At 45.7% G+C, this 140,994-nt stretch overlaps 5 protein-coding genes across 17 annotated transcripts in view; 3 read left to right on the forward strand and 2 right to left on the reverse strand.

Moving 5' to 3' along the window:
* The first annotated feature begins 268 nt into the window (after window positions 1–268).
* On the forward strand, window positions 269–3,013 carry ADRB1 (adrenoceptor beta 1). Its single transcript, XM_068688628.1, has one exon. The coding sequence runs from the start codon at window positions 284–286 to the stop codon at window positions 1,595–1,597; it is 1,314 nt and encodes a 437-aa protein (XP_068544729.1). The 5' UTR covers window positions 269–283; the 3' UTR covers window positions 1,598–3,013.
* Window positions 3,014–24,702: 21,689 nt separating this feature from the next.
* On the reverse strand, window positions 24,703–56,903 carry CCDC186 (coiled-coil domain containing 186). 7 transcript variants are annotated; one of them, XM_068688632.1, is made up of 19 exons: window positions 56,761–56,903; window positions 49,672–49,825; window positions 48,859–48,960; window positions 47,968–48,018; window positions 45,182–45,871; window positions 42,716–42,842; window positions 40,696–40,824; window positions 39,745–39,957; window positions 38,371–38,490; window positions 37,745–37,849; window positions 37,291–37,389; window positions 36,410–36,496; window positions 35,510–35,652; window positions 33,265–33,520; window positions 32,605–32,794; window positions 31,429–31,509; window positions 30,178–30,388; window positions 29,143–29,362; window positions 24,703–28,413 (listed from the first exon to the last, which is right to left on the reverse strand). In XM_068688632.1, the coding sequence occupies exons 5-19, from the start codon at window positions 45,865–45,867 to the stop codon at window positions 28,330–28,332; spliced, it is 2,751 nt and encodes a 916-aa protein (XP_068544733.1). In that variant the 5' UTR covers window positions 45,868–45,871; window positions 47,968–48,018; window positions 48,859–48,960; window positions 49,672–49,825; window positions 56,761–56,903; the 3' UTR covers window positions 24,703–28,329. The 7 variants fall into 7 exon arrangements, with proteins under 7 accessions (XP_068544733.1, XP_068544731.1, XP_068544730.1 ...); XM_068688630.1 differs by lacking the exon at window positions 48,859–48,960 and adding an exon at window positions 55,167–55,254 and having other exon boundaries at window positions 56,761–56,830; XM_068688629.1 differs by lacking the exon at window positions 48,859–48,960.
* Window positions 56,904–60,154: 3,251 nt separating this feature from the next.
* On the forward strand, window positions 60,155–82,305 carry TDRD1 (tudor domain containing 1). 4 transcript variants are annotated; one of them, XM_068688661.1, is made up of 26 exons: window positions 60,155–60,289; window positions 60,961–61,058; window positions 62,208–62,278; window positions 62,461–62,605; window positions 63,012–63,117; window positions 64,228–64,288; window positions 65,175–65,279; window positions 65,611–65,793; window positions 66,479–66,622; window positions 67,563–67,734; window positions 68,902–68,973; window positions 69,398–69,574; window positions 70,755–70,862; window positions 72,323–72,493; window positions 73,864–74,112; window positions 74,841–74,963; window positions 75,655–75,765; window positions 75,981–76,151; window positions 76,690–76,932; window positions 77,458–77,574; window positions 77,797–77,907; window positions 78,811–78,978; window positions 79,255–79,470; window positions 79,679–79,725; window positions 81,238–81,351; window positions 81,996–82,305. In XM_068688661.1, the coding sequence occupies exons 2-25, from the start codon at window positions 61,013–61,015 to the stop codon at window positions 81,328–81,330; spliced, it is 3,210 nt and encodes a 1,069-aa protein (XP_068544762.1). In that variant the 5' UTR covers window positions 60,155–60,289; window positions 60,961–61,012; the 3' UTR covers window positions 81,331–81,351; window positions 81,996–82,305. The 4 variants fall into 4 exon arrangements, with proteins under 4 accessions (XP_068544762.1, XP_068544760.1, XP_068544764.1 ...); XM_068688659.1 differs by having other exon boundaries at window positions 81,238–82,305; XM_068688663.1 differs by having other exon boundaries at window positions 67,686–67,734; window positions 81,238–82,305.
* A 4,009-nt stretch (window positions 82,306–86,314) lies between these two features.
* Window positions 86,315–96,489, forward strand: VWA2 (von Willebrand factor A domain containing 2). Of its 2 annotated transcripts, XM_068688687.1 has the most exons (8): window positions 86,320–86,556; window positions 87,124–87,201; window positions 87,844–87,962; window positions 89,332–89,441; window positions 91,523–91,717; window positions 91,856–91,986; window positions 92,499–92,606; window positions 95,535–96,489. In XM_068688687.1, the coding sequence occupies exons 1-8, from the start codon at window positions 86,508–86,510 to the stop codon at window positions 95,582–95,584; spliced, it is 840 nt and encodes a 279-aa protein (XP_068544788.1). In that variant the 5' UTR covers window positions 86,320–86,507; the 3' UTR covers window positions 95,585–96,489. The 2 variants fall into 2 exon arrangements, with proteins under 2 accessions (XP_068544789.1, XP_068544788.1); XM_068688688.1 differs by lacking the exon at window positions 92,499–92,606 and having other exon boundaries at window positions 86,315–86,556.
* Window positions 96,490–99,308: 2,819 nt separating this feature from the next.
* Window positions 99,309–140,994, reverse strand: part of AFAP1L2 (actin filament associated protein 1 like 2) — a 64,037-nt gene continuing 22,351 nt past the window's right edge. Inside the window, exons 2-19 of one of the 3 annotated variants that reach the window (XM_068688664.1) lie at window positions 125,253–125,381; window positions 124,644–124,721; window positions 119,977–120,068; window positions 116,298–116,388; window positions 111,179–111,384; window positions 110,741–110,920; window positions 109,792–109,881; window positions 109,400–109,487; window positions 108,951–109,055; window positions 108,141–108,352; window positions 106,370–106,515; window positions 105,966–106,077; window positions 104,998–105,240; window positions 104,730–104,910; window positions 104,383–104,550; window positions 103,670–103,851; window positions 102,197–102,325; window positions 99,309–101,554 (exon numbers count right to left, since the gene is read on the reverse strand). In XM_068688664.1, coding sequence (XP_068544765.1) covers window positions 101,528–101,554; window positions 102,197–102,325; window positions 103,670–103,851; window positions 104,383–104,550; window positions 104,730–104,910; window positions 104,998–105,240; window positions 105,966–106,077; window positions 106,370–106,515; window positions 108,141–108,352; window positions 108,951–109,055; window positions 109,400–109,487; window positions 109,792–109,881; window positions 110,741–110,920; window positions 111,179–111,384; window positions 116,298–116,388; window positions 119,977–120,068; window positions 124,644–124,721; window positions 125,253–125,381 — 2,459 coding nt within the window. In that variant the 3' untranslated portion in view covers window positions 99,309–101,527. Of the gene's footprint in view, window positions 101,555–102,196; window positions 102,326–103,669; window positions 103,852–104,382; window positions 104,551–104,729; window positions 104,911–104,997; window positions 105,241–105,965; window positions 106,078–106,369; window positions 106,516–108,140; window positions 108,353–108,950; window positions 109,056–109,399; window positions 109,488–109,791; window positions 109,882–110,740; window positions 110,921–111,178; window positions 111,385–114,590; window positions 114,894–116,297; window positions 116,389–119,976; window positions 120,069–124,643; window positions 124,722–125,252; window positions 125,382–140,994 lie in introns of those variants that run through there. The other 2 variants (XM_068688665.1, XM_068688666.1) reach the window with 2 other exon arrangements.

Raw genomic sequence — 140,994 nt, forward strand, 5'->3', positions numbered from 1 at the left:
GCACGGAACTCCATTTGGGCGGAACTAACCTGTACACGGGGCATTAAACAATAAATTTATTTATAATTAATTAATTAATTAAACAAGCCGCTGCAGCCCCCCCGTGCCGAGCACAACGCTCCCAGCCCCGCGCCCCGGGGCAGCGCCCGCAGCTCGGCGCTCAAGCCCCGCCCCTCCCCGCTCCTATTGGCTGCCTTCCCCCGGGGGGGCGTGTCCCTCCCTCCCCCTTCCCTCCGCCATTGGCGGCGGCGCGGCGAGGGGCGGGTCTCGGCGGCGCGGGGCCATGCGGTGGCCGGGGCGGCGGCGGCGGCAGCGGGGGCGCGTTCCTGCGGGGCGCGCGGCCATGGGCGAGGGGTGGCTGGCGGCGGAGTGCGGCCCGCAGGGGAACCGCTCGGCGGGGCGGCAGGAGGCCGGCGGCGGGGCCGTGTCGCAGCAGTGGGCGGTGGGGATGAGCCTGCTGATGGCGCTGCTGGTGCTGCTGACGGTGGCGGGCAACGTGCTGGTGATGGCGGCCATCGGGCGCACGCAGCGGCTGCAGACGCTGACCAACCTGTTCGTCACCTCGCTGGCCTGCGCCGACCTGGTGATGGGGCTGCTGGTGGTGCCCTTCGGGGCCACGCTGGTGGTGCGGGGCTCGTGGCTCTGGGGCTCGTTCCTCTGCGAGTGCTGGACCTCGCTGGACGTGCTGTGCGTGACGGCCAGCATCGAGACGCTGTGCGTCATCGCCATCGACCGCTACCTGGCCGTCACCTCGCCCTTCCGCTACCAGAGCCTGATGACCAGGGCCAGGGCCAAGGGCATCATCTGCACCGTCTGGGCCATCTCCGCCTTGGTGTCCTTCCTGCCCATCATGATGCACTGGTGGCGGGACGAGGACCCGCGGGCGCTGGAGTGCTACCAGGACCCCGGCTGCTGCGACTTCGTCACCAACAGGGCGTACGCCATCGCCTCGTCCGTCGTCTCCTTCTACATCCCCCTCCTCGTCATGATCTTCGTCTACCTGCGGGTCTACAGGGAGGCCAAGGAGCAGATCCGCAAGATCGACCGCTGCGAGGGGCGCTTCTACGGCGGCCAGGAGCAGCCGCCGGCCACCCCGCTCGCCCACCACCAGCCCGGCCTGGGCAACGGGCGGGCCAGCAAGCGGAAGACCTCCCGCATCATGGCCATGAAGGAGCAGAAAGCCCTGAAGACGCTGGGCATCATCATGGGAGTGTTCACCCTCTGCTGGCTCCCCTTCTTCCTGGTGAACATCGTCAACGCCTTCGACAGGGACCTGGTGCCGGACTGGCTCTTCGTCTTCTTCAACTGGCTGGGCTACGCCAACTCCGCGTTCAACCCCATCATCTACTGCCGCAGCCCGGACTTTCGCAAGGCCTTCAAGAGGCTGCTCTGCTGCCCCCGCAAAGCCGACCGGCGGCTGCACGCCAGCGGCGGCCAGCTGGCCCCGCTCCCCGGGGGCTTCATCAGCACCCTCGGGTCCCCCGAGCACAGCCAGGGGGGCACCTGGACCGACTGCAACGGGGGCACGCGGGGCGGCAGCGAGTCCAGCCTGGAGGAGAGAAATAACAAAACGTCCCGCTCGGAGTCCAAGGTATAGGGAGGGGGAGGCGGGCAGGGGGCGCGGGGCTCGCCGGGGCCAGGGGAAGAGCGGGGCAGGAGCCCGGTGGGGACGCTGACGGTGGGGACGCTGATGGGGACGCTGACGCCAGCCCAAGCTGCGCTCTGCCTTGGCGGGGAGAGAGAGCCCGTGTTTACTTACGACTAAAAAGCAGGTGAATTGCGTACGACATACCTCATCTGGAGCTAAAAGCAAGCGGGAAGCTCGCTGGCCGGAGGACAGAAAATAAAAACAGCCAGTCCCAAAGATAACCAGATTATATTTAGTGCTGAAAGAGACTTAGATGCAGCCGGGCTGGAGAAACGCTCTCCCGAGCCCGTCCCGTGGGCGAGCCTCCCCGCACGGCGCCGGCAGCCGGAGCCCGGGCAGGAGCAGCGGGAGCTTGGCGATGCAGCCAGGCAGGAGCAGGTCCCCGCTGTGCCAGGGGCCAGCAGGTGCCCCCCGTTTGATTTCCGAGCCCTTCGGGACCGGTCCCACGCAGAAGTGGCCGAGGTCTGCCCGTGGGGCCACACCGACCTGCCGGCCAGCCCCACTCGCCACGGGGAGGCTGCGCTCCCCTCCTCTGCTAGCTGGGATGGTGACAGAGTTAACAACGGGGAGCACAGGTCTCTTTCTTTGGAAAGGGAAAAAAAATATTAAAATAACCCCAAACTCTTCTGCTTTTTTTATTTCCACCCCCCCCCACACACACACCTTCTGCATCAGCAACCAGTGAGTTGTTGTGCTTATCTCTGTGGCCAGACAATAGCAGTCAGGCTGGGAAACTTCTACCTCAAACTGTGCATATTGTACAGGGGAATACACGGGCTGTGTTTATATTAAACAGCGTATTTATCTACCACTAGTAGTATTTTATGGAAAAGGGGGCGGGGGGGGGGGAGGTTAATGAGCCTTCTGCAGCTTGTTCGTTGTAATTACAGATGGACAGGGGGAAAAAAACAAATCGTGGCAGCAACAAAAAATTACTGCACAATTTTGGAAAATGGCAACAAAGCTGTTTTTTGCACAGTATTAAGAATTGTAAAGTTTTTTGAAGGTGTTCCTTGCACACACATACACACATGCAAATTGAAAATGAAACGGAGGTTTAAATAACACCAAACCTGAAACTGATTTCTGTTTTGGTCTGATCTGTTATAGTTTTATCGAGAGAGTGACTTTTTATATTATTTTATGAAGGTACTGTACATAGATCCGTATTATAAATTAAGATATCTTAAGGGACTTTTATTATTTTTATTTCCAAGTGCCCACGTGAACCTGCTGTTATTTTAGCACTTGTGTGACATTTCCATTTTCCTCTGTGTGTGTGTTTTATAACCTATTTATACTCTGGTGCAATTTACTACTGTGTAAGTAATTGGTGTATGTGCAATAAATACCATTGCAGCACAAGCAAGCGTGTCTGTATAGGTTTTGAAACAATACCTGCCTATAATGGGAAGACCAGCATTTGTTTTTCTTCAAAGATGGCTCGGGTTACCAATACAACTCTATCTAATGGCTTTTCCTGACACAGGATTGTAAAAAAGCGTGTTTGAAACCCAATAAGGTTGCATTCCTGTTGCGCCGAGGTCTGCCCACTTCCCTTAAAATTAATGGCTAAGTGACAAGGTGTTTCCAGGCTGATAATGCACGCGCTCCTTCTCCCCAGCCGCGCCGTTCGGGGTCGTGCTCACCTTTTTGTTGGGGTACGAGCTGGGATTTGGGGGACCAGAATAGTTAAGAATTCTTGCTTTGAAAGTTACATGGGGCCTTGAGTGGGAAGGGGTCTCGTGGTGCTCGCGCTGTGACCGCTGGTGTAGGGCTGAGCTTTGGGGTCCCTGGTGCAGAAGGTTGCCTTCCCCTCCTGCTTTGTGCAGGCACGCCGTGCCCTCGTGGGTCTGTAGCGTTTTCATTACTGCAATGAATACTCGGCAGCTAGAGCAATCAAAAGGCAGTGTAAAACACCTCCCGATGTCAGCACAGAATGAAAGTGAGCCATTTTTAGCTTTATTAGACTCAGAAGCACAGTTAAATCACAAGTCAGCTCCCAGGAAGAGTGCTTCCCAAGGTGAGATCTGTAGGGCAGAGAGAGAGGTTGATTTGGTAACTGTGCGTTTTGTTTTTTTTTTTAAATAAAGTAATTTGTCTTTAGCAATTTCTAATAATGTATTTTAAGGAAAAAAAAAAAAAGATGATAAGTTGTGCTCTTTATGCAAGGAAAAAATAAAGGAACTGAGGAGGTGAATAATCCTTTCGAGTTGAATTAGCAGGGCTTTGGCTGTGAGCTGCAGGCAGGCAGGAGTTTCTCCCGTGTCAGGTGGGCTCCTCAAAATGCCACTGTGATGGCAGGTCGGGTGCCCGGTCTGCTCTGTCACCGCAGGGTTTGTTGGTTTTGGACCCCACGGACCTGCTTTTTGTCTGTGATTCCAGCAAAGTCACCGGGACTCCACGTGCAGGGACGGTGGCACCTGATGCTGGTGACAGCGGGGAGGCGGCGGCTGCCTGCATCGGGGACAGGACGGGACGGGACACGACGGCAGCGTGCCCAGCACCAGCAGCAGCCCCGGCCCTTCCTCCCCGTGCACATTGCTGGGTAGGGCAGGGCAGAATCTGGCCCCAGCAGGCAGCCCTCCTGTCCTTAGGTTTTAGCAGGTGATGAGTGTTTTGGCTCAACTGGGACTTCAGGTGGGAAATTTAGGGCCGGATTTGCTCTGCTCATCCTGCCGAAGAGCTGCATGGGGTCACGTTTCCCCTGGCTGAGCACCATGGATTTACAGGTGTTGAAGGCAGGATGAGTGCTGCCCGTTGACCCCAGAAGGGCCCACTCGGTGACCTGGGAGCGCCTGGAGCCCACACATTGAAGCCACAGCAGGCAGTGAAGCATGGGCAGCTGCTGGAAAGCCAGCGGTGTGGATCCCCCTTGGGACAGGCTGTCCTCCGCTGCCGGGCAAGAAGCAAACCTGCAGAGTGCTACGGGGCAGCCGACATGCTCTGGAGGCTTGCAGTGAACGTACATGCATCTGAGGAAACAGCCAGAGCCTGTCGGGACCAAAATCATTCGAGCAGGGTGCCTGAGACGTGCGTGTGTCAGCGGCCGGATCCTCAAAGGCGCCGGTCGCTCTCTTGGCAGTGTTTGCGCAGCACGGCTGAGAAGCAGGCTGCAGCCCTCCGGGTGCCTAAATGGAAATAGCAGGTGGGACGCCCGCCTTCCTTTCGTGGTGTGTTCAGGGGAGCCAAGGAAGAGAATAGATGGATGTTTCCAAGGTCTGGATGCACCGACAGGTGCCCGGCACAACAGCGCTGGGGCTGCAGGAGCGCCTCTCGAAAATTCACTGCTCTTAAAGCCTGGGACCCTGGCTGGTAGCTGCCTGCAGGCTCACACCGAGCTGTAACTGATGAACCAATGAAACTAAGCGTGAAAAATGCAGCTTAAAATTAGGATCTTAGCCGTGCCCACAGCTCACACAGGATTTGACAGCATCAGCCATCGGTTGGTGATACAGCACGCTCTGCTGCTTCTGCAGGCAGCTGCTCTCCCTTCGGGGCACCCCTCTGTTTCCAAGTATCGGGACTACTTCTTCATCAGCTTTCTTTTCTTTCTTTTTATTTTTTTTTTTGCTAAACCCTGTCTGAAGTTCACGTTTTATTAATAACTCTTAAGTGGCTATTTATTTTGCAAACCTTCCCCGTGCTGCACGCTTTCCTCATTTATTGTAATTTCCTGCCCAGCGGAGTGCACTCACTTCCTTTATGTAACGTATCAATTGCAGGGCTGGAAATCGCGCAGCTAGGAACTAAAGGAGCGCTTTCTTGAGGCCAAATGCGGTCAGGCATCATTGCCACTGGCAGCAGAACTTGACCTGATAATCTAATCTTTTCTGAGAGAGTATTTCCAGCAAAGTATTGTTACCAGCAGCAAATGACCTCTGTTAATGAAGCCGGAGCAATTAGTCCTACCCGAGGATGTCAAGAAAATGTGAACTGCTGAACAACAGTTACCACTGGATAGCTGGAATAATAAGTGTTTTGTTTGCTGGTGTGCGTTAGGTGATGTGTTGGGAAATAATTATCCTTTGACTAGCAGCCAGCTTTGTGCTAATCAGAACGAAGCCGTGTTCTGTTTGAAGGATTATGCCTAAAAATAGTTCTGCTACAGCCACATCAATGGGTGAAATGAAGCAAATGCGCAGAGACATACACACCTTCTGCATATTTCACTCGGAGTCCTCAAAACTCTTTGTTCAGCGGGAACTTTCTGTTTGATCGTGGCAGAGGCACTAATGCGACCTCCCGGGATCGCGCTCAGCGTGCGCTCCCCGAGGAGCATTACCCCATGCACCACTGACTCGCTTTCAGGGCCTGCCAAATTCCGAAACGCCCAAGGAGGAAGCGAGGAGTCCTCCTCTGCGTGTAAACAATCGGGCAGAGTGTAAGATCAACACCGTTCGCAATAACGGCCTCGCCGAAGAAATCGATCTGCTTTTTGTTTGCGGGGCTGCTGTGCCCGTTTATTTGCCTGCCTGCCTGAGAGGAGCCGCCGTGGTTCGCCCTCCGGCTGGGGGCTGTCAGACAGGGCTGGAAAAAGTGACTGGGATGAAGAAATGGTGGGAAAGGCGATGCTGGCATCAGACCTGGAGCTGTCATTTGCAAACAGTAAAAACGGAGACAGCAACATTGTGATATAGTTTTGTGGGAAAGGCTGGCCGCTCTGGGTAGGGTGCACCAGGTGGGCGCACCGCAGAAATGCAGGGTAAGGAGTGGAGGAGCAAAGACTCTTTCCCTACAGGCCTGTGCCACCGAGGGACTGGCAGCTGAAACATGCCCCAGACATTCCTGAAAGTTTTTGACTCTTTTTGGGCAGCAGCAGGAAACCAGACCGAACCTGAGCAGCGTCTCGGCAGCCGTGCAGCTCCCTGGCATCCTGTGGCACTGGGGGGACCTGCTCCTGGGGACCACGTCTCCTCCCCAAGAGGCTCCAGCTTTGCCTCCAGCTTTACAGGACCTGGAGACCTCCCGCAGCCTGGGCTGGCATCTGGAGCCACAACCTTGGTCCCACAGAGGGACAGCCCCATGGCACCGTGGTGGTGGCACCTCGGCGGCTTGGGCTTGCCGAAAAGCAGAGCATTGGTGCTCATTACATAAAGCACCCACGGCTCTGCCGGCACTCTGAGGCACTCTCCCTGCCATCTCCTCATCCCAGCAGCTCGCTGCAGGCCCCTTCACGTTGCCGTGTGTCTGCCCTGCCCCAGCACCCCGCAGCAGCCGCCCGGAGCCCTGCCCAGGCAGGAGCCCAGGGCCCAGCCCCGGTGTGGCCGTGCCTGGCCCTGGCCGCGGGATGCTCGGCGCTCTGGGGCCCGTCTGCACCACGGGAAATGTCCTGGCCTCGAGGTTCAACCCGAGGGAGAATCCCTACAGGCTTCTGCAATTGCCGCGGGGAGCGATGTGTTGCAGGCGTAGTGGTGTGCCTCTCCTCCCCGAGCCCGTGTAAGCTCCAAATCCCGTCACCCTTAATGAGATTAAATTGGGATTTCCTCCCGGCTCGGTGCTCCTGCCGTCAGCCGCTCTTCTGCGCCTCCAGGCAGCGATGTACCTCTGCGTGCCCAGCCCTGTGTCTCTCTCAGAGCCCTGCTGTTTAGTCTCCTTACCAAAATTAGTCTGATGATTGGTCCTAAGCTCGTCGGCACGATGCTTCGAGAGGTAGATGTATGTGAATACAGCAGGGAGGCGGGCAGAGCCACTAAGGGGCTCAAAAATCTCAGCAGCTGCTGGGTGAATAAATCCTACAGCTAGAAACAAGCCAAATGTTGAGGGCAGGGAGAGTGCTGGAGACCCCTCGGGGCTGTCAGCCGTGCTTCCTCCAGCTGGGACCAGAGAAAACAAACAATTTGCAATGTGGTCAGATTTCTTTAAAGCGCTTTGTGGCCAAAACTTCTCGAGTGCTTCTCAAGCAGAAGGGATTCCCGCTCCTTCCCAGCTCTCCTCGCCGCTGCGGCCGGTGGGGAGGCGAAGCCGTGGTGGGAGGTGGGACCTTGGAGGTGTTCCTGCTGGGGTGGGAGGGCAAGCACGGTGACACGAAGGTGTGTGCCAGCCTACGTCCCCGCGCGGCGTTACCGAACCAGGCATTGTGCTTGCGAGGGAGGGGCGCTTCCTCTTGGACGGCAGCAGGTAAATTGGGAGACGTCCCACAAAGCTCCCATTGTTTAGCCGCCCGGCCGCTGTCCGAGCCCGGCTTTCAAGGAGGGATGTGTTGTTTGTCTGCTCTTCCCCTAACGACTCGCTTGGGAGCCTTCAAATGAGGTCTCCGTCAGCTCGCTTACGCCACTGAGGGCAGTGCCCTCACCGAGCAGAGCGATGAGGAGCCCTCATCACAGCCCGGACCGAGCTCCACGGGCCCCACTGCAGGCTCCTGTCCCCAGTCTGGGGCAGCCAAAAACCCCGTTGATCCCATCTGCTTGCAAATCAGTCCCACCTGGCTTTGGGAAGGTGGCTGCCGAAGTGGAGCTCAGGTGGCCCCCCTGAGGGTCCCTCCACGGCAGGGCCGGCAGCACCTCGCTCTTGTCCATGGCCACCCCAGCCAGGGTGACAGCAGCACTGCCTAGCTCACAGGAGGTAGGATAAAAAAGTGCATCAAAGCGCTCCCAGCACTGGCAGGAATCAATAGGATTGCGCAAAATATTCAGGTTTTCGGAGCTTTGATGTAATAACATTGGGCGCAAGGCAGCTGCGGTAACTGCTGGCCACACCAGGTACTGTGACAGTGCTTCAAAACCCCTCCAGAGCATCCAGGGAGAGTTTTTGTTCCTCTTTTGCTGCCTGCTGGTTGCCAGTGAGCTGGGAGCAGGGTGAACACATGTCTGCGGTTTTCGGCACCAGCCCGTCAAGGGGAGCTGGTGCCCGGCCCCCGTGGCAAGTCCCTGCCTGGCCGGGCCCCGCTGCCTCTGCAGCAGCCGGGACAACGGGCTCGTCTGGGGGCGAAGCAGCCTTTCCGGGAAAGATTTATTTCAGCTGGGCCACGTGGGTTGCATGAGCACGGGCGATGGCACGAAGGAAATGGGAAGGTGCGGAGTGACGGGGCTGAGATCATCTGTTTTGGTGGCGGCCCAGATTTCCATCTGCTGGGTGGGATCACAGCCCGTGTCTCTGGTGCTGCTGCAGGAGCTGGGATGCAGAGCAGCACCCACAGCCTCTTCTTCTGCCTGCCCGGGGTGCAGCTGCAGTTACACGGCACAGAAGAGCTCATCAGGTGCTGGCAGAGCCCTGGAGCAGGGGCGTTGGAGGAGAACCTGGTGGCAGCACCACACCGTCCCCAGCTGCAAGGGGGTGGCACGGCACCAAGCCATGGGCAGTGGGTTTGTAACTCCCCGTTATCCTGTGCATGCTGCTCATACAGGAGCAAGGAACGCAACGATAAAAAGGCCGGGGTAACTTCAGCGCTGGATGATTTCCATTAATACATCTCATGTTATATAACGCTGCCATCATGCCCCAACATCTCAGGTGCCTTTCAGGAACACTCGTACATCACCGTAATTGAGCAAGGAGCACGGCGGAGCAGGCTGGGCGTCGGTCAGATACTTTCTCGCTGCACCAAATGTGCTCATGCTCCTGCACGGCCTGGATCTCTTTGACTTTGCGTGATGAGGCACCCCGTAAATGCACCGGTTGGTGTTGTTAAATGCATGCCATTAACACGGGGAGCAGATAAGGCGCTCGGTGGCCCCCGCGGGGTCTGTCCCAGCGCCTGTCTCCAGATAAAGCCCCTGGAAGGAGAACAATGGCGCTCCGAATTCCCTGTGACCTCCACTCTTTGGTGCTGTGCCTCCAAAGAGAAAAATTATCATTGTCGGCATGGCTCAACCTCCCTTTGAAACGCGGTTATTTTTTACTCAGACGTTCCAAGTATTTTGTGTGTGATATCAGTGAGAAACTTGAAACCCCCTTTGAGGAGCAAAAGATTTCCTGCAGCCCTGCTATTAAAGAAAATGGATAGATCAAGTAGGAAAGTTCAATGACTTACTTAGCATTAAATAAGAAAGAGAATAATGAATGGGATTTGGCGTGCCTGTTTTCCCTCTGCAGGGAGCAGCCAGGGTGATGGATTTGCATTGCCTTCTGCCGCTGTTCATCCGTTTAGGTGAGTCCAAAACACTGCTGCAGGTTTGGGTTTTTGTTTTTTGCTCTCGTTTCTCTGCTCGCTTGGTGCAACTTCCAGTGTACGGAGCCTCACAGCAGATGGGTTTGCCACCATCAGCAGCATCCTGACCGGTGAGGAAGACACCCCTGCCTCCACTGACAACTCGTGGCCTGCTGCATGGCCATGGCCATCTGTATTTGACACTCAGGGGCTGCAAGTGGGCAATTCCTCGCTTAGGGTGGACACTAGTTTCCTTGTATTATGAGCTCAGCCTTTGACGTCCTTCAGGAGAGACATGATTTCCCTGCCGGGTTCACCAAAAAGCAGTTGGGTGTCCAGCCCACCCCGCTTTGTTTCTGGGCCTTGCCGAGCGCGCCGTAGTGATTTTATTGGGGAAGGAAGGGAGGTGGTGGAGGAGGAAACTATCACAAAGCCATAGAACATAAACAGCTTTCTCCTGTGAGCCCCAAACACTGCTCGGCAAGGCAGAGGTTAACGCCGGGGGAGGATGGGGGACTCATTAGGGCACAGACATAAATAGCAGCCCGGGAAGGGATGCAGGGCTGAACCCAGACGGGGCAGGCGCCCTGAGCTTGATGAAAGCCCTCTGCTCTGCTGCCCTCTGGGTCCAGACCTGGGTCCTCCCTGCAGCATCCCAAAGCAGGGGGTACCCCACAGGAACCCCACATAACCAGCCAGCTGTTCAAAGGCAAGCCCAAAACGTGCTCAGGTCACCCAAAGGCTTTCTAGGGGGCCACGAACCTCTGCAGCTCCCACCTGCCCCTTCCTGCCCCAAACCTTCCCCAGGTCCAGCACTGCCTGCCCGAGCCGGGAGCTGCTCCCTGCCCGCTCGGATGGTCAGAGCAGGATTTCCTTTTTCCTACCAGCCTCGGTGCCGCGGGCTTTCAGGTTTGTTTTTTGTCCGAATGGGAAATGCATAATGAGAAACTGTTTAAACAACTCGTGGTACAAGGAAACCCGCTGGGGTAGAGCACAGCGTTAGAGCTCGTTCCCAAGGAAATGATGCACTTTCCAAAGGCATCTCGAGCCCTGCAGTTCAAGTTGCAGGATACCCACAGGTCCCCTCCGGTGCCGCCTGCAGCCCTCATCCAGGTCTGGGCATGGCACACGAAGGGGGCAGGACTGTGCCAGCACCACCAGCAGGTGACAAAGCCTCGTGCTGGACCCATCCGGAGTCAGGGCAGATCTCTGCACGCAGCGGGATGCTCGGCAAGGTGTAGCTGGGCTGGTGATCAGGCGCCGGGCAGTGTTACACAAGCCCCCTGCCAACGGATACGTTAAGATACACAAAAATGTTAGCAAGGGCGTTTCCTCTGCTGTATTTTAAACCACCCACGTCCGCTGTGGGGACCACGCCGATGCCACGTGCCCGCCTGCCCCTGCCCCAGGCTGCGAGCAGGGCACGGCCGAGTGCCCGAGCCCCGGGGGGGTCTGGCTGTCAGCGCTGCCCCAGCTCCCGGGTCCTCGGGTCAGTGGGTCTGGACATCCCGGTGCTGCTGAAGGAAAAGCCCAGGAAGCACTAAAGCCCTGGAGGAATTATCTCATGCTATTTCCAGCCCAGCTTTTTAGATACAAAGGGTTTCAGATCAGATGTGTTGTTTTGTTTCTGAAGCTTATCTGCGCGAATAGCTGACTGCTTATCCAAACAGAACAAAAACCTTCAAACCTTCCGAGGTCCATCCATCACCAACCTTATCTCCCTGTGTCACTGCATGGCTCCCAGCTGCTGAGAGCCTCCCGCTCCCCAAAACTCCCCTCTCCCCACCATCTCTCCTCTCTGGGGGGCTTCACAGCATTACCCACAGTCTCCTTAGCTCCTGCTACTCCAGCAACAGCCTCTGCAGCATCCCAGCCAGCCTCATCTGTGGTGCTCTACTGCTGCCCGTCACCTCTGTCCCCCATGCACGTCCCCTTGCAGCCTCACCACTGCTGGCATAAAGTCTCGAATCACACCCCGAAATGTCTTGGGACCGCTCGGTAGCTGAGCTCAGTGCCTGAGCCCCTGTGAGTGCTTAGGGGCAGATGCCAGCGTGAGCAGTCCCGTGGGTTCCCAGCCATGTGAAACAGCTGCACAGACGGTGTCGGGCTGAATTTATACACTGCTTTGCTCCCCTGCTCAGGGGAGCCTTCAGGGTGCGTTGTACTGGGGTCACGGAGCATTTCTTGCTTTCAAGTTGAGCTGGCACAAGAAACGCTCTGCAGTCCCACAGCCCTGGCAAAGCCCTGGCCAAGAACAACAGGGCGAAGATGTCGGGAAGGGCTGCCCACCCGCAGCACCGGGAGCTAAACAGGGCTGGCTCAGGGTGGAGAGCAGCTTTAAGCAGGCTGCAGCCTCAAAGCCTGCGCACAAGGACAGGGGGCAGAAGCCTCTGCTGCTTGGTGTCATTTGGGCTTGGTTCTGCAGGAGCTTTGGCATCAAGGTGAGGTGCCCTTTCCTGACAGACACCGGTTTCTGTGCCCCTTTTCACGGGATAATCTGTCCCAGTGGATTCTGCTCTCCTCTGTGTGGTTTTATTTTGCTTCTGTTTTGATGGCAAGGAGGGTAAAAGTAATGCCCACCTTGTATATAACAATAGCCAGACTATTGTTGACTCGATATTGACTGAATAGTAAGAGGATAAATGCATTTTTATACTGTGGTGTATGATAAGCTATTTATAAATATTATATCACTTCTGGGTCATTTTCAGGGTCTAAAATAAAGTCTTAATTTAAACTTAATTTTTCAGTGTTGACAGATATGATAAATACATTTTTGTTCCAATAAAGCCTAATTTCAACAATGTTCTGCAAAATTCATTGTGAGCTAAGGATTATTCCTGTTTTGTTTTGTTTTTTTATACTTTTTTTGTTTTGCTTGTCTCCATCCCCCAGTGATTAGTTTAATGCTACATTCCAGTATAGAAAAAACCATCTGTGACTGCAGTGATCTGTTGGCCAAAGGCTGCTTAGGCAATGGGAGGATGCTCTTGAGAAGAGCTACAGAGAGGATCCCAAAAGAAAGCCAAAGGAGTGGGAACAGTGGGACAGATTCCATGTCTCGAAGGTGAGGTCAAACAGAAGACCTCCATGTACAGGAGCGTTGCATTTCTGTTGCCTGAGCTCCCCACCCAAGTTTTGAGTCTCTCCAAAATGTCTCTGGACCTTCTCTGGTTTCCCTGCTTTCCCACGTAAACAGCTATGAGGAAGATCTCTTTTTTTTTGGAGTCAAACATATTCATTTCCAGTAAAATGTCATCTTTTTACATCAGCTTCTATTGGTTGCAGGTGTAATTGCAGCAAAACAGTTACCATGGAGGGTGCTCAGGCTGCTTTCATGGGGACACCTAGAGGACGGCATCCAGTGCGGCCAGCTACCATCAGCCTGTCAGTGGGAAGAGGTGCTGGAGGGCAACCTTCTGTTTTTTCTTGGTTATGGTTGGCTTCTGCCATCAAGACTGAGCAAACAGGATTATTACAACAGCGAGTGGGGAGGTGAGGTTACTGGAACCGCGTGTCCATGGCCCTGTGGGCGCCGCTCCAAAGGCTTGGCCAAGCTGTCTGCACCAAAAGGTTTCTCCAGCCGGCTCCTGCCCGGCACCCCGGTGCTGGACCCCAGCTGCAAAGCCCTGTCCTTGTGGAAACAGGCCTCTCACGGCCTCTGTGAGGCATTAGGGTGGGACAGGGGCTGCTGGTATATGGTGACCCCGAGTAGACCTCAATGCACTGCCAGGCTTGGCTGTGAAACCCCAGGGTGCTGCACTCAGCCACTCCCCCCCCTCCTCCTCCACCTCTCCCAGCAACCAGCCTGTGCCCTGGTGACACTCCTCGCTATTCAAAGCCAAGACCCCTCAGTTCCTGTTTTGCCCTCTTGCGTCTACTGATAACCCCTGGCTCCCCTGCCATTCCCTTCTCCACCGGCGAAAGGGGAAGCACGAGACTTGCAGCATCAGCCTTTCTGCGCTTCCCGTGTGCTCCCCTCACTGCTGTGCTTCAGGACTCAGTTGACACCTCACTTCAGAAATAGCAAAGCGATTGAGCCTGGCTTCGTGGCTTTGAGGCAAGCTTGGCCTGAAGCTGTCTGAAATAACATCTTGCAAAATAAGCAAATGTGTCCAGAGCTGTAGGAATAGGAACAAGCCACACGTAGACCAGCCAGGCTGTTAAAGCCCCAGCTTGTAGCCATGCTGATAAGGCAGTTTCCGAGAAACTGCCCAGCCCTTCTCTTCTAGAAACTCTCTCTTCCCAGGTCAATAACCTTGTATGGGCCGAGTCCTGCTGTCATCCTACGAGCAAACACGGTCAAGGCAGGGCTTTCTGTCAGAGATACCAGAGGAAAGGGAACCCGTGTTGCTACAAAAGGGTCCAGAAACTTGCTGGTCTAGAAACTGGGAATTCTGGTAGGTTAAGAAGTGCAAGATAAGGCGTGGTGTGGCTCCACTCCTCTTCATCCAGGTGCCTGCTCTGCCAGGGGTTGGAGGAAGGTACTGAGCTCCTCCCTGCCCACATTTGGCTGCCACGCAGCCAGGCCTGGAGCCCTTTGCAAGGTCCTGCCAGGAGCCCTCGGTCATCCCTGAAGGAGGGGCTTGGCACTTCGACCCGCCCCGTTCTTTGGCTCCCTGGTTTTGTGGGGATTTTTAAAAATACCTCGTGCAGGTGTGTGAGTTGACACAACAAAGCATGCAGCGCTTTATTAGAGTCCATCCAGCTTGTATGTAAACACTCCTGGTCCCTTTTTAAAACTCTTAGCGGTTGTTTTATAAACACCAAATCCTTGCCTAATTTCCAAGCCACACACCATCGGCTTGGTGGCTCCATGCTGCGTCCCAAGGGACAATCCTGGGTGTCTTCAGAGCCTTGCTGTGCAGGATGGCACCAGAGCCAGGCTGAGGCTACCACCTGCTGGAGCTTTCTGATGGACTCGCTGCCCTGAGGACTTCCACCTCCATGTGCTGACCACACCAGAGGCTGTCCGGGGAGCCACAGAGCAGGGCTGCCCTTCTGAGCTGAGCTAAATTGCCAAGGTTTAGCTGAACCAGGGCCCCTTACATTTCCCTGCTGGATCTTGCTTCTACCAAAAAAAGAAATGACTCCTCCAAGCGTCCTTAAGAAGTGGGGATAAAATTTGTTCATGGGTGGGCACCTGAGTTGGCATGGATCCCCCCTGGCATCCTGGACACCCCCACGGCCTGCTGCAGGCAGTGCTCCCAACAGGCCGGGCAGCCCCGTGGGGCCGCTGCTCGTGTGAGAGTGCAGAACATGGCCCATGCACTTCAGACAACCCAGGGTCATATTTGTCCCACTCAAGGAGCTCCTGCAGCCCACCCTGCCTCCTGCAGCCTCGAGATTAAGGGATTTGGCATCTGCTTCCAACGGGCAAACGCAGGGATCCTGCAGGGCTGAACCCAGCTGCTGCCGGCTTGCCCAGTGGAGGCTCACGGTGCTGTAGGCGTAATTTCCTGATTGTAATTTCCATTTTTTGATGGACCTGCTCTTCTGAGGTGCCCTGAGCCTCGGCAGGTCACACTAGCTCGCACCTGCGGCACATCAGCCCTGGCTGCCCCATGAGCCAGGTCCCAGGAAGGTCACTGGAAGGACTCCAGTGGCCTCAAATAGGAGTTGACTCACGCCCCAAGAGCTCAAAACAAAATGCCTCTGCATATTAAAAAAATATTATGGAAACTGTATCGTTCATGCACAAAAGCCACGCTTCAAACTTTATCGTATAAAATACATAATGTTATAAATGGAAAGGAAAATTGCATAAGGCCTGGCGTGTGTTAAAATTGTTGGCCTGTGAGAACGTCCCTTCCCATAAACACAGCTGTGTCCTGGGGTCTGGCGCACATGCAGGCGCCTGAAGCTGGAAAACTTGGGGCCTGCCTGCACTCCTTCAAGGCAGTCATTTCCCCGTAGCAATAGCTCATCCCTGGGCTCATCCCTTGTCTTGTCGAGCATGACACAGAACAAGGGCTGAGGCTGGAGCTGCAGCGATGTGCGGGTACGCTGGCGGGACCTCTCCAGGGCTGTGGCAGTGCCAAGGCGCTGCAGAGATGGGACCTCGGAGCACCCAACCCATGGGCTCTTGGCTGGTTCTGCATGCACAGCAAATGTAATTCTTAGGGATAAAAATAAAAAATTAATTCAGGCATTAACCAGCAATTTGTCATACAGCTTCTAAAGCCAGCTTGTGATGCTGTCAAGCGTGCAGTGAAAAGTGATGGATAGCTTTTCCCTTTGGCTTTTCTGAGGTTCTTCAGCACTGGAAGCAGGTGAACACCACCGAGGCTGTTTGCTGCTCAGCATACAGGATAAACCATGATGAATGCTTCAGCTTCTCACTGCAGGTAGCTCTCTGCCCAGTGCTTCCTTCCCCAGCCAGGAGCCCTCACAGACTGGGGTGTAAGGAGCTGGCTGGGGGCTCTGCAGAAGCATGGTCTGTCCCCTCACAGCCACCCCTCGGTGGGCTGGGCCTGAAGCACTCTCCATTTCTCTCTCCTCTGTGCCTCTCACCACCACTCCCACTGTGGCAGAGTGGTCCCACCACACTCCCCAGAAGCTGGGCCTGAACACAAGCACATTTGAGGCCCAAGTGTCAGAACCTTCCTGCACCACCTTCCTTCTACTGCAATCAAATTACCCCATTTTCCCTCACGCCACGTTCACCTCACTGACACAAACGAGGCTTGGGTGAGCCGATGGCACTGTGCAGGCTCCACACACCCATGGAGCATGGCAGCAGTGAGGACTGGCAGCCCTCAGGCTCTGCTGCCCCACTATTATGGGTTGGCAGTGGAATGTGGCTCACCAAACTGGGCTATACTGGTTTCCTGCTGGAGCGTGTTCTCCTAGATGACATCAGGAGACATCCAGCTGCAATGACTAAGCTCTTCTTATATTTCGAAAATGCAGCTAACAAATACTTCTTGAACATAAACAAGTGTTTTGTCTTCAGAAACAAGCAAACCATCAGCCTGGGAGTTTTTGTGTACGGGACACTGCTCCCTGAGGACCAGGCATCAGGCAGCAACTCAAGCATCTTGCCCACCGCCCAGCTGGCCTCTCCTCCTTTCATGGGTTTGGAGCGAGCTCTGGAGGTCTGACTGCAGAGTAATGGTGTGTGAGCGCTCCCTTTCATTTTTCACTCTACTTTTTTGGAAGGTGGAACATTTTACAGTTGACAGCACCATGCTAAACCCATATGAGGCAAGCAACTATTTTTAACCAGACAGAGACTATCTGAGAGTCTACTGCTGAATCATTTTAAACAAGGAAGAAATCAGAGGATCCAAAAGTGGTGCTGGTAGGAGGGGGTGGGAATGCTTCTATCATATTCTTCTTCCAGCAACAGTTGAGCTACTTTGGTTACACGATGACGACTATCTCAAAGACACGGCACCTAGGGGGTCACCTCCAGTTGTGGCTGCCTTTTACAAAATGCTTGTGCTTTGTGAGAGAGGTGGGTGATCAAGTTAGAGCAGCGTGAGGGGCTGCCTGAGCTCACTAACCCCCCTTCACACCCTGTTATGAGCCTAAAACACGAAGTGCAGCTATTCAGATCATAAGAGGTTTGTTCACAGCAACAGGTGGGGAACTGCTCTGCAACTAGACCACGCTTTTCTAAGAAAAATTAATAGAATAAAGAGAACAAATGATTTCTACAGAGCGTGTGCTGCCCAGCTCACTGCTGGGGTCTGTTGGGCCCTTGGAAAGAGGCCTGCAGCTCCATGGGGCTCAGGGAGGTGCTGTGGTGTGCCTCTGCCTTGGGGACAGCACAGCTTGCTGTCATGGCATGAGCACATTCCCTGCAGGCTCCTCCAGACAAAACCACACTCTGCCTTGACTGAAACCGATCCACCCAACGACAAGGGACAGCGTTATCAGTCCTCTGATTCTGATTTCTGTGCTTTCCCAGGGGACGTTCCTGCTGCCGTTCACCTTCCTTGAAGGACAGAAGACAGGCGAGCTCCCATGGGGTTTGCTCTGTCAGTTCTCCCCAGAACTGCCCCCGTCCCTTTGCTGGAGGAAAGGCACAATGCAGCAGTGCTGCCGAGTGGCACCCAGCCTGCTCCCACCTGCAGGACACATGTGGCTTGTCCTGTCCCCAGGTCTGTAGCCTTGAGTAATGGGGCCTGACACGTGTGTTTTTCCAGAGCACAATCTCTTCAGATCAAATTAATTCTGCGATTTCCATCTGCTTCCTCCTTGACACAAATGATGAAGACTTCCTGAAGCTAACGGCCAAACTTGCTCAAAGCTGGGCCATTAAAATCAATCTTTTGTTCTTGGGCACTTTCTGTGGCCTGATTACTCTAGGTGTCAGCTCTCCCTTTTTACCCACAGACCTGTAGGTCCTGAAGCAGTGGGCAAAGGGGATGGGATGAGCAGGGCAGGCAGGGAGTGAAGAGGTTCATCTGTGGGGCTGAGCCTGCCTGGAGGCTCATGTGGAGATCTCCTTGCCAGGCTCCGTTGAGATGCCACCTGGGCCTCCCCCTGCACATGGGGTGAGGACACTTTTGTGGCTCCAGACCATGGCCCTGGGCCTGGGGCCACCAGAAAGTGACCTCAGATGAGGCCATCTCCATGCTCTGCTGTCCCAGTGGGTACCTCCCAGGCATCTCTGAGGAAGTGGCCACTGAGGGCTGTGGTTAAGCCACCAGACGAGCTGCCCTTCCCCATCTGAGGGGTGCTCTATAAAGAGGTTTGCATTCAAGCCCTAGTCACGCTGCGTCCTGTAGGACTTCTTTGCATTAAGAGGAACTGAGATTTTGATGGGAACGTCTTGTATTGTGCATGCTTTTCCCCTCTCCCACTTATCAGGGGTTGCATCAGGCTGCTTGTATTGAAGTCCAGGGTACAGATAAAGCTGTGAAGCATGAGTAATAAAGGCTGCTCATCAATAGACACCCCAAAACCACATCCTACTAATAAAAGGAGTTGGGTGAATAAAATGCCTTTTATTCTCTGAATAAGAAATTTTCATTCCTCGCTTTTTAGCAAAATATAAGGTTGGGTCTAAGCCAGGATGTTCATATCTTGGTATGGATCTACATTTGCATTTTCTCATGTCTAGTTCTATTACCTGACTGCATTGCAAGTGTAAGTAGAGCTGGCACCACTAAATTATCACAGCCTTTAGAAGGCATGGAGCAGATGTCTGGAGAACATAAACCGCATCTGTCTCCCAAATGCACTGCAGCCACCAGCACTTACCTTACAGGCAGGACCTCCCCTTTTGGAGATCTCAAAGCTCTTGCAAGTGTTTCAAAAGGGAAGGATGCTATCAGCCCTTATGCAGCTTTTTGTCCAAGCAAGACGCCGCATCCTGGTGCTGAACTGCAGCTTTTTTGGCTTCCCTTGCTCACCAGATGGGTCTGCTCTGGTGGGAGTTTCAGGTGCGGTGGACTTTAAACAATGAGTTAAAAATTCACAAACGTGAGCACGCAGCCCTCATGCTTACTTCAGTATCGCCCCTTGGAGAAAGGCTGGCTGGTGCTTTTGGTAAGGTCGAGGTCCGTCGGGGTGCATTGCCATGACTTGTGTCTGCTCCTGTGTTGGCAGGGCCACAGACTCACCCCTTTTGCTTGCAAGTTGCAGGTATCCCTGTTACACTAACTAATGCTGCCGGTGTTTTCCTTCTTGATTGTTCAGCATGCCATTGCCACTATTAGCAGCATTTGGGTTATGACATCGCATCATTTTAACCATGTTTTTCTTGGCTGCAGTTCTGATTTTCTTGGCACTGCAATCAGGGAATCTTTGCAGCCATGCACACTTGCTAGCTGCACACTCCGTTTCCCCTTTCGTGCACCTTGCGCTTGCCTCTGCAAATCCAAGCTTTGCAAAGCAGTTATTTTGCAATTCTTTCCTTGCTTGTTCATAAAGGCTAATGCAATTTTCTCTTCCCCTTTAATTTTCGCACGTCACTACTTATCTTGGATTAAAGTTGTCCTCATACTCTGTACAAGAAATCTTTAAACTTTCCTTTTTGATAGCGGTGCCTCGCAGATCCAGGCGGGGATCAGGAACAATTTATGCTGGTTCTGCACAGGCAATACCCATCCTTCCCAGCCCCCAAGTGCTTGTGATCTAACCTTCACACAGGACAACAGATGGATACAGACAGGCAAACAGGAGCACCAGGAAATGATGATGCAGCATTACCCAGCATGATAGATGTACGTGCCTGGCATATGAACTGCTTTCAGACCTTTGTCAGCAGCAGTGCAACGGGATTTCAGAAGAACTGTAACTAGATAATTTTGAGGCTTTATTTCTCTTGTGTTTTTCTTCACTGCATCCGCCAATTTAGTGTGCCGTTTTGCTTGTCCTGCTCTAGATATACACCTTTCTAACAGAGGAATTTGGGATTGCATTTTTCCCTCAGCAATTCAGAAAAGCCCATTCCTTGTCCCTGGCAGTTCTGCCTCCGCCTTCCTACAGCATTACTACGGGCTCTTGCTGGGTCCTCCCATTTTTCATCCTCAATATTAGAACACTACTTGCCTTTTCTTGTAAGCGCCGACAGTCAAATCATCAGTACAGAGTTGTCTATTTTCTTATATTACAAATTATATTTCTTACCATCGCTTTTGGTAAAACAAAACCAAAACATTCCCCCCATCCCCTCCCTCCTCACCCCCAGCAACAATCTTTTTCTCCTTTAAACCCATCAGAAATCCTATAAAGACCTTGATCGTGATATCTGTATCCTTTTCTCCTTCCCTACCCACATATTTCCATTTGCATGTCCCAGCCCTGCAGGGGCTGCATGTGTCCCTGTCCCCTCTTTCCCCTGCTGGGGGCCTTGTCCTTGTCCCGGCACCACGGGGATGGAGCTGGGCTGTGGGCAGCACCCTGCTGACGGTGCCAGCCTCGCCTCTGCTTTTGAGGGACAGACAGTGAATGATGCCTTTGGGACCAGAAGGACACGGGGCAGGAGGATGGCTGGAGGCGGTGTCATAGGATCTAGGACGAAACAGGAAAAAATCAGCCCGGCCATTTCTCTGAGAGAAAGCGCTGCTGGAAGCACTTCTCCACAAAAGTGATTGCTGAGCTGCATTGCCAAAAACAGTCAGTCCCTTCTGTTTCTTTTTCACATATCTCCACTTCGAAGTGGATGTTTGGGATGCCCAGGGTTCAGCAAGGAGAAGCTCACTCCGATGGTGCTGCCGGCTGCACGCCAGGCCCGGGCAGGCGAGGCTCCCGGCTGCTGCTCTGGGCCTGCCTTCCTTATAACACAGCTCCTTTTCCCCTATCTCTTAGCTTTTCACCAGCTAGCCTCATCCCAGCCCCTTTTTCTCTCCCCGTGCTTCACTGCTAAGCCTTCCCTGCTTATCTGCAGCAGTTCCCCTCGCCCAGAGCCGGGCAGGAAGCCGGGCCTGGCCCTGCCCGCACCACTTCTGCTCAGTCTCTGCCCTGCTGCTTTTCCAGAAACCAGAAGCAACGGGGCCTAATCCGAGCTCGCCGCCTGCCTTCTGAAACCTTTTAAGGGCACAAAACCAAACTGGACTCGGGAATTGCTATTTGGAAGTAGGATGGTTTCAGAGATGAAGGCTCTGTGAGGGCCTAGCCTCCCCGTGCCGTGCCCGGGTCCTGCATTCACAAGCAGGAAGGCCCCACAGACAGAAGCCTCCGTCCCTGCTCCATCCTGGCACCACAACATGGGGTTTTGCACTTCCCAAGGAGCAGATCTTCACAGCCTGGGCACGCAAAGCCAGTCTCCCCCCAGAGAAACCATCACCAAAGCCATGTAAGCTGGAAGACCGGGGTTTTTCCAGCCTGTGGGGCTGGTGACTCAGAGCCGGTGGAAGTGCCTCGCTTCCTCGCTCGCCCGTCCAAGCCTGCCTTCCCTGCCAGAAACCTCCCTCGGCACTTGGTGCTGAACTCCCCGATTGGGGTGGGAGGGTTGTTTTGTGTTTTGCTTCCAGTGTTTGCTCCAGTACACAATTAAACACGAGTCCCTCCATTTACTGCTCTCTGGAGGAACGGCGCTGGCTCACGTGCCCCAGTCTTTGGGGACAATTCTATTGTTTCAGCTACTGCCAAAGCCAAGGAAAAATAAATCACGCTCTCCTTCAGTGTGATGGGAGGGAGCTCGCCTGCCAATGTGCCTCAGCAGGGCTTGCAGTTGCCCAAACTTTGGATTTAGTGAGGGACACATCACAGCCGGTTTGGCATTACAAGGTGACCACTGCCAGCCAGGTACTGGCTCTGTCGCTAACCCAAGCAAGGTCAAATCCGTTTGAAACAGTTGAATGGTCTTTCATTGTCAACAAGCAGCCTTGGAAGACTGCAAGGAAAGTCTAAGAGAGGGAAGTTGTTTGACGTAATTCAAGTAACAACAACAAAAAGTAATCTAGGAGCCTCGTGCTACGGGCTTACTGCCAAATCCATCACATCCCTATTCCAAGGGCTTCACCTACCTTAGGAGCAAAAGCAACTTGATGCAAGTGGTGGTTTGCCAGGTCCTGGTTCAGAGATGCACCTATGCTTCTGAAGTGCCAGTGCAGAAGTTATTCACTGCCAGTATCCACCCGTCTTGATGCATTTGTTATTGGGATTGTGCAGCCCAAGCTACACGACTTCAGACCAACGTAGTACAAGCCACTTACACCTTTAATGGGTTACAGCTCTAAGGTCAAACTCAAATGTTTTTGTCTCTGGCTTGCCAAAGTTTCCAGGGGGCCATTTGCAGAGCCACAAAACAGGTTTAGGCTGACCAGTACTAAGCTTGTTCTTCTCAGCCTGTGACCTTACCATAACCACAAGCTGTAACCATACACTGCTTTTACCTGCAGCACCAATGTAAGGGATTCTCACCTCCTTCCTCCCCCCTTTGCCATGCATTGACTGGAGTTCAATTCAAATTCAAATTCAAATCTGAAATTCAAATTTCAGATTTAGTAAAAAAAATGCTTCTTTCAAGGCATTTTTAACTGGCTGCTTCTATAGTGCAGCCTCACAAACACTGCTGTCAGATTGCGTGGGCCGCTCCTTCCAGCAGTGAGGCAAGAACAGTCGGCAGCAAGGCACAAAGCCGCTCTGAAACCACAGGCACATTTACCTCTGACTGACCAGAGCTTGAAAAACAGTGCCCTAAATTCACACCTTGCTTCAAGACATCTGTCTTCAAAGGCAGCACCTGTTCCTGAATGCCTGCAGGTTGGACACCCCAGGACAGCATTTAAGGACATGCCAGTGAGCCCAAAAGGGAAGGCCATGCCTGCAAGGCTGTGCTCACCTACCTAATGTCACAAACACCAGCATCTTGTTAGAGAGCACAGACTTCTCAGGGATTTCGTGTGCTGCTTTCCTACACTGTGGATTATTTTCTAAATAGAAACTCCATAAGTAGCCCATCGGTGTTCAAGACCAGAATTAATTCAGCCTGTTAGCCAGTGAGGTGCTTCACTTGGGGCATTACAGCAGCCCTGAGACCAGCTGCACGCAGTGAAGAGCCCTGCAACACCTGAAGGCTGGAGATTTCCTGCATATAGGGCATCCACCAGAGCAGAACAGCCATAAACATATCTAACAGCGTATTTGTACAGGGTACGAGAACAACTTGTTCATCAACACTCACTCTTCTACAAGAAGTTACTGTATGCACGCAAAACTCTTGCAAAATCTGGCACAGACCCACTGTGGTTTAATGTAAAATAGCCTAAAAACAACCGCAACAACAAACCCCAACCCTGTCTCTCTATTAAAAACCCTTAAAATAGGGCAGGGAGAGAAAAATAGCAGCGCGGATTTCCTCTTTCACAGTCAGCTAGAGCAGCAGACTGCTAGCTCTGGGGTGTGTATTTATTGCCCAATGGCTCCGGTACCAGACTGGCTTGCTGCAGGGCTGAGTGCTTAACAGTGCTGCGGGAACCTTTCCTCTGCAAGTGTAGTCGTGCCTGTCCAAAATACAGATCTGCAAAATGGGGGTGAGAAGTTTGCCAAGTGGCTACTTGCAACTACCACCCAAGCTACGATTTCTATTTGAGGAAGTTTTGCTTCAAGCTGATGTTTCCAAGTAGTGCCGCTAAGTATTTGGGAGCACAAATAAATCCTGGCTTTTCGCTTCATCTGTCAGCAAAAGCTGCATCTGCTCCCAGTGGAAAAGGCTGGAAGAAAGACAGTGGACTGCAAACAACTCCAGCAAAGGGCGATGCAGATAACAGCAACCAGAAACCACACTGGGAACCCTCACCCTACTCCCAGAAAGCCAGGGCTAGTTTGCCATTAAAATTCCAACAGAAAATAGCACCCTCCCTTCTTTCACTTAGCATTCCCTGAGAGATACTAGAATAAATTCCTTAAGTTATCCTATTCTTGTCTTCCTTCTTCCCCTTTCTCAGTCTCCGTGCAACCAGTTTGAAAAGGCAGCACAGCCTCTGCAGACCTGATTCCTGGACTTTTATTAAAAAAGAGTAGCCACAATGCTCAGTGGTCAGCTTGCAATCTGACAGCATCACTTAAAAACCAACCAAACAAAACAAAAACAAAACACCACAGCTTGTATGTCAGTCATACTGCTGTTATGCACCTGTATAGCTGAATAAATAAACCAGAGCAGCAAACAGATGCACAGTGTGAGCAAGGGAATGGGGCCTTTGGTACTGGGATTGTCAAATTCACATTACACAAGGAAAAAGAGGACTCAAGCATTTGGGACACTTACTGGAACTGCTAAGAGCTCACAGCAGCATTTAATTGCAGCACACCTATTGCCTGTCTTCAGGATGGAGCAGTCTCAGCCCAGTCTCCCAGAGATGAAGTACAGACATGCCCAGCTCTGCTTTTCCCTGGCTTTGCTGTTAGTCTGGCTGCCAGCACCTGTGGTACACAGCAAGGACACCACTGCCACCTACCTCGTGCTCGGATGGTGCAGCAGAAAAACACAGCCACGCAGGTACCTGTGAGACCTGGCATCAGGCAGCAGTATGTAGGCACAAAGCACAGACCCGCAGCAGACTTTCACTCATTTGTGGGTTTATTATTTCAAAGTACAATATATACATAATGTATAGTGATATCTTCAAAAACTTTATACAGAAACAAGTATCTACAAAATTAAATCAATAGACACTCTGTATATTCGGACACCATACATACATATATTGGAAGATTTAACATAGCTTCAGTTTGAACATGGAAACAGGAAGGAAATGCCATCCGTCTTGGAAAAGCTGTAAATGCCACCCAACTCCCTCTGCAGCTCAGCTGTCTGCCTTCTGAAGGGTTTCAGGTGGCTGGGGAGACGCGATCAGTCTGATTTCTAGTGCCACCTACTGTTGGTATTTCCCATCACATCGGCAGCTGGAAGGGGCAAAGCCCATTCCTAGAGGGCTGTCAGGCCCTGAGCTCTGAACCACCTCCTAGGTTCCTGCAGGGTCCCTGCAGCACGCAGGCAAACAGCTTTACACTCAGTTCAGTGGAAGCCAGAGATCTGATCTGTTATTGTCTTGTTTAGTTATGAACTAAACTATTGTAATGAAAGCTATTTCAAAAGACTAACTTCAGTTTTAGCAGCTGGAGAGACTGTAGGTGTTGCCAGCAACAAGTTAAGAAGATGAGAGAATATCTGAGAACAAACTGACCTCCACTGCATTCTGGAGACTGAAATTAAAAATATTGCACAAGCCTATGAAGCAGAAAGCCAGTGATTTCTACAGAAAAAAATATATATATATTTGAGAGGATCTAGCTTTAGACAACGACAGCACAGGATTTTACAGAAGGTAGAAAAGCACCGGCAGCCTTCCTGTAGGGTCTCTGAGAACATCTGGATGTGAGATGTTTGGATTAAAAGAGCACCCTGAGTGTTCAGGAATCAGATGTTTTAGCCTGTGGGATACAACTAGCTACCAGCTAGGAACTTGCGGAAGAGCCTGTGGCAATCACACATCTAATGGACACTGAGATTCAGGTACAGGTATGTGTGCTCACTGCTCCAGGCTGTCTTCAAAATTAGTCTGTCAGTTCATCAGCAAAATTTATTTTATCTGGGGACAGTTTTCAATCTCTTGCTGATAACATAAAAAGTCTTCAGAACAAGGGTAAGTGAAATGTAATAAACCAAGCCTTGCACCCACTGGTGTTCAATGGTGGGAACCATCCCACAGGAGCACCTTTCCACAGGAGTTCTTGTTAATGTGCCCACTACAGCAGAGCTTCTATCTCTAACAGGTATGTTTAAAATAAAGCCTCCCAATGACTTTAGTCTACGTAAATACCATGCACAATAAGCAAAGTGAAATTTCAACAGCTTTGTGTGTCTCCATAACCAGGGGGGGGAAAGTCTGGGAAGTTTTTAGTGCTACAGAGAGGAAAGCAGCATTTCCAGCAGGGCAGGAGGGCAACTAACTAGGTTTCTCAAATAACTTAAATGGAGAAACAACCATGCCAAAAAGAAATAAGAATTTCCACAATGTCATTGCACTTATTCCATCTGCACCACGCCTCTCCTTCATTCACATTGTACACCTGAAGAACATATATTAAATGATTACAATATTAACATCGTATCTAAAATACTGGAGTCATTCAGCTGAACACCTGAAAATATCCAGAGATCTGGTACGTTAAAGCATGAAAACGCCAACATACAAAAGCTAAGCTATGTCTCGACATGCAAATTGGTCTTTCTCAATACTTTCCTTCAGCAGAAGGTCTAGCTCAGTCATGACCAACTGCCTGTTTGCTTGGGGTTAAATCTCAGCTTCCCAGAAGTTGGGGACAATCTGTTTCAGCAGAGGCAGGAATTTCCCTCTCCACATCACTTAAGCAACAACAAAGCAGAGGTAGTCCCACGACTGCGCTGGTCAAAATACCCTAACGTTTTGAATAAACATTGTTCTCAGGAGTTTAAAAAAAATATACATATATGTATAAAACCCACCCAGATTAAAGGCTCACAGCTTCTACGACGCTCATCAGGGTTTTCATCACTCGTTTTCACCCTCCTTTTCCAAACACTTCACTGACACTGAAGGGCCCAGCTATCCAAAGACCCCCTGCAGCTCTCTGGACCACAAACCAGGTCTTGATCCTGTAAAGTCCTTTTAGAAGTGCCTATCCCACTGTCTTGCACCCAACTATTCAAACAAACTAGATCGGGCCCTTCTGCTCAGTTTGGTTCATCACAATGCCCGAGTGACTCAGTGGCACATGAAAATGGAGTACACGCCCCTAAGTCACCTAGATGCTTTCATAAACTCTCCTCCTTGTACGCTCCAGCATACAGATGTACACTGAATCTTTTTTTCATGATGATAGGAAGTTCAAGTATTTAAGAAAAACCCAACGTATGTATTTACAGTCTGAACTGGTAAATACATTTTGGTCAGAAGGCAATAAACACACTGATAATGCATTTACTGCTGGAATACACATTTCAGATCCTGGGAATTACTTATCTTGGAATTAAAATGTGAACGTGATGTGAGACTAAGAACTTGTCACCTTGATCCTCTTCTGCTGTCACCCTCTCAGACACTGAGGGATTAAACAACAATTCTCAGTTCATGCCATTTTAACCATCTTAATTCTTCACAACAGTAAATTTAAGGAGTCACACACATTTCTATGCCACTTTTACAGTCCAACCGACAGAATGAAATCCCATTTAAATATATTTTCCATTTCTTACCACCACTTTCATGGGCTGGTCTATTCAAAGCTAACGAGAGAATTTAGTAAGCTTCTATTTGTCTCTGAAAATTTTTCATTCATCTGAAAACAGATGCAAGCACAACGTATACCTGTACATATGTAACAGTGGGCAGTTTAACTCTTTTTTTTTTTTTTAAATGTTGTTAGTTATAAAAAAAGACAAAGTTTTATTAACCAATTTTCAAAGATCAGACTTCTTTAGACCATACACCTAAAGATCAGGGGTTTACAAGATTTGCTGAATTGATGTTTGTTTCTGTTGCACATACTCAATAATTGATTCAGAAAGTTCCTTAATCCCTTAGTTTTACTGTTGTTTCATTTCTTTTGAATAAATTGACCCAATAAATGCTAATCCAAAGCAGAAAATAAGCAATGTCAGTCATCACTTAAAAATTTTTTGACAAAGCATTTTTCCATGCATTTGTCAAAAACGCTCAATCAACCTAATCATTAGAAGTAATATGCAAGAAAGGAAATAATATCTGAAAGCCCTTAAAGCTCAGTAGCACTGGATATGTTCAACAGCAATTAAAACATAATTGATTTATTTTTTCAAGCTCCATCATTAAAAGACTGATTAATTATACAGTGTAGAAATGAAAATCTCACTGCAACTCACTGAAAACATAGTATGCACTGCAAAGCATCTCTATGTCATTTCAAATAAAAGTTTTAGATCAATGTAGTGTGTAGGAAAGTTCAGCAACACCTCAGGCTGGTATTGGGTAGACAGAACCACACTGATGCCAAACCCTGTATCTCTCTCACGAGTAAGAGCAGCCTGTATGACTACAGGTCGTGTATACAAAATACTGGATGCTTGTGCTGGCAGGCAATCAAATTTCTGGAAAAATGTAGAAAAACAGTGGTCTGTAGCACCTGCCTTTTCTGCATCTTCGTATCAGTTATTCCACAGAAGCTTTAGTTATGTCTGCTTTATTCTCTGTTCCAGTTCATGCTTGTGTTTAATAAGTCGTTCTATTTCTGTTCCTAGAGTTTGAAGGTTTTCCTTTGGGAGAAAGAAAGGATGGGTTAAGTTAGAGAGAGAAAACAAACCAAATCAGCACAAAATGCACTAATAAGTCAAAATTAGTGTTTATGTCAGCAGATTGATACTTTCAAGTATCCCAAACAAATGCAAATGATTAGACAGAGGTAGAGAAAACCAAGCTCATTTCAGTAAAGGATGAAAACCTTTGAGCAAGTCTTTTTTGCAGTTACTAAGATGGTTACTTCTCAAGTTACTTCTACAGGCTGTCTCTACAAAGCGCAGTGTTTAAGGGGAATGATAATCCCAGGAAGAGATATCCAACTCCTGCATAACGTAGCAGTTCAGGTGGCAGGCTGCACAACTCTTCCCAGCCGGCTGTCGTTTCCTCACAGCAGACACACTGCCCCAGTGGCTCAATTTGGTACCCAGCAACTGCCACAGGACCAGGCACGCAGAGCCCAAGCAGCCCCCACATGACAGAGGGAAGGTGCAAAGGCTTTTTCTCTGCCGAACAGGCGGCCCTACATTTACTGCTGAGAACCAGCCCTCTACTTCAGCACATCACACGGTCCCGAAAGAGATTCAGAATGGATCACATTACAGCACTCTTTGATTAACCAATGCTATCAGTATCACCAATTCACAGGGAGCTGACTTCCAAAAAGCCTCCTCCCTTTAACAGCACACATCTCTTTGAAGAGAGTATCTCAGAACTAGGAGAGCATGCAGAACAAAAGGCATACTCACTTTCAGTGTAATATTTTTCAGTAATGTATCTTCTAACACAGCCTGCAGCTTTCTGTTTATCTCTAAGGAGAGTTCTAACGTGAGACCGCTGTCTGCGGGATGAGATGTATACAGAGATGCCATGATCCCACCTCGTCTACTCAAGTGTACTTTGTTGAAGTCAGAGGCCTCTGAGGACAGCGTGCCAGCTTCTTCCCGCAAAATGTAACTCTGAATAATTCTGGGCAAAAATTAAAAAGACATCACAGCGTTACAAGGTAGTTAAGAATGCAGACACTGACATAACTTCACATTCCTGATATACAATAATTTTAATTCCAAGCAGTACTGTATTAGGCAGTAATGGCAGTAAAGTAAATGCCTGCAAAGCCTATGATGGCAGAAAACCTAAGGTACCACAGATGCTATAGTAGGTGATGGAAAGCTGGGACACTAAAATGCACAAGTTTTACATACTTTAAAGTACTTTGAGAAAGTAAGATTGCTACGGGAGCAAAAAAGGTCTCAGCACACTGGACAGACCTGTTACAGAAGTGTGGTAGCATATGCTCAAACTGGAAGACAGTAGGACCATGACCTGTACACGTAGGTACTACACTCAAACTTGCTCAGAGATCTCACGCATGCAAGAAGTGTTGTTTAAACCAGCTTTTCTAGGAGCAACTCTCATTGCATGCTTTATTTATTATCTGTCTGACTCAAGACCCTGGGGTTCGATTTGCAGCACTGCTGACAGTTCTCAGTAGCAATGAGGATCAAGTGATATCAACCCATGAAAACACCAAGTGTGAGACAATTGGGGAGCAATATCCTGCCTTTTTTAAACCAGCACCCACAGTTGAATTCATCTGTTTTTGAATGGTCATTGAAGCAACGCTGTTCATTCAAGTCATAACTTCAACAAATCATTTCAACATTAAGTTGAGAATAGCAGTAGAACTACACTAAGCATTTATAAAGAAATAGAGCCTCGTGCATACTTCAGTATGTGTATACCCAACATCAAAAACTGTACGAACCAAACTCAGAACATACTTAGTTTTTTTCCTGATTTCCTCCACAAGGTGTTTAATGTGATCCTCCATAAACTCCATCTTTTCATTTTTTCGAGCATGTGCTTTCTGTAGCCTCAGGATTCTCTCAACCAGGATAGACTTGTCCACCTCTGGGAAGCTGTCCACAGCCACTGACGATCCAGTGTTCTCAGGTGACCGATCCTCATTGCTGCTGCGCGCATTCAGGGACCCTGCCAACACATTCAGATTTTAAAGCTCTTTTTACTTTTGCCACAAACAAAACGTCTCCACCAGTGCAGTGTGTTCATTACATTTTAGTAGCTTAGGGTATTTTCTTCAGAATGTCAGTTTCCCTTACACGTGAGTGGGTTTCTACAATAAGTAGTTTTTACACCATTTAAATGCGTGCTGAAACAGCGCGTAGTCCCCTAGTTATGGGCATAATTCCATTAGCATCACTGTATGTACTTCAGTAACACTTAGCCCTGCAGAAGTACCGTCATAATATTAATGATAATATTACTTTGTACAAGACTGAGCTGATTTTCAAACAAATCTATTCTACAGTCTGCTAAAATCACAACTATGAGAACTGTATACGGACTGACAGGAACCCTATATTGTAAACCACCTACGGCGCTGTTCACTTAGAGCTTGAAGTATTTTTTTCTTTCTGTTCACCTCTTACTTATACAGAAAGACTGCAAAATACTTCAGCATACCTAATCCAATTTAAAACCCAACGATACTGAGGAAGAAAACAGCTGTTGTTTTCAGCATTAAAGATAACTGTTCTACTTCTAACTGGATAGAAAGTAATGAATTCTACACAAACACACTGATGCCTCTAAACATGCTAATTGATTTTTATCAGTTAAACAGTTGCAACTGTCAATAAGGCAATTAAACAATCTTGGAAGCTGCTGCTAATTTTTGTTTTGCCACAGCTGCATTTAAGAGGGTTCCCTGGAAACTGCAGTCCTCTGAGCTTCCTCCAACATAAAGCAACAACAACAACAGTCTTGCATTTAAGAAGACCCAAAACACGTAAACATCAAGCTTTAATCTTGTAATAAGGATAAGCACCTTTAACTGCATTCAGCCAAGTGCATTTTGGTGTTTAAAGGCTATTTTGTCAGGCTGAATGGGAGACTGCCCACACACTGCATACGCACAAACCACAGAAAGAGCAAGACTGAGAGCAGCACACCATGGCAACCTTATTAAGATCGAAGGATTGTTTTGGCAGCCCTGCTATTAGCTATATTACCTGATGAACTGGAACGACTCCCCATGCTGCTGACTTCTTTGTCATAATTACCGTTTTCCATCTGATCCAATTTCCTGCGTGCTAAAAGTATAATAAAGTGATTGTTACCAACAGGAGATTAAAAACCAAGACCCAGTGTGATACAACAAACACTCTAATCCTCTGACCTCCGATAATTTAACGTGGCTTGACTACTTAAAGACAATGGAAGCAACTAAAATCTGATGGGGAAAAGACAAAACAAGAACCAAAATAGCTCCCTTCTCTCCCTGCACTCAGCCATGAAGTACCTGGCTGCAACATCTGCTAAGACCCTGCAACAATTTCCAGCTGAAGTAATGTCATACACAGGATTATCTGGGAACAACAAGACTTGAATTTGATTTTGCCTTTGATTGGGACTGCTGTGGATATAACCACTGAATGACAGAACAGCAGCTCCGTTCTCGGATCTCATGACTATCACTAGTGGGAGCTGAGAGCAGTACTTGTGCCAGAAGCACCACTCATTCAGTAGGGATGAAAAGGGAAAATGCACAGCTGTTCATGTATGTACAAAGAGACAAATAACTTCTCTTGCACAATGTCAGTAAGAGTTCTTCAAATACATTTCAAAGAAGCCTGAATACATTCAAATCTATCTGCATTCAGAACATATGTGCTATCGAGTATTTAACGATTTCTATCTGTTGAAAAAATTAATCATCAGTCTCTCAACATCCATCCATCCTTCCTTAATGACTAAACTGCTCTGTTTAACATACTAAGCAGTAGCTCTCACCAATAATTCCTGATACAGTCAGGAGTTAGGAAACTTCTGGCAGCTTTTGCCTATACTCATACTCAGACCAGGATCTGTACCTACCCACAGTAACACTTAGGTAGTCCCCTACAGGATAACAAAGACAAAGCTCTCAAAATAAAACTTTCAGTTTATAACTAAGCCCATTTCAAGAGTTTTATTTAAGGCTGACAATTGAGACTGGGCCCTGTTTGCTATCACTGCAGTTTTCTCAAGTCTTAACTTGCTCGCTCACTCTTTAGGGACAGTGAGAGTGAGAAGGGCTAAGCTCAAACAGCATGCACACACAGACGAAAGCCTTCGTCTCTACCAGACTCTGTGAAGAGGCTTACAGACTGGGCTGACTTATTATTATATCTGAAATGAATTTCAACCTAGCTGAAGCTGTTTCGTGAGATCTTTCAGGTTTGCTGCATGCTTGCGCTTCTGGGTAGTCAGTTCATCTTTCAGTTCATCCACGTGGGTCTTCAGCGCTGTTAGTTCTTTCTGCTCTGAAGCCAGCTGAGCCTGCAGCGTCTCAACCTCTAGCTTTCGCTGATCCTCCTCCTTCTGCAACTTGGTGGCCTGAAATTATAGTTTGGTTTTAAGTCATGTACCACAAGAATTCCTGCCTAACCACACTGTACACTCAACAATTCCATCTCTGTACTTTGCTTTCTACATGAGAAAGCAAAGGTACATTAATTTTTCATTTTACAGCAATCACTGAAAATGAAGTTATGTTTATCTTACATTTATAAAAACTACCTAAGAAACAGTAATACAATGCACAAATTACAATCTTTAGGTTGTTTCAGTGTCAGTTGCATGGAGAGTAACTCTGTCCTGCAACACAGAAAGAACAACGCAGGGACACCCATATCCGATTGCAGTGCCGTGTGCCTTAGGATTTCTGTCTTCTTAAGAGAGGTGTTCATTCTACCAGACTAGCAAACTCAACAACAAGTTGCAGGTAGGTGAGGAAAAACACGTGGTGGAATTCACGTTCCCCAAACATCTTAGTAACGCATGAACAAGCTGCATGCTGTACTCACCAGGTCATCTTTAGCCTGTCGAACACATTCCACCTGATTCTGCAGCTCTCTTTCGCTGTAAGAAAGCTTATCCACCTGGCTCTGTAAGGAATTGTTTTCAGACTGAAGCTGCGCATTCTTGCTGGTTAATTTTTCAGTGAATATCAATAGCTCAGATTCTCTTTTCCGACTACCTTCAATGTCCTTCTGGAGATCAGCAATAAGAGAATTGAGACCATCTACTTCTTCCTTTAAAGCATTGATATCTTGTTCATCTCTGCCAAAAGAATTGCGTAGTATTAGGAATAACCTGAGCTTGAAGACATCAGATATGAAACCTTACTGAAATAAAAGTTTGGGTCCAGACCAGGCAGTGCCCAGGAACACTTAGTGACCCTCGTGCGACACTGGATTGTTTTAAAAATGAAGGGAGCTTGCAGATTCCATTTCATGACAAGCTGCAATGCTGACATGACACAGAAATGAAGTGACCAGCTGTCTGTACTCAACTTCACGTGCTTCAGTACAGGGTGTCAGAAACAAGACTGTAGATTAAGAGGACAGCCTGCAAACGCAATATTCTCGTATTTCCCTTTTCCAAATACGTTGTTTCGTTATGAGAGAAGCAATTTCTACTTAACAGTCAAGGTCAAACCAAACAAAGTTAAATGTTTAATATAGACCATCCTGAAAAGAGATCTCCAACCAATCCTTACAATTCTCCAAAAAGCAAATCCTGCAACACTGGAGGTAATCAGTATCCAACTCAGTGTTATCCAGCATCCAACCTAAAATAATCTTTCCTGCAAAATCCCATTTATTTTTGTCCTTGCTCCAGCACACAAAGACTAGCTGAACATTCCCTTTATAATACCTTTTTACATATTTAAAGATATTTCACCTCAATCTTTTAGGTTCCTTCTAGAAGGAAGAAACCTGTTTCCTCAACCCTTTTCTCATAAAGAAAATAGATGAGATTTTGCATGAATTAAGAAAAAATTCTTATTTTCTTGGAAGTAAGTGAAAAAAGGCAGCAAATTTATTTACTCTAAACAACAGTAAGAAAAACAGATCAAGTTTCCAGAATTTCTGTTTCAGAGAGAACAGGAATTTACTGATCCAAGTTTTCAATCTCTTGCTGAGATTCCACAACTCTGTCAAACATCCTAGGGAGTACTGAAAACACGTCAGTCATTTTAAGAGAGAAATAAAAGACTACACAAAAATTGATGCAGTGGTAGTGAGCACTGTGCAGAGAAGATGTTAAAAAAAAAAAAACACACCTCAATCCAAGTTTAACAGGAAAAATAGTGACATGTTTAAGGACATCTCAACTATTGAGAAGAAAAGATAACTGGAAAAACACATTTGTAGTTTTCACACTGTGATCACAGAGTTCGTTTTAATTCATTTAACAAGATCCCAAGAGAAAAAAAAAAAAAAAGCTGTTGCTGACTGAAGTCTATGCTTCAGTTGTCTCTAGCAGATCACAGTTTCCCTAGGAAAGCTAATGAGACAGTGCCAATGCAGCTGACCAGCATACAGCAAGTGGAAAACGCTTCATTATCTAAACACCGAGCATGTAATCACAGCAATATTTTTCAATGAGATATAAGAATTCTTTAGAAGCACAGTAGGGACATGTGAGTGGCTCTTTGTATCCAAAAGTTGTCTAACTCCATTGTCTTTGCTTAGAATCAGTGAAGTGGATGGCATTTCTGTATTCTACTTCATATGTACCATACAAAAACAGAAATATGCTTGGCAACTCCTGAACGGTCCATGAACCCAACTCCTTTCCAAGATTTTATATCCCTCACGTTCTTAAATGAGGAAACTTTGAACAGCAGAATGAGTAATCCATCAGAAATACAAGTGCTCCCAACTATCTGCATATTGCACCTATCAAAGATATAAAACCTTTTCTGTTAAATACTTTAATCCATCCATCACAATTTTGAAGTGATGGATCTTTCAATAAAGCAAACACTGGGCAGGCTTCTACAAGACATAACTTCTTACAGGGTACACTTAAAAGTGAACACTTCGGTTAGATTTATGAGACTAAATCCATTAGTTTTATTAAAAGCTATTAAGGTCATCTCTATTACTAGTGAGATTGATTCACCATAGAAATAAACACTTAAATTAGGACAAGGATTCTGCATGTTATTGATGTTTTAAAGCATTTTGTAATTTCAATAAAGAAAAACTTTCCAAATGCCAGAATATCTGTCACATCATTCCTCAAAGAGCATAGCTGTACCTCTGATGTTGATCCTGCAGACGATCGACAGTTTTGACTCTGTCCAGCAAACTCTGAATTTCAGTCTTCTGTCTATTAATGATTTCTTTATACTTGGATAACTCATCTTCTGTTCTTAAGCGCTCATCCTCTAGACACTTCACCTAAATGGGAAAAATCAGAAACTATTTATTCTCCCAAGCTTCAGAGATGAATTATTCCGATCAAATGTCTAACGTTTTGTACAAAATATTTTTATTCCTTTTTGATGATTTTAGCTCAGAACGGTAATATCCTGTTTTTCATACAAAACACAGTCAGAAAAAATAGATAAAATAATACATGCAAAAAATATCAAATTATGCAAGTGTGATTAACATTAGCCTTGTCCAAAGACTCAAACTAATGCACCAGGATTCAACAACTTCAAAGACATCTTTTTTCCAGTTACAAAACCAAATCCAGTCATGTCTTCATCCATTTTTCTAAGGCTCTATTGAGATCTGGGTTGAAGGAACAGGCTAATTTACAGACAGTTCATTAGTTACAGATAGCATAACCTCCTCAACAGACATCAAATGTGTGATGTCTACAAACCTAGCTTCACAAATAGGAAAAGTTTACAGATATTTTTCATTTTCCAAAGTTACTAAACTCAGGAGATCTTTACTAAATGTGTTTCTCCTAACTTCTCAGTCAAATGAGTTGCATACCATAAAACAAAACATTGTACTATGGACCAACTGATTCACTAAGAAAGGTTACCCAGAGTCAGTTACGTGCTCCTTCTGATCTCATGCAAGCCAGTCTCTAATCACAGTATTTATTCAAAGAACTAAAATTACAAACAAAAAATTTAATATAGTCTTATTCCAAAAGCCAATACTACACACTGTGCTCTCCTGCAATCCAACACGCTACCTTTGTCCTCAGTGTTCGAAGTTCATCCATGCCTTCTTTAAATGTTCTCTTCAAGTCTTCCACTTCTTTTATTTTTGCATGATGCACCTTTTTAAAGAGTGAGAAGTTCATTAAGAAATCTACATTGACACTGGCATTTCCTAGGATATCAAAAAAAATCTAGGCGAATGCAGGCCAACACAACAGCTGAGAGGGCTGGGCTTAAAATAAAACCAGTACTTTAAAGGTTTGTTTCACTTATATAGAGATTGGTAAACAGCCACCACAAACAAAAGCAAAAGCAAAAGCCTAGGGGGAAAAAAGCTGGATTTTTTTTTTTTTTTTTTAAAGAAGCAAGGACAGAAATAGGATTGCACATTTCAGTTTTAGTTGTAAAAATTGACATCACAACAGCCCCTGGGGAAAGTTCTATGTTCTGACACTTGCTTAACTGAAGATGATACATGCACGCGTGAGCAGGTACTCACCAGAGAATCTAGTTTTTGGGATAGCAAATTTCTACAGAGAATGGAAGCTATCCCCTGACTCATAGTTTAGCAAAATACTGGTCAAAGAAAGACAGCCTTGCCTTAGAATTTGCGCTCTAAATTATGAAAACATTCACACTGATAAATGAAAGAGCAATTATGGGAAAAGCATGATACAATGAGAACAATTCTGTTTTTAAGAAATGAGTCCAGGGTAGTATCTGAAAACATCCTCCCATAATCAGAGTTGGAGGCAGACACCTGGAATGGAGTATTAGGCCAAGAAGAAAAATGTTTGGCAAGAACTGTAAGCAGCTTAAAAAAAAATCTCAAGTTAGAAACTCGTAGCATTCATAACTACCAGGTTAACTGGTAGCCAGGCAACTGTGCTGCCTCCATACAGCAAATACTTACCTCCAGATGATCAGACTTCTCCTGCATTTGTTTTTCTAGTTCTCCTTTAGTTACTCTTAGCTTTGCATCCAATTCATTTGATTTAATTTCTTCCGACTCCTAAAAGGATAGAAGATACAAGGAGAGTTTTAGTTTTAGATCCCTCTTTCCTATTTTATGAGCACCGATACAGCTTTTCACATCACTGAACAACTTTCCCATAGGCATGTATCCAATAATTCTGAAAAGGCAAAGATAGACTTGCACCCCAGATACCAATCAAGACAAACTTTTTCCTTTCTGATTATCAACTTTCCAAGCAAAGCAATCAGTGATTGGTCATCTCAACACGTTAGCTAACACAGGATAATTCTTCCCTGCTACAGCTTAAGATAGAAATGGGTGTCTGTCTGCCTGCCTCTGTGTTCAGGATCTGATTTTACACTAATTCCACCTCCTGAGAAAAAGTGTTTACCTGATAGGTTTTTATCATTTCTTGACAGTTTTTCCTTATCTGATCTGTTTCTTCTTTTGCTTGAGTTAATTTTGTTGTTGCATCTTTGAGGCGCTCTTTTGATTCCTACGGGAACAGGAATGAATAATGGTTAAACCTACTTACATAACATCATTTAGAAAAAAACATTTTTCAGAACAGAAGTTTCCTACTTCAGTTTGAAAAGAATCAACAACAAAAATGTCCAGCATTTTTTCCCTTCTTACTTCCATTCAGCTATTACTTTATGCAATTTTGTTTGTTCCAAAACCACAAAAAAGGACTCCTTGGTTATGTGCTGTAGATGATAGATAACATTAAATCTATCACAGAAGAACTGAATTAAAAAGACAGTTAAATCTATCATACAAAATCCAAATTAAAAGTTGATGATCAGATTCAACAGAACCCCTCTGCATTTCCCTCCTCGCATCCTTCCACCATTACCACTTCAGTAACAGTATCTAAAAGCACTATTCCAACTTCTGCTGCAGGTGTTCAAATTCAGAACACTTTAAAAATAGATTTTAGTACTATTTAAAGAGAGAACAGTATCGCAACTACGTTCCTCTGACTGTAGTCTCATGTCATGGTAGCATTTTACTAACCCTGTGCGAATCCATTTCAGTTTTCAATTTGTTCTGAGCCCATTTCACTTTGATAACATGAGAATTGATTTCTTCTTTCAGTTTTTCTATTTCTTTGTTGAGTCGAGTGGCTTCAGCATCCTAAAAAAAAAAACATAAATTTTATTTTATGGATATAAATCATCCAGTGCTTCTTGCAACACACAAACTAGAGCTCTGGTCTACAATAAAAATCTCCTGAGTAAGCTGCATAGGCCCCTTTTTTTCCTTTTTTTTTTTTTTTTTTTTTGGCAACAGGATGAGGAAATGCAGGCGCAAAGCAGTAGTTATGTATTACACAAGGCTACAGAGAGAAGTCCTGACACTGACAGAACAGTAATACCAGCTATAAACGTGCAGGGTGAGCACTGGCAGCAACAACATACGTAGGTCAAACCACCAGCCTGTAAGTCAGCATCAAGTCAGGACGTTAAGAAAAGGACACTGCTGGCCCAAACTTCTGTACCAGCATCCACAGATAGGGCATCAACCCACACCTCCAAACTGCTTCTGAAACGATAGGTTCAACTGCTAAATATAGGTTTACTGAAGCACTGTGTGAGGGCAGTATGGATCCTGCAAGGCTCTAGTGTAATCATGAGGTGTTGTGAGGTTTTTTAGTAGGTTAACTTTTAGCAAACCTGAAGCCACACTCCCACTTCCTGCTCATGTGAGGAACACTGAAGTGATTTTTTGCTTCAGCAGCGTTATTTTTCTGACTTTAAATTGTATTTTTCTGCTTCTTTTGTCAACTGTGCACAGTAAAATTCATCAGAAGAGACCCAAATCAGCAAGAACCCTAACTACTTCATCAATTTTCAGGTCTTCCACATGAAATAGTTGCAAAACAGTACAGAAAGACCTGGGTAATTTAGGAGCCTGATGGGAATCTTACTGGCTTCTAAAACTGAAAGGCAATTTACTTATTTATTTGAATCAGGCCTGAAGAATCCTATTGCCATACCACCAATTTTCAGAAGTACAAAAGAGAACAGAGTGAATACAGAAAAACTGCAATAAAGACTGCAGTAATTTAATGCCATTACAGGCTTTTAAAATTTCAAAAAAAAAAGTTAGAAATTCCCTCAAAAAAACATGGACCTGCAATAAGCGCTCTTTTATTTCTATTACATAAAATAAATTAGGGAAATATTAAACGGAACTTGAAAAAGATAACGAGAACTCAGTTAATTCTTCCCCTTCCCTCAGAGGAAAGGGTTTTTTCCACAGATATACATCAAAACAAAACGAAAACATGCTTCTTTCCCCAAGTACATTAGCAAACAAGTGTCGATAAGTTTGTACTGACAGTGCTTTTCATCATTCACTCAAGTCACACAGCAATACTCAGAGCACCTTAGTTTCATAGAGCTGGTGTAATCTTCCTTTTTCCTGAGAAAGCTGTTTGATTTTATTAGTATGCTTTTCAATTTCTTTGTTTGCATCTCGCACTCTTCTCTCAAGTATCTCCTTTTCCTTTCGGAGGTCAAGTGACTCTTTCTCCCCTCGGACATATTTCATCACCATTGTTTCCTTTTCATGGCGTGCTTCTTCACATTTCTTATTTGCCTTGAAAAATATTTAAATATGAAATACAAGGTTGATTCATTCTGGTTTGCTTTTGTAAGACACTACTCCAAAGACATCCAATATAGAAGCATATCAAAGCAGGGCTCAATAGCACCAGTTCTGCAAACCCTAGCATTAGATCCCCACATAAGTGTCACCAGAACCCAACTGATTCAACTGGAATTACTTGTAACAGTAAATACATCTATGCAGCTGCAGCTTCCCAGCTAAACCTCTCACATGAATTACCACCCCACAAGTAATTCTGAATACAGATTATTTCAGAAGGAAAGAGTTGTATTTGATAAGGTTTAGTCACAAAATACTTTTGCAAAAACCCAGTACCAATCCTCTGCCTTCCCTTGTCCACATGCCAACCTCAGCATCATTCGGTGGCTTATTTTTCAGATGGACTTCCCCCCAACCCCAGCATTAATGCATTTTGTTTCATCTAAGAAAATCAAAAGAATCAGAAACAGAGCTTTAGAGTTTACATAGAGAAAATACTTGGCATAATGTATTAGGAAGGAAAAAAAAAAATCTCAGCTCTCAGTAATACGAGAGAAAAATAAAAGCTTTGTGCAGTATTTGAGAAAAATATTTCATCTGATAAATTAGGGTACGTAATAGCCACTGCTAGCTTTTACCCTGCTTCTGAGCCAAGACCAGGCTGCATGATTCCTACAGGGATCAAGTTAATTCATGAAATGTTCTGTAATTAAAGGTTTTCTGTCTTACCTGTTCCATTCGATAGGCCATCTCTTTATGCAACTGTTGAATAGCATTTTTGGCTGCTGCATCTTGGGTTAAAAGTTTGTCTTTACCAGCTTTCACTTCTTTAATAAGCTCTTCTATTCTTGCTTCTAGCTAGAAGACAACATTATGATATAATTATAGGAAAATAAGACTTTGATCATGTTTTGTACAGGCAGGAACATTTCACACAAATTATATGCTTCAACAGATCTTTACCTGTACTTTACACTTGTCAAGCTGCAACTATCCATATCAACATCTAGCTTTGTACTCGAGTACGAGCATGAAAGATGTCAATTTTCATCTTCAGTGAGACAACTGCATCAAACGGAGTAGAACAGGAGGCACAGTAGTTTATTACACAAAAAAATTGACAGCAAATGCTGAGATGTCAGAGCAGAGCTGGCTGTTGGCTGAAGTTGCTTCTTTTACCCTTTTCTTTGCTGCTACCCCTGTGCCACCACCTCCAGCCTGCACTGCACTGGCAAAGTCATCACGCGTCTGTGCTGAACTGGACTGGGAATTAACGCACTGAAAAACAACTCAGCAAATACAAAGGTGGCGCTTAGTCACCGTGCTGGCACGTTTCCTTAGGCACCCAGTGAACTAGGTGAGACCTGATCTGAAGAATAACCACCAGCTGGAACACCTCCCCAGGCAGGCTCACTGCGCAGCCACACAGGTGCAGTCCAAGAGGAAGCAGCACTCGCACAAAGACAACAAGCTGTGATGCTGCCCAGCTGCTCTTCAAACTGTGCCTTAAGGACAACTCGTTACAGGGGAGAGCCATTTCACTGATGCCAGCCTTTCTTTGTGGGGAAGAAGGGTGTAAAAGTGTAAAGATGCTGGTGTCAGTACCTCACTTCTGTGCAATCCAAGCCACAACACAAAGCAAGAACAAGCTAAAACACTTGTTGCCACACTGAATTTGATCACACCCTCTTTGGTTTTGCAAGCTGAGTCATTGCCTAGCATGCAAAACATTTGTTTTTATTTATTTTTAAACGTGCAAGCATGCATATAAACATTTTACTTGCAGCTGTGAGTGCTGCCAAGCTTTCATTTCCTTGAAAGCTACCAGGACACATTAATTCAGAAATCATCATGTTAAAAACACTCACTTCAAAAATGAGAAAACAAAACCCAACAACTCAGGTGTTTCACACTTCATTGTATCCCACAAGTCCAGCTGCTACCAAACTGCAAGTATTACACCACAGCAGTATTTCTGAAATCACCTCCAAACATCCTTATCTGCAATCTTACTCATGGGACTAGAAACCAACATGTGCCTCCCTCACAAAATGTTGTAACAGAGCACCAGTGACACCCAAAGCGATACCTTTCCCTCCCACACTACAGCCAGCCTGCACAACTGCAAACTCTATGCTCCTCTTTGGCCTGTCATGGTCCTGAACCATTCACTGGCCAAATGCCTGCATATAGGAACTGCTAATACCAAAATAGCGTGTAAGGCCACAGTTAACATGCTCTAACCTTTATATGTGTTCCACATAACCATTAGCACTTACAAGTCCAATTACAGCCATTCACTGCCAGATGCAGTAGTTAACAGAAGATAAATATTACTTTTAAAAAATGAGTCATGATAAAACACTTTCCTAATAAATCATCCTAAGAGACTGAACTTGCCATTTTGCAAAAAGGCCTACAAGGCCTTTAACATACGCAGCCTCCGGCAGGAAGACAACCTTATCACACACAACCAACCCACCTATCAAGGCAACTCAAACTGGAACTCCTTGAACACCTAAAATGAATTTCTGAATTCAGATCACTTAACCATAGACATTAAGCACTTCCAGCCAGTTAATATTTCTTGTCATGGAAGAATGGATTTATCCTCACAAAATACTCAGCATACACAAGCATGGGCGCTCCTTCCTTCTCCCCTATGCTACCACACACTCTATTAAACAGGGGCATCATGTACAGGTGAGATACTAGCTGCCACTTTCTGCCACTGTTTCGTTGTCTGTACCTGTTTGATGATGTTGAGGTGCTGTTTTTCTGTTTCTGTTCGCTTTTTCAGTTCATCTTTTAAGCTGTCCTTTTCTGAGCAGATGTCCAAAATCAGTTCTTGATGTTTTTTATTTTCTTTAATCAATCTGTAAAGAAAAAGAAACAAGCTATAAGGTACTTCAGTACTGTATTTTTCATTTATTTATTTTGAGATACATGTTTCTTCCTTCTTGACTGCAAATCCTATTGCAATTAGAGCCAGGCACACTAATGAACTCCACCAAAGCCTTACAAAAAAAAAAAGTATGTTGTGCCTGTGAAGCTTAACTCTAAACCAGCCAGCAGCATCTTTCTGATGAGAAAACTGCTTGCTTCCAGTGTTTTGGGGTTTCTACTGTTCCTGATAATGTGAGATATTTCATGCCTCTAAGCCACTCCAGAACTAGCAGCAGGCTCTGTAAAGGTTAACAATTTTAAGGTACTTTTGTACACAGAAACTTCCAGTGACAGAGCTCCCCAGTCAAAGCTCTGAAAGCACAGACAGTGTGTTCATTTCCTGGATTGGCACAAACTCTCACAGCAGCCTTTGAAGTCCACAACCTGCTAAGAAATAGGACTTAGAAAATCTGGGTTCCATGTAACTACAGCAGCATCCATGCTCGTAGCCCTTGTAAGTTAAAATGTTTAGCTACGGTCTGTTCCTTTGCAGCTGTTTGAAGCCTGAGTTGAAGCTGACACCTTGACAATACTAGATTTAGCTTGACCTTCTAGCAGTGCAATATGTGAAACTCAGAAGACATATTGTCAGAGTTGCTGAGTCTCACATGTACTTAAATGGTTAAAAACACAGTTAGGTAGCGGGTATTTCCAAAAGCACCTCGGCAAGTTAGGCCACCAACCACACGAATTTGCGTGCAGTATGTATTTACCCGAACAAGATATTTAAATAACCTTTTAGATACGTACTTTCATCTTTAGCTTCCCTCCTTCAAAAAGTATTTCCTAAATAAACAAGGCTTCCAAATTACAAAAACTTCAATACCACCAGTGAAAGCAAGCTTAGGTTAAAGAACAGTTCTGAAGCAAGGAATATTCCAAGATTACAAATGCTCAAAGGGAGTTGAGATTCACACAATCGCTGCTCACTTACCTATCACAGATCTGCTCATAAAAGACAGCTGGATTACTTCCAGAGCAACGTTACAGGAAATTCTTTTGATCATAAACAAAGGGACAAAAATCAGCCCAACCCAGAATGCCCTTTGGACTAAAGAAAGTATTCCACAGCAGCTTTGCACTCTTGAGGTGAGCACCCAAAATTCAAAGGGGTGCAGCTGGCAAAGAAAGAGACTGAAGGTATGTTTATATAAAAACAAATCTGTGTGCATATGTAATAAATACATATATCTACACGCACATTTGTATCTAAGTAATTGGTCCACTGCTGAAAATGCTGATCTGCCTTTGAATTTACTGTAAACAAACATGTAAAACCCAACTGACTTGTTCACTTACCACTTTCTGGAGTTAGAACCATCTACACACCTCTCCCTTCAGATTCTCATTCCTCCTCCACAATTACTAAATGCCTAATCACACATACCCAAGCCTTCCTGTCATCAGCTCACTTTCCTCACGTTTATATTTTGTCAGAGGTTACCTACTGAGGTGCAAGAGAATGCTTTCCCTACTCTACTTTTTGGGAGTTTCTCCCTCCCTGCAATGTCCTAAAGAACAGGGCACTCATTTCCAGCTCTGCAAGCAGGAATAAAATTAAAGTTACAAACCACGTTTAGTTAATAAAAAACCTTTTTTGAAGAGGTAACAGAACACTAAAAGCCAAGTGGAGAATCAAAAAAAAATAAAAATCAATCAATGAACTGGCTTTTGACAAGCATGCTTCATGTAGCAGATGGTAGAACTACTAAGCCCAGCTGAATACAGCAAAGTTTAAGCATTTCAAAAGCCCTCCTGTACCATTTCAAACACAAAGAACAGCTCTCAACCAACTAGAACTTTCTGGATTATGAGAGAAGACTGAATTCTGATATTGCATGAAAAAGAAGCAACTTCAAACTCAAATCAAACACAAATAGTGAGTGTTCGTAATTACAATGTTTTGTTTCTTCAAGGACATACAGGGACAGATCGAATCTTGGACTATTTTTAAATACTGTAAAAGTGATGGTGATACAAGTAATTCTAGGCACTGGCAAGCTATTTGACTGAACAGTTGGCCATTCAGTTCCTGCCAAATCCCACAAGAATTCAGAGATCTAAGCATGCATTTTTATTTAAAAGTGCATTCCACACGTAATAATAATCCCTCGTTTACTGACCTTTTTTTAAGGAAGTTCTTCATCTGTCCTTAAAACAACTCAAGACGTTATTTGTTTCATACCACAACATTGTGTGCACGTAATACACATCTGAAACTTTTCAGTACGCACCTCCATAGCCATAATGAGTATACTAAAATACTCACTTTTTTATAGTTTGCTCCTGCTCCAGGTATTTATCTTGCACACATTTTTCAAACACAACCAAGGCATGTTCACCTTTCCTCACACCGTTTGGACATTTGTGTTCTTTGGAAAAATCTGTAGACAGGAGTTCAGACTCTATTTCCTTCAACAAATCGTCCTGTGAGGAAGTCTGATGCATCGTGGAAATAAGCTTCTTTGTGCAGTCTGTGTCATAAGGGCTTTCTGAGTAGATTTTATCGCTGGATTTTTTCACAAAGTCAGATTCCTCCCTTAGCTCCTTCAGTATTTCCATTAATGATTGTTCGGCCTGATTCGTTTTTGGATCTTGTTCAAATTCTTCGCTAGATAAACACCCTGGCTTCGTGGAGCCCTCAACCTTACTTTCAGAGCAGGTACTGGCAGCGCAGTCTGCCCCTCCGCTGTCATCAAGCGCTGGCTGCTGCTCCCGTCTTTCTGCCAGGCCCCCGCCGCTGCTCAGGTCAGTGGCTGATGGATCCTGGGCTGAGGGCAACAACCTCGATTCCATGTCCAGGACACCAGCTCCAGCACAAGCGACACTTGAGCAGTCCTTTGCTCCAGGTGTTTCATCCGTCCTCCTATTTTCTGAGCACGTGGAAGAGGCATTGCCCGACAGATTGACTGGCTCCGGAGTGCCTTGCGTTTCTGGGACATATTCCTCCATCATCTTCCTTCAGAAAGGTAAAAGAATTCATATTAGACAACGTATTATATTCAAAATCAAAATTAAAGATTAAGAAAGAGGAAAGAAAGTCCACTGGAAAGTAAAATTCAAAGGACAAAAATATTTAGATACAGAAGCTATGCAGAGTTTGTTGTTTTTTCAGCCTTTTACGTCAATTCTCCAAGCTTTTCTGAAGGAGGGTGATAAATCAAGGAAAGCAAACTCAAAGGAGTGGGACAGTAAATGCCAATGCAATAAAGAAAAAAAAGAACTTTCTCAGAATTAATAATTCTATGATTTAAAACCCGAAAAAGTTGAAGTAATCACCTCTGAAAAACATTTCAGATGTAACAAAAATAAGAATCGTGTGCTTTTTAGCTTTAATTGTCCTACACACGATTTGAAAGTAACAATATGCCTTCACTCACTCCTTTTTATAACACAGGGCAACTCCCTCACCCAGCCAGGGAGAAAATACTTCCTTACTGTCACATCCTCACCCATTACCCATTCAACAAAACGTATCCGTACCCAGCAACCCAAAAGAAAAAAGGGGCTGGGGGTGAGATTCTCTTCTCCCATCTGCTAGCAAGCAGCAGAAATCTCTTGCTGGATGAGCACAGATGGTCTGAGGCAGATTTGCTCTCCCAAAGTAGCTTGCAGAGCAAACATTTGAGGAGTTGAAAAGCTATGCAGAAAGTGTTCTTCTAGAAGGACACCGTACTGTGATCCAAATAGCTAGAACATTTATGGAACAGCCTGGGTATGAAGTTGGATCTTCTTTTTCAGGACTCCCAGATGGTCAGGTGTCTGCAAAGCCTGCTGGCATTTTTATCAAGCACAAGAAGCTCTTATCATACCGTGTCCATTAGGGGAAATTCATTACAGCAGTCATAACTTTTAGATGTAACCCTGCCGCCCATACTGGATAAATTACGCTATTTATAAACAGAAGTCAATTTTTTCGTTTAGGAATTCAGCTTTGCTTTTCCAACAATTATCTCGAACAAAGCAGTAACTCTGCCACCTTGCAATATCAGGCATGTTTTCATACTTGCCTTCTCATTTGTTTAGCTTTTTCTCACCCATTTCACACAATTGGAGTTGTTCAGCTACACGCTCCAGACTCTGCACTTGAACTCAGACCAAGAGGAAGCCCTCTGTGCCACTTGGCTCAATCCCTCCAAAGTCCCTGCCTTATTAACCAACACTTAGTCCCATGGCTTACCCTGTTAAAACAGAGGGATACACGAATCTCATCGTGTCTGTGACTAATTGCTACCACTATGCACCAACAGATATTTAAAAAAAAAAAAAAAGTCGCCTCAGCTCAGCTGTTTCTATCAGAAAATACTACCAAAAAAAGACCCACCTGAAAACACTGCCAGGTAATCTCTGGGAGGAAAATAGAAAGGGAAACTAAACCTAAGGCTGAGTATGAAAGAGAACATGCTATGGCAACAGTAACAAATCAGCCAATGACAATTCTATCTCTTTCAGTAACAAACAGACCTCTTTTCCTTTTTGGTTTCAAAACAAAAAAACAAACACTACAGTCTCTAAGACAGTACAAGTCAATAGGAACCAGAAGACAAACTGTAACTAAAGCTACAAATGAGAAAGAGGTGGTGAATGGCAGACTTCTTACACAACACACAATGTGAAACTTTTACAAGGATTCCCAGTTTACAAGCAAATCTTCTCTGACATCAGTAAAATTCCTGATCCCTCTTGGCTTCAAATATTTATGTTTAGGTCAATACCAGAGCCAATGAATCCATCCGCTTAGTTTGTCCAGCCAAAACAACTGCTCTTCTGGTAGCTATCTACATTTTGATAACTGCTAGTAATCAAAGTTCAAGATGTTCTTATGTTAGTCTAAAAAAATAAATGGAACAACCCCTACTTAAGATCTAAATTGGCAAGCAAAGAAAATGAATACAGCTGCAAGAAAAAGCATTGAACTCGACAGTAGCAGAACGCCAGCTTCTACTTAATTAAAAAGCTGTTAAAAATAATGATTGAGACTGGTGCATTTAACACGGTCAATAACCGTCAGATCTGCAAACAATGCCGCTGTTCAGAGGGAAGGCAGGAATTCACCTCCTAGTATCTTGTCACGGGCAGCTTACAATCCACACGCTCAGCAGACGCCTGTTAAAGAAAAAAAAAAAGAAAAAAAAGGCTGTTAGGATAAAGCTGAGGTGCAACTTTTCCCATAGCAGTTCCTGCAGTTTAAGTCCTTGCTGAGACTTTCTCTGGAATGATCAGGGGGAAATTTTGGCTCAATTTAAGCCTTTTCTAAAGTACTTTAGAAAGTGTTATAACCCCCCCCAAGATGTGAAGCTGTTTGACGTATTGCTGCCTCAGAGCTGCCCATCGCTGCCCAGAGGCTGCAGTTAACTCCCACGAGAGAAGAAGTGGTAAAAGCATATCTGGGAGCTTCCACATCGGTTACCACACCTAAACCTCAAGGCCAGTCAGCAAAGTGGATGGTATTTTTCCTCACACAAGAGCAACAAGTGAAAAATAAAGGTCTGTTAGGCTGTACTTTGGGAAGAACACTGATTTTTCACGTTGCTGCGTTACTTCCTTCTGTAAATAAGACTGAATTAATATTGGAGACACATGGGGAGTTTGAAGTGACTGTACAAATTTGTTAAAGCTTGAAGAGTAAATTCTGAGGATTCAGTGTTCCCTGCAGACTTGCTCTACATCTCAGTGGTGCCCAGAATGTAATTTCCTACATTAAGAATGTTCCCAGCCCGATTCCAATATCCTGGATTCTACATCTATCTGCCCAAATCGATCCCAACCTGTTCCTGCCCTGAACAGATGTTTTCCTTCCTCCTGCTGCCACTGCACCATACTAGTTTTCACATTCCAAATACTATTTTTAAAATAGAAATAAAATCTTATCCTAGGATCAGAATTCTATCTTCAGAAATATCCAGCCACAGAAATCAGGTGGAGTAGCTGTCAATGCAAATTCACCTTAATATTCAAACGTGTCTCTTGCATATCCAAAGTTTGTCACGTCCACCCCAGGCAACTAAATAGAGCGGATACCTCGTTTGTAAGGCCAGAGACAGAAAACTGCAGTAACAACAGCAAAGAAAAGGCTCCTGCTTGGTAAGCAGAACTGTGTGTGTGAAAGTAGCTTAAAGAGATTGACACTGCCAGCCTGGCCCCAGCCAGCTGAAACAAAATATGATAATATTCCCTTGTTTCACATCAAGCATACAAATACAGCAGGTCCCAAATACACCTGACACATATTTGACAGCAGCTCGATCGTTTTCCAGGTTCCATCTACACTTTCTATCACCCTACCTACCCTAAACGACTCTTCCAAAGGTCAGGGAAATAATTAATTTGTGGTACCACTTCCTTATGTCCCAGCCCAACCACCAGGGCAGGCCTGCACCTTCCCGGGTTGGAACTGTCAGGTGAGCACAGGGAGGGGAGCTCGGCCCCAGTGTGCCTGCCTCGCACCCCCAGCACCCCCAGGTACCTCGGGAGCCTGCTGGGCATTGGCACAGTGCGGGGAAGGCTTCCTACAGCTGGGCCATAAGGCTTCTGCTGCTGTGGCAGGGCCAGTTTGCAGACTTTTCTCCTACTGCTGTAACTTAAACGTGCTTTTCTGCCAAATTGCTGCAGCAAAACTGATGGGAATCAAACTCCAGAAGATTTTGGGGGCCTGCAGGTACAGCAAATGGCCAGCGCAACTTTTTATGGAAGTGTCTCTCAGACACATATATAAAAGAAAGCAAAGACTCAGGAAACCAGCAGTGTTTCTTCACTCACTGTGTTTGGACCAGAACAGAAGCATCCTCTCTAAACTGCAAATCAAACGGCAGAAACACGAACAGAGGTGACAGTCACTCGAGCTCTTCGGCTAAGCACTGATACAAGACAGGTATTGATCCAGGAGGAACATCAAAAGCCTTGCTACACGATCCTGTAAAATACCAAAAAAAAAAAAAAAAAAAAAAAAGAAAAAATATTCCTTGTAGCTACCTTCAGCAGCAGGCACTCTAACACGTTGTTAAGCCCTGGCCTAGGTGGCTATCTGTAGATAAGAGGTGAGAGCACAAGGAAACGCTTGCAGAATTAAGGCTTGTAATGGTAAAACTTACAAAGGAAAAAACATACAGGTTGCTGGAATTTATTTGGATTACATCCGTTTATGTTCTACTGTCTGCAAGTAGCCTATCTCAAGGTTTAAAGTGACTTAAAAATTAAGTCAAATAATGTTTAATATTTAGCTACCGTAACAGTACAGACCTGATCTGTATAGTACCAGCCAGTAAGATCAAGGTCTTAACTCGTCCTATGAAATCCAGCTGCTAAGTGGACAAGTCGAGCAACTCTTTCTCACGCAAGATTTGCTCTCATTCTCGCAAGACAAGTAAACACCACGCTGCAGCATGTTAGCTGGATTTCTAGAATAAAAAAATCTAATTATGGTACTATACCCTTGCTGTGGTAATGTATTAGGGTAGCACAGTACCTGTTTATTATGTTATTTTTACCGGGAACTGAAAATGGAATTCCCAGAAAAGCCTGCGGTATCATCTCTGAACAGTAATTTGACTGTTTATTAATCCAAGATTTACTAGTCCACATTAAATAACTATTTAAGGAAGTAGGTGATCAGCCATTAATATTTAGTTCCTGATCTACAACCATAGCAATCACCTGCAGCAATAAGAAGCCAATGAGCAGTTAGAAGATGTCACCTCTTTTAACACATCTTCCAACTCAAATTCTGATTTTCATACTGATATACGTTCCAAAATATTAGGTTGAGAATTAATTTTCATATGCAGTAACAAAAATAAATGTAATTACTGTTGGTTAAGGATCACGCTTCCAAATATACTACGAGATGATGATGAATGCACAGGTGCCAGAACACAAGCCAGCAAGGGACAGCTTCTATAAGCAGAGATTGAGAAACCAGAGTACAAATAAAAGTATTTCAAACAATAGCTACACTGAACCACCAGACTAACTCCTCTGTTCACCTTCACTAGAAGAACACTGAAGATTTAGGAATTTTTCTGTATGAGCAGAGAGCTAAGACCTATCACATTCATCTCAAACTTGCAGCTTTTCTCCCTCCTGCTCTCTGCTTTTCTTTTGCCTTTTTGCCTATCGCCAATTCAAAAGCGCAAGAAGATGCAGCAATACAGGTGGGAAGGCAGAGGGAGGAAAACCAGTAGCAGTCCTTCATTCCCATACATGCTGTAACAATAAATTCTCACTTCAGAGGCCAGTCACCGAGCACAAAAAAAGCAGGTTCTCCAACACTTGATCCTCCCTTTTCAAAAAAACTCTGCTGAAAAGACCGTACACCCTACTTTTTAAGATGCTCTTGACACATTTAGCTGTCCATCCGGTTACCCACTCAGAAATCTTCAGCCCTGTTCCAACACCGCTACTTTCCAGCCACCAGAAGTTAATTCATGATGAAAGCAATTCCCTGTGTGCTTCCCAATGCCTGCACTGCTCTCAGCAGGACCACAACCCTCCCCTACTCTGTTATTACAGGCATGCCTTCAGAATCTGGTGCATTTTAATTCAATATCATGCCATTTCAAACTGCCTGCCTTTTCAATCTTACGGAACACAAACACGATCCTTTTAGATCCTGGACTACAAAGACTTCCTAAGCAGATGCACTGTTAATGCCAGCATTCAATTTCACGAAGCAGGGAGTTTGAACCATGCCTCACGTACGCTGTAAACAGCAGAGAAGAACAAAGAGGCTTCAGGCAATTTCAAAACACATCTGACGACTCATTAAATGACAGAGAAGTACAGGAAGCATTTCCTGAAGCTGGACTGTTGAGAAAAATTCACTGGCAATATGGGAAAAAAAGAAAATGTGCATCTTGTCACCGAGTAACTATCACATTTGGGCTTTTACCAGACACAGAGTGAAGTGACAGAAGCGTGGCACTGCCAGGACATGGGCTGGCTGTTCAGGGCAGTCTCAGGAGACAAAAATTGCTGCTGTAATAGAAAAAGAATGTATTTAAGCTGCTGAGCTTAGCTATACAGTACAGAAGCAGGACAAGGAAGGGAAGAAAGGAAGTAACGCTTCAGGAGTGTGTGCATAATAACAAAGACTTGCTCAAACCAGAGTGGATTTAGAGAAGCAGTGAAGAGCATTGAGATACAAACCACAGCTCTCACATCAGCAGCTAACACCACACCTGCTCTTCACCTCTGGAAATGTGAAAAATATCCAGATGGGCTTTATAGTATCCCAGACAAGCTTGTTTTTAAAGTACAATGTAACTTACAAAGCCATCCTCTTTCCTCTTATCTGTCACAGCAGAGCACTCAAATTTCCTGCAAGCAGTGGACTGAAGTCCAATGACTAAAGCTGCAGTAGCGGCACGATGCGTTTCGGAGTAGGCGTGGGACAAGGAAAGAAAAGCTGAAGCACTCCGTGGCTCATCAGCAGATGACACCCCCAGGCAGCGGGGTTCTCAGCACCATGACCAGGCAAAGAGAGAGCAGAAACATCTGGTGACACCGCAACAAGCAGCCCACATTCCAGAGGGATTCATACAGTCACGCTGAAACTGCAGTCTGCGCTGTATCTAGCTATGGAAACACTGCTCACCTCCACACAGGATGTGGAGAGAAAACCCCTACCTGCAGGACAGGCCCCTTTGAACTGCTCCAGAGCAGCTCTCTGCCCTGGGATTAGAGATCCTTGCCTCATGATCTGTCTGCACTGGACCAAGAGCTTACAAAATAGCTGCTGTTATTTATTTTGTTTTTCAAGATGGCACCATCCCAAAGTAAGACCCACTGGAGACTCACCAGAAAATCTTTTGTCATGGGCAGGGACACCTCCCTATTACTGTATCCCAACAGAATAATAAGCGCTACTTTCTTTAACCAGATAACCCTAAAACAAAGACATTAAAGTCACCATTAGCAACCAGACAACTCTCAGAATCCCAGAAATTGCTATTTCTTTTTAGTTTGGGTTTAATTTCCAATCTATTACACTTGGGTAAGAAACAAAGCCGTAGGACAGCTCGTGTGCTCTCATACACAGAATGAACCTCCAAGCAGACTGCTAAGGAAATAACTGATGCTGGGGCAGGACAATTTTTTCCCTTCATATAGTAGCGCTGCTCATTTTAAAACCTACGATGCAGCTCTTCAAGAACTTTTCACATCTTCACTAGACAACAATCATTTAATTTGGATAATTAGTCAGCACTAATTGAGTGCCAACCTGTCATCACAAGAACTCTTGTTAAAAGTTTTATGTGACAGTACAACTAAAAATAAAACGGAAGAAAAATTTTACAGCTTGTGTTAGCAGACAGCTGCAGCATAATCCTAGTAATACTTTCACCTAGACTAATCTGAACAGACCAAACCTATCTTTGTCCAAGTCACGTATGAGGTTTTTTTGTTTGTTTTAATTATTCTCCTAAAGCAAATATCTTCAGCTATTGTCTACTGCTCATCACACTGACTAGCAAAGCCAACTTCCCTGTTGTTTCCAGTTAGCAGCCAGCGTACCTGTACTGGGCACAGCATCTTTCACAAGAACTCCATCTACAATCATTTTCCCAGTCTAAACAGTGCGTCTCCAGGTAACACTGCAAAAGAGGGAAATTCAACTCCAAGAGATAATTATGTTTTCAATTGGAAATTCTAAGGAAAAGATGATTCACTGAAATAAATCCTGGTTTACAAAAACAGATATGAGAAGTATCTCTACCGTATCGCTGTTATGTAGAGGGGCAGATCAAAGATTTCAGCCAAGAACAGCTTCAGAAGAGGTTCCGTTCCTAACTACTGCCTGCATGATACAGAACGGAGAGGAAGGCCAAGAGGCCTCGTACAATGATGGCCATGTATTTAGATGGCACACGTAGGAAGCAGAAGAAAACCACCCGAGTGCCACCTACACCAGCTCTCCCAACACTAATTCATTTTCACCCTAGACCAAGAACTGGATATAGCTCTATGCTAGCCGAAACAAAGGGCTTACAGGGGTACCAGCGCAGACAGGACACGCACAAGAGGTAAAGCTGGCTGCGTGCTGGGACACCGAGCTCTCCAGCCCAGCCATAACTCGACACAGCTCCCGATTCAGCTCACACAAAGACCTGCATTGATGCAAGTGCTGGGAGAGCAGGGCGTGGAAGCGTGCACATACACAGATCCTCTCTGGATTTCCTTGCTTGTCTCGGTTTAATACTTCAGCATGCTTTTCTCTTTTTTTTTAATCTTACTTTATACACATGCACTGATTGCATAGCCCCACGGCAGTCCTAAGGTGCAAAGCTCATCATCGCTATCAATTTTTTTCAACGTGAGTCAAGTGCTGTAGAAGGCAAGGCTTACTCATACTTTAACGTTGCTTTTTCTTTGCTTATGTCACAAGTCAAACAGTTGAGCAACACTGTATGAATTCCTTCACGGCATCACCAGGTTTCCCACCGGTGTCTTGCAAGCAGTTAATATCACGATCACATTAACTCCGCACACAGAGCCAAGTAACAGCACAACTCCAAAATAAAGTTTATCAGTTAAGGTTTAACAAGTGGGACTGGACTTGTTCCCCGTAACACGAGGCATCAGGTACTCAGAGTATTGCTTTTTTGTCATTCTAGCCCCAAGGTCAGAAGCCTGTGTCTCAGGTAAAACCACATAGGAGCAAAGCGTCCCTTTTACCTTGAGCTTCAAGTGAGACATACGGGATTATGCACAGACCCACAATCATCTGTGGGCAAGCTTCTTCAGCACACAACTCCTACTCTTCTAAGTAAGGAAAGCTGGTCTCACCTACACTGCTCAGCGACTGCTGCAATACCACCAACAGCACCAGCACAGCCGTTCAGGATTTTAGCATCGTGTGTTCAATTCTGCTCAAAAAGGCTAATACCAGACAGTTTAGTCACCACTACTGCCTCGTTTGCATTCACTTTCTCACCTGTGCAGAGCAGAATGCTTTAAGGGAGGAGAAGAAATCCCACTGATGACTGAGATCACAGCCTGGACAAAGCGTATATTCTATGACAGGTCTCCATCGCTAACCAGTTAGAAGTTTCATCCATACGATAAAAATTAGAGCACGGGCAGCCCTTCTTACAAAGCTGTAGTGTCATGCTATCAAATTAGTAAGCTATTGGTCTTGGCTTATTTGGCATCGAAGATACCAGCATATTGGCAATCAAAGGCTGCTTTCAAATGTTCTTTCCAGAACATACACCAGGGTTGTGAAACTCCAACCAAGGCGTTTCTGTCTCTCTGACCTCTGTATACTGAAGAACACCATTCACGAGGACAGTGAGGCACTGCTGTTCTCTAACCCGATCCTCTTACAGAGCTTCTCCAGAACCCCTGAGGGGAAAAAAACAAACAGGGAAAAAAAGTTGATCTTTTGCAGACCTGGATGAGTCAACTGAGAGCTCTAAAGAAGATGGACTTCTGTTAATTAATAAGAGGTATTATGTAACATTTGCACATTAAAAACATCAGTGTTCCGTGTGCTTCTTGAAGACAGGATCATTTTCTTCTACATCTCTACTCTTCTGAGACTGTTTTGTTTCTGATGAGATTTTTGTTTCAGCTGGAGGCAGCAGAGTCTCAGCCTATAGTCTGAAGGTAAGCTATCCATAAGGACTACTGATTTAACACACTGCCTTTTACCAAATAACAACAGAGCCTATCCAGAAAAGAACTTGCTTTTTTCCATACCTCTTTAAAAAGCCAGCTTCAGGAAATTCAATATTAGCCTAGGGAAACGATAAGCAGCATACCTGTTAATTAGGACCAAAGAAACCACTCTCTCTGCCTGGTTCCTCAGTCCTCTTCTCAACACTTTGAAATACTGAACTTTGCAAACCTAATAGACATCTGTCAACCATACCAAATCAAGTAAGTCTTTTAAAACAACAGAGAATATTGTTTTAAAGCCAAGGCAAGAAAGGACGATTGAAGAATTCCAGAAAAAGACGAGAAGGGCTCAGAGGCAATAAGGATCAAGTTTACGTTTCACCCCCCTCTAAACTGGATGACGTTTCAAGGGGACTGCCTTCTCTCCTGATGCCTCTTCAGAATTTCAATTTCTCCTGCTTTTAGAGCTCAGCCACCCCCTCCTGAAGCCAATGGCACCACAAGCATTCATTGCAGTCGCTGATTGCATTTCCTTCTCAATATGAAAGAGCAGCTGTTTTCCATGCTGTTTCGACAATTTCCTTGTACAGCAAAACACAGCAGGACGCCGGTCACATGTGGCTTTTTTAGCACGTTCTGCCTGTCACATTTTAACTTCTGGAAAGTTTACACCATAAACCAAGCCAACAACAAAGCCGGAGGACCCTACCCCTAACCCTACACGCAGCTTTCAGCCCCACAAGAGACCCTCCCGCGGCGTGCACGGTCTGGCTGGAAGCACCCTAACACCAGACCCACCTGGGCAGCCGATTTTGCAGGCCAGGAGCCCCAAACCCGCACCCACACCCCACAACCCAACCCTGCTCACCCACCCAGCAGGGGCTTCAACCACCCCCCCGCAGGAACGAGGACACCCTAATGCTAGAAAACAACCTTCGCACTGATCCACCACAGCGCTATTTTTTTGTCAGGGGATTATTTAGGGGTGTAGCGAGCTCCCCAGCACCCCCAGACACGGGAACGAGCCGCCTCACGGCATGGAGACCTCAACGGGGCGCTCCCACACCCCGCTTTAGGGTCGCCCCGCACCGAGCCCTACCACCACAGGGACACCCCCCCGAGCCCAGCCCCGGCCCCCTCAGGTTCCCCTAGAGCTGAAGGGGCCGACAGCGAGCCGACACCCACCCGCCCCTTGCCCCTTTCCCCCTTCCCCGCTCCCGGCCGCCTCACCGTGAGGGGCCGGCGGGCAGGGCGGCAGCTTCCCCATGGCCGCGGCCTGACACATCAGCCAAGATGGCGGCGCGGGCGGAGCCATGGCGGAGCCGGCCCGCAGTGGGCGGGAGACGCGCAGGGGGGACGCGGGGACGGCCCCTGAGGGGCCGAGCCTGAGGTGTTGAGGCATTCCCACAGCAATGGGGAATGCCTCTCCCGTCTACCAAGATGGGTGTGTGGCACGAAGTAATCCTCACCCCTTCGTCATGAAGAGAATGGTGCCTCGCTTTTCTGTCGCGGTGCAATAGGACGGGTTAGGGTGTTCCGGGGTCTGGCCCCGGCGAGCGTCTGCCAGAACTTCACCGCTTCTTTGCTGAGGGGGTTAAAAAAAATAAATAAATGAAATTTGCCCGGCAGCAAAAGCCTTGATTGCATCTAGTGGTGAGAGAAGCAAGTGCTTCGCGGAACACGGTTTGGAATCCAGATGACAATATAAATGCCTTTTTTTATCTAATAAAAAATAAATTGATAGAAGTACATTAGCAGACACTGTAAGTGATACCAGCTGCATTTACTGTAGCAGCTTGGCTGCCCCAAGCAATGGCATCTGTCCCCTAGGAACTTAAACATAACGAGACACTTGGAGCAACTGGGTCAGGAGGGACCTCAGGAGCGTGTGGTCCAACACCCACCCCTCGGCAGGGCTGACTTTGCCACCTTACACATACTTTTTTTACACATACTTTTTTTTTTTTTTTCCAGCAGTGATGAAATCAGGTTAAGAAAATTGAGGCTCTGCTCTCCCAGGGAGGCAGGCAAAAAGGACTTTTGTAGGCAGCTGGACTCTCCACAGCACATAGGCTCAGGTACTTCTGACTCTCTTTTAATACCGATGCTGAACCCAAATTTTCACCTAAACACCATCTTCTCCCCAGCAGGCAGCTACGGATACTTTGTGAATGATAATGTCAAGACCACAGGTCAAGCCCCTTCCCCAAACTGTCTGCACACAAATTAAATAAGAACAACCAAATGACTGCAGCTCTTAGGTAGCCAGCAACAGCTCTCATTCGGCACCACAAATGGTGTGGATGACAATTTCTAAGTGAGAGAACTTACCTTCTAAAAGACAGTCATATGCACAGACTCCCCTTCTGCTGCAGACATAAGCTCTGCATTGCAGAGGCAGAAGCAGAATTTGGCCTGTTTTTTCAGAAAGTCACAGTTGGAGCTTTTGCCTCTTGTTTTGTTGTCTTCTAAGAAAACAGAAGAATATATTCATGTATCTGCTCAATTTCTAGCTCATGTTTTTTAATTATATAGCTTTTTATAGCTCTGCCTACTGCAGGGGCTTATGATCCTCCATTCTTCCCTTCAGCTGTAGAAGTGTCAGCATCCCCACTGTAGGGGTAAATAAACAAGGAGGTGGCTGAAGCAGCAGAAGTGCTTAACACCCTGTACTCCTCCTCACTCCTCCAGACCACTGGCACTGGAGAGCTGTGGCTGGCAACACTGAGGAGGAGTCGGGAGGAGGGCCCCATCCTCTGCAGTCATTAGCAGGCTGCTCTGTTGTAATGTAATTACTGCAAGCTGATTTAATTTCACATCATGCCTTTCATATAATGGCAAGATGACCTAAAGAGTTATTATTTTCTTCATTAAGAATTGCTTTCATTAACTACCTATTTTACTCTAAGTAAGCATGGCTTGCCATGGGTCTTTGGGAGCACCACCCATGAAGCCCCAGGAAGCCTGCCTTCTCTCCCTGCGTCAGGTAAGTACAGCATTGCAGCCTAAGCTGCAGTCCTGGTGCCAAGGCCTGCCCACCATTGTCGTGTCTAATTTATGCACAGAATCGTTCAGTCCTAAGCATGACTATAATTACACAAGCGCTCTGAGTAAGTCATACCTGGAAAAGACTATTTTCATTGTATGCTTCTCAGACTGCCCTTTGTTGAGCATGTAGCACAGTGGTGTCCCAGCTATTTCCTAGGCACTTGGATCCTACAAATTAGAGCTAATGACACACTGGTACAGTATTACAAAACCTACATGCAGGCAAGCCTAAAGCTCTGACTAGTATTTGCAGGCAAAGCACATCGACCTCCAGCAGCTATTGCGATGTTGCTCCTGTTCAGTCTCTGTGCTAACAGCACTCCCCCCAGCTACCTCTAGCACTCCTTTGCATTTATCTTTTTCCATTGTTGAAGCCAGACCTGTTCTTTTTCTTTTCAGAATTAGTTTTCACTGCTGTCATTTTGTGCCCTTTCTGGTTGCGGTATCCTAAGGCATGGAACGTCCCAAATGACCGAGTAACATTTAAGAAACAAAAACAATGAAATGAACACGAAATGAACATTCGTTGTGGCTCAGTCGTTCTTTGACACTTTTAACTGCAAGAAAACTTCATGCCAGTTCACGTGCTGATAAAGTTCTGTCCCCAGTGGGATACTTGATTCTCCTTTTCATTTCACCCTCTCAGTATTCTTCCAGCTCAGTCTATAATGTTAATTAGCGTCAATCCAAAAGACTGTTCAGACTAGCAGCGTTGCTTTGATTCATCCTTGGGGGTGGAAATGGTAAGCCTGCTAAAGGTACTAAAAATATCTGGATATGTTAAATTACAAAGATAGTATAAACTTTTTTTGAGAGAGAGATTTGAATGCCAGGGAAGCATTTCTTAATGCCTCAGTTATTAGTGTTTCATAGGCACTAATTTCTGGGCTAACCTTAGGGACAGAGGAACATGGTGTGGGGAGGTAATGGAGGCTGCATTGTGATTGCCCCAACTCTCTGCAACCCTGCTGTGCATGCTCTGCTGTAAAATGGTGGCCAATTTGGCCATTTTCCTGAAATGCCACATTCTCCTGTCAAATTTATCAGCAGCCACTCCACTGTAGCCAGCTTCTGCTGCTTGCCACAGTGGGCTGAAGTTCACAGGAGCCAGGAGAGTTGTTTCTCTGACTTGGGTAGGTCGCATCCCACACAACTTGTAAGAATAAACTCTGTACCTGATCTTACACATCTTAGCAGAGGGCACAGCAGCCTAAGCACCAGAAGAGCCACGGTTCACTTATTTTCGGTGAATATTTAACTGTACGGCACTGGGACCACTGGCGTGCTCTGTGGGGTCAGGACATCAGGGTGCACCTCGTCTGAGACACGAGGAAAGGGGAGATGGATGAAGCACCACATCTTGTAGGCCACAGGGGAAAATCCCAACACTTTAAAACAGAAGTTTATTGATTATTGAGCTTCACAGCTCTCAGAGGGAGGGCGCCCACCCCCACAGGGCTTCCCCAGGCATCACCGGCTTCAGCCCCCCCTGCAGCCATGTGTCCCGCAGGGCCGGGCCGGACCCTTCCGGGGGAGGAGCGCCGGATCTGAGGAGGAGGAGAAGGAAGAGGAGGAGAAAGAGGAAGAGGAGGGAGAAGCAGACGGGGCGCTCTTGTTTGCCTGTGGCCGTCGAGCGAGGCCCAGCAGCTGCGTGGCGCAGCCCGGGGGGCGCAGGGCGGCCCCGGCCCCTCGCAGCGCTCCGGGAGTCGGGGTGAGAGCCGGTGTCCTCGCCCGGCCCCAGACGGGTGTCCTGGGGCTAAAAAGGCTAAATTCTGTCCCCAGTTAGTTAAAGTAGCGCCTGCTAGTTCCATTTGGTTTCAGTTATTAGAGTTAGTGGTTTGCTTGATTGCCATGTAAATGGGTATGCACAAAGGCAGCTCTGCTTTATTTGCAAGTACATTGTAACTTAATTTCCTCAGTATAATGTAGTAGGAGGATCTCTTTATAGCTAAAATAGGCGTATGGTGTGTTAATGTTTGGAAAACAGACGTTAGAAATTCCTTTAGGCAACGTCCTGTAGCCTGACGGTGCTGGTCCAGAAGCTGGCACTCCTCAGGGCTCTGCCCCCATTATGGGGGGGTTTCAGCTGGTGCTACAAGTAGACATCGCATACTGAAGCGAGTGGTTTGGTTAGCTCATCACCTTGTTTCTGCTTCTCAGCAAATGCCACTCGTAAAGGACTGCTTCTTACTTACCTTTGGTCAGAAGTGTTTGTTGTTAATGCCTTTGGCACAAGCTATTACTTCTTAGTGTGCAAACTGGTGGTGAATTATCCTTCCAAAAGTGATCTTTAAGCATAACTTCAGATTATGGCTTTAAAATATTAAACTTTTCAATTTGTGTCCTTGCCTGAATTGATTTCTTAAATCTATGCTTCTTCAGTCACCTGGCATGCAGTCGCCTTTTGTCATACTGGGACCTGAACTCTGACACGATGGCCGAGCCCCTTCACGCGAAGTACAGCGGTAATAAAGTTGCAGGTAATGGTTAAAGCAGAGAAGAGCCACTTTTCTGTTGCAAAGTCTTCAGTTTGGAGGCTGAACCTGTGAAATACATAACAAAAATGAGTATTTTGTGAAGCAGTTACATACTTTTTTTGGTCAAATGTGTGTGTGTGTGTGTTTTGTTTTGTTTTTGTTTTTGTAAAAAAAAAAAAAAAAAAGGTACAGAAAGCGTTATTTTAAGCTGCAGCACAAGAGTGGATGACTGCAATAAAAAGAGATTTTGTCCAAAGCTTGACAAAGGTATTTTAACTTTCTCTGTATATGCATAATCATTATAAGGATCCTCAGTAAAAGTTTGGCTTATAAATGCAAATAATTCCTAATTATTCAGACTTGGATGGCTAGGAAGGCCTTAGATACTAGGGAATTTGATGCAATTGTGTGGTGGGAATTGGAGGCTTCAGTTATTGTTCTCAATTATTCCAAAATGGGGGGGAGAGGGAAAGGATTGCTACTGGGAGATCTGAGGTAACTCAGTATGCATCCATCTGGAGGGTTCATTAAGTGTGATTAATTTGTTTCCAGGTAGAAAAAGGGCCACACAAGCTTTATATTGGCTTGGTGGAGAATTGGGGCTAAAAAGCCTGTTGGACTGGAACAAGTTCAAAAAGGCATGTGTGGTCTACAACTGAAACCACAGCTTTTTTTTATAGATGAATGAGTTACCCAGTACTAAAAAAAAATACAGTTCTGAATATGTTGGTACGCAGATTTATCAGACAGCTTTTACAAGACAAGCGTTCAGATACAGAATAAACTTGGGAAATCACAAGGCTTATAAGGAACTCAATTGAAAATAAAATCTGTTTAAGTTGTTTCAGAGTATTTTTGGTTTTGAGTACTTGATTTATGGATGGTGGTCATTAAGGCATCTATTGAGTGATAGGACCAGAGCAGTGAAACTCTTGCTCAAGTAGTACTGATGGTAGGGTTTCAATGAATATGGCATCAGAATGATAAGAAGTGACTAGCAGAATATGTAATGTTCCTATAGCATCTCCGTTTGCTCACGTGTGCTAGCAGAACAGTAGAAACAGAAGGCTTTTGTGTTTTCCTGTAAATACTCCATAACACAGGCACACATTAGTATTGTTAAGACCACTTTGCAAATATTTCTTCTCTTAGGAAGTTCCATGGAAGGCACAACCAGTAGAAGAAAGTTGCCACAGGCAGCTGGAACTGATAAAGGAAATACTGTGAGTTACTGCACTTTATAATTGCCTCACATACTCTGGGTGTTTCTAGATAGCAGAGTGATCAGCATAAATTGATCATCTCTTTCAAGAACTTTGGAACTTCTGTCACGTTTCGATGCATTAGAATATTTCTATCCAACTGGGTTGCTTTTTCTGGTAAGAATCACCTTAGATTTTTACAGGTGTCGCATTCTGATCTGATTGAGGAGCCAAAGAAGTTGCAATATTCCTATGAGAACGCTTTCTCTATTGGCTATGATAGGAGTCTCTTTAATTCGCTAGCATCACCTCCTCAAACGAAAACTTGCCATCGTTGTGGTCTGTTTGGTAAGTTGCTGTTATTCTGTAGTTTGTGATGCATGATGTATTTGCCAGTGAAGCAGGATCATAAGAATTACTCAAAAATGCCTTAACATAGAAATGTATTTTATTTGTCATATGCAAATGTAGTGACTATTCATAATGTAATTGGATTTACAGAACTGATAAAATGAAGAGAGCGTCTCTTTCTTAATCAAATTGTTTTGTTTTTTTTTACTTAAGTATAGAAGGAATTTTGGGCAACTGGAGCAGTAATAGGTATTTACAGATGAATAAAAACACTTATTTGTATCTGCTTAGAACTGTAGTAAGACCCGCTACTAAGCAGTTATTTAATAATACATGGAGTTAGTATCTTAACAGCTGTTGTCTTTTCCCATAAAGATATTTCTTTGACTTTTTTTTTTTTTAGGATCCCTCAGATGTTCGCGATGTAGGCAAATAAACTATTGCTCTGTAGATTGTCAGAAGGAAGATTGGCCATCCCATAGAGTTGTGTGTGAGCCAGTTAAACAGAAGTAAGTTTGTTAAAAGCTCTGTTAAATAATATTTACAGAAATATGATAATATCCCTCTTAATACAACTTAAATTACCATGCCAGGGCACTATTACAGTAAAATAATTTGCTTATTCTTAGGCTAATATTATGTCAGGATGACTTGGTAGTGTTTAGTGTTCTTACGCGTGAATTAAGTCAACAGAAATTAGTTCGTATTGGGATGATGTGAGCATGCAGTAAGAATACCAGTTCATCATCTGTGTTACTGCTGTTGGTGACATAGGGAATGGAGGACAAATAAGCCTGTACTTTTAAGCAGTGGCACAATTAATGGAGTGTTTTAACAGACTCTAAAGAGGCAAACTGTAAATGTAACTGTAGCATCGTTGAGTTTTATGGATATTTTATCTTTCATCAGCACAGTTGCGATTAGAAGATGTTGTTTCAGCCAGTTCAATTCTCTAGCTGCTCTTTGTCATTTTTTGACATGCCAGTAGAGATGGTCAAGAGATCACTGTCTAGTCTCATTCAGCGAAATGAAGCTCCATTTGGTTATGGTACTGTACAAATTGCCTGGCTTTGGAGAAGTTTTGGAAATCTGAGCATTTAGACTGACTCTAGTAAAGGGTGATGATAGCAATTGTTCAGTGAGCCTGCAACCAGGTGTCCATAATTAGTTCACAAGAGACATGTCTTTTCCCAAGTTTTGCTACAGTCTCTGAATCATGGGTGTGGGAGAAGGGGATTCAGTCTGGTATGTTATCTGGTTTTTACTTGTGTGTTCAACTGAAACAAAGATTTATCTTTTTTTTCCTGGTTTTGCAGTTTTTAAGGCTTATTTGGGATTGCAATGTTAGCAGAATGCCACAACAGTGTAAGGTTTCTTCTCCAGTTTAACCAAAATTAAATAGTTTTTGTTGATGGAATCAAGAAAAGCATACCAGATGTTATGTGACACAGAACTAACAAATTTCTTCTGTGTTTTCTTGGAAGAGGCATAAGGGTTGAGACAAACCTCATATTGTTAACACAACTTTTCTGTTTTATTTGCAAGTAGGTGTTATGAAATGAATGTTCCTTGTCTGGTCTTTGGTTCTCCGAAGTTGACACGTTTTTCTTTGATTACAGTTCAAGTAATAACAATGGAGGCAAGATACCTGCTAAAACAGAGACAGGACTTTACCTTAAGGTATAGAATATGATTTTTGCTATGTATTGAATGAAGTTACTGTAAGCTAGTTGCAGGATATGATTTAACCTGTACAGGGAAGGAGCAAATTCCAGAGATAATCATCTGCTCATTTTAGAAAGATCAGTGCTTCTAAGCAAAAGTAACTATGAGAAACATTCAAAAGTATGTTACTTCTAGAGCTATAAGCAAGACTGTCAATAAACTTGATTTCTGTTTGAAATAAAAACATTTGTGATTTGTGTTGCGAGAGAAATATCTTAGGAAGGATACAGATGTAGCTTGTACAGTTCTGAAAAATTCTGGTGTGTTCTTGTTTTCTACCTATATGCATGAGCTAAAGCTGGGAGTCTTGCAAATATTGGAGAAATACATGTCACGTGGTCCTGTACATTAACAGATGCAGATGAACTCCTGCTTCTTTGCTGTAACAGGATTTAAACATGATGCAGCTCTCCTTCATAGCATTTTGATCTTATTTTCAGTCAAACATTTATTTCTGTGCACTTCCTAAGAACAGTTTTGCAGGAGATCATTTTGCTATCATTTTGTTCAGTCATCTGTTTAACTTCTTGAAGCAATTTAGAAAGTACTTCAGCACTTGTTTTTCATCCTCAGTGTCTCTCTTGATAATGTTATTTAGTTGTATAATAATTATTTATTGTATGAACTAAATATAACTATTATAAATATAAATATAACTATTTATATTATGGTTATTTCCAAGACTAATACAAAGTCTTTGAATTCCAATGAGGAGGTCTTAACAAAAGCACATTTGTAGGTACTGGCTGAGATGATAAAATGTTGTTTTTGCATTTGTCATTACACAAAGATGCAGCTGAACAACTCCAGTCTAAACATAACTTGTAGCTCTTTTAAATAGGGTAATTCAACCTCTGTGGATTCCCTCAAGACAGAAGAGCAGTGCAAGAAAATAATGTTGTCAGATCTCCAGAGTCTAGGTCTCAAAAAAGCTATGGAAGTACAGGTACTTCAATTTTGGAAGAATACAAGAGGTGTTTGAAGCATTGTTAAGTGCGTATAGCTGTATGTTACCTCAGCAATTTGTATCATTTTTGTTTGCCTGTAAAATGCCTTTGTTTTTATGAAGATAAATAAATGCAAAGGGAGGGAATAATGGGGAGAGATTTATTTCTGTGATGGTGAACATCACTGTCTTCTTGTTCTGAGCAGATACTACTGCTAGATTCAAAACAACAGCAGCGGGTGTAGGGTGAAATGCATTTACTGAAATGCATGCTGGTGCTGATTAATGGTCTATGGGGTGTTCTTACATCGTTGTTATGTTCTCTCTTCAGGGTATAGTAACAGAATTCAGGAGTCCAAGTGAATTTTATATGCAGATGAGCTCTCCGGAAGTTTTAGACCAGATCAGTAAACTTTCTGTGAAACTGCAAGACTGTTATGCTAACACAGTTATTCAGGAGCATTATGTTGCTATCAAAGGAGAAGTCTGTGTTGCAAGGAATTCTTTGGATCAGGTAAGATTTGATTGTCCATAAAACAACACTTTTATGTTGAGCTTATCATGTCTTTGCAGGTTTTGCTTTTATGTCTCTGCCGGTGAAAGCTGCTAATTAGAGATCTGTTTATTGTATTGAAATTGTGATAGTTAGCAACTTTATAATGCCTGGAACTCAAATTTAAGGCACTCTATTATTTTTCCATCTAAAAGGCTTGTTTTCATATATTTTTACGAACTTAAACCATGTAGGAGTGGTTTGTCCTAGTGTTTCTTGAAGGCTGTGGGAGTTTGTTACAAATCTAAATTACTTTAGTTAGTTTGGAGTATACCTCTGCTTATTTAAGTTATTTAATTTCTTACCTGGTTTCTAATCACTTTTTTGTAGTCACCTCTAGTTCTCATTTCCCTTCCCATCCCCTTATTTGTATTTCTTCCTCTTTTTTCCTCCTCCGTTGTTAGCAGATTTGTGATTCCTCTGTAGGAGAGCCCAGATCCATAGGAGAATAACTATCTTCACAGCAGTCAACGTTGAGGTGTTATGTTCATCTCATTTGCTTTAACATTGCTTGGTTGCCTTTGTTTAAAAACAAACCTGGTGAAATAAAGTAAGTTTTGAAGTGTGTGTTTTAGCGAGGAGTGCAGTAATTGTGGTGGTTTGTTATGCTGTGTTCTTACTAAGAGTATTATTTATTCCTATGCAGATGTGGAATAGAGCACTGGTTAAAGATGTGGATATGTCACAAAAGAAAGCACAAGTATTGTATATAGATTATGGAAAGGAAGAAAATATTCCACTTTCCTGGATTAAAGCTCTACACAAAGACATTAAACTGCTTCCTCCATGTGTGAGTTCTATTTTCCTAACAGTAGTTAAGATTTAAAATGAGTAACTCTGAAATAAGTATAGCTCTTGTCTCAGTATAACTGCCATTATCTCGGTATTTTGTGTTCAGAGAAAGTGATGCATAAAAACTGCTGTATTACACAGGGTTTCATGTACTGAAATGTTCTATAGGACTGAGGAAGGCCACTTTTTTTCATTATTTTCCTTAGTCATGGAATTCTTGCTTTCTGAGCTGGTAAAATAACTGTGGGATGGTTGGGTTCACATTTCCCTTTGTGCTGGAAGGGGTAAGGGGGTGCAGTCTGCTTGAGTAATTTAATCAGGTTTTATGCAGTGGTGAAAATGAATTTGGGCAAACCTTGTTTGCAGTATTGACAGCTCTTGGTCTGAGCTGCAAGATTGTAATGGTAGCTGTTCATCATCCAACTGATTTCATTGCATGCTGAGTGAATATCTCCTGTTACAAAATAAATGGTCTAGCTTTAATCCACAGGTCAAAATAGTATGTTTGACTTGATACAAAGAAGAATAAAGAAGCACTCTTTCAACCAGTGGGTGCCCTGAGTACCAGCTGTTGGAACAGTCTTTCATAGTATGTTCACACGACTCTACTGGGTTTGTAGTAGAACTTGACAGCCTTCTGAACCTTGTCTTAAAACCCTCAGTGTCTACTGCAGGCAAGTTACAACATACACCTGTGGTCAGACATAATGTGACCTTGTAGTCCTGAGGAAACGCAGTGTACGGTTTGAACGTAACTTCCTATTTTTTTTTTAACTGTTTTGCAAAGAAGTTAGTTGAATTGAGAGCGGTTCAGATTTTAGCAGCAGCTTTTACTCTTCCAAACCAGATGATATTTTGGAGGGCCTTAATTATTTATTCATATTTTTAAAGGGCAAATAATCCCCGACCTTCCTTGTTTTAATGGTAATTCTTTCCAGGCAATTAAGTGTTCCTTTGCTAATTATGAACCAAAACAAAGAGGATGGAATGAAGGCGACGACATCTTTTCTTCCCAGCTCGTGGGAAAGACCTGTTCAGTAATTGTTGTTGACATATTACAGGAGGAAATGATGTCAAGATTTGCTGTAGATGTTGTTCTTCCAAATTTTTGTAAGTGTTTGTTGTGGGGGTGGAAATGGGCTAGGGGGGAGGTGGGGAACACAACTGTTCAGTCTTTCATACTCACTTCCCCTCTCCACAACACTCCCCAAGACCCTTGGAAGAGGATTTTTTCTTTTTTTGGTTCCCTCCCTCCCCACGCCCCTTGATTTTATTTTTTTATATATTTTTAATTATAGAAGCTATTTTAAAGTGTCTGTACCTGAAATATTTAAATGTTTAATGACCTTAAAATTGAGACTGAGTTGATATTTTCAGTTGAGCTTTAAGGGTTTGATTGTAGAACCAGATCAATACAGAAAAAGTGTACCTGTTGTCGTTAAGAGGGCTATTTTTAATCTGGCCACAGAGCAAGAACAGTATAGTGATGAGATAATATTCTTTTCGTTAATTTGCAGCCCCAGAAACTTTGAAGAAAGTGATTGTTCATTTTCTTAACTTAACAACTGATAAAATTCCTCACATGCAGGAAGCTTATCTTCATGCCATAGTCTATGGAGTCTATGCAGTCTATGGAGTGATGGCTCACCTTATTCCTGTGTAAATGCCACTGCTTGTGGACCGTGCTGGGCATATTTCACATCCAGTTGCTTTTTGCTACGTTGACAAACTAATATAACTTATCAGCCTCTTGCAGAGAATATCACAGTGATCTCTTGGTCATGGAATAGACACATGCAGTATTTCTTGACCTTACAAGCAATTTAAATATCTGTACTCAGGTTTTCATTTTAAAAGAATTATATTGAAAACTTGAAATACTGATTTCAGTGCTTCTGAAATGGAATAGTAATTACTGAGAAACTCAGGATTTCTTTGTAAATCCTGTGTACTTGGTGTTGCAAGTTCAGACACAGGCTGTGAAGAATTGAAAAGTTCCAATCACTTTTCAGCCAAGTATTCACTAGTAGTGTCTACAAGAAAATGGTGACTGTGAGTGTTTCATTGAGTCAAACATTCTTGGAGCTATGCATGTTGTCAGGAAGCTTAAACACTTGAGTTACTCTGAAGCCACTTGGGTCTCCCATTCTAAGTGTATTAGTTGCATGATAAATAACATGATAGTAACATAGGACAGATTCAGAAGATGGTTCTTAAATTAATCTGAACTATGACTACCTTGTATGCTAAACTGCTTTGCTTCTTGCATCTGTTTAGATAAACTGCCTTTAGAAATGGGGTCTGATTTAACTCCAGGAAGTAGTACCGAAGGAACAGACTCTCCAAAAGGTGAGTGAGCAAACCATACTTTCTAAGTAGGAGACTGAAAAAGGTCGTGGAGTCTTAGATTCTCATATATGAGGTGATGCTTTATGTGTAGTTCACATATTCTACCTGTTCATTAACTTTACCTCCTACTCAAGCATTGGCCAGTGAAGCTTCCTTCAGTGACGCTGGCACCTGTGCTTTTTAATAATATAAAATGCTTGTTGAGTGAGGATGTGTCTATTAATTTCATGGATAAAATGGAAGGAGCCTTCAAAGTCCAAAGAGTATAGCAAAACAAATAAACTGCTTCAGCATGTTTTAATTCTGTAGTTTAATTTAGCATAATTTTTATAAATATCTCTGAATCCTGTCTGGGGAGGTCGCACATTGCAAAGTCATCCAGCTTTTGTTCAGTGACATCTTTTTCCTTTTCTTTATTGTACAGTGTCGGAAAACCATTCTCTAGAATGTAAAGAAAAATCACCTGAAGATAAAGATCCGCTTTGCTACGGAAAATCAGTAGCAGAGTATGTCTCTGTGTGTATTGGAGACACGTTCTCTGGTGTGGTTTCCCATATTCAAAATCCAGACGACTTCTTCTGTCAGCAGATGCGCAATGGCTGTAAGTGCCTTGTTGAACCTAGGCTGTGAGGTATTTAGCATGACTTTTGGTCTTCAGTAGAGAGCCTCTAGAGGGAGGCATTGCTGGTCTGGTAGTTTGACCTTGTAACAGAGATTTCCTGTGGCTTTAGGCTCTGCCTCAGTTAAGAGCCATGGTGCTGTAAAGCATGTTTTTGGCAGCATTAGCTGTTCACCTCCAAATTAACAGATGATGCTATCATTTGTTGCCAGTCTGAGTAGTCTAAACTAGAAAGATGGTGTTTGTATGGATTATAGCAATCTTGTTGAGTGAATCTGTATATTTAAACAATAAATGTGTTCTCTTAAGCGTTAAACATGTTATCACAAGTATTCAGAAGTGTGTGTCAGGTTCTAATTATTCCTTTTTGTTCCTATAATGCCTGTAATGCTGTGCCACTGGGGAGAAGTTGCCTTTTAGGCTGGGTGTGTGGACTGAGCTGCTTTGTTATGTAGCGTGGGGAGAATATTTGCACTTCAGAAAGGAGAGAAGGCTGGATTGCAATTCCCAACCCCTGCTTTGTTGTCTTCTGATACAGTAGAGTAACAAGTAACAGTTACAGTGGATCAGGATGCTAGGCTAGAAGGAGCTGTGGTGCATCTCACAATGCCCTTAAACAGATGCTTGGGGGAGAGAGAGCAGAGTAAGTTTGTGGGATGTGTCTTCCTAGCACTCTTGAGTGTACAGTTATTTTCAGCTAAAGTGGCTTTTACAGCTGGATGGGATTTGGCATGCTTACCTTCCTAATCCTTAGTGGTTTTCTCTTTTATACTTACCCAGTCTTTCTCTGAATTCTGGGTAGACCCATAGCTTACGCTTCCTTTGGCAAAAAGTTACTCTAGACATCTACCTGTTGTTTGAAGAGCCATCTTCCTTTTGCTTCTTTGCAGTGTGATTCCACTATCAGTGTTCCAGTTCCTACTGGCTTCAGTTATGTTACTGTACTGAAAGAGTCTGACTAGCTTTCCCTGTCTGTTCTCTTTACCATAGTGATTTCTCAGTTGTGCAAGTCTTAGTTTGATCACTTTTTTTATTATTACATTTAACATTACATGAAATAACCTCTGTTATGTTACAGTCTGTTCTTTCTGGCTCTGAACTTAAGATTTATGTACTTAATTATCAAGCAGTGTATTTTCCACAACATGTATTTTAATACCAGGTCATCTTGCTGAGCTTCAGTTGTGTCTTGAAGAACACTGTAACAAACTTCCGAGCAATCCAGATTTCCGTCCTGCTTTAGGAGATTTGTGCTGTGCCCAGTTCACAGGTAAAAGTGAAAGTACGGCTCTGAATCTGTCAGTTTAACTTACTGCCAAATTTAAACGAGTTTTACAATTATGTTTAGAAATGTCTTATACAGGCTATTTCATTTGTCTAGTTTTAGCTATGCATAGCACTTGGTAGTGATTTTTTCATTTAAATTGAAGAGTATTTGATAGATGTCATCGTCATTTACTGATATTTTAAAAAGAATCATCAAATGGCCCCATCATTAAACAAACAACACTGCATTAGTTTGCTGGGTAAAGGACCTTTTAAGGAGACCATGAAGAAATGGATTTAATGCTGCTAAGTGCTATTTCCTGTGGCTGGAAATGAGCATAGTCTTGAAATTTCACACTCCAAAAAGGTGTTTAAAAAAAAACAAAACAAAAACAAACAAACAAAAAAACAGGTTATATATAACATTGTTGCCCTGATAGTGTTCTTCACAACACTTTATGTAGCAAAGTGCTGGTAATTATGCACAGTATGTTCATAACTTAGTTTCTGTGTGACAGGCATCACTGTCAAGTTTCTACAAGTCCTATTACAATGTGACATCTTGTTTAAACCTAAACTAGTATTCTGCATAAAGCTGTGTTATGTGCCTGGAGCTGTCAGGTCTATATGAAACATACCTTTTATTTGTAAGAATATGAGGTCCTGTTTGCCTGAGAGCAGGAGGGTAAAGATGAATCTCCTCCTTACGGATATTTCTTCTTTTCATTCACCTTTTCAAAATAGACAAAAAAAATAAATGCTGCTCTTGTACCTTTTTTCTCACCAGAAATGTTGCTGTTATAACCTCTTTACGTAATCTATGAGCATTCCTGGTCATCTCATTTCCTGTATGTTTTTGCTACTTTTAATAAATTAGCTGTTAAACTGAACAGATAAACTGAAATAAACTTAAAAAAAAAAAAAAAAAAAAGTTGGTGCTGCCAATAAGCTGTCTTTTTGAGTGGGCATTGGTCTCAGGTGCCTAACTGGGGAAAACCATCAGTTCAGTACTTTAGCTGTCTTGATAAATTTGAGAGAGAGCTTTTATTTCTGCTTCTGAAATCTTTGAGTAGAATTAAAATATATAAATTATATTAGATCATGTTATGTGGCCTTTGAACTGCATGCCATTTCTGTCTGACGAGGTCCTGTTGTGTTTCTTGTTTTTAAATACTGAACTTAACTATATTATGTGGGGTTAGTACTTATTTTTTTCCCTTGCACAATGCCTTTGTGTGTTGGGGCTTCTTAATGGAAAGAATGTTTGTAACATTTAACTACCACGAGGAATGATGGTGGTAGGTGTCTTCTACAGGATTTTGTCAAGGTTAGCATGAACTGTAATGCTGTTGTTTCAAGTCATGTTGAGGTTGCCAAAGTGTGTAAAGTTTTTCTGTCTAAAAAAACACTATGTTCTTGGAAGCAAGTATCTAGTATAAAGAATGCCTGCATGTTCATTTCTAGAAGACAATATTTGGTATCGTGCTGCTGTTATAACGTATACTTCTGAAGATACTGTTCTGGTGGGATACATAGATTATGGGAATTCTGAAGTTCTTCAGCCAACCAGACTTCGTCCTATGACTCCAAAATTAATGAACTTCCCAGCTCAAGCCATAAGATGTACCTTGGCAGGTAGGAAATAAACTATGAGCTGTTTTTCTCTGGATAGAGGTAAAATAAGTGGGTTTGTCCAGTTACCGTATGTGCAGTTCTTGGATTGAAGGGTGGCAATACCAGTAGTGAATTCTTAATTAACAGTTTTCTAAGCATCTGAATAGATTAGGAAATAATTCTTCATGTTTTGTAAATATGCTACAACAGTTATGTTAGCATACCTATGCTTAGGTTTGCGTGTGCTTTTTTTCCTAAGCAAAATTCAGTTACCTGCTGGATTTGTGGAGCTCTTAAATCTATTGTGGCTTTAACACTGCAGGAGAAGGTAAAACTTCATGTTGTATTTTGAAATGCTGAGCTATATCTGTTCCCCTCCCCGGGACTAATCTGATGGAATCAGTCATAGGCTCAGTTGGCAGTCTGCAAAGTTGAAGAGGTCTCTGACGCTTACTAGTTTATCCTCCTGTCTCAAGCCAGGATCATGATCTTTTGTTTTTGATGCATTTATTTAACTTGCTGCTGGAAATTGTTTGTTCCCAATTTGTTCCCATCACTGTGCAAGACAGTCTATCCCTGTGCTTCAGTATTCTTGCCTTAGAATATTTGATTTCTATCCTTTCTTTACAATACTTGATGTTTAACCTCTTATTTCAGGCTTTTTTTTTTTATTATTTGGTAAAGGTCAGAGCAGTGTTCTGGATTCTTGTTTTGTAGGAAAATGTAAGACAGAGGCAGAGATGGAACCAGTACATATAGAATGTGACCTAAAGAAATCACCTCTCTGGGATAATGGGACAAGTTGTGATATCTGTAACTGTTAACAACTACTCTAGGACTGAGAGACAGAACATGGGGGTACAAAAAAAAACAAGAAAACATAACAATCACATGAGTCGTTTGCTGATTTGGTCAGGCTTCTGCTGTCCTGTCACTCTAAAGTTCTGGTTATAATTTACATTTTTGGAAATAAATTTAGTAGTGTAAAGAGTAACCATTTCAGGAAGGAAAGAGCTTATAGTAGCAGATCCATCTTTCACACAGTGTTAATATTGTTCCAAACACACTCAAAACTATAGCTGTATTCATGAGACCCACAGTGTGACACATCTTAGATGTTCAGACTAAGGAAGCATTAAATCCGAATTCACACTTCTTGTGTAATAGACTACTAGCTAATTGCATAATAAAACTCTGACAAGAGAGAGCCCATAACAATGTCCTACAGAAACAGTATCTGAATAATTTGTTTTGGAATATTGTTGCAAGCCTGAGGAGTGAGGGAAGTTTACTGGTATATCTGTTGTTTCAAACAGTGTTGTTTTACCCTTCCACGTATTGTTCAGATATGGACTGCCCTCTGAATCTTTCCATACTATTTGACTTTTTAGGTGTAAAGCCACTAACGGGAGCCTGGTCCTCAGAAGCTATTTCTCTTATGAAGCAATTAGTGAAAGACAAAGTGCTGACAGTGAAAGTCGTGGATAAAGAGAGTTACAGGGCTGTGGTGGAGCTTGTGGATGCGTCCGTTATTCCGGAAATCAATATATCGAGCTATCTCCTACAGAAAAACTGTGCAGCAAAGAAATCAAGGGTGGCCTTGCCAGCAACTGAAATAAGCAATGTTAAGCAAGCAAATGGTGAGTACAAGCACATCCTGCTCAAGTGGTAGTATTTAACCTTCTCCCAGTCTGGATCATGAAGTCTAGCTTCTACAGCTCTGAAGCCTAGCCATCGTGACTTTGACGTGAAGAAATCATGCGTTTGTGTATGTGTGTGCACGTACATAGAAAAGTTGCAATTGTTTACTTGTAGAAGATCATACAAGAATTTCATTTTCTTTGGTCAGCAGTCTTAACATTTCTAGCTGAAGTAAGATATAGCTGATACCTGCCTGTATCTGTGCCCTTGCCCTTTAGCTCATCTTTGTCTATGGTTTACATCTGAAGCCATATGTTCAGTCTTCCAAAAGCTGTTTGACTGCAGTAGCCTGTGTAACTTCAACACTAAAGGGATTAGTGGACTAAACTGCCTTTCGTGCATTTAGTGACCAAAGCTTTCACATGAGAGATAGGTAGGGGACTAAGGAACCAACTTAGAACCAACTACAATTCCACAGAGTCCCTCATGCTCAAGTTGCTGCTGTCTAGTCTGAAACTTTCGTGATCGCTGCTCCCCAAATACCTATGGCTTGCTCTTCTCTGTAGTGAAGAAACTGGCACATTTCTCTTTTATTACAAAAAGGTTCTCACCAGTAATTAGTCTGGATTACTTATTATGAGAAACTATAGTACACAAAGCATGAACATACAGGATGTGATTTTTTTCTCTATAAAAATTAATTTCTCTACTTCTCTTTCCTCTCTAGAGGACACAGCAAACAAAAAAAAGTGGAGATGGAATAAATTAACTCTTCAACAAACAGTAGATGTGATAGTGTGTACACTGTACAACCCTGGAGAATTCTACTGTCAGATTTCAAATAACAGTGGTAAGTTTCTTCAGCTTTTGTCTTCCTGCATAGTTTCTTTGCTTCCTGATCTGTTGGTTGTTATAGTTCAAATGCGTTGCTGTTTCAAGTGAGTTTATAGCATGGAGTCTTACCTCTGAATTTTTGTATGTAAGAGCAAAGAGTACGAGTAAAATGATGAAATTGAATCAGGGCATGTAGTGGCTCTGAGAATGAAATGTGAAAATGTTGAAGTTAAGCAATTGAATAGTATTGAAGGGTGCTCAGTGGTAGATAAATCTCTTACCTCATGTGAACTGATGCATGCAACTAAAAAATCTGGCAGTACAGTTATTGGAGGTTCTGTTAATCAGAATGGATCACTGCTAATTTTGGCAACCCATGTCAGAGCTGATACACCTCTTTCATAGGTGGTTAGACTTGTGGAAGAGGCCCTGTCCTCAAAGGCTCCTATACAGGAATTTGCAGACAAACTTTGTGGTTACTTCTTTATTTGTCAGTAAAGATCAGCTTTCTCACTTCTTGATAAATTAGTCTGCCTGGTAAGTTAACTAGTTAATTCGGTGTCAACAGTTCTTTCAGATAAAATACTAAATTTCACTGAAATCTTCCATTAACTCTTCTTTAAATGTAAACTATACCATAGAAGTATTGATAATGTTCAATCCAACTTACTCTATTGATCTTGTCTTTAATTCTTCTTATTCTTCAGAGTTACGTGCTCTAAACTTACTTAATAAATCATTGTCTGAATACTGCTGGAAAACTCCTCCAAATGTTTTTAAGCCGGAGAGTGGAGAACCTTGCTGTGCTTTTTTCTCTGGTAAGTGGCAGACTTAAAATATTTCAGTTTTACAGGGTGAAATAAGGCACAAAAAAACTCCACCCTAACTGATAGTTTATATTGGTAGAAGATAGCAAAGAATTGGTTATATGTATTTTTTTTTTTTTGCTAGTAGATTAATGTGTGTGTGTGTGTATATCTGCTGGTAAATGCACTAGATGTGTGAAATCATTTTTTCTTTTTTTTTAAATCAGGTGATGGTAACTGGTATCGTGCTTTAGTGCAAAATGTTACTTCAGATGGAATTGTTAAAGTATGCTTTATGGACTACGGCAATGTTGAGGAAGTACCATTGGATAAAATACGGCAGATTCCACCCTCGTTCCTACAGCTGCCATTTCAAGGAATTAAATGCTGGCTTTCAGGTGGATCTTCTTAGGAGTTCTCTCCTTATAAGTGTTACTGCGTGTAGAAACTTGTTGCTTGTAGGGAAGGAGGCGATGGCACGGTATACTTCACAGAACTGTTTTATTATAAATGTCTGTCTTGTTTCCAGACTCTGGAAATAATATGCCTCATTTCATCAAGGCGTACTCTGCCTTTTTGTCTCTTAAAACACTATAGTTTTCTGCTCCCTCTATAAAGCAGTCTTATACGGTGTTTTCATAAACAGTCCTCAGTGTAATTTGTGCTAAGGGTTAGGGATTTACTTGGTAGAGTATTGTAAGATGTAGAAAATAAAACTTGGGAGTCCTGAGGAAATGTTTCCTTTCTGAGGAAAGGAGAAAGACCAGCTAACAAGTATAAAGTACATTGTGTATTCCCAAGGTAGCAAAAGTAGCCTTGGTATTTTAAGTTGTGTTTTAAAAAATAAATAGAAATTAGATCTTTAAAGGAAAATACAATGTAGGAGAAAGTCAGTCAGTTAATGGAGTAATCTTGAACAGATCTCTTCCTCCATAGGTATAAAGCCTGCTAATGGCAAATGGATTCCAGAAGCAACAGAAAGATTTCATGCATTCTCTGCAGGGATGAAGCTTCAAGCCAAAGTAACTTCCCTTTCCAGAGACGGGGCAGGTGTAGAGCTTATTAATAATTCCACAGGTTATCCAAAAGTGATCAATGAGATACTAACTTCTGAAAAATTGGCTGTAAGGGAAGATCTACAAGACAAAAGTAATCTTCCAAATAAGTCTGACAATAAAGGTAACTAAATGAATATTAACTTTTGGGTTGAACAGGAATTTTCAACTTTCCAACCTTTAACCATAGATAATATCAAACTCAAAACTTAGTATGTTTACTATTATTGTGAGGTTTTTATAGTTGAACACAAGTGCCCTGCAGGTGGCAAAAAAAAAAAGTATAAGTCTGTGTTTGTTTTGAATGTTATTTGAATGTTTGACAGTGGACATTTGTAAGCTTGCTGCATGATGAAAACTTTTTCTATGTTTACTTTCCAATATCTTATTTCTCCAAAGTGTTTTTTAATTAACAGCTTTCATATCTATTAGATAATGAACACCAAATTAAGCAAGAATTATAGAATATCCTGAGTTGGAAGGGACCCTTAAGGATCATCAAGTCCAATTATCTTGGGTTATAGTTCTCTTCTTGAAATAAAGACATGCGGTTGTCACTAAAATTCAAAAGTGTGTTCTGTAACATACTTAAAACATGTACATGCTTGGAAAAAAGCAGCATGAAGCACTTTCTTGCTCTTTCTCTTAGAAACCTCAGTTGGGCGCTGGAAGCCAATAGAATTGGCTATGGATGAAACCATACCTGTCTGTGTAACAGAAGTTGTAAGCCCAGATTTGTTCTATGCTATTCCAGTTCAAAGTAAAGGTAAGAAACAGTGTTCTCTGCTCCTAATACAAGTAAGAAGTTATTGCTGCAAGCTGGTTAATAAAATGATTGCCAGTAGTAAACTGAACTACATAGAAACATAGTTTGGATTGGACAAAAGTACAAACATATATTTAAAAAAAAAAAAAAAAAGCTAAGAGGGGGGGCAGGGGAGCTGAAGAATAAGCTTGCTCTTCATTACATTCATTCTTTTCCCTGTAGATCACGACAAACTACTTAAGCAGATGATTGAACTAGATGACTACTGCAAATCTTGTAAGATGCAGTCATTCACACCAAAACTGGGTGAAGCCTGTTGTGCCAGGTTTTCGGGTGAGGGAATCTATCTATCTTATATTTCCTTAACCAGTAGATTGTGGAATATGTTGTGCACTGCAAAACGTATGGAACCTGAACAGCAAAGAATAGCTAGTTACTGCTTAAACTGAAATTTACTTGTACTGCCCTGCATCTTGGGGACACTAAATTTATAGCAGAGCAATAGTGCCATTGCATCTATACAGACCCACTTCTGTTTGGTAGGTGGCTTGATGTTTTCTGTTTTGTTGCTTTCTGTGTGCGTGGGTAGGTGCCACTGGCTATAACAACTAATAATTCAGCCTTGTTAGGTTAACAAGTGGTTAGTGAACTGTAATTCAAGTCAAAGGTATTTTTAACTGTTAGGAACCTTCATTTATTGCCTTAATCTCTTAGAAGAGGGCATTCTCTGTTGATGCATTAGCTCACATTTAAAAAATATGCGTTGAGTAATATTAAATGTTGACTGTGTGAATTGCTACAGGAAATCTAGCTAAGCACTGAACAGCCTTAACTTGGAAAATACTATTAAAATAAACACAATGCTAGATCAGATAACAGCTCATGGAAAACAGCATAGATGAATTAAAAAATACTAGATGGAGAACACCAAGCATATGCTAAATGAATGCATTGGAAAACAGATAAAGGAGCTAGCAATGTGGTGTGTAGATGTCCCAAAAGAGTAGCGTAGTAAAAATCTTATCTGTGTGATTTGGGCAAAATTCTGAAAGAAACACTTAAGTCAGTATAAATACTGCAATCAGAAACTTTTCTCTTGTTCTTCTGTGGGTTTTTATCTTGTCAAGTGGCCTTTGCTATATACCAGAGTACTTAAAAAGTCCTGGGAAACTATAAAGCTGAACATCTTTGTTCTCATTATAATCCATCTGATTCTGCTTGTTTTGATCTTTTCAGGTAATGGGCGTTGGTACAGAGCTCTTGTTCTAAAAGTTTCTCAGTCCACAGTGAAAGTACTGTATGCAGACTGTGGGAACACAGAGACTTTACCAGTTTCACATGTCCTGCCAATCACTGATTCCTACTTAAAGTTTCCTTTTCAAACAATTACATGTTCACTTGCAGGTAACAAAAAAACAAAACAAAAGTTCAATATAAATCTGCATCTATCCTGATGATAGTTTTCATTCCTTAATAAAGACAAACATAATCTGTTTAAATAGTATACTGGTTAATACCGTGAAGGCTTTTTCAGAAAACATTCTAAACTAGCTGTAAAATCTTAACTATTAACTATGAAAATTTAGTGTTATAGTTTCAGAAGTTGTGATGACATTATATGTAAGATGAAGTGATATACTCTTCATAGAACAAATTTGATTGTACTTCTCTTTCTTCCAGGCATAAAGAAAGCTGAGTGCTCTCCATTGTTACTTGACAAGTTGAAAGAAATGTTGTTGAATAAATATGTCACAATTACAGTGAAGGGAATTAATGAAAATGTGAACTTGGTAAAAGTGGAGAAACAGTGTGAAAATGGTAGTCTGAATATAGTTGACAAACTAGTAGCAGAAGGTTTAATCTGCAAAGCTGAGAACTCAGATATTGTGCATCAAGGTACTTATTTTTACAGACTTCGTAATTTAAATTTAATTTGAAGAATTAATTAGGAATTAAGAATTCATTTGACACGTGGGGTGCCTGAGTGACTTGTTCTTCTGAAAATTTTAGGGAATTCCATGTACCAACTTTCACACATAAGCACCGCTTTCCTAGTTTATCTAGATCATTCATTTACTTTGTGGTTTGTTTTTCTTTTTTGTAGGCAATGGAAGTGAGACCAGATGTTGCTGCACAGAATTAAAAATGCAAGTAAGATTCAGTCCAAACAATACTTTATTTTTTTTCCAGAATTTAAAAGAAACCCTATGTGGGCAGCAATTGGGAGCAGGGAGATAACAGTTAACTGAAACACTGAAGATACGCGAAGTAAATATCCCGGTACTTTACTCAGTTTTTGTACATGGTAATAATCAAAACATCCCAAAACTGAGGAGATATTGCGGATATATTACTCTGTGTGTTCTGCCACATATCCAGCTCTTTCCCCCCTCCCTCCCATAGAGTTCAAGGGCTCAGGGATACTACTTTTGTCTACTATGTAAAGAAGGTTGCAGTGTTTTGCATAGACTGTATCATTTTATCCAAGGGCAACAGGGATTGTTTTCAATAACAAAGCTGTGTTTTGCTGTGGATGCAACTTGGCAGACAGCTGTGCATATTGTAAGTCCTATGCTACCTGAAATACATGTAGGAGATGAGTCACATAGGGATGAGAATCTGAGTTCACTAGAATGTTGGAACATGTAACTGTTTGCTAGTTTCAAAATCTTTTCCTCTTTATTTTCAGGGAAAAAAAGTCTTTTATAGAAATAGTGTTTGTGTAATTTTTGAAAGCTTTCTGGTTTTGGCAATGCTAATCTTTAACTTAGGCCACTCATGAAATACTAGAAACAACTCTAGATTACTCAAAGTGATGTAAAGTGCATCTTTTCTGGTATATCAGCCTTTTCTGAAGTGAGAGTCTTTGTCAAAGGAATAAACAAAACTTGGAATTCTAAAGGCAAACACCTTTGCAAAGGTAGTTGTTTTTTTTGTTTTTTTTTTTTTTCAGCCAGAGGCATCTAGGCCAAAAGAAAAACATGCACTACAATATTTTGGAGGGAAGAAGAGAGCACTTCTGGTGGTTCAGGGTCTTGCTGTTTCAAAGGCAGCTTAGTTACCAGCAGTTTAGTAGCAGAAAGATAAAATAACTACGCTCTGGAAGAGCATAGTAAATTTCCCTGTCCCAGTGTAGGCTCTTGAAGCTTCCTTTCCCTTCCTCTGTGTTGTATCTCTTTTGATCTTTCAGTTCTTCAGGATGTGTTTTCTCTCTAATCTCACGTGACTTCACTTTGGTTACCTTTTTGTCATCCTTCTTCATTCCAAAAAGTTTGGCTCAAAGACTCATGACATGAAGAGAAAACAGACAATTTCCTGATCTTTTAAGTTATACTGAGATAGTTGTGTGTAAATAACAAAAATTTAACAACCTGACCTATGCCTTAATTTGAGTATTCCGTCGATTTTGGTCTTGAAATTTTCTTTTTAAAAAACAAAACAAAACATCTAGTTGGCTAGAATTCTATTGGCTTCCCCCCTAAAGATTTTAAAGAATATACTGTTCCTTTCTGTAGTGACTTAGTATGGGACTTGGCTGAGTTTGTAGTTTTAGGATATACAAATTAAATTACAACAATTGCAAGTTACAATTGTAATGTAAATTACAAATCTACGCTTCAAGTTATACAAGTGTGTTTCTAATATTTCCTGCTTATTCCACAGCTTAAAAAACATGAACAGATTCTTCTCTTCCTTCTAAACAAATATGGGAATCCAGATGGGTTCAGTGAAATGAAAAAACTGTTGGACTGCTAAGTCCAACACGCTGTTTCATTTGTATGTATACAAGGTTCCTGCAATTCGTTTTTTTGGAAGAGCAATTGTATTCATCGTACTAAAAATGAGAGTCACTTAGAATAAATTCTGCTGCCTAAATAACTGTATCAATTTGTATGCTTGGACTGTTATTAGGAAATAAGTATGTAACTTGAATGTTTTCAAATCTGCAAGCTAAATTTTTCTGTTCTTTTTTTTTGGTACCAGTGTTGGTAAGCTTTTTTTTTTTTTTTTTTTTACTTGGCTATTGAACGCGCATAACTTTATGGAGTGGTCATTGCACTTTGAATATATTATGAAAAATTAGATTTGGATTTAATGTAATCTAAAGCTTGCGTCAACTTTGGTACTGTTAATTTTACTTTCTTTTACCTCCCTTACTTTAATTTGCTGCCTTATGTTGATTACAGTCTTCTATCAACGTAATTTCCTGTCTGTGAAGTTAGACTGAAAATTTTCTCATAAATTCGTTTTCAGTATTGTTAAAGGATGAATCTTGTGAATCCTGCCTTAGGCTGCATGTAGGTAGTTCTCTAATCAGTAAACGCTTAAGTGTGCACAAGTCTTTGTTTACACTTATGCTGTGTAATTTGCACTTGTGAATATTTTGGAGTTGTACGAGATCTTTATTCTGTCTCTTACAGGTAGCTGCATTGTCAAGATTTCAACCCTGTCATTTTTTTTCCACACTAATAGAGAAGTCCTTGTCTGAGATGTGATAGTCCACTTGTAATTTGATTCAGGAATTCTTAAATGTAGTATTGTCATTGCTGACTGATCTTGCGGCATGTTACTAAGGTTGCGAAATCATTTTAAAGCACATTTATAAAGCACAGTAGATACTTGCTTATTAAAACTGCAGGGATACATTTTTTTCTCTTGATGTAAATGTGTTAAACTCTGCCTCTGTTCAAAGTAGAAGGATGTTGATATTAAATTTCTTTGTGAAAGTAATGTGTTTGTTTGTGTCCTGGTTTCGGTTAGAAAAGAGTTAATTTTCTTCCTAGTAGCTGGTAGAATGCTATGTTTTGGCTTAGGATGAGAAGAGTGCTGGTAACACCCCGATGCTTTAATTGTTGCAGAGCAGCGCTTATACTAAGCCAAGGACATCTCAGCCTTTTGCTCTGTCCTGCCAACGGGCAGGCTGGGGGTGCAGTAAGAGCTGGGAGGGGACAGACCCAGGACAGGTGACCCAAACTGGCCAAAGGGGTATTCCATACCATCTGACGTCATGCTAAACAATATATAGGGGTGGCTAGCCCGGGGGAGGGGGCCGGACTGCTCGGGGTTAGGCTGGGCATCGGTCAGCGGGTGGTGAGCGATTGCATTGTGCATCACTTGTTTGTACACATTATTACTAGTAGTACTATTATCATCATTGTATTATTATTATTGTTGTTATTATTTTCCTGTCTTATTAAACTGTCTTTATCTCAGCTCACGGGCTACACTTTCCCGTTTCTCTCCCCCGTCCCAGAGAGGGAGGGGGGAGGGTGAGCGAACGGCTGCGTGGTGTTTAGCTGCCGGCCGGGTTAAACCACGGCAGTTTGGCCTAGTGTTCTATTACATTCACGTTGCCTCAGATACTTTTCCTGCCTCTTTAGGAAATCTTTCCCTTGTAGTTTAATTGCAGACAGTGCAGAACCAAGCTCACTCTTCCATCTGGCTCTTAGCTCTAGGATGAGTAGCTGCAACAGCGCGACTCTGAAATTAAACCTAGTGCACTGTGTCCTCTGCCTCACGGAGCTCGCTGGAAGCTGGGTGCGGGGCAGGGAGGGAGAAGCCCCCGGAGGTGCAGCCCCAGCCCGGGGTGGAATCGGGGTGGGGAGGCCGAGGGGCTGCCATGACCCCAAAGCCTTGCCTTGCTCCCGGAGAGCCCGGCCCTGAGGGGAGGCCGCGAGCGGAGCCATGTGGCTGCCTGGGCCAGGCTCTATTTCTCTGTTTCTCTCTACTCCTTTAATCTGTAATTTGCGGTTGTGGTATTGCGGTTGTGGTATTGCGGTTGTAGCCACCTAGCACGGTAAAGCCTCCGCTCAGACATTAAAGTGTGCAAAATTAGATCTGGATTTACTGTAATCTAAAGCTTGCTTCAAGTTTGATACTGTTAATTTTACTTTTTTACCTCCCTTACTTTAATTTGCTGCCTTATGTTGATTACAGTTTGTGGAAAGCAGAGAGTAATTTTTTTCCTCTGCGGTTCCACATAGCCTTTATTTTTTTTCCCTTTTCCCCTTTTCCATTTTTCCCCCTTCAAATTGTTTAGTTAATAATAAATAAAGATTATTATTAATAATAATATTAATAGTTAATTTATCCTGATCTCAACTCATGAGTTGTTATTTACTTCTTCCCCTCCTCATCTAAGGAGGGGGAGTGAGATAGTGGTTGTGGTGTTTAGCCACCCATCACGGTAAAAACATCATACAGACATTAAAGTGTGGCTTGGAAATCGTGGATTTCCCCCCCCCCTTCTATCACTGGAGTGATCTCAGTGCTGTTCCAGCTAGGAGCGCAGAGCACAGCACTGTATGGGCTGTGCGGAGGTTTTACCGTTTTTTAAACCCCACAACCGCTCTCTCACTCCCCCTCTTTTAGATGAGGAGGGGGAGAAGTAAAGCAAAGAACAACTCACGGGTTGAGATAAGGATAATTTAATTAAAGGGAAATAATAATAATTAAATAAAGATTTTTATGAACTAAACAATTTAACTAAAGGGAAATAAAAAGGGGAAGGGGAAAAAAGGAGAGGGAAAGGGAAAAATAAAAAGAAGGGAGGAAAACAAACAAAATAAATGAAGGCTATATGGAAGTGCAGAGGAAAGAAATTACTCTCTACTTCCCACAAATGAGCGATGATTGACCACGTCCTTGAAGCAAGGCCTCAACGCACGCAGCTGGTGTTCAAGAGGACCGCCATTTTCCCAACCAGAGCCCACCCCTCCCCCCTTCTTCCTGTCTCTGCCTCCATTGCTGAGTGTGACAGCCCATGGTATGGAATATCCCTTTGGTTGGTTTAGGCCAGCTGCCCTAGTGACATTTCTCTCCTCACTTTTTTGCCCACCCCCTTGGAGGGTTAGAGAAAGGCCCGATGCTGTGTCACTGCTGCTCAGCATTAGACACAGCACTGGTGTGATAACACTGCTGTTCCAGCTACAAGTACAGAGTACGGCACTGTATGGGCTGCTGCCGGGAAAGTTAACATTCCAGCCAGACCCAGTACAGGCTGCTGCAAGGAAAAGGTGACTCCAGTTCAGACAGACCCAACACAACCCCAAATAGGCACCAGCTGTGGCCTTCCCAGACCTGCACGGGGCAGCAGGGGACAATAACAGTGACTGCACCTAAGCCCATAGCCTTGCATGAGATCCCAGCAGGGTATGTGACCCAGCCCTCTGCATGTTTTCATGACCTCTATGTAATTGTATTATTTGGTTTATCTCAAGACACCAAGCTCACACAGATCGCCGTTCCCCTTTTTCTCCCCAAAGCTTTTCTTCCTGGCATCTGCATTTGTATGAGCAAATGCTCAGTGCTTGAGGTGCTCAGGCAGGCCCTGGCTCCCAGGGGTGGCCTCAGATGTGACATCCAGCAGCGGGTGAAAAGGATGAGGCATGCTGCTCTAGCCACAGGCAACGTCAATAGCATGAGCGCGGCTGTCAGAACAAACTGCACAGTAAGTTTAGCACGAGCTCCTGGGTCAGAAAAGTGTCTTTTGTTCTGCATCTCGTGGTTGTTGCAGGACCCGATCTGTAATACATAGATTTTGACTGTGCCCCGTGTGAGCGGTGCTACAAGATCAAGGTCTGTGTGCAGGAGCCCGTCTTACCCTGGGGAAAAGAGCTTGTCAAAACCCTTACTCAGTACAAAACCAAGGGTTTTGCGTAAACAAGCTGGTTTTGTCAAGCAAAACCACCCTCCCCCTGCATCTATGGCTCCTATTTCTCCCCGTTAGCTGTCCCCAAGGGGCAGAGGGGACACCTGGAGCTCCCCATGGATATGGGAAACTATGGAGTTCCCCATGGAGTTCCCCATAGATGCGTCCCACCTGCCTCCAACCTCTTAGCAAGCCTTAGGAGATAAAGCAATGAGAATTGCATCACTTGCAGATAATTCCTTACCTTGGACGGCAAATCCACCTTTGGGAGGAAACTTCCAGCCTCCAGGAAATCTCCTTTGTGCAGGTAGGGCAGCGGGTTTCTTTCGGCAAGCCGGTGCCACGTCCCCTCCAGCAGACTGGCGCTGAAGGAAGGCACCGTGTTACAACTGTGCTGCCAGGGTGTCGCCGGCTTGTTAAGGTCATGCTTTGATGAATATGCAGCACAATCCTTTCTGCCTTCTCTCCTGCTGTTAAATAAAAGGAGGACAGTTAGAAAAATGAGCTGGAAGTTGCCTTTTGTTGCAAGCCAGGTCTCAGTGTGGTGGGTTTACATGGCAAGGTTTTGGTAGCAGGGGGCCATGAAAAGGGCTGGTATTTAATTAAAGCAGCTGTGACAGGTACTTTTACCTATCTTTCTTCTTGTCCCAGCACTATTTATTTAATGTATCATTTGCTGCAGAGATGAGTCTGTCCTGTGAAAAGCCCCCCCTGTCTTTACAGAAAAAATAATTGACGCATAGAGGTGGTGGTCAAGCAACACGCTTATTTTTCTTGAACTATGCAACAAAAATCTGGTTTTGCAATGAGGGAGACCAAAACCCAGCCTGAATCTGGTCAGAATTGCTCTGGTGAGTGTACCCAGCACTCTCACTGGAGAAAAATTAGATATACACATCTTAAATAGAAAGACGAGGCCTCTGCCAGACAAGCTTGGTCTAAATCTGGGTACGGAAGAGCCTGCGGCTGAGTGTTGTTGAGGAAGGGCTGGGCCGTGCGCACTTCCCCTGTGAAGTCTGGTTCCTCTGGGCTTGGGAGGAAGAGAGACGGGTATACAGGATGAGCTTTCTGCTCTATCATTCCTTCTATGTCAATGTTTTGTTTCCTGTTTCCCACCCTTCTTCCCAGGATAGCTGCATTCACTGCTTTTACTCAGACCAGACATTTTGGAGCTCTTCATGAGACAACCAGCAAGACGATTTTAGCTGCAGGCAAAGAAACCTGCTTTAGGAATTGGATTAATACTCCTTTCATTTTTTTCTTCTCTTTCAGATTTGTCATCATGAACTTCTTGCCACTTGCGATCATCTTTGTTTTCTATCTTCCCCAAGGTATGTTTAAAGTCGTCTTTCTGCATCAATGGTTTCTCTCTCAGCTGCCTCCCCGTCTCCACCTGGAGTTCTGTGCTCAGAGGTGCAAGAGCTGAATCCAGGAGGTTTTTGTGTAAACCTCTGCAACTTAGCTTCACATGGACAGGGGGAAAACGATACCTGGAGAAACAGCTTCCAAACATATGTGACTGTATGTGAAGAGTCTATTTGAAACAGGAAAAGCTGGCGCTGTTATTATGATATTAAAAGTTCATAGATGCCTCCAGTTGCAGCTGTTTAGTGTGCAGTCTTCAGAGCTGGAGCCTGGCACAGCTTGCAGTGAGCCGGGCACCGTTCTCCCTTGTGCAGGAGTGAGGTGCTTGGTAAGTTGTGTCCATGTCCCTGCCAGAAGGGATTTCCTCCTGGGGGTGCTGATGGGCAGCGCTGCATCACCACGTTATTTTTTTTGCAAGTGTGAAATCTGCCCAGCAAAACAGTGTTTTTACTGCTACAGATTAAAGGCTGTGTTTATTTATTTATTTTTTTGAAGGTAGTTTCTGGTATTGATGGATCTGTTTGATCCCACAGTTTTGTCGAAGTCCAAGAATGTAGAAGAAATTCATGCCGACCAGGAGACGATTGGCAAGATTTCAGCTTCTGACCAGTGTAAGTTTGTTTTTATAACTCAAGTCTTCTACTTTCTGAATTCTTTTTTCTTTGTTTCTCTTGTGTTTGTGTTTGTTTTCTTTTTCTTTTGGGGCCCTATTAGTTCCTAAAGCACCTCCTACTTACAGACTACATCATTCATTCTCCTGTTAGACGTTTTCTACTGTCTGCCTGTCAATTTACATCTTTTCTTATGCCGGACATGCCCTCCAGCCCCATCCCGTAGCAGTGCCGTGTGTTCAACTCAGACTTTCCATCGTGGTGTGCTCCACGTGGACGTTTCTCCCTGGTGCACATCACCACCAGCCCCTCAGCTGTGTGCCCTGCCAGAGGAATGAGCGCTTCCCCTGCAGCGCGATGCCTCAACAACGTGCACAGAGGAACCAGTGTGTTCCTGCAGGCAGGGATGACACAGGGACACAGCCCTGAAGGCAGGAGAATGGTCAGATCTTTGTGAAATGTGTTTCTGTCAGTGCCTTGGAGCTGTGCAGAGTTTGTGTTTAGAAAAGCAGAGCGTGCTTTGAACACTGATGAAGATGAAACACATCTGGCTCCGCAGAGCCCGGCGTGCCACAGAAGTGCCTACGCCACGGGCTTGGAGAGTGGCTCGCTCCGTGGCTCACGTATCTTGCTCTCTCCTAGCTGCAGTTGATATCCTTTTCCTCTTGGATGGCTCCTCCAGCGTTGGTAGCAGCGGCTTTAATAATTCAAAGCACTTCGCAGGCAAACTCTGTGATGCCTTGGACATCGATCCAGACAGGGTGAGTGTCAGGAATGCCTCATTGTAGTTTCAAGCAGCTCGACGATGTGTGGGAAGGCCAGTGATAGCATGCTGAGTGAAATTGCAAAATTCATCCTGACAGCTCCTCTGGGGTCAGGATAGTTATTCAGAAAGATGCAGCGAAGGTTTGTGAAGCAGTGAGGCTGGAGGACTCTTCTTGAATCTTCATGGATTTAAGCTCTTCCATTTGGTCTTCAGAAATCAGAATCGGGTGAAAGATTCTGATTTGTTTGTTTGTGTTTGTTTGTGGTTTTTGTTGTTTTTTTTTTTTTTTTTTTACTGATTTTTATTTGATTTTGGATGCTTGTAGACAGACTACAAATGGTAGCACTTTCCCCCACCCCCACCACCACCACACAGAAAGTAGCAGAATTAGTCTCTGGCAAGTTCTCTGTAGGGAGGTCTCTACCTCTCTGTAGGGATGTAAATGACAGTCTGTTGGCCCTGCTTCTAGAAAGTCCCTACTCCAAAATAAGCCCAGAGGGCAGAACAGAAGCAGTTTATGCCAGCTATGTACAGAGGCATTTGGGTATCCATACGCTGCCACAGCTCTTCACAATGTCATTGTCCTCCTCAGCTGCTGGTGGACCTACATTCTCTGCAGCCGAGAGGGATGTTGCTCAGAGGGGAGTTTTTCATTCCCATTACAATTTGGTTAAGGACAGGTCCTGGCTGGATGCTGTATTCCTTCATCCCTGCAATATTTGCAGATTCGAGGAGTCGTTTTCTTAAATACCGAGCTTCCCCGTATCTTTCTGTTAATCCTTACATAGGACTGAAAATCAGTAGCCTTTTAACCTTCAAGGTGTCACATTCCATAACACTTCTTGTAAGGCTTCGGTGAAATATTCTGGATATATAGTACAATATAGATAATTTAGTCTGTTTGCATTTTCAGGCATTTTCAACTAATGCATATAGTTTTAGAGGAAGCAGTGGAAAAATAATTGCCTTGAGTTACCTGCTGTGCTCAGTGCCAGAGGGAGCTGCTTTTAGTAATGGAAAGATTGCCCTTGCAGTGTCTAAATAGTTTGGTGTAAAAGGTGTTATTTATAAACGTATTATTATCCTTGAGACTACAAGCTGCTCTGAATGGATAAATACAGATCCTGAGCTGCCTGCAACTGCAGCAGAGCATCCGATGTTGTCTGCAGTTGAACTTCCTTGTTTGTACTCAAATCAGTACAGGTAATGCTGTGGTTTATGCTCTTTTTTTAAAATATATTTAGAGTGCCAGTGGTTCAACATGCAAAACAATGTTTGTTGTGATACAATTTACTGTTTCTAAATCTGTAAATTGATCAAAAGGCTCGCACCTTCCTTTCATACTCTTCAACCTTTTCTTTTAGGTCCATGTGGGACTGATGCAGTTTACTTCAACTCCCCGCATTGAGTTCCCACTGGATTCATACCAAAACAAACAAGAAGTGGAAGAGAGAATCCAGAGCACCAGGTTCAGGTCAGCTTATTTTACAGCTCTTCTCTTTTTCTGGGCTATGAATGATCTCTGGACTGAGACTTTTGCGAGATCCAGGTATTTGCACCTCAGCTGTGCGTGCACCACTCTGATACGTGTAGGAAGGAGGAGGAATGACCAGTGCCTGCGGTCCATAATCCACAGCCTGCGACAAGCGTGCATCCTGCTCTGTCTTTGTCAGTGCAGGCTGACAGGGGAGAAAGCTTCCAGTGTCCTGCTGGAATGTGGTAGATAGGGGAGAGTTTCCGTGCAGGGCGATGGGTTACATCCTTCCTCCTGCTGGCAGGAGGTGCAGGGACACTCTGCTGCTGTTTGCTGGGCTGTACGGTGAGGAGCTTGCACACCCACAGCCCTGGGCTTGCAGAGGAAAAAGCAAGTGTGGCCTTCCCACATGGCTGAGCGCTGGCATGACAGTGTGCACCTTTGGGCTTTGGTGGTTACAATTTCCTTTGACCTAGCAGGTAGTGATGAATTGCTAGCCCCTTGACGTCTGTGATGTGTTGTATCTGTTGAATTCAAGGAAGTTGGGTTTCCAGACAGAAGTTTTCTTCCTGAGTGACTTGGATGTGTTCCCATGGTACCAGGAAATAGATTTAGAAGCCCAAATATACTCTTCTCAGAGGCTCTCAGAATCCAGACTTCTCATCGCCAAGAAGTATATTTGGATCTGCAAAGGGCCTGACAACCAACCCAAATAACACTTTTTTTGGTGACAGATGAGGTATCGATATGGCCTCCAAGTGCCTTCTCTTTTGTTGATCTGTGTTAGGGAGAAAGGTTTGCTCAGCTTTTCTCACAGATTTCTGCTGCTCTCAGCACGGCGTACGTATGGTGCGCAGTGTGACCACTTCTGACTTTTAAGCAACATCAATTAGCTGGGTTTTGGTGCAGTGCTATCAAACCAAGAAAACCTTTTGTGTTGTGTTACAGGGAAAACTTACCAGAAAAAAAAAAAGGGGGGGGGGGGGGGGCGGCAAGCAAGAGGGAATGGATGGTTTCCTGGGGAAGGACAAGAAAGGGCTGATGTAGACAATTTGTATTGTGTTTTAAATGGCCCCATGCTTGTTCCAGATGATCCCATCTCCAAAATGAGAAGGGCTGGGGACAGCTTGTGTGAATGTTGGTGGCTGGTGCACCTTCCCTATCATACCAGTGCTGCTGGCATGCAACCTAGCAGATGAGGGTATTGCTTTCAGTTGAATTTAGTGTAGGTTTAGACAACTGGAGCACCGAGTGGCTTTTTTTTTTATGCTTGCTTTAGTAGTGTAAAGGGCATTGGCAAAGCCATGATGAAGTCATGCCTTGTATTCAGTCCTGCTGAGTTTCTGGGAATACACTAAGAAGCTTAGCATTTGTATTTTCAGGAGCTTTTCTACAGGATAGACAAATGACTTTTGTAAAAAAAAAAAAAAATAATAAAAATAAAAATAATAATAATAATAAAAAAAAATTAACCAGGGAGAAAGAGGCAAGGGATTTCTGCCCACTGCCAGCCTGCAGACTCTTGGCCACAAGCTGCGACGCACGGCTCCCCGGCTGTAGCTCTCATCTCAGAATGGGAGGAGATCCTCTGGAGGAAAAGGGGTGATATGTGACAAGAATGTATACCACATTTATGTGCCTAGAAAAAGGAATACTTTTGAGGTGCTGTTCTTTGTTCATTACGTCCGTTTGTAGTGTGTTTCTGACTGGACCACAAGAGGTTGCTGTTAGACCGCTTTTCCAAACCACTCTTAAAGAAGTGGCTTTCATTTTCAAATGGAAAAATATAAGCAGTTGATATTTGTCATAACTGGAAATAAAACTTAAACATCATAGAGTGCTCTGTTTTATTAAGTCTTCTTAACACAACTCTGGGTTGGAGAGGAGAGAGGTAGGGATGCATGATGGGACCTATGGAAAGATGACAAGAATGACAGGATTGGACGTCTCTGTGGATGCCTTGCATGGCAACAGAAATTAGTGAAGTTCCTCCCTTCCAGATGTTAGAAATGTGGAAATCAGCAATAGCGAGAGAAAAAGTTCAATTTCTGCTTTTCCAATTTTATCCCCCTTCTCTCTAGAGGTGGGAGAAAAAAGATCAAACAGGCTCTGAAATGCATTCTCCACAAGGGCTTCCCGGGTGGCAGAAACTCGACCGTCCCTGAGATACTGTTCATCATTTCGAATGGGAAGTCCAGTAACAGTACCACAACGCTTGCCACGCAGCTGAAGGAGAGAGGGATCACCATTTTCACAGTGGGAAACGAGTCTCAAGGGTAGGAAACTTCACAGTGTTGGGCACGAAGGCCCATCTTACTGAATGGCAAGTGCGGGGTTTGCTTTGGTACTCAGCTCCTTGGGGACCATTTAGGGCCCAGCTACACAAGTGATTGAACCCCCTCATTGCTTGGCAGGTTGGAGAGGCTGCGCATGCTGGCCAGCGAGCCCACCGAGCAGCACGTGTTCTCCGTTGAAGATGCCGACGGTGCCATCAACAGCCTGTACAGCGTCCTCACTGGCTCCATCTGCAATGCCACTGCCCCAGGTAGCCCCGGTCCCAGCTCTGACCTGGTCACTGAGTGAGAAAAGAGGAGGTGGTGTCTGAAATGCTTCTCTAGCCCTGAAGGGTCTTAGACCTAAGTCTTGGTGTATCTCTGTTCACCTCTCAGAATGGGAACACCAGACCTCACTCATAAGCACGGTTGTGCTTATAAGTGTAAATCTGGAAGGACTGCAAAGAGTTTCTATTTTTTTATTTTTTTATATTTTTAAACTATTTTTTTAACTATTTTGTATTTACACAAAGGTAACTTCATTGGCATTATTGGAAAGCAAATGGATTGAGGTCAGTCTGGTTTGCTGTCTTCACTGCTGTCTGTCTGAGAACCACCCCAGTAGAGTGAGGGTGCACATGGCCCTGCGTTAGCTCTAGCTGTAGGAAGATAGGTTGAAGTTTGACCCATTTCCACACCAAAGGCCATTCTCAAGCCAGCACGGGATGGGAAGGGGCAGGCTCCCTGCTGACTCCCCGTCTTTCCCTTCTCTGGTCCTGTTTAGACCCTTGCAACTCCCAGCCGTGCCAGAACGGCGGCACCTGTGTCCCAGAGGGGCTGGACAAATACCACTGCCTGTGCCCAGTCGGGTATGGAGGAGACATCCATTGCGGTAGGTGTGAACCTGTGCTCTCCCTCCTTCCTTCTCAGCTGGGTCCTGCCTTGGTGGTGCCCATGCCAGGGCCCCAGGAATGACTCTAGGGGTCAGTACACACCGTACACAACACATTGCGCTCTCAGCACCAAAGCTGAGTGAGCCTCGAGTGTGGTGTGGATCTCCTTTTCCTGATAGACAGCTCAGCGGGAGTCACACTTGGAGGGGTTCCTACGCTACAAGGTGTTCCTCAAGAGCTTTCTCCAAGCAGCGGTGGGCTGGGACTCACTGACAAACATGGGGGTGGCCCAATACAATACTGATGTCAGGATACTCATTGAGGTGGGACAACACAGGGATGCATTCAGTCTCATGGAGCGCATCGATGCTTTGAATTTCAGTGGAGGAGGAACCTGAGCGAGTGTCCCACTACGGGACACTAAGATTTTGTTTGCATTGCACAGGATTTAATCCTAAATCCAAAGTCTGTCTGGTTTTAGAGCCTGCAGACTGATAAATTGAGGTCTTCAGACACCCGATGCTTAATTTTGTTTGCAGAACTAAATCCTTATCCCCAAAGCATTCAGGAGGGCAGAATTTTCAAATATTCACGTAAATCTCACGTCTGTGTGCTTCCTTCATGATTTCAAGTTCTGAGGGGCAGTCCCAGCTCGGAAACGAATACTGAAATCAAGTTTGAAACACGTGTGTGCTGAGTGTGAATGCTTGTGTTTGATTGAAATGAGCTTTTCAGAATGGAAAGCCCTGGTTTGCAGACATCGGTGGTGGAGAAAGTCCTTTTAGTTCCTTGCTGCTCATCTCTCCCCCTTTTTAAATGCCATGTCTTATTTCTCATTTCTTTCAGTATAATATTCAGCTCTTTGGTCTTGTTATGTTTTAACCTATAAGTAAGATCAAAAGAAGAGGCAAATTGAGCAGTGCTGTGATTAACAGGACAATCAAAGGTCTTTTTAATCTATTGGCATGCCGTGGCTCTTCCAGGGTTAGAAAAAAATGACAGAGCTGTCTCTGTGGGATGAGGAGCCTGTCTCTTGGCAGGCCTCTGCAGGCAGTTCCTACCTGGCGATGTTCAATGTGCTGCTACTGCAGCGGTATTTTCAGCTGTGTTATTATAAAAACAATCTACCATGAAATTAACCACAAGGACACAGATGAAGGGGAAGAGACAGCAAGGTTCAATGATCCAGGCTAATAACATACCACTTCCTGAGACTGAATCGTCGCTTTCATTTCACGTGCAGGTAATCACTGTTTGTACTGTATAGGCTGGGACCCAGGTTGGTGTAAAGATAAGCCCTTCATTCACTCTTCTGCTCTAAGTCCGAGACTTAATAGCAGAATCATTGTCTGTGAAAGGACTTAAAAAGAAAGACTCGTGATAGAAGTATGTGAAAAACAGACCCTGCCTCTGGACACCTGGAGTATTGTATTTATTACAAGGCTTAGCTGAAAAGAGACCATAAAAGATGACCTGGGGTCTAGGAGAAAGGATCCTAAGTGTTAATTATAAAAAATAACAAATTAATATAAATACCGGCATCATCGAAGGGTAAACTCCCTGGAGTGAAAGAAGCTGATTTAAGGTGATGTTGTGTTAACAGGAGGCTTGAGTTCAGAGCAATGGTGTCTGGGCATGGTTCCCCCAAATAGGGATCCCCAGGAGGGAAGTGGTGGACACAAGGCGTGTGGAGCAGAGCACCAGGAAAGCTCTCAGGGGGGCAGCCAGGGCCTGGGAGGTGCGTGGTGGGTCTGAGAGGTCCTTCTGGCTTTGGTTGCCAGCAGCTCTGCCACCCTGCGATGAAGGCGAAGACACCTGTCCATGGGGATGTGCCGTCAGGCAGGACCCCATCTGGGATGTCTGACCACAACAAAAAGGCGTCAAGTTGAGGTCAACTTGACTCCACGTCAAATCAACAGGAACTGATGATTGAGATCCCTCAACTCTAGGACTGGCATCAGTGCTAAAGCTGCCTGTTTCAGGTGTAGGTTTGAGTGTTGACGTGCAATCGTCCTTACCTCTACAGGGGGAATGACTGTAACGTGTTGTGGTCTGTAGTAACCATTGTGATAGATAGAGGATAGAAGTTGCATTCTTTCCCTCTTCTTCCTTTCCTACTCCCTGTGCCTGCTTTTCCTGCTGCGGAGCAAAGGGCAAGGCTAGCGGGTGCAGCCCCTACACCACGTGGTTGTTCCCTGGAGGAATTTCACACCCTTGCCAATGCCGCTGTGGAGGTGCCGGAAGGCTGGAAGCAAATTTCTGAGATGCTGCTATTGAAATGCTGCCAGCCCTGCTGCCAGCTGCGGTCTGCTCCTTTTGGAGGGCTGGGAAATCTGTCCCATATTTCACAAGAACAGAATATCTCAGGCTATTGTTGCAGGCTTTTCTCTCAGATCTCCAAGGAAAAAGCACTGAAATAGTTCCCGTATTGTTTTCCCCTCATGCCATCCCTGCATCCCAGCTGACTTCTTGTACCAGAGGTCAGCAAGGACAAACTCAGGGCCTCTTCAGGGCAAAGAGGGGTTTGAACTCCAGGGGTATCTGGGCTTGCAAACTGCTTGGAGCAGGGCACGTGTCTCGCTCTGCACTGGCAGTGTCTGGATCTGGGGGGTTTAGAGGTGCCCATGTCTTCAGCACATGGCTCTGAAGATGCTTCATCTTAGATCAGAACATCCAGCAAAGCCATCCTTCCTCTTCTCCAGGTTAAACACAGAGGAGTTTGCCCTCCGTGTACAAACAGGGCCGTAGGGTTATGCCCTCTGCTGTGTCTGTGTGCTTCCCACCCCGCTCGCCCCAGCTGACATCTCCTGACCTCGGGGACATTCAGCTGCTATCTCTCTGGAATTTTTTCCTGACAGATGTGGGTCTGAACGATGACCGCTCTGTCACCGTGCCTGACCCTGCTGTTTTGCTTGCATTTGTTGCAGAAGCGAACAGCACCGTGAGCCTCTGCAAACCCAACCCTTGCCTGAACTAGGGCGTGTGAATCCTCGGGGCTGGAAGCTGCCACTGTGAATGCCACGGCTGTGAAGGAAACCACTGCAAGAGCCATAAACCTCAGGAGACAGCAACCGTGACAGGCCTCATCCGTTCGTCCCAGCCCCGCTAAGCTGCTCCCAAATGCCACTTCTCCCTTTAGCAGAGATGTAGCTGTACCTCCCTGATAGCTTCCTGGTGGCCTTGGTGCTCGCTTGGTGTGTCACCCGGAGAGCAGAGAGGTTTGGGATGCTTCTCTCAGGAAGCTGCACCCTATTTTATGCACTTGCTAAGCAAGCTGAAGCCCAAGAAGGTGTAATAATTTAGTTAGTCTTCCCCTTCTCTCTGTTCCCCTTTCCCATGGGCCCTGCTAGAAGAAACGAACCCGCCTGGGCTCCCGGGCTGGAAAGCTCAAGGCTGCCCTTTAAAGGGACAAAGTTACCTCTAACTCCAATAGTTCTCTATTGTTAGATAACTCCAAGCCAAACGGTGTTTGTTAGGCTGTAAGGTGCTGAGCTTATCACTTGGTCTTAAAGCCCTTATCCCATCTGTGTTTCTCTCCTCTGCAACAGGAGCTCTCTGGGGTGACTCTCTGAGATCCCCAGGCCTGCCTCCAGGCTCCTGTGTGCAGTGGGGACCGAGGGCTTTGCAGCACTTCTCCAGAGCCCAAAGGTACAGGGACCACAGACGCTGCTGACACAGAAGGTGCCCAGGTTCTCCTGCCACCACCACAGGCTGCTACTCACATGCATGACCCTGCAGGCTGCCTCTGGCCTTGGCCTGGATCAAGTGACTGGCACTGAGACTGTGCTGAGGACATTCCCAGTTCCTGCATGCACAAACTGCATGGCATAAGCTTTCTGGTGCTTGCTTTCTTTTTGAATCAAGTAAATATTTGCATTTCAATATTAATTGTTGGCATTTTGCATTTCCTCGTCCGGATTCTGGTGGTGGGGGATTTGTATTTGTTAACAACCTTCTTGAAAGGTCTTTGAGTTAGTCTAAAATTATGTGGGAGCCTGAGCGATTCTGGAGTTTCCACCGATGGGGGATAGTGTAGATGGCAGCGTTGTTCCCAGTGCACAGAGATTTTTAAGGAAGTATTTAATCAGCTGAGCCAATAGGCTGGATCAGACTCTTAGTCAGCTGTAATCTTGATGTTAGTTTTTGGATCAGCCTAAAGATTTGTTTGTCTTTCTAAATTTGACTGCTTGATATCTTGGCCAGAATTAGTTCTCAATGGAGAAACTGCAGAATTAAATTACTTTTTTTTTTTTTTTTTTTTTTTAATGAGGAAGATTCTTCTTCATGTTTTCCTTTCTGATCTTTTTCATCATCACTTCATCCTGGGGTCTCACAGACCTGGTCAGGACCCTTTGTCACAGCTGGCTCCCTGGTTAGGCAGCGGGTGACGCTGTGACTGGCTGTTACCAGCTAAGCTGCTTGGAAAACTCTTTCTGGTCTCCCTGCACATCCTCTGCCTTCTGATGGGTGAGAGACACTGCAACGTTCACCCTTGTGGCATGGGGTTTGCAGCTCCCTGGTGGTTTCTGTGCCGTAGCTCATCCAACAGCACCATTCATTCCCTCCTCGCAGCCTTTTCCCCTGCAGGATACTGATACCTTGCCTGGCGCACAGCTCTGGGGCTGGGGTATGCTCAACCTCATCCGGGTGTTTGAAGCCTTTCTCTTGCATCCCTGTTGCCTGCAGGGTGGTTTGTATGGTGCTGCTGAGCAGTTTGGCTTGTGGCACGTGTGGTTTGGATGTAATCTGTGTGTGCTGTCTTCTTTTTAATATGTGGCTATTAAATACGTTGGTGGAGGGCATGGGCTTTGCTGGGACTGCTTGTTGGGGTCCAGAGTTGGGAGAAACCTGCTGCTGTGTTGAAGCACAGACGGACAAAGCCCTCTGTGACATTCAGAAGCCGCAGACTGCCAGCTCTTGTGCTGCAGAGTGTGTTTTAACACCAGATGGGATATATCTAGCCCCAGGCATCTGATTGTCAGGTAGAGATGGGATGAAAGCCTCGTGGATTTTCAAGGAACCTGGTTCCTGTGTTCCACCAGATTTCCAGAGGTGTGCACCTCAGCGTCTGTAAAAGCCAGCCCTTAGCCTCTGGGTGAGTGAGGCAGGGGTCTGAGAGCCCCAAATGCCCCAGGGATCTCTGTGGGAGAGATCCACACGTGCTGCACCTGTGACCTTCCTCCTCCCTTCCTTGGGTGGTTGCTCAGCTGTGCTCTGCAGAGCCTGCTTGCAGGGTGCCAGCCCTGTCCCACAGCGTGCAGCCCACGCCGGGTTACATCCACCACAGAGCAGCTCTGGATGCGGGGAGCAGCCCCGCAGAGGTCGCCCAGGACCCACACAGGTAGGTGCAACTCGCATATGTGGGACAACCCGGCTTGGTCTCAGGTGACTGCAATTCCTCGCCTCTCAGTCCTCGTTTTTGCATCCACAACCTTCCCTCTCCGTGGGGTTTTGCCAAGGGAGAGCAAACGCCCAGCAGCAGCAGCCCCGCAGCTCTGCTTTTGTAGGGGATGAAGCGCTTTGCAAGGTAAGGGGGCGTCAGGGCAGGGGGAAGAGGGGGGAAAAGGCAAAGGTCACTAAGGCCAAGGGGTTGGGATGGTCTTGGAGACAGCTGCTGATCCCACAGGCAGGTAGGACAGTGCTGAGCAGTTGGAGTTGTTTTATTTTGCCTTTTTTTTTTTTTTTTTTTTTTTTAATTAGAGTTGAAGATCCCGGCTAGTTTCTAGGCCCTTTCTCCTGCAAATTTTAATTAAAAATGGGTAAGTAAAAAAAAGTAAGTGGCTTGGGGCTCTGTTGTGATCCCTTTATTGGGTTTGCTCTCACAGGTTTGCTTTGAGTTGAGTCAGAAATATTTAACAAGAAGGTGTCTGATGGGGGTCGTGCCCTGGAGGCTGGATGCTGCTTGCACTTGGCACAGCTGCCAAAGAATCCCTGTGAAGGTGGCGCTGATCCTGTCTGGCTTAGCGGTGGGTACAGAGGATGAGGCCTGTGCCAGCTCTGTGTGAGGTGTCTGGGCTGCTGTTACCACCAGCCATGAACGCCTCTTACTCTGTAGGATTGCTGCAGGAACCTTCACAGCTCATGGGCCATGCACTGACTGCAGGGGAGAGGCCGTTTCTTCTTTAAAAAACTGGGATTTAGGTAAGTGCCATGAATTTCATCCCCTGCAAGGTCTTAGCTTCCCTCGAGTTTCTCGCACAAAGCAAGCAAAATCATTCCTGTTGTGCCTAGTAAATATTTGTTTCACAAAGGCATCTGGTTTGGCATCTGTGCTGTAAAGACAGGCATCAGCAACTTTCTTTACTAACCCTTTTCCTTCCTTTCCAGCTAAACCCCGTCCTGCTTGTCCCGACAGCGATGGCAGCAGGCACCAGCGCTGCACACAGTTGCTACCTGGTGGTGAGCAGGGGGTAAGGGACTTTTGGTACGTTTTTCCCTTTGTGCTGAGGACTGTGCTCCTGAGGCTGCTGCATGGATTCGTGCAAACTCCGTGCTATTTTTCAGTGGGTGAGCTGTCAGAAAAATGTGGTTGGCAGTGCTGTCACTGTAGAGGACTAAGCTGTTTATTTCAGAGAGAGACTTTGTGGACTGCATAGCCAAGGAACTCTGTAGTACCTAACAGTGTTGGGGTTTGAAGTGCATGAAAGCTACTGGGAAATAGAGCAGGGACAAGGTGTATTACAAATAAATTACACTGGTAATAATATACTCAACATTTTATTATAAAACCCTCTAAAGCGCCACTTTATAGCTCACAGTTACGACAAAGGAAATGCCTTGAGTTAAGAAAACAGTGGGGACACAGAGACATCGTTTAACACTTTTTTGTCTGGGAAACAGGTGTTGCTCAGGACTCGCCTACGTTCACCATCCCCTGGCGGTCCCAGCAAGCCCACCGAAGCTGACGGGGCTGCGGTGTGGGCAGCGGGGCTGCTCCCACCCAGCGCTGTGTGGGTACCGCTGTGAAATGGCTGGACAAGCTCTGGCAGGTGACAGCGGGGTGTAGGGTGAGGGCATGGTGCTGGGTGTGTATTTAGGGGGTGGACGGGGTCTCCTGCCAGCTCATCGTGGGTCAAAACAAAAGCTTTGTGATGGTGGCCGTGGCCTCCTTGTGCTTTGGAGCTGAAAGGCCCCTGGGTCCTGAGCCAGAAGTGGCAGCAGGCGATTTGTGGGAGTTTTTCCCTACATGCAAACCTCGGTGAGGAACAGGGCTGACAGCTGGGGCTGGTGAAACCCTCCTGAGGCCTGGGATTACAAATTCCTCAGTCTGTGCCACAAGGGCATCCTTCTTGTCTCTGGGGTGCCCTGCCCATGTGCTTTGCTGCGCCCAGGCTCTGCGGCAGCAGCAAGCATCCTCCTGCACCCCTTCATCCCACGGCCATCAGGCCTCTGTTCAGGGAGAGGCCTCATTTGGAGCTGGTCTCAGGCCTGTCAAAGGCTTTCAAGGGTTAGGAAGGTACAGCGTTTTGCCTGTCTTTACCCTGGTTCTGGGTGTTGTTTGTCAGCATAGCCACAGGACCCCAGGGACAGCCCAGCCAGGTTGGCAGAGGAGCCAGGCAGCGGTGTCTGCGGGTCTTCAGGTGTGACAGCAGGCCACAAGGGGGAGGAGAAAACAGGTAGGTGAATTTCTGCCCTGTGCTTTCAAATTTTACTGTCTCTAAGCATACCAGTTCCAGGCACCTAACATTGCTCATTAAAAAGCTTGGCCAGAGAGGAGAGGGATGAGCTTTGCAGGCCACAGCACCCAAAGGCTACGTTAAGTTTAATCATCTGGAAATAAGTGTGATAGCACCAAGGCAGCCAGCAGCACACCAGAGACATGGACAAGAACAGATCCAGCACCCTCCTGCACCCATGTGAAGGGTTCCTTTCCCACCAGGAGGTGTCCAGCAGATTGTGCAGCTGCTGCTGTGCTGCAGCCTGCAGGGACCAGAGAGCATCAGCAAAGTGGTGCTTGCAGCCAGGGCAGGAGCACAGGGACACTTTTACCTCTCCTCCCCTTGGAAAGGGCCAGCAACAGGATCCAGCATCCTCATCCAACAGGTAAGCAGGCCTGGGCCTTTGATAAATTGTTAACAAGCCTTCAAATATGATTTACTTTTTCTTTTTTTTTTTTTTTTTCCAGAACAAACTCCTCTGGACACGGTCTGAGAGATCTTCTTTGCCCACAGCCCTTGGTGCCACCAGGCTATAACGTAGCACAAGAAGGTGAGCAGGGATCTTCCTCCGTATTGTAGCAAATCAGCCCTGCTGCAGGCTGGTAGGAAGAAGGCCACAGTGTGATGCATCTGGTCACTGAAAATCTCTGCTGCAGGTGTAGATATGGTTAGTTCTCTGTTACGCTGGGAAGATCCTTCCCGCTGGTGCATGCTTCTCATCTGTGTCACAGCCATCGCTCAGGCCCGGGTACCTCTCCAGGCTGAAGGCTGGATGATCTGCAGCTGAGTGATGACCAGCAGCAACAGGTGAGACTTCAGCTGACCGGGATTTGCTGTAACAGGTCATAAACCACTGGGGTATAAAGAATAGCAGAGGCCTGTCCTGAACCCACTACTGCCACTAATATAGAAACCTTAATAACTCATTGATAAACCTTCAGAGTAGAAATAGACAAAACACCCCTATGTACAGTAACATTCTTGTTTACATTGACTGGGTTAGGAATCTGATGCAAGGATTGCCACTGGTTGTTATTGTTTTAGCTACGTGACGGGACTTGTCTGGAAAGAGCAAGATCGTTTGGGCTAATTGGTATTGGCAGCCGTTGGCTCCGCTGCTGCATCTGAGCAGGTGGAGCGACGCAGAGGAGGCGCGTGGGGTGGGTTGTGTCGCACACCCAACCTCCACCGGCAGGTGATTGAATCCCCTTGTCCATGCCTGGGTAATTCCAGTCTTTAGTCCATCTCTGAGAAACGTCCTTCTAACTAGCGCCCTTCTTCTCCCATTCCTGCCAAAGAGTAAAGGCAAATTAGTCAAAAGGCAAATCTGGCAAGTAGCAGGAGCTGTAATATGCTCAGGAGCAACCTGATTATCTTGTACCCGCAGGCAGGGTCAGGGAGGTCTCTGTTAGAAGCAATACTTTTGTTACAGACTTCCCACTCCAGAAAACAGTGGCACTGCCTGCAAGGGACTGGGCATGTGGGTAGGTAGATGGGGTGAGACATTTAAAAGAAAAACTGAGAAACTCAGCCAGTGCCTTTGTTTCATTAAAAAGACAGGTGGTGGTAAGAAGACAGTAAGAAGACCACATGGAGGCCTCCCAGGTGCTCTGAAGCAGACTGCCTGGTCACCCTCCCTCCTAGTGAAACTTCAAATGCATTTCAGCACAGTTTCAGTGAGAGGAAACCTCTTGTTTACTCCAGGTGCCGCCAGCGCAGTCAGCGTGGCTGGGCTCCAGTTACAGGAGCACACAGCGATGAGCTGAAATCGCAGCTGGGACAAGCCCAGGTGACAAGAGCAGAAGAAAACCAGGCTGCCCTGAGTCCTGCTCAGCGTGCTGCCCAAACACCAGCAGGCCAAACCCCTGCTGGTCTGCTCAGCTGCTGGGACAAGCGAACAGCAGCTACCCCAGGCACAAACCAGCATTTACCTTAGCTTTCTGTAGGACTGTCCCCTTCCCTGTCACCATGACGGACAAAGGCCTGTTTTTCAAAGCCGTTGCTGAGTTGACTGGTGAGCTCTCTGCGCTGTTTCCTGGACTGGCAGTTTTTGTTTGAGTCTGCGATACAAATAGTAGAAATAGGGGTGACCATCACTGTTTTGTGGGAACCATGTCCTCAGGAAGAAATTTAGGGGCCTAAATCTCCCCCCAGAACAACCCTTTGCTTGGCTGGGTGCAGAAGGAGCGCTGGGTCCTGACCTGCATGGCCCTGATGGTGTGGCTCAAGGTCCTACAACAGCCAGCGTCCTGAGTCCCAGCCTCCTTTTAGCAGCATCAGTAAGTTTGCAGATGACACCAAGCTAGGTGCGTGTGTCGATCTGCTCGAGGGTAGGAAGGCTCTGCAGGAGGATCTGGATAGGCTGCACCGATGGGCTGAGGTCAACTGTATGAAGTTCAACAAGGCCAAGTGCCGGGTCCTGCACCTGGGGCGCAATAACCCCAAGCAGAACTACAGGCTGGGAGAGGAATGGTTGGAGAGCTGCCAGGCAGAGAAGGACCTGGGAGTGATGGTGGACAGTCGACTGAATATGAGCCAGCAGTGTGCTCTGGTGGCCAAGAAGGCCAACGGCATCCTGGCTTGTATCAGAAACACTGTGACCAGCAGGGCTAGGGAGGTGATCGTCCCCCTGTACTCGGCTCTGGTGAGGCCGCACCTCGAGTACTGTGTTCAGTTTTGGGCCCCTCGCTACAAGAAGGACATCGAGGTGCTTGAGCGGGTCCAAAGAAGGGCGACGAAGCTGGTGAGGGGCCTGGAGAGCAAGTCCTACGAGGAGCGGCTGAAGGAGCTGGGCTTGTTCAGCCTAGAGAAGAGGAGACTCAGGGGTGACCTTATTGCTCTGTATAAGTACATTAAAGGAGGCTGTAGCGAGGTGGGGGTTGGCCTGTTCTCCCATGTGCCTGGTGACAGGACGAGGGGGAATGGGCTAAAGTTACGCCAGGGGAGTTTTAGGTTAGATGTTAGGAAGAATTTCTTTACTGAAAGGGTTGTGAGGCATTGGAACGGGCTGCCCAGGGAGGTGGTGGAGTCACCATCCCTGGAAGTCTTCAAAAGACGTTTAGATGTAGAGCTTAGGGATATGGTTTAGTGGGGACTGTTAGTGTTAGGTCAGAGGTTGGACTCGATGATCTTGAGGTCTCTTCCAACCTAGAAAATTCTGTGATTCTGTGATTCTGTGGGAGGTATCTCATTGTTTTATTACTCTAGTGTCATATTATTAGAATTTATTTTCATGTTACTGTATTATCATATTACTGTATTACCATATTATATTTTTATATATCACATCATTATAGATAGAGTGTTTTAAAATATGGTGTTACATTATTATTGGTTATGCCATTACGGAGCAGGCTGAGGTGCTGTGCCCACACCCCCACATGCACTGGGGTGCCCCCACCTACCCGGGGCGCTGCATTCTCCAGGTGCGTGGTGTCCACCGTGGTGCCCAGCGTCACGGGGCCGGACTCTGCCTTCTTCAGGTTCTCCTTCACCTCCACCAGGTTCAGCTCCACATCCACCCTTCGGCTCTCCTTTTTCTTGCACTCTTCTTCTATCTCCTTCAGCTTCTGCTCCAGGCTCTTGTCTGCAAAGGGAGGGACAGCTCGGCACCGCGCTTGCTGCCTGGCTCCCAGGGGCTGGCGTGAAGCTGGGGGTCCTTGGTAATTGTGGTGCTGGTGGCTGCAGGGGGAGCCTGCACCCTGAGGGGGAGCAGGGACCAGCCACAAGAGTATGCATCACTCCTGCATGTTTTCCTTATGTCTTTCCCCAGGATGGACCATGGCAGAGTGAGCACTTTCTCCAGTGCATTCTAGGCTATGTGGTTTGGCTCAGAGCACCAGGTCTACCCCCGGAGCTGAGGCAAACCATGCCACTGTGACAGGGCCAGCTTGTCCCTCCTGTGCCGTGAGATAGGAACAGGGTGGCCCAAGCTCCAGCCTTTCCCTGTATTTCAGTACTGACTCCCCTGGCAGCTGGGCTGGTGTTAATGTTCCCATGGTCATGCAGGTGGTGCTGGAGGAGCAAAGCCCCTTCTGGTCCCAGGTTCCTCACCCCTCTCCATCCCCGTGGCCTCATCTTGTCCCATTTCTGCATGCTGCCCCTTGCCCAGCTCTACCTGTGCATCCCACGAGCATCTCCTTCAGCTCCCGCCTCTCCTTGCGCAGCTGGGTGAGCTGAGCTCGGATTTCCTCCTTCTCCTTCTCCAGCCGCTCCTTCTCCTCCGTAAACCGCTTCACCTCCGCCTCTGTCCTGTTCTTGCCCAGCTTGGTCTCCACTGCCGCCACTGAAAACACAAACCACCCAAACCAATTCAGAGAAGGAAAAAGCAGAAGAGAAAACATCTTTGGGTAGTTGCAAACAAAAATGAATGAGACTGGGGAAACTGAGGGGAGGCTCAGCACCAGCTGCAGGACACAGCTCGCACCCGGAGCCCCCCATCCATGCCCCCAGCTCCCCACTCACCAGGCAGGGGCAACTTTGGCCGGTGTGCAGGTGCCAGCTGGGGGCTGCCCACCACTGCTGCAGAGCCCACGGGTGGCTCGGGGGCCGTCTGCAGGAAGGTGACGTTCTGCTGCTGCGCCTGGGCTTTGATGGGGGGCGTCTGGGGCGGCAGCTCTTCGGGCTCCGGCTTCTCAGGCTGTTTCTGGAGCAGAAGGTGGGAAAGGAGGTGAGATGATGTGGTGGGGAGCTGGACCCCTAATGAAGCCTGGCCCCAAACCTGGTTAAATACCTGCTCTGAGGTCTCCATCGCCTTTCCACTGGGCTCAGCAGCGTCCTTAGCCACGGGGGTTGTCTCATCCACGCTGTCAGGAGCAGCCTTGGTGCCAGCCCTCTCTAGAGGTGGCGAGCCGAGGGGTGAGGTCTGGCACGACTTCTTGCCAGTGCAGTGCAGGAAGGACTTCACCGGGGTGAGATCCAGGTACACCCTGTCTTGGTCCCCCTCCAGTTTGCTCTCACTCTTGGGTACTTCTCCCTGCAAAAGGCAAATGTTCCCCTGAAAAGGGCCCGTCTGCTGCAGCCAGCAGCACGAAGTCTCACTGGAGAGCAGCAGCATCTTTGGGCAGTCTGGGATATTTTCCATAAACATATAAGTGAGCTAACGAAATTACAACCCCATTTTCTAAGTAATTCCAGGAATTCAAGGAATATTTTCAGAGTACAGAAAGTTCGCCCACTCCTCCACTCTCCTTCGATAAATCTTTCCAGTGCTTGCAGAAGACTCATATGGGGATCTCACCCTGGTGTAGATATTTAGATATTTATTATATTTATTATATTTATTATATTTATTATATTTATTATATTTATTATATTTATTATATTTAGGATACCAGCCCCCATCTCCCCAGCATGGCCTGGGACAGCAGATCCCTACAACGCCCCACTGGAAACCTCTCACATTCCTTAGTGACTCCTCACCAGCGCCCACTTCTGTCCCTTGCAAAAGCCTGGATTTCCCCGGGGGGCTGGGAATTCCCTTCTCCCCAGGTGCTACCAACTGCATGTGGCTTTGGCAAGCCCTCTCCCTTCCCTGCTGGAGATTCCCCCTGGCTGGGAAATGAGATGCTTCCCTGTGAATCATGGATGCCCCTTGATGCAAGCCACCTGTGACAGTGACCAGGGATGTTTGCTGCAGCAGCAGGAGCCAAACTCGGTCGCAGTGCTCGCTGCAGGCGGGTGTCGTGCTGGGCACCTTACCTCTGGCACATTGGGCAGCTCCACATCGTCGTAGAGCCCCTCCTGCGGCATCCTCCCCCTGGGCAGGTTGTCGATGTAGGCGTTGGGCTCGGAGTATTTCCTCTGCATTAGGCTGTGAACAGGCAGCAGGACACCCTGTCAGGAGGGGCGGCGCACTCTGCGTGGCCACGCTGATAAATTTTGGGGTGTCTGTGCACGCGGTGCCGCACCTCCAGCCCCACTAAGCTGGCTTCCCAAAGGCCACCCGGGTGCATGTCCCCACTCCCGTGACAACAAGTGCTCTCCTGCCTTGCACTGAGCTTTCAAAGAAAGCCCCCGAGCTGCACCCACACCTGAAGCACCCCTCTCCAGCTCGCTCCCCCTCCACCAGCTCCCAGGAGCCCCGCACCACCCCACGGACATACAAGAAGGAGTTCTTTGCAGCGCTCACGATGCAGGAGACTCTGTCAGCATCCACGTAATCATAGGTAAAATCCTCCGGGTCTGTTTTTGAGCCTGACTCGGATAAGAGGAGGCCCAGCCAGTGGCCCATTTCCTCCGAGGACTTCGCCTACGAGGTGACCAGAAAGATGTTATGGGTGGCAACAGCAGCGTCCCTGGACTCCCTTGGCAAGGGAGTTTATAAGCAGTTCTCTGGCTGTGCAAGGAGTGGAGCTTTATTTATTTTAAACCTGAGACCACATTAAAAAAAGAAGGCAGTACCACTCTGTGTATAGACCAACTGGCAAACTGGGGAGCTATATATAGGAATGCAGCTCCTCTCTTCACTCCTGACTAAAATTTGCAGTCTGCATGTTCCTTTCAGTGGTGAACAATTCAGCTGCATTCCAAACTAAGTCTCCATGGCTGGAGATGCTGTCGGGGAGCCAGCTTTGGGAGGAAAGAGTGCATTTTCTATTTTGCACCAGCAGAGTGCAGTAACATGATTTCCAAACACCAGATGTGCAAGGAGACACAAGCACAGCAAAGAGCCTGCGAGTTCCTTATGCCAGAGCCCCAAATCCTGTCTGCACAGGGAAGAAGGGAACGGGAGAGCTTAAAGCATGGTCAGGGAAGAACATCAAAGGGAGCCCCCAGCTATAACATGGCCAGAACCAAATTCCCAGATGCAACGAACAGCCTGACATTTTGCAAAATTAAGTGCTGAATATTGTGCCTGGAAGTCAGCTCTAGCAAATAGCATTATATACTTCCCAGTAGTGGATGATTTCTCCCTGGAGCATGATGTGGGCTGACACAGATATCATTTGCTTTGATTTGAGGCATTAGAGCAGTAAGTACAAAGTAAAATTCAGGGCAAGTGAATCCCAAACTGGAAAGCATATTTTAAGCTTCCAATCTGTTTTATTTAGCACAGACTTCCCAGTGCCTGGGAAGCCAGCCAGCCAGTCTGTACATTGAGGCTGGTGGCCCAACAAAATGCAGTTTCTTCCATTCACAAAATGTAAATGCTCCCAGCACCTTTTCTTCACATCTGTAATTAGGCAAAATGTCTTGGACATAGACATAACCTGGATCAGAGGCTAAGCAAAAACACCTAAAAACTTCACGGCAGGCACTCAAAGTCAGTTGTTTAGCTATAAATATTCCACCCACTGGAAAAATACAGGAAATTGCTCACATTGTCCACCTCCTACCATAATCAGGCTGTCGTCAGAGAGAACTAAGATTAGAGATAAGCAGCCTAGATGCAGGCAAAGGAAAGTAGCAGATGGAGACAAATTCACTTGCGCTTTCAGAGGCAGATCTGTGATCGGTTTACTTAGGATGCACTCATGACCCACGGCTTTGGGACTCTCTGTTTTCAGAAGATAAAGTTCATAGAATCACAGAATGGTTTGGGTGGGAAGGGACCTTAAAGATCATCTAATTCCACCCCTCTGCCATGGGCAGGGATGCCACTCACTAGATCAGGTTGGCAAAGCCCCGTCTAACCTGGCTTTGAACACCTCCAGCATCAGAGGCAGCCTGGAGTACCAGGCGGGCAGGACACCTTCTAGGTGACTGTGGTCTGGTAAACCAAAGTCCAATGCTTCAGCCTCTGTTTGCTGAAGTGAAGTCTTCTCTAAAGGACCTTTAAAACATTTAGCTTCTGTGCACTGAGAGGTTTTAGGCCTGCTAAGACACCCAAACCGACCATTTAAAGATGAATGAGCTTGGAGATACACAGCCTACCTCCAGAATGAGCCGTTCCTCCCCATTGTGCAGGATGCGGAAGGAGTAGAGATGATCAGGGCTTGGATCCGGGATAATTTCACAACCCACCAAACTCAGGGGCTGCTGAGCCAGTTTGCTTCGGTTCTTGTCCTGGTAGAAATGGAGGTGACCATCTTTTATCTGACACCAGCGGGACTTCCACTGGCTGTTCACAAACACGTTCAGGTAACCTGCAAGCAAGCACAGGTTATTGGGTCATATTTTGTACCACACGGGGCAGGGGTGAATCAAAAGTCATTTCTGTGCATGGGGAGTAAGTCAGTTCTGAGTTCACCACAAAAAGCCACAGGCAATGATGAAGAGCAGAAACACAAAGATGAGTGGTCCTGAACCAGACAAAACAGGATGAACGGGTGAAAATCGGTTCAAAATGGGACCCTTAAAATTAAAAAAATTCAAAAATTCAAATTAGGCTTGGAGCAGCAAGCTGACTACAGACACCTGGGCAAAGTTGGTCCCAAATGATAATTCCAGTTGACCCACACAACCTCCTCCCTGTTGAATCCCACGTGTGTCTGGTATTATCTGCCCTTGCTCTTGAGTCACCCTGTGAGCTATGGCCTGCCCTTGTAAGCACCACAGTCACCTTAACATGAGGAGGCACCATAATCTGTGTGGATTTATTGGCACGGACCACGTGGACAGTGGCTTTTTTGCCTCCCAATGCATGCACACTGCAGACCATGATGCCTGGTGCTCACCCCGCACTGCACACCAGGGTCCAGCCCTGAGACAAGTCCCTGCAGAGGAGTTTGTGCTGCCACTTACTTGAGGTCTCCAGGGATCGCTCTGGGCTATCCATGGAGTTGGATTTTTTCCTCCCAAGATTCATCAGGTTGCTTAGTTTTAGGCCTGTTGTGCCTTTCTTCTTAACTACCAGAAACAAACAAACAAAAAAGTCACTTAGGCTGCATTTATGCCAGCTAAAACCATCCCAAAGCGACTTGCCCGGATTCATGCAGGATCTCTGTGGCAGGGCAGGGCCTCACACCCAGATTTCTCAAGCCCTAGCGAAACACAGTAACTACTGAGAAATCCCAGTGTTCACCTGCCTATTCATTATGGAATGAAAAGCAATGAAATCAAGTTCTCAGTTAGTGAATTTACAGGTGGTTGTCACCCTGCATTGGGTCAGTTTGGGTTGGCAGCAGACTGAGAAGCCACAGAAACCCTCACTGCACACAAAGTTTCCCCTCATTCCCAGGGTGAGTTTTTACCATCTTTTGTCGTCTCAGCTGTCTCTGGGTGCCCCTCTGTGCTGCTCCCACTCTCTGAGGCTGCAGAGTACCTCTCAGAGAGCTCCACCTGCCAACAAGCACCAGACATCAGCTATGCAGACACATACAACCCGCTGCGTCACAGGGAATTTCCCCCCTGGCTGCTCCCCTGTATGGAGGGGAGCTCATGGCTGGGTCAGTTTTGAGGGAAAGATGTGGCAAGAAAGTTCAGATTGTTCCATTAATGCTCCTTTTTAGCAGACCAGGTGGTGGGTTACGTTTGTATCCACCTCTGCTCAGACACAATTAATGTACCTACAACTGCTATTTATTAAAAGAATAGGGTGGAGAAGTCATCCCCCTATTCCTCCTCTCCTTGGGGCAAGGTGTACCTTTGGGTAAGTGAGGCGCTGTGAGTCTGGGATGTACTGGTTGCCTTCACTGCCTCCTTCGCACTGCAGACCGCTGGTCTCCTGGATTACCTGTGCAGAAGACAAAGCCACAGCTGGTGAGTACAGCGCAGAAACAGGACCGATGCTACTCCCCACAACCACAGACAGGCAAAAACAGGACATCCTGCTAGACCCCCAGAGTCCCTCCTGTTCCAGGTCAGCCAGGGAGCCCTGGTGCTGCCCCAGGCTCTGCAGAGGCTCCCTCTTCTGCTGCCATCCCAAGGCAAGGGATGCATTGCCCCCTGTCCTCAGCCACTTCACGCTGGGCACTCTCCCCCCACACACTCCTGCTGTGGTGGCTGGGCTGCGAGGTGCTCTGTGGCCTCCCGCACACAGGAGGCGGTGGGTTGCTCCAGGAAGAAGCTAACCCAGACATGAAAATGAAGTGGTCTATTTGTATATGGGCTTGCAGGGAGGAAGGAGCCAGAGCACGCGAGAACAGGATGGAAATCAGATATGGTCTTGTTGGGATTCAGAGACGTTCGTCTCTGGAAGATGTACAGCCCTGTGCAGGAGCACGAAGCACGTAGCACTCTCACATTTCTTTCTTACCTTCCCTCTGCATTTCTGAGGAGTCAAGACAATAATGCTAGAGGGCCCTTCCGAAAGGCTTTCCCTGGTTACCTGTCCCTCCCTCCCCGTGTTCACACCTGCCTCACTGAGGCAGGCGCTCCTGCAGCACCAACACCACCCATCAGCATGGGGAGAAGCAGGGGCTGAGCCACACCACATGCATGGAGGGAAGCTGGAGGGAAGTGAGGAGCTTCCCCCTTGGCACACAGGGCTCCCGATGGGCTGGTATGCCAGGCACTGCAGCCTGAAGGAAATGCTCAGGGACCTGCCTTCCCTGGCAGATGAAGACCTGGGCAACCCCAGGGATGTCACTGACCCTGAGCCACTGCTCTGCCTGGTCTTTACTCTGCAGCCCCAGCACGATGACATCAGCATTCATGGGGATGATCTTCAGCTTGTGCTCTTTCTTCCTCACTTGCTTTTCCTTGTGAATGACGGTGCAGCCCAGCAAGTTCACATCCAGCTGAGGGTTGTGGTCTTTGGAGCTCTTGTAGCACTGGGAAAGGAAGATGGACAAGTGAGAGACAAGAGGAGCCTTCCCTTTTGCTTGCTGGCATGAGCTCACCACTAGAAGTGGCTCCGTGCAACCTCATGCATTAAGTGCACTGAACACAAGAAGGTTTAGGACCTACAAGGATGCCACGTCTATGTATGCAGACTACACACAGGTCATCTCTATGCATATGTCTATACACCTATGGTGTAAATAGGTTGGTTTAGGTTGTTGTAGGCAGCCAGCAGAGGATATACGCACCAGCAGCCTGGTGTCCTTGATGACACACAGCTGTTTCGCCCACTGCCCCAGCCACTTCTTCCTCCATAGAAACGCACAGATACGGGCGTCCTTCATCAGCTCGATGGTGGCCTCTGTGGATGGCCACTGGTGGGTTGCTGACTTGCCTTTGCTGCTCTCTTCTTCATCGTAAGATTCATAGGAGCTGCTGACGGCTTCACCATCTTCTAAAACAAAAGCAAAGCTTTGTCAGTAAGTATATCCCTCGGACAGCTCTGGGCCTATTGCTTGCCACAGCCATGCTCAGCCATGCAAAAGCTGCAAGCATAGGGATGTGTCTTTTGAACAACTCCTGCAGAGGATAATCAACAGGAAAATGACCCTCACAGATCTTTTCTTTTTTCTTTTTTTCTTCCTAGCCCAATATTAATCTAATTGAAATGTTTTGAGTCTAATAGCCTCAGTTAGCAAACACTCAAAAGACACATCTCGGTTGACCACAAGTTTGAGAACATTCCCCTAGATGTTTTCTGATGCTTTCTGCCTTTTTTTTTTTTTTTCCTGCCAAGATGCTTTCTCTGCTTTCCACTTCAAGCCAAATAAAAATTTTAAGGCAACAGCAAGCTATAATCACCCCTTGTTCTCTGAATGTCAAAAGTAAGAATGGTATTTGCAAAGCCATGCAACAAGCAAGGATCTGTTGTATTGGAGATGTCATGCCACTTTCCCTCTCCGGGCTAACAGATCTAAGGGACATCAAGGGGCTTTGAAGTAACACACTGTTGCAGCAGCAAGAATTAGTCATAAGTGGCAGCGGTAAATAGTAACAAGCATATTTTTCATGTTCATTCTTGAACTGATTGCTACTTTATTAGGGTAAGCTGGGATTTTCAATGCTCGGCTCTAATGGGAGGCGATAGGAGTTTTCAGCTGATAGCAGCAGCTGGCCATTGGCGTCAGATTCATCAGAAACAACAAAAATGTTCCTGATGGCTGCAGGGGAATTTGCAGTGCTTTGATGGTGTCTACAGTACAGCTCTTATTCATGAGGAACCGGATCCCCATCACTGCTACGTAAGCTCGCATGGCAAGATGGCAAGATTTGGGCACCATCTGCGTAGAGTTTGACATTCTTATCTGATCAAACTGAGAAAGGTCATCAAGTTTCCCTCACCAGAATTTAATCTAATTTAGATTCTCATCAAATCTCAATATCCACATAAAAGTAACATTGTTGGATTGGTGTAAAATAAGAGAGGAAAAGCATCAGGAGCTTCATTGAAGAGCGTTTCTTAGCTTGGGTTTGTTTTTAAAATAAAAGGAACTGAGATGAAGAAACAAAGCTACAGCCTTACCCCCAGCCTCCTCCAGTGAAATCTCACTCTACAACATCCCTCAAGTGGTCAGCACAAAGCTGCCCCAATTTAACCAACTTAATAAAATAAAATAAAATAAAATAAAATAAAATAAAATAAAATAAAATAAAATAAAATAAAAAAGACTGCCTTTCAACGTCTTTGAATACTGCTGGCACACACTCCTGGCTCACCATCTCCAGACCCTCCTGGCCTGGCAGCACTGCTGTGGCCTCCTGATGGAAAGGTGTTTTCCAGGATGTGTTTCCAGCTGGCAAACTGGGACAAGCCCTGCTTGGGTGACTTGTGCTAACACTGTAATTACCCCTAGAGCTCACTCCATCCCAAGGCAGACAGCTCGGGCACTTCAATACAAGGTCTTTGCCTACTGGCAGCTTCAGCTAAGACCAAAGTTTTATCCTCTTGTTGAAGTGGCATCAGTGGCAGCCTCCTAGATTCAGAAAATTAGACACCAACACACAGCAGAGATGCTCTGATGGCAAGTTTTGAAAAACCAGAGTGTGTTTTTCCCCATTTCTTCTCTTACAAGGATTCAGAGCTATTCAACTCCCCTCCTCCAGTTCTGCTGAGATTTCCAGTCTCTCCTGTGCCAAAATAACACCTGCAAGCTACTTTTGACCCAGACAGAATTATGAAACCAAACCACCCCAGAGGCTTTCCGCCATGCCCTTATCTAGACCCAGCTCTGCCTTCCTGTTTGGTCTTCCCACGGCTGCCTGGGCTGCCCATCGATACAGCGATGCAGGGAGCTCCGACCACCCTTCATGCACGTAACGGGCAGTGCCGGGGGGAAGCATTTGATTGCCTTGGCTAAATATGAGGTTTCAAAGAAAAATAATAATAAAGGAAAAGCACTTTGGGGTTAAAAGCATGCCATACCCATCGTTATTGTGGCATAAATAACACCCTCAGTAACCTGCAACCCTGGCCTGGGTCCAGCCGCAGCAAGCCTACCAAAAAGACCTGCACAGTCAAAAGCAAAGAGAAAGGGAAACAAAGAGAGAAAGCCACAGATAAGAAAATGCAAAGAACAAGGGCAACAGCCTGGCTCGGGTCCCGCTCCCCCCTCTGCCGGTGAGGCTGCCCCATCCCCTGCATCAGCTTCCAACAGGGACAAGGGGCCTGGGGAGCTTGCAACCAGCCCCCTCCAGCAAGGGGATTCCCCTTCAGAAAGGATCATCATCATCAGAATTAAAACCAGCGAAGGCAGACGAGCTGGCTCAGTTGCAGTAATCGTTGCTCAGTCGGCAGGCACCAGTCACGTTGCCCCTTCCATTTTCACTCTGTCTCTTATCACAGCCTGCACTTATGCAAATACAGCGGAGGAAGGGAACGGTAACGGTTTAACACCTCTCGGTCTGGGAGGAAAAGGAAGCAGCAGCGCTTGCTGAAGCCGTACGGTGAAGGCAGAGGCATCCCCAGCGGAGAGGCGGGGATGATGACGATGAAAGAGGAACCCCAAGACCCAAGGGTCTCTCCTGCCCGTTTCATTTTAATTAGTTCACCCACAGTTTGTTACACTGTTTGCAGTCCCACCTCTGATGATGCACAAACCCTCTATCTCCTCAGCCCATCTGGAGGCTTGCTTTGATGTCCTTTCTTGGCAGCGCGCTCCCTAATTTTACTAGTGTTCCTATTTTTGTTTAATTTCGCTACGCCCATTTGCTTGGAGAGCCAAGGGTGTCTTCCAAGGCTCACGCTGTCAGCAACACCACGAGCAGCTCCCTGCTCTGCCAGCCTGCAGGGGTGAGCAGCGAGGTCTCAGAGGGTGCTGGGGTCACACTTCAGCATACGTGGCCAGAAGAGCCCTGGGCAAACCCATACGTGTTCCCACCACCCTTTAGCAATGCCAGCCACACTGAGGTCTCCAAGCAGTTGCTGGCAACGAGCATCACTCCCTGTAAGCAGGTACTGCAGGGTGCTATTGCCTGTCTGTCCCTACTCCTCCTTCCCACTCACCCCAACGAGCCCCCTGACACACGAATTTACCAAAAAACAAGAGATTCCCAGCAGCACAGTGCTCTCTCCCTTCCCACACAAATTCCCTTGAGAGGTACCTGCGTTGCAGCACGCAGGCGCTTTGTGCAGAAGGGACCTGCTGGGGCCTGCAGAGGGCACGGGTGGTGCCGCGTTCACGGGTGGTAAAGGCACCACACGCCGTGGCAGCACTGTCTGGGCTTGCACATCCCATCTCTGTGCCCTTCTCGGGCTTGGATCTCTGCTTTTTGCTGCGATGCTGCACTTGGTGGTGCCTGGCATCACTGTCTGGGCTTGGAGACAAAAGGGTTTCACCTCGCTAGCTCCTGACACGCAGCCCAGTGGCGGTGGCCACCCACCCCCTTCTCTTCCTGCTGCTCTCCTCCCTGCAGGCACCCAGGTCTGGCTTTTTCAGGACACCCTTGTTTAAAGCACACGCTGCAGCTGCACCCCGTTAGCACCACACCACAGGGCCAAGGTCAGTGCCTGGTGCTTTCGCTCAGGGCAAGCTGCAGCGTGCTCTGCGTTTAGAGGCGTGAAACACCAAGCCTGCTGGTCAAACAGTTGCTAACAGCAGCCACAGACAGCACCGCCAGCCCCCACAAACACCTTGTTTTGACAGTGCTCCCATCACGTGGGGATCTTCTCTTCTACCACACTTGCAGGCTGTGATCTCCGGGTGCCTTAGGTCTCCAACTGGCCCTGCTGGGTGTATTTGCATCTCTGAACAGCACTGAAAATCCTAAGCCTGGATGATACCAGGGACCCACACTGAGCTATGAGCCACCCCAGTGTGTGAGGGGGACATGCTGCTGCAAGGATACCCACATAAAACCAGCCCCAGGTGGCTTCAAGCAGGGCCACGGGAGTTTTACCGCCTGGTATTGCACACCAGGGCTGTGGAGTGCTCAGCTTCTCTCATGGACAGCTCTGATTCAACAGCCGAGAGCTTTGATCCAAATCCCACTTTTATCCCTAGCTCTCACTTCTCTGCTTGCCTCAACTCCTCCTGCTCAGATCTACCCTGTGCCACGTGCACGGCTGCACCCTGCAGTCAATGGTGCTGAGCTGAGAGCTGCCTCTCCTGCAGTGCGGTATCATCTCCATCATTCAGACTCAAATGGCTCCTACAGCAATGACAAGATCAGCTGCTACCAGATCGGAGGGTGGTAATCTCTCATAAAGGGTAGTCCCGAAAAGAAGGACGCACGAAGAAGGACATTACCGGGACACGGGCGTGAGTGAGCGTGCACAGCGAATCCACGCCGTCCCCTCACATGATGGGTGGCTTTTAGAACAAGCTTACAAATAGTTTAACAACCCAAAGAGACAGAGCTGAGTAAATAGTCAATTATAAAACCTGTTACAGCAGCTAACAGGTCAGAGTCATCAATTTTGAGCCCCAAAGGGACAAACAGAGCAGCAGGACATAAATGCAAGCCACCACAGCTTCACCACTTCCGAATGGAAACCAGCATTTGACTAGAGCCCATCTTCCAGAAAACCATCAAGACAATGAGAATCCACAATGACTTAAAATATTTTACAATGATGTCATATTAACCCAGACACACTACTTATTTCTAAAGTAAACTTAAAACTTTGAGTAACTCATTAGACTTTTCTTTTCAGCTGGCATTAGACCTATGATATTACATGTGACCAGAATCAGAAGGCAAAATCTGTCTCATAAGCTGTAAGAATTGTATGTTTTTAGTGTAATTTTCTCATAAACCTCAAGTCGTCCGTCTCACACATAACCCCCCAGACAGTTAGCTGTGATATACCGTTTAGAGAGACATCACATGGCTCGGCCTCTTCATAATATCCTTCTGGGGATTCGATCTTGGGGACCAAAGGTTGTTTTGTTTCAGGAATCTGCAGAATAAGTAACAAAAAAAATACATAAAAAAAAAGAAGCATGATTTAAGGTAAAAACAGATGCCTGAAAACAATGGGGCATCCTTTCTGTAGCACTAAAACATATTCTAGAGTTTTTATGTAAACAAGCTGAGATGACAGGGAAGAAAAATTATTAGTCTGGTGAAGGTTTCCAGTTAAAGTAGAAAGTTCTCCGAAATTACTGCATAATTGCATCATAAATATTACTTTCTTTAATTTTGCTGAAAGCCCTGGAAGGATGGACTTGTACATTTCCCCATAAGCAGCAGCTCCAGCCTGTTGGCCTTATCATGAACTGGGACTTGTGCCTGCCACGCTGACCCCTCCCAGGCTGCTCCTCGGAAGGGGACGATCCTCTGAGCTACCGATTGCCTTCACAAGGAAGCAGTGGGGTGGACACTTGGTGCAATTCTGGCTTTACACTCGAAAGCACAGCCTGAGCACCCACGGGTCATATCTCTAAGTCTGGCAGATAGCAAACCATTGGCTAAAAATCTCTGTTTCAGGAAATATTAGGAATCTTTAATTGTGCTCTGAGCAAAAAAAAAAATAAATAAAAAATGAAGGAAATGGATAAACAACACTGATGGAAAATAAGTCTTTAAAAGGAGTCCAAGTGTGGAAAATCCCTGTGGTGCCTGCCAAACCCCTCCCTAAACACAAGTAAAGGCAGGCAGGAAAAACAGTGCCTTGATCCTTTAGAAATACCAACACATGACAAAAAAAAAAGGGGGGAAGCTAAGAAACAACCTTTTTACTTCTCAAGTAATTCACATGGCTGTTGAACGTGGTACAGCAGAGCCGGAGATAACAGTTGGATGGGCCCTTAGCTTACAATTTTCCCCAAAACACGTGGCATCCCCCCTCTCCCATCACAACCCAAAACAGCATCCCCTCGTTCCCCAGCAAGGTTTCCCCACTCCTCACCCAGGCCATAGCACCCCCAGCCATCTGACAGCGCTATGCTCCAGCTCACACCGCTCCTGCTGCCTTCGGACCGAGACAGGACATTCAGTGCATGGGGGTAAAACCCCACGCCTCCCAGGAGGGCAGGCAGAAGAGCCGGCCTCTCTCTGCAGACACAATACTGAAGGTCACGGATCATGCATGGCCCTTCATGCTGGACCATGGTAATTGCTCCAGGTGGCCTTGAGCATCACGGCATAGTCTAAGGAAGGTTAATTCCCTCTGCAGGTCACGCCAGCACCATCAAATGGAGGTTCAAAACTGTTCCCCCTGCCCTGGATATGTCCACCAAAGGGTGCTGCTGTCCAGAAGCAGATAGGAAGCTTTGAAGGAAAAGATTTTCTGGCTAACTGCCCTTGATAAGAGATGTCACTGAGCCCATGGGAGCTATGTACCCTGCCCATGCTGGCCAACAATCCTGCTCCCACACGGGTGAGCTGCACACTTGTCACCTTTTCAGGTGTCTTGGATGAAGGCACCTCCTGACATGGGACTGCCAGCTGCTGTGAGCAGGCTCTGAGCTTGCTTCCCATGGCCACACAGGACATGCTGTCAGAAAACACTTGCCTCCAAACACTTCGAGGTTTAGGAACTTGTACTAATGTGTTAAATTCAAGAAACAAGAACAACCAGTCCAAAGCTTTCCTTAATCCCTTCCCCGGCCCGGATTATGTCTGTAATTGTCATCTGCGGTGGCCTTGTGCGTGTAGCCAGCTCACATTGTGTTATGACCATAAACAAATTGCCTACACAAAGAAAGGCTGTGGGTTTTCTGACACTATCCCAGGAGTGTCAGGGAAAGGGTGGGGGGAAGGGGCTGCTCTGTTTTGCTTCCTACAGACAATGGAATCCAACGGGGAATAGGTGGGACTGAGCCTCAGCTGCCCCAGAAGTCATTTTTTTTTCCTCTTTTTTTTTTTTTTTTTCCCCCAAAGACGTGGAGTTGCTTTGTCTTTATCTGAAATCAAAGAGCATATGCTGCTGCGTTATCTCAGCCGGGCTGGCCCTCGCAGCACATTTGTCTCTTGCATTACAACACAGCGGAGCACGCAAACGAAACCATCTCGGGAGTCCGTGCCTGCGCCCTGCCACCTCCCGGGCAGGCAGCTGCAAGAAGAGGCAGAACACAGAGAGCTGCCAGGGCTACCGGAGGATGGAAGGACCCTGACACCTGAGCTATAGCCCGTGGGACTTAGTGCTTCAAGGCTACTTTGGGACAAAACCAAAGAAATGAGTAGGACCCAGCTGGGTCACCCTCTGTTGCCACAGTTCTTGAAATATTAAGTACCTCTGAGTGCTCAGATCTCTTTGCAGCCAACTCTGCTGATACTTCTCGGATGCTTACAGCGAGGAAGCACCTGACTGCTTTATGTGAGTGAGGTTCACTCCACCAGCAAGCAAAGGTAGCTCCCAGCACAGGCAGCTGGCCTGCGAGCACAGCCTGACCTTGTCAGCTACAGTTGAAAACAGCTTTTCCTAATTTCCTCATTTAATTTTTCGGTTGCCCTATCAGAAAGATGTAGCACTCTTTAGAGCCACCCCATAACACTTGACACAGCACCAGATGCTCAGGACAGGAGCTCCCAGGGGAGGCCAGCAGATATCAGCAGATCAGCTGGCAGCATCCCAGGGGCTTACCCAGGAGCGGCAGTGAGCTGAGCTGTTTGGGGAAAATGCTTGGGGTGCTGGATTCCTTGGGGTCTTCCTACAAAAGTAGTCCCTGCAGTGAGTAGCTAGCTCTGCCATTCCTTTTCCCAAGACAATGTATGTAAAAAAAAATGTTTTTAATTTTCTGGATTTTCTTTGAAGTGGCTTTTGAAAATTCATCATCAACCAGCTGCAAGGATAGGGAAAAGGCCACCCCAGCAGAGCAGTGGCCCCTCCTGCCCAGCTTACAGATGCAAATGTGCAGGAGCTGTCCTGCTAAAGCACACAGCCTATCCTAGGCTGAAGTCCTGGGGACTCCACCTGTGCCCAGGGAAGGAACAGGTTCTCCTCTGGGGTCACGGATGCACCATCCTTCCCTCCTCCATGTCCCCTCCACATACACTCCCTGGCCTCCTTTCCTTTCACATCCCCAAATCCCAGCTGCTGCAATTCCCACGTCAGACCAACAACAGAACAGCCACAATCTCTCGAGGACAGCTGGGCCGGCTTTCTGGCATGGGGACAAAATCCCACTGGAAGCTGACCATGTAAAACTGTACCCTCGCAAGATTTACAGCTCTCCTATGGATGGATCCAAAGGAATGTTCTTTTGTAGTTTTTTGAAGCAAGCCCTCAGCAAGCTGGAGCACAGTGCCTGGGGTCTTGCACCTCTGAGTATCAAAAGCAGTGAGAAAATGGGCTCTGTGGGGCTGTACAGACCCATGTTGCCTTTTCCAACCACTTTTCCCCTGGCCTGGGGCAGGAAACTAATACACTGGGGAGACCCTAGTTGATTATGTATATATTTATATATAGAGAGAGATTTATTAAAGTTCTGTCCGTTTGGCTGTGCTGCACACTGTGTAATAAAAGTGGCCCCGAAGCCTTCAGGGGCTGATGTCCCCAGGCTGAGTGCTGGGCAGTGAACAGCGGAGGTTTTGTAACACCTACCTTTGGAGGGGGCAGCTCCGGCAGGCTCTTCTGAGGAGGGGATGAATGCAGTCCCAGGTCTCCATTGGTCAAGGAGGTTCTCCCATCCAGTGCTGCAAGCCAGAAACACAATTATATCGATGACATGTGGCATTTCCCAGCAAACGGCTACCCGGGAGGTGCAGGAACAGCGAGGTGCTATTTTGGTAGGAAGCAGAATGATAATTACAGGCAGCACTGCGGGGTGACCATGTCACTTTGGGCTAAGTTCAGGACTGTGGCACTAGGAGACCCAGCAAAAGAACCCGCCTCTGCCTTTTGGGCATGGTTTTTTCCTTCTGGAAGGAAAACTGTGAAGCCCAAACCCATTGGGTTGGGCTGGGCTGCACAACAGTTCAAAGCCAGCCAAGAACAGTAATTTAATTGCTATTGAATCTACCAGCTGAGGAAGAGATGCTCTTGAAGCAGCAGAAGCCAAACATGTGAAAGGGCATATGGCAGCAGAACTGCTCCAGGCAGTCAGCCTCTGCCTCTGGAAAGTCAGATTTTCCAAGCAGCTGAATGCAGAGTGATTCAGTAGCTGGGGGACATACGGAAAGCTCAGAACACTTGTGTGCAGTCCCTCTTCCCCACCACAGAACTCCTGGGTGGCCTCAATCAAGTCCCCTGATCCCACGACCTCCAAGACAGAGAAATGCATTAATGCTCAGGAACAAGTGGGAGCCAGGCACCCGCCAGCCAAAAAATTAAGGACGTTGAAGGCATTATTCTGTGCGGTGGGGGAAGTCCCCTTTCACACAGTGTCTCTTAGCAAATACTCCGGGAAGAATGAGGCTAAGATGCCCAGATATTGCAGGTCCCGTAGATTAAGCAAGGGAATTAGGTCCAAAATCTGCACTGAGCTGGTGCTCTGGGCCCTGTAGTCACCTGCTAGTGCTGCAGCCACGCTCCTCAGGCATACACAGAAACCACCACGGCTCGCGCAATGCCCAGCAGCAGTTAGCACTGTGCTCAGAAGGCACTGGCATGAACTTTGCTGCATACTTCTGGGTTTCAAAAATAGAAGCTGGAAACCACATTACTTTGTTCCAGTCTGGGGCTCGGAAGCCACAATGATAGCTCTGCCCCAGGCTGCAGCAAGCTCGCGGCCAGATGGATGCAGGAAAGCAAAACACATCTCTCAAGTCAAATTGCTCCCTCTTAGACAGGTCTCCTGGTCATCAGCACCAGCCAGCTATCGTGGACGCTCGTGGACTGATGGACACCAAATGCACCACACAACTGGGACTGAGGGATGCCCTGTCAGGTTCCAGGTGACAGTAAAGCAGCACAGGATGGGGACTTCAGCCTCGGTCCTCACCCTGCTGGAGACCAGCCCTTTCCTGTGGACACAAGCCCACATGCTCCAGCTGAGGAACACAGCAGGATGCAATGGAGCTTTGATTTTCAGGTTCTGCACAGAAAGAACAACCTCCTCTAACCTTCTTCCTGACAGGGCTCCTGGGGGATGTTTTGGGGTTTTCCGTTCTGAGGTTTCAAAGGGTACCTATCGCTGTGCCCAGCTGCCAGCAAGGGGGAACTGTGACTGATATGCTCGGTTCCTGCACTGGAAACAAGTCTTGCTCAGGCTTGTGAACCCCAACAGGCCTCCATGTGACAGCGCCTTGAACAGGGCAGCTCATTCATAATAGAGCACCCGGTGAGTGCTCACAGCCGTGACCATGAACAAAGAGGGTACAGCCCTAGAGCAGGTGGCCATTGAAATTCCTCATGGGGAAATAACGAATCACATCACAGGTTGAGAGCAATTCGATAAGAATTTGAAGTCTAACTACAAGCCAATCCATTTATCATCTTACACAAATAACATCAGAGAAAGCCTAATTTGAGCTCTCCCTGCTGAAGCAGAGGGCTGCATGGCATCCCCTTGGGCAGGGATGCCTCTCAAGTTTACTCCAAGAGATCCTTACTAACTACGCTTGTTGATGAGTGGAGCTTCAATTTTTAAAGACACCTGATTTTTGTTAAGATTTAGCAATTTAATATGCAGTGGACCACTCACTGTGACTCTTGTCATCACAACGAATTAATGATATCAATCTACTTACCATAATAAACCAAACTGACATCCCTGCCCATGATGGGGGGTAGGACTAGATGATCTTTAAGGTCCCTTCCAACTCAAGCCATGCTATGATTCTATGAAACTGCTGCTATATCATTAAAACCATCCATGAGTTGGATATCTCCTGCGACAGGAACCTGCACCTAATGTATGCTCTTGGTATGAAGAGTCCACACATGTGCTGTACCTACCCCTTCCTTCTCCTGCTATAGCCATCAGTGTCATAGACCACAAAATTGTTCCTTTTTTGGGGGGGGAAGAGGGGTGTTCTAGGCAAGCATTAACACTTTGCAGATGTCTTCTGATAAAGGTGCCTCTCTAATACCTGGAATTTGAAGTGCATTTAGAAGGAAAGGAAGAAAAAATAGGCAAAACACCAGCTAAAATTCACATTGGTACTAACTGTTTGTTATTTATCTGTGCTTTCTGCTCTTTGTGAAAGTGAATCACTGGTGATATTTGGGATAAAGATGACAGGGTGCACCACAAGGAGCCCTACACTGTGCATCAGGCCCACCTCCCCAAATCCTGCATCTCTTGCTCTCTCTGGTGGCTTTCAGAAGACAGCATTCAGCTTTCGAAAGGACGCCATGGACTTGCAGGGTAGAAACTTGCTGTATTTCTCAAATAAATGAAATCAAGCAAATGATGGTGCCTTCTTCACTCATTGCAGTGAATTCAACTTCTGTGCCATAAGGTGGTATCTCAAAATAAGAGTACAGTTCAGCTTAAATTCTTACTGACAGAACTGGAAGCAGATACAGTGAGCAGTGAAATATGTCATTTATTTGGGTTTTGTTTTTATAGAAACTGCATTTTTATGGAGTTTAGAGGCTGGTGTATTATCATATCAAGAAGCATTTCACCCTGTGCTGCTAGAGTACACCCAAGGTGGTGAATAAAACCTGCAGGGGATGAGAGGTCCCACTGACCTCAGCCACAGAAGTGTGGTCACCACATCCCACCAAAGGACTGTGATGAAGCACAAAGCTGCAGCAGATAAAGAGGATAAAGGGAGCTGCATAATCCCTTGGGGATCTACATCACGCTCCCTAGCACCCGTGGGCACTACAGCCCCTTCCACCTGCTAAGCCTGAACCTACAGGTCCCCCCACTGACCAAGCACGCACAGACCTCACCATGCCGTGACAGAGACAGGCTCAGGGCTGTACACCCAGATGCAGCTATGGCTAAGATCCCGCACATGTGTCTGACTGACTGCATTTCCAAATAACCCAGAAGTTTTACTTGGAATAAGGAAGTTGCTGAAAACAGAGAAAGCGAGAAACGCCAGGTCCCACAGGGAGGGACTGAGTGGCTAGGCTCACAGCCCTGATCAGGAAAAGTCTGAAATAGAAGAAGCAACTCTAAAAATAAATTGTCTGAAATAAATTGTCCCTGAGTTTCAGCATGGTCAATAAGTGCAAGCCTTGTTTCATCCACCTAAACAAGAACTTATATAAAGAGGTATTTCTGTTGCCACTCAGCTACTGGGAGCTACCAGGAGGCTGTGCAATCCTGTTATGGAGCATTACAGCATTACCCAGAGGACCCTGTCCAGGGATCATGTTGAGGCTACATGCGTAATCCGGGAGGACATCCTGTCTCCCTGGGTATTTAAAATTAATCTAAATTCAGCTGCAGGTAGTTGTTTTTTTTGTTGTTGTTTTTGTTTATGTTTTTTCAAACCAAACCAAAACCAAAACTAACCAACCAAACCAACTACACAAACAAACAAGAAAAAGAAAAACACACACAAAAAAACACAACTGAAAACAGAGCTGGCCTAACTACTGAAGGATCAGCAAGTCAACAGCAGGCTGCACTGAGGCGTCCTCTTGTTTATTTGGACTGAAAACTTTGGGGCTGGGTTTGCCTCTGACTACAAGTGCTTTAAGAAGATGCGTGTCAGCAGTAATTCGCTCCACACAATTATCAAAAACAGCCTTTGTGATGAACTTCAAAGAGCACGGCTACTTTTAAAGAATTATGTTCTTTGACACACTACAAATTTGAAACTTGGGAAATCTAAATTAGAAATTAATGAGGTTTGATTTCTTGGCTTGTACCCTGCAGAACTCGAGGAACCCCCCAGGAGACAAAGCTGCTCTGCCCATGCAGCTGGTGCAGACCATGCCTGGGAGTTCACTGCACTAGGTTGTGACAACTCGGACCCTATGGGCTACTGAAAAGCAACACACGAAAGAGAACATGCTTTCAGGGGCTCAAAAAGGTGAAGTGACTTATTTCATGGCCAAAGGAAACGCAACAGCTTCCTTAAATATTTCAGGCACTGGAATTGCAAGCCTTAGAAGGCAACATTTTAATCCCAAAATAATGCCCTCCAAAGTGCTACTTCCAGGAATAACTTCAGTGTTGGCAAGGACCACGATTTCCAAAGGAATGTAATGAAAACGGCAGTCCTTCCACACCATCAACTGCTTCAGCTCTCAGAGCTGCCAGAGAGACCACCACTGGTCTCAGGAAAGAAAGGCTCTAGTAGCCACACGAACCCTCACCACCCTGTTAGGTATGAGGCACCCAGCAATCTTAAATTCCCTACCTTTGTCTTGTTTCTCCTGGTCACCCTGCTGTTTGTTGACAGTCACTTTGTTCATGTAGATATATTCTTCATCGCCACCTGCAACCAAAGGGAAAAGCGAAGCCTTTATCCACCCTCTGCTTTCCCATTGCTCATTTTTTCACAAAGACGGATGTAAGAAGTGGCTTTGCTGAGTGCACGTGGGGGACAGCATGTTTGTTGAGGCAATGTGCAGAAAAAAAAAAAAAGAAAACCAATAATAAAAAGCAGAAAAAATAAATGCTGTATAGCCAGGAAATTCCATAAGTTAAAATTTCTACTTAAACACTAACTTAGCCAAACAGTACATCCTGTGTATCTTACAAAGTGGATTAAATAAACTTAAGGTTTAATAAGGAAAACAGAAAGGATCAGGAATCTTGGGAATCCTTTGCTTGTAAAGCTGGACACATAACTAGAGTAATTTTACATAAACAATTAGAGGTCACTGAAAAAATAATCTGTTTCATTTTCTCCTTTTAATTTTCTCGTCTCCCTTCCCTGCCAACCTCCAAGAAAACAGTGCTTCAGGACCCCATAGGGGTTCCCACGTGAGCCCACCACCCCATCTTCAGCTTTCCCTGCCCGTACCGCTGGTCTTGGTGTACACCCGCAGCAGGTCGGAGAGGAAGCTCTTCTTCACAAGAGCGGTGCTGCTCAAGTTCTCCTTGTCCAGGATCCTCAGAAAATCTTCCAGTTCATTGAGCAGCTGCTCGAGAGCTACGGCAGAAACAGAGACAACTGTTAGCAAAGCAGTTTGGTGGCATTTCAAAAGAGAACAAACATTGATTGTTTTCCATTTTTCTCCATTTTTTTCTGCTCAGGAATAATTCATATTTACTTTTCTAGCTTGAACCCTCCCTCTATTTTTTAAAAGAAAGCTCCAAATTCCATTAGCTTGTTCATAAACCACTAAAATCCCAGGTAAACACCTACACTTCCTTCTATAGGACCTTTTGCTCAAGATGACAAAAGCCTAGAGGGATTTTGAGCAATAGGGCTGGGACTACACAAAAGCAGCTAGCAAGATCTTGCCACTTGAATCCCCAAACATAATTGAAACATCACTGCAATTAGTCTATCAAAGACCTTGCTTTTTGGTTCCTATTTTCAGGCTTGCTCCTTATTTCTCCATAACAATTCGAAAACATCCACATGCTATGTGCCAAATATTCATCTCCCCTCAAAAAATACAGAAAAAAAAAAAAGGAAAAAATAAAAGGACATCAAAAATCCATGATTCAGTAACTTCTCAAGCCATCTTGCTTGGGTGCTGCCCAGTGCTGTGTGTACCATGTGGAACTGAAGATAAACCCAAGGCTGAGCAGCATCCCAGACAGCCTTCAGGAAAACCTGCCGCACCGATGCCATCCCTTCACACCCACAGCAATAGGTTTGTTTTCCTTCTGAGGAGCTGCTGCTCAGCTCTGCCACTGACAGGGCTCACGCTGAAGCAACAGGCGTTTAATTGCTTGCTTTTGTTTGCTCTGAAATTTATCATGGGCTAATTAGCAGCGGTGGCAGGAGCCTGCTCCGCAGAGGAAATAACAGGGTGTTATGTGGAGAGAGGAAGCGCAGCACAAGAATGACAGCGTGTGGGAAAAGTAGGGAAAAACCAACTTCGTCTCTTCCTCCGGCTGGGAGGCTCCCTGCTCACTTCCCTCCATCACTCCCTGATGCCAACGACCTGCAGGGAAGGTGATGGAAGGCTGAAAAGCTTGGGTTTACCACTGCCAGGCTGCGGATCCTTCGCACGCCATCAAGGAACGTGGGGCTGTGACGTGCGGGTTATTTAACTGGGGCAACGTGCCCTTCCCTTTACTTGCAGCAGTTTCCTGCTTCATGTTCCCACGTGAATCACAGTGCACAGCAGTGAACTAGAAAAGTGTTAATGTTTCAGTTCTGCAGGGCAAAGCACACATATTGACCCTAAGTGCTACCACCTCCAGTCTCATCACCAATATTTGTGCAGGAAAGAGCTGTCACCTTCTTACTGCCCTGTCTTTACCCAGCTGCTGACCCTTCCTCAGGTGAATACTTGTTAGAAGAGGGAAAAATAAAGCATAAATTACTCTACACTGTGAGGCTTTGTGTTGTTAGCCATTAATTCAAAATCATGCTACAGCTCTCAAACTGTATTAACCTTCACTAGCCTGACTCTAAAACAGTCTCACAAGTCCAGATCAATTGATAATATGAAACTGGATGAAACTGCTAAATTCTAGCACTTCACACTTTATTTTATACCCTCTATATCCAATTAATTCTCTTCCGGTCTTATTTAGGACCAGTATGAAATAAAAAATGCCTGTCCCATGATGCATTAACTTGAATGCTTTTGTTGGCTGCTTGTTTGCCCAGATATAACCCACTGCTAACTAGAAAAAGTAAAAATGATTTCAAGAAACAATAGCATTTTTAATAAGCTACAATGAAACAGGTAGCATTTGGTGACAATATTAGATGTCATTGATAAGTGTCACTTAGCAATGAACTGTGAGCATTTTGTGTCAAACACGCTTATAACCTGCTTCTCTCAGACGTCAAGGAACCTGCTTCTCCTAAGTTTAAGGAAACTCCACTGGGGCAAAACCCAGTCTTATATACCCCCCTCATCCATTACAGTGGTGCGCTTCCAAAAACCTGAACTGAGGTCGGTTCTGGCTGAAGTCAGGACTAAACCTATGTTCCTATTCATCTGTCCTAGGAACAGGACATTTGTGTGTACCAAAAGAAACAGCTCAAAAAAACACTTAATCTTAATTTGAATCTTCAGAAGTGGGTCAGCTCCCCCAGCTGCCTGCGCAGCAGTCACGATACTGCATTTGCAGGGAAGGGGGGATAATTCCCTCCTCCACCCCCATGACTGCAGAAAATGCCTTTATTCTTCTCCCAGGCATCCACAGCTAGCATACACACAGGACCCGGCTCTTGTGAATAACACAGCCCATACAGTAGGTTACATTTTCCAGCCCACCAAAGCTGAATTCAGGCTTCCAGTGACTCAAAGCAACTCATTTAGGATGTGATCCTGGGGCCACCGAGGTCAGTGGAAAGACTCTGTCAGACTTCAAGGGATTCAGCCTTTAGGGACTCAAGAGAGATTCATTTTGCTCTTCTTCAGCAAGAAGCAGCATATAAACCATCTGCTTCTATAAAAGTTTCTCTTTCATCTCAGCTGGACATTCCCTATCCAAACCTGATACCTGCAAAAATAAACTGCCATTGAAATGAATGTGACCATTCATTCTCTCATATCAGAAGAAGAACAAACTAAAACTCATCAGAGTGATGAATGTGAGAAAGAAGAAGGATGAATAAGAAGAGGCTCCATAAGATCCTTTCTGCAAGCAAGAATCACAGCAGGTCACAGCAGGTCAATAGGACTAAAAACAGTTGAGAGCCCATGTATGTCAAACCATCTCAGGATCTGGAATGCTGGAAACCACTGCTTGACCTCAGCTAAAGACCTGTCGTGCTGTGGTGATGAAGTATTGAACATACTCATGGCGGAACCAGGTTGGTGGTTATCCAAAGCAGCCTGAAACAAATGGCTCTCCCTCCAAGCTGCATTGTTTTGCTCTCCTTATTTTAGCAGTTTAGAACTCAGAGCATATAAAGCCAGACTCTGCGTGGCAGTAGCTACAGATGCAAGGAACACAATTGCAAAATCAAAAGCTGTGCGCAGCAGAATGAGATGTCAGAAGTAGACAGAAGCTGGAGTCACAAGGCAGTGCAATTCTCAAAGATGACTTTGAGAAACCTCCTTGCACATCTGCATTGCTCTTCTCAACTCTCATAGCACTTCATTGTAACCCCCAAGTACAATGTGACCCTTCTAGTAACCCTTCTACCTGTCTACCTCTATCAGAAGGACTACCTCAAATAAATATTTCCATGTCAAAAATTCCGCCTTATTTATGAAAAACAGATTACTTCTAAGGCTAAGAACAGAGAAACCAATGCCCAGAAGAATTAAAAGATTTAGCCACGGTCACTGTGGAAACCCCTACTGAAGCCAGTCCTCCCAAGCCCCAGGACAGGATACTCCATCTCCTTACAAATTTTGGCCAAAAATATGGAGTACATTAGATAGCACAACAGAATTAATATCATGCTCTTCTTCATGGCCACAGGCTTCAGTCATTGAATACTACCATGAGGATTTCTCAGTATGAGATGAAGAGAGCAGTCAATGCACGGAATTTGACTGATTTCAGTGATGACTGTCACCAAAAGTACAATACTTTAAAATACATACAAATCTCACATCTTTGCCGGTATAGGAAGACTTGCAGAGCAGGGGCTACAACCAGAACCGTCACCACCCTACATGATCTTAAATGGAGGGTGAGGGATGTTCTCTCTTTTTTTACTCAAAGACAATGAAACCCTTTTTACAGAAACTCCTGGGCAGCCCTCTGACCACAGAAGATGCTCTCTGTATGAAGGTTGGAAATTCGGTTGCAGCAATAAGCAAAGAATTACTTGAAACACAACTGATCTGTTTCGACGTCAATTCAGTGGCAGTCAGAGAGCGCTGAAAAGGGCTTCTTTTGGCTCTCTTCTATGGCCTTTCTTTACAGACAAAGTCCCTTGCATTGCAGCAGTATCTGTCCTAGTTCATGTGAAGCTAGAGCCAAAAATGCAGCAGCTTGCAAAGCTTCCATTGAGGAAGCACATTCCTCGCAATGGAGCTGCCAATTTTGCCTGACACCAAGGTCACTGAAAGGTAAATGACCATAAAACTAGATTATAAAAGCCATTCCTTCCAATAACCACTGATCTTTGTCATTTTGCTACAATAACAACCTATGTCTACATCTAATTACTTCATGTCTTGGCCTTATGAGGAAATGGAAAGACAGACTCAGAATGAACTTTCATTCAAGTGTTTTAGTAACCACTGGGCAGGATTATATTAGACCTTTTAATCTAAATTCAATTATTTATTTTATCAAGGTAGAGGGGCCCCAGCCAATAGACAAAGGACTGTAAGAAGAGACATACTGAATGATAAATTCTTTCCTCTCCCGAGATGAGAGGATAATAAGGAGTACCCTTTACCACCAGAAAACTCGGGCATGCAGCAATGAGAGTGATTTGCCCATGGATATGGGCTTCTCCTCCAGCAGGTCCACAATACAACCTGGCTTCCCTGTGTCCCAGCCCACCCTTCCCTGAACCTTGGCATGTGAAGGAGATTCCCAGCTCCACACCCCATTTCAGGCTCCCCACATGCTATGAGTGTCTGTGGGCACACAACATGCACCCTGAAGATGGAGGGGGTACCCCACAACACGGTGGCCCACAGAGAGCAATGATTTTCGCTTTTTTTTTTTTTTTTTTGCTCTGGTTCCTCATCCCCCATCAATAGGGCAGCTGAGAGTGGAGGGGCCTGGCAGGCACAGAGGCAGCATTCAGAGGGCTGAACAGCGAGCGCTGTCAGCCGAGCCACAGCACTGTCCCCAGCCTCCTCGGGCCTCGCTCAGGCTGACGTCGCCCCTGATGACAGCCAGCAGGCCTCTCTTATGGCTCTGAGGAAAGGCAGATGTGGTGACAGTGACAGCTGTAGAGGCTGGATGACCCCTGCGTGGGGCTGCCTTCCAAAACAGCAGAGCAGACCCTTCCTCAGGCCAGCCGGCCCTCCCCACGTGGCTGGCCTCAGTGCCTTGAAGAGGGGCAGCAAAGACAAGGCCACCATGACGCCTTGGCCCTCCTGTAGTGGTTACCCCTCTGCTGTGGCACACTCAGAGGACGTGTGACAGGAGCTGGTGTGGCTCCAGCACACCAAAGTTCACCAGGCTGATGAGCAGAAGGCAGACAAACATGGACTCAAGGGTGCCAGCTCGGTTTTCATCGTCACTAAGCAGGCTCCACTGCCCTCGCTGGCACCTGCACTGACTGGCCAGCCTTTCTGCCTCTAGCTTTTCACGGGAAAATAAAATAAATAAATAAATAATGAAAAAAAAAAAAGCTCAACCCAGCGTTGGCCAGATGAAACTCCTCCATTTTACACAAAAGAGCATTTCATAAATATTTGTAGAAAAAAAAGAAGTCTCCCCACAGCAAAATGTGAAGTGCTGTGTTTATCAAAGGAAAAGAAGAAGGAAAAAAACAACACCAGGCTTCCAGTAAACAGCGAACTTTCTCGTTAAACAATCACTGCTAGATTAAAAAAAAAAAAAAAAGTAAAAAAAGAAAAAACGCACACAAAACTGAGGCGAGCCTCTTCTCTTAAATAGGAAAACTGTAAAATTAGTGAACTCCTACCACATTTTCTCTATTAAGCCTGCTGTGTCAGACTATTATGACCAGTCACAAAGCTGTCTGATTTTCAGACATAATGAGTGCTCACAAGGAAGAAAGAAATAAAAAAACCCAGACTGCTTCTATTGATGCACCTAAAATCCAGCACCGCCTGGCTTCACACTCCAGTCGGGACCATTAGGCTCGTCTTTGTCGCAAAGTATGAATCATGGAAGGAGAGAGGCAAACAATGTGTCTGGTGGGTTGTGGGCTGTGAACTGCACAGATGAACCCAACCAGCTCTGCGTGGGCTGCTCTGGAAGTTGGAACAAGCCTCGCATTGAGAAGCAGCAGCTCTAACCTAGGAACCCTGAACTTTAACAAAACAGCAGCAGAAAACGCACACAAAGCTTTTCAGTTTGCTGAGCAAACAACAGGCTTCTCTTCACTCTGCTGGGAGATGAGAAACAGCATCCAAGAAAAATTAAGAAAAAAAGAAGGAAGAGAGAAGAGAAGCAAAACATGAAAATTACTGTGTCATAAGGAGCTTTACTAAGCAATCTCATATTTTAGTGCCGTATTGCTTTATTACATGCAATATAGGGTAGATGAATGAAAATTCAGGGGCTATACAGTGACATCTTTCTTTGTAAAGTGTCTCAGTCTTTCCATGAGAGACCAATTGGTGACTCATTGGAGGTCTCACACTGGCAAACAAATTGGTTGGCTGACATCTGAAAGAAGCCAGTCTCCTCCCTGTGTAACATACCCTATTAGCAGGGTGCCCATCAGCCTCAAGAAGTCCCTGATGTATTACCAGGCTATGGACTGCACAACTGTGCTCAGGTGCTTAGCGATGCGAGTAGCATTAGCACAAAACCACGATGGGATGTGGGGTTGTTTGGACTGTCACCATGAGAAGTGTTGCACCCTCAGCATACCAGGTCATGTATCACTTGCCTAACATGGTAACTTGCTGGGGCAGGACAGAGCTAGGAAACATCAGGGAAGCAAATAAGGAAAGATCAGCACAGTGGCCAAGAGGGTAAGTTGAGATTAAACCTAATTGGCATGGACATCAACTGAAAAAATATGGACTAAGTCAGGCAGGGCAGGATGTTAAAGAAGGTCTTCTTTCTAAGATAAATATCCCCAAGAGCAGGCTGTAGCAGGCTCCCTTCCCAACACGGAGGAAAACAATCTCAACAATTTCTACAAATCAGAAATTTGCTGCCAAGCCCCATAGCCTCCTACACTGGCGTTACACAGAGACATAACTTCCTCTAAAGCTGCCATCACTGACTCCTTTCTCTTCCCACAGTCCTTTCTCCTGTAGTTTCTCCCTGCTACTTCTGCTAAGATTTAGGGTTCTTTTTTTCCTTTCTTGTGAAGTTTTGCTCTCTTTTCCCTCTCTCAATCTTTAGAAGACTCAGACTCTGTGCAGCTCCTTTATTATGGGGAGCTGGTTACCACCTGACCTGTAACTCAAAAAGGACATCCATTGTTTGCTATCTAATGTAATGTATAGCTCTATCCAGGAAGGGGCTACTTAGAGGCATTCAACCAAAGGAAAAGGTTTTCAAGGAAAAAAACATAAAAATAAAAACACACAAAGATCTCAACTACAAGATAAATTTCGACATTGCTCTAATCCAGCGCAATGAGCATTTTACAGTCACTCACTCATCCCAAACACGTTCTTTTCTCCCTTGGTGCAATGTTTGTTCCATGGAAGTGGCAATGTGTACTCCTGCACCTCAGCTGAGGGCCTGGGCACTGCTGGGGGAAAACGTTTCTCTACTGCAGCCAGAAACCGATTCCCAAAAGCAGACTTCCTCTTGAAGAAGGAACAGAGCCAGGTTGGGCTGCTGTAGCTCATGGGAGAGAAGGTCTTGAAGCAATTCCTCAGATAGGGAAAATTATTATTGTTGAAATACCACAGCAGACCTTGCATCATTCTTATCCATCACTCTGCATGGCTATATCCAGAGGAAAGCACATCCCCATCCCTGCCTTACAGAACAGCAGGCACACTGCTGTCCGAATGCCTCCCAGAGCCCTGGCCACAGGATCCCTCTTTCCCATACAAAAAGGAAGCCTGGTATACCACACTCACAAAGCAGCAACTGGGAAAACGCAAGGCCCTGGAGAGATTAGCTATCACAATGATGGTGAACGACAGCCCTGGAACAACACCCCACGCTTTGTACCACATCAATACAAATGAAGGAGGTTAACTGCCAAAAGTACTTGGAGATGGATTTCTCTCTCGCAGGCAAGACACAAATTAAAGGAAGCTGCCAGATATGCAGAGGGTTTGTGTGTGTTTGTTTTTTAATGGAGGACATGCACACACACATACACATACCCTCGTATCAAAGCATTTTCCCACCACTCTCTGTTGATTTAATGGCATCATTCCTCCAACAAACAATAGAAACATAACAGAAGGGGAAGAGAATTATGTTTGAGAAAGCAAAAGCAAGAGCTCTGGGGTCAGAAAGAAAGACAGACACAGAGCCCTGGCGTCCCCACTCTTTCCCTGCTGTTTCCTCTGCAGCAAGGACTCTTCGAGCTGTGCCGGCAGCCTTCATGGCCTGGGCTGAGCCTGTGCTTCTGCAGCTGAGTTGCTGAATGACTGCACAAGACTATTGCAAAAACAGGGGAAAAACAGGTTTTAAGAGTATCCTGAAATATATCAGGGTAGGCTGGTGGAGGCTACAGCAACATCATCACTGATTGCTATGTTTCTTTCTTAACAATCTTGCTCAATCCCTTTTCCAAACATTTCATACCGTCCTTATCCATCCTCTTCAGGGGAATCACAGAGCCTAAATATGGGGCGGGAGTGTGTCCCCGAGGCACTGAGCAGTGGGGATGCAGCAATGTGCATATCAGAGACTTTTTCTGGAATCCCACTGCATAATCACCAGCAGGCAAAACCACTCCAAAATGAAGATAATTAAAAATAAATAAATAAATAATAAAAATCTACAGACATCACCCAAGCTCACCCCTTTGCTAACAACAGCAAGCTGATGTTTACTAAACTTTAGTTTAGGGTCAATAGGTGTGGAAGTGCGTAGGAATGACCAAGCGGTACTTCCTCCTGCCCTGAGTCACCAGAGCTCAGCAAGCCTCTCCCAGCAGGGCCCCAACATCTGAGCATGGGAGGCCACAGCTCCCACCTGCCTGCAGAAGGTGTCCCGAGGACAGGGCTGGATGACATCTGTATTCATCTCCCCCACCTCGGACCTGACGTGTCGCTGAATTTGGGGTGGAAGAGCTGCACCCCAGGAGCACACGTCTCCTGTTAGCTGTGGATTACCGAAGCAGCTGGGCACCACATGAGCCATTTCAAGACATGTGAGCCCTGCAGGGAAACAGCAATGTTGTCCGAATGCTGCAGTGATGCTCTAGAAACAGGGGCTCTGCTCTGCTTCAAACCCCAAACATCGCTTTCACCACTCACCAGGTTTTCAAATGAAGTTCAAGTTTTTGTGACCATTTGACATCTGTGTTGTTAATTCATATATTGCCCAAGAAATTGCCAAATGTGTTTTCCTAGTAGAGCCTACCCGTCCAATGCTCACAAAAACAAGTGTCAGCTGCCTTGGGGAAAACAAGTGTCACCCACAGGGAGCCTCAGAAGCCTCTCCCAAGCCTCCCAATTTACGCAATGGCTACACACACGTTACTCGTCCAACACAGCTCTCCTTCACTGTGTGAAAGAAACGTGCCCTGCTAAAATACAGGTGACTATCAATGCCTCGGGGCAAAATGGTGACACAGTACTTCCCACAACAAGCCAGGAGCATACCGGGGTGAGTGACCCAGTAACGTGCCAGCCAGCACGGGTCAGGATGCCAGCGCCACGATGACTGCCGGAGCTGGGCGCTGCTGCACGAGGAGCTGCAACGTGAGCTCCTGCTGTCTCCCCATGGATCCAGGCCCCACGTGCTGTGATGGTCAGATCCACGGAGAAGGGATCAAAGAAGCCCAGAATTGACCCCACTACCCTACCAATAGCTATAAGGTCTCTCCAGAGCCTTCTCTGCTTCAGGATGAACCCCAGCTCCCACAGCCTGTCTTTGCAGGGGAGGTGCTCCAGCCCCTTGATCATCTTTGTGGCCTCTTCTGGACTTGCTCCAACAGGTCCATGCCCTTCTTGTGCTGGGGGCCCCAGAGCTGAACACAGGACTCCAGGTGGGGTCTCACAAGAGCAGAGCAGAGGGGGACGATCACCTCCCTCACCCTGCTGGCCACGCTGCTTTTGGGTGCAGCCCACAGTACGGCTGGCTTTATGGGCTGCAAGCACTCATTGCTGGCTCATGTTGAGCTTCACATCAACCACCACCCAGGTCAAATTCACCCAGATGTACAGAGGGGCGAGGAGCTCAGGACAAGGTAGCCCTACTGTACCTCTGCCTTCTTCCCCAGCAGGGCCCCACAGGAGCCCAGGGGGCTGAGGTGGCAGAGCACAAGGACAAAGAGTGGCCTTTTTACTTCCCAAGAAAACTTGAAAACTTTTCCCTTTTTATTCTGACTGTGAGGCATGGGAAATGAAAGACAGCTCTCAAACCAGAAAAACAACCATTTACCGGATAAAAAAGATTTTCTTACTTTGTCTGTCTTGTACTTTGTTTACATGAACGAGAGCCAGTTATCCAGAGTGGGAACAATACGCTGAATTAAATCTCCGAAACCCATTACATAAATATGCCGAAGGTATTGCTAATCCTATCACGGATTTAAGAGTTAGATTGTTATTTTCATTTACCATTTCAGCAGAAAATCCATGACAAGAAACTGCTGATAGACAAGATCAGGCCCTTCCAGCAAATTCAGCTTCCTTGGAACTTCTCTGCGCTCGTGTTTGACTCCTTAATCTCCCTCGTAACAGACCTCTGAGAGATCCCTGTAGCTGGGCTGTAATTTACCCAGTCTGGCATTTCTCTTTTCTTAGCATTATTGCCAATAAGAAGTTATGTGATCCTCAGGAACTTCCCCTGCCCACCTGGGATATTTGGGGAGCACTTGAGGGGTCACGCGGGGGACCAAAGGGAGCAGCGCGAGTAGGAAGCAGCACTTTGGCCAGGACCCACCCGTGCTGCCCTTGCTCCAAGCTGTGTTTTCTATCCCAAAGGTGAACATAACACAGTTAAATGTTGGCACTAATGAATTAATAGCTTTTAATGAAAGTAATAACTTGAAGGAAGTCTTATTCTACCGTGAGGTGCAGCCTGGCCAGCACACTGCTTGGCCTCCGGTGCTGGAACCAATTCAGTCAAGGACATGATTAGCATCTCGCAAGCAGGAACTGCCCTTGAGATAGTTTTCTAATGCTCACAGTCATAAAGAGAAACACATCCTCAAAACCACTGGTGAGTGAGCTGCAACTAAAGCAGCAGAGCCCCAGTTTTGCAGAGGAGGTACCAAAAACCAGTGGCCATTCGATGTGCTGATGGTCCAGAGAAAGGGATGTCAACGAGAAGAGCACTGGGCTGTGTTGTGCTCCAGATCTCCCCCTCACCACATTGCTTTGCTCACTTGTCCAGGGAGCACTTGGGATACTGCTTAGGGAGGGATTTTCTCATTTGCTGTCTGCTGTTCCTGTCTCACAAAGGCTGTCCAACCCCTCGCAGCTGCACCAGCCCTTTCCCACGCAGGCTGCCACTGCAAATTCACTCAACCTGTTGCCTCTCTCTCCTTCCATCAATTTCCAGCCCCAAAGGCGAAGCTGAGGCAGCCAGGGAACACAAAGCCACAGAGCCTTTAAATCTTCTTGGGTTAGGGAAAATATGAGGATTGTTTCTGTTGTGGTTTGTTGAAGCTTCATTTGTTTTATTGCTACCTGCTTGTCCAGGCTTTCTAAGCAGCAGAGAGGCAGGTGAAGGAATGCGAAGACAAATGACTAGGAAAACACTGCCCATTTTTAGGGCTAGGCCTCCATTATTGCAGAATTAACTGAAAACAATAAAGTGATTTTTTTTTTTTTAATGAAGTAAAAAGCAGTTTTTATTTCACACATTTGTTTCAGCAGAAAAAGAAGAGAAGGACAGGAGCTGGGTGGGGAGGTTGGACCCACCAAGACAGGGCCTCTTGCCATTACCTCCAAGGGGGCAGGCAGGTTCAAACCCCTCCCCTGCCTAAAAGGATATGAATTTGTCCTTTAGCTCTGCCTCTCTGCTAGTTTGGGACCAAACTATAAACCTGCATTTTGCAACACTTCTTAAGTTCTTCAGGTAATTCTAAACACTTCCTAAAACACTTCAGGTCCCACTAACATGAGAAAGGATGTTGTGCAATTAAATATTTTTCAGAAGTGGACATTTTTCCTTATCCACCCTTCACCACAGGCAACCTTAGGCCCAAACCCAAAGCTTCGGTGATGGGGCTGGTTTTCTAAGCCTCACCAAGGATACACACCCAGCACTGGTTAACACTCAGATGCTGGCTTCACTGAGGCAATTTTTCCTCTCAGCACACATTACTGTGCCCATACCTTGGCTATCTTGCTCTGATTTCTCTGCCCTATTTAGGTGGCAGCTGGGACTTGCAGGCATACCCAAGGCATGCTACCTTTCTTGCATGAGTCAGCAGCAAGAAACAGGAGAGCTGTTATCTGTAATTGAAAAAGAATTAAGCGATTTTGAAGACCAGGAGTGTTTTGGACTAGTTAGCTGACTGACAGCAGGAGCACTTCAGAAAAGGCTGCATTATGAAAAACAGACTTCAAAAGGAGAAGTGACAAGGGCCAGAGTGTTTATGGTGCCTGAGGAAGTCATTACAATTTAAAAGGATACGGATTGGGCAAGTACACTATGCTAAGAAAGCTGATCTACTGCCAAAAAAAGTTTCTTTTAGCTTTCCCATTGCTCCCCAGCCTGTCAGAAATGCAGCTTCATGAACACCTGCATTTCAAAACATTTTTACAGAAACGCCTTGCAACTGCTGAAAAGCTGAGGAAGACACCACCGTGAAGAACTAGATGCCTCCTGCTCCCATTTTTCTTTTCACCTTATTAACAGCTGTCTTGCTTTCATCGTTTCCAAACAAGAGAGGGGTTCTGCAAATCCCTCAGAGATAAGACGTTTCTTAGAGGACTGGATCTGTATGTGGCACAGTTTATCATCCCTCATCGTAGTTCAGAGGGCGGTGTTTTTTTGAAGCAAAGGCTTCAAAGGCATCTGGGGTCCGCGAGCACTGATGTTTGCTTTGGCGGTGAGCAGCCTGCCAGGTCAGGAGTGCTGCTCCAGCTGGAGAGGCGTGATGCTAGCCAGAGATGAAACCGAATGCAAAACTAGGTGGTTTCCAGTCACAAACAACCATTGCTAAATTTCTGCTGCTTTGATATATGTGCTATGCCACGAGCGGTTTTGAATGGGGGATTCAAATGAACACAAGCTTACGACAGCAAAAACTCGGCTGAAACCTGTCTCGCTCGTAATGTTCCCCTCTGCAAGCTCCACGGTCATCCCCTTCCACCAGGCCTTAACACTTCTGGAAGAGCAAGAGCCAAAGGCAGCCAGCTGCAGTGAGACCCAAAGCCAAAGGATTTGCAGTTCTGCAGTGAAGCCAAAGCTGGTGTTACATCAGGGCCATTTCTGCCCCTCACCTATTTCCCACCTGAAGGCTTTAATGCCCATTTTCTCTAAACTTTTACCCTACTGTAGAGCCTCTTTTCCTCAATGGCTCATATCCAGAGAGTGACAGATGATTAAAACAAATCTACAGCCCTCAGAGGGTGCAGGGCTCAGGTTGTCTTGCTGGGTGCAGGTGAGATGAGGTGAGCCGGGCCAGGGGAACAAGCCCCAGCAGTGCTGCACAGAGATGGTCCCTTGGGACCGCCCCGCTCCCAGCTGGATGTCGCCGTGGTTAAGTCCCTGGGGTTGCTTATCTGTCAAGAGTGCTAAAAATAAATAAATATATATATATTCTGGAGGTTTGGCACGCTTAACCAGGCTTCCAGAAACCCTCTGAGGAAGCTCACAGGATGTCATAACGCAAAGTATTTACTGAAAATTGTCTCAGCATTCAAATGTTCCTGGTGGACTTAGTTCAAACTGTGTTGGATCCCATCTGCTTCAGACTTGTGGATCTAACCATAATTTCATAGGAAGGGAAGTTGTCACTTCTCCCCACAGGTCTCATAGGGCCCCCATTTCACAAGCTCCTGGCAATTGTGAGGGAAACAGAGCAATCTTTGTGCAAACGCAGCCGCTGCTGAAAGAGGACTCATTGCACGAAGGTACACACTGGGGAGGCCACGTTTCAGGAGGTTCTGGCAGACTGGCAAAAGGCTTCTTGCTGTGAAAGCACAAGTACCACTTCAAAAGCTGCTCTGGTTGGTATCAGTGGCACCAGACACAAGCAGCCACCCGAGTATTTGGGCCATGAACCAAAGGTAACTGGGCAAGAAGACAGCTTCAGACCAACACCTCAAAGGTGTTCAGAGAAATCTGATGGCTTCATTTCCCAGCAATGGGCTGCAGCCTGAATAGGTGACATCTAATCCCACTGCCCTCACTGGACTGCATATCACGTATCATGGCTAATGCAATGGTAACACCAGGTGCCACATCAAACCCAATAATCACTGCCATTCACAGGATTTTAAATATAGAGTATGCAATAATCTTGTTATTGCTGTACAGTCACCGCAGATATCTACCTGAGCCATACCTTCTTTTGTAAAAGATCCACACAGCCCCCACCGAAGCTTACCAATAAAGTTTTACTTTAAGCACAGAGAAGAAGGATGACCTCTTAAACACAAACTTCAGTTTTTTGCAGGAGCGAACAAACAGTGTAGATATTTCCCAATTCGTGTCACGGAGATCCAGATGTTCAGCTCTGGGGATCCCAAAATACCACAAAAAAAAAAGCTCAAGATGAAACTGAAACGAAGTGCAAGCTATGTTTCATTGAAACGGGAAACCACAAACCATTCCACTTTCAATGGGAAGACTAAGCACTGGGATTTTGTTTATTTCTAGGAAAAAGAAAGACTGAATCCACCACCTTTCAATAGCCGGTGACTCCACCAGGCTGATAGGGCTCTCCTCTGGGACAGGAGAGACCTAGGACCAAAACTGAGGTCAGGCTGGGGAGAACTGCAGGCAAGTCCTGTGCACCCCAAACACCAGTTCCTCTGGAGCAGCTGGCTCCCATTTTATCCCATGTAAGTTGTTCCCCTCCATATGTATGTCTGCACACATGTATGTATATATGATACTACTGTTCCTTGGCTAGGAGCCTGACACAGGGTGATTTGCAAGGCTCAGGCCCAGGGACGTGGGTTTCCCAGGTAGTGCCGTTATCACGGAGGCTGTTTATGACCAGAAATTCCAGCCAGGACCTCAGGAGCTTTCACAAAAAAAATAACTTTGGTATATCTTTAGTGAGAAAAAATAAAATTAAACACAAACAAACGAAACAGCAAACTCCTAACAGATCAGCATTTTCTGGGAAAAAAAAAAATAAATGGAAAAGAAACCAGCCAAAAAAGCCTTCCACTCACTTGAAGTGTAAGAACAGCCCTTATAATTCCTGGTTAACTGCGCTGACAGACTGTGCTTATGGTTCTCCTGTGTTAGTCCATGAATTTACTGGAACTTTTGAGCAAACCTGGCCCACTATTTTCCTACTACAGAAGGAAAAACCCCACTATGTCTGAATTTGCCCACTTTCCTTCCCTTCTCCCGCTGCCAACAACAGCTCCACCAAGCACATGGTCCATGGTGAGACCCAGCAGTTTCTGAGAAGGGTTTGCCCCGTGCTGACATTTATCAGGAAACAGTTGTCAAGTCCTCAGACACCTTCCAGTGCTGCCCACGACCTACATGGTGTGCTCCAGCCTCCGTGCCCTGCAGCTCAGCTCGGTACGAGCAGCTCCCAGTCCAACCGGTGAAAGATAGACCAGGACCTGGCCTTGTTGCAGGGAGAGAGCCACAAGACCAAAAACCAGCGTTGGAAAGCAAACAGCTCCAAAACCAAGAGTCATAAAGCAACCCTAAACTTCTGTTTGAAAATATTTAGACAGGATGTCTTGCTGAGCTGACACATCTGGCTTCCAGAAGCG

Source organism: Anas acuta, chromosome 7 (assembly GCF_963932015.1).
Source record: "Anas acuta chromosome 7, bAnaAcu1.1, whole genome shotgun sequence".
NCBI classification, from domain to species: Eukaryota; Metazoa; Chordata; class Aves; order Anseriformes; family Anatidae; genus Anas; species Anas acuta.

Excerpts from the sequence above, each read along its gene's own strand:
- ADRB1 (XM_068688628.1), top strand. The coding sequence starts at position 284 with ATGCGGTGGCCGGGGCGGCGGCGGCGGCAGCGGGGGCGCGTTCCTGCG.
- CCDC186 (XM_068688629.1), bottom strand. The coding sequence starts at position 45,867 with ATGATGGAGGAATATGTCCCAGAAACGCAAGGCACTCCGGAGCCAGTC. Across the intron at positions 42,843-45,181 it reads CAGGAGCAAACTATAAAAAA|ATTGATTAAAGAAAATAAAA; the intron begins GTGAGTATTTTA and ends TTTTCTTTACAG. Across the intron at positions 31,510-32,604 it reads CACGAAACAGCTTCAGCTAG|CACGCAGGAAATTGGATCAG; the intron begins GTTGAAATTCAT and ends TTATACTTTTAG.
- TDRD1 (XM_068688659.1), top strand. The coding sequence starts at position 61,013 with ATGGCCGAGCCCCTTCACGCGAAGTACAGCGGTAATAAAGTTGCAG. Across the intron at positions 62,279-62,460 it reads GAACTGATAAAGGAAATACT|GTGTCGCATTCTGATCTGAT; the intron begins GTGAGTTACTGC and ends AGATTTTTACAG. Across the intron at positions 77,908-78,810 it reads CTGTTGTGCCAGGTTTTCGG|GTAATGGGCGTTGGTACAGA; the intron begins GTGAGGGAATCT and ends TGATCTTTTCAG.
- VWA2 (XM_068688688.1), top strand. The coding sequence starts at position 86,319 with ATGTTTTGTTTCCTGTTTCCCACCCTTCTTCCCAGGATAGCTGCATTC. Across the intron at positions 91,718-91,855 it reads GTGGGAAACGAGTCTCAAGG|GTTGGAGAGGCTGCGCATGC; the intron begins GTAGGAAACTTC and ends ATTGCTTGGCAG. Across the intron at positions 91,987-95,534 it reads CTGCAATGCCACTGCCCCAG|AAGCGAACAGCACCGTGAGC; the intron begins GTAGCCCCGGTC and ends CATTTGTTGCAG.